The 144,179-nt window shown below is 38.7% G+C and overlaps 6 protein-coding genes across 12 annotated transcripts; 5 read left to right on the top strand and 1 right to left on the bottom strand.

The window, feature by feature from the left end:
• Positions 1-11,574: 11,574 nt before the first annotated feature.
• On the bottom strand, positions 11,575-13,884 carry LOC129766642 (uncharacterized). Its single transcript, XM_055767220.1, has one exon. It carries the CDS (start codon positions 13,882-13,884, stop codon positions 11,575-11,577), a length of 2,310 nt encoding a protein of 769 aa, XP_055623195.1.
• A 31,577-nt stretch (positions 13,885-45,461) lies between these two features.
• LOC129768451 (uncharacterized) lies at positions 45,462-114,041 on the top strand. Of its 7 annotated transcripts, XM_055770122.1 has the most exons (5): positions 79,540-79,897; positions 79,961-80,242; positions 83,048-83,405; positions 112,987-113,397; positions 113,455-114,041. In XM_055770122.1, exons 3-5 carry the CDS (start codon positions 83,279-83,281, stop codon positions 113,637-113,639), a joined length of 723 nt encoding a protein of 240 aa, XP_055626097.1. In that variant the 5' UTR covers positions 79,540-79,897; positions 79,961-80,242; positions 83,048-83,278; the 3' UTR covers positions 113,640-114,041. The 7 variants fall into 7 exon arrangements, with proteins under 7 accessions (XP_055626094.1, XP_055626093.1, XP_055626096.1 ...); XM_055770116.1 differs by having other exon boundaries at positions 79,535-79,897; positions 112,987-114,041; XM_055770119.1 differs by lacking the exons at positions 79,540-79,897; positions 79,961-80,242 and adding an exon at positions 45,462-45,569 and having other exon boundaries at positions 112,987-114,041.
• A 4,429-nt stretch (positions 114,042-118,470) lies between these two features.
• Positions 118,471-119,109, top strand: LOC129766639 (uncharacterized). The gene has a single exon (XM_055767214.1). The coding sequence runs from the start codon at positions 118,471-118,473 to the stop codon at positions 119,107-119,109; it is 639 nt and encodes a 212-aa protein (XP_055623189.1).
• An 836-nt stretch (positions 119,110-119,945) lies between these two features.
• Positions 119,946-121,646, top strand: LOC129766638 (uncharacterized). Its single transcript, XM_055767213.1, has one exon. It carries the CDS (start codon positions 119,946-119,948, stop codon positions 121,644-121,646), a length of 1,701 nt encoding a protein of 566 aa, XP_055623188.1.
• A 5,799-nt stretch (positions 121,647-127,445) lies between these two features.
• LOC129771423 (uncharacterized) lies at positions 127,446-129,316 on the top strand. Its single transcript, XM_055775042.1, has 2 exons — positions 127,446-127,942; positions 128,395-129,316. Exon 2 carries the CDS (start codon positions 128,433-128,435, stop codon positions 129,252-129,254), a length of 822 nt encoding a protein of 273 aa, XP_055631017.1. The 5' UTR covers positions 127,446-127,942; positions 128,395-128,432; the 3' UTR covers positions 129,255-129,316.
• Positions 129,317-141,815: 12,499 nt separating this feature from the next.
• LOC129770920 (rutC family protein UK114-like) lies at positions 141,816-142,575 on the top strand. Its single transcript, XM_055774112.1, has 3 exons — positions 141,816-141,958; positions 142,093-142,322; positions 142,380-142,575. The coding sequence occupies exons 1-3, from the start codon at positions 141,894-141,896 to the stop codon at positions 142,496-142,498; spliced, it is 414 nt and encodes a 137-aa protein (XP_055630087.1). The 5' UTR covers positions 141,816-141,893; the 3' UTR covers positions 142,499-142,575.
• Positions 142,576-144,179: the final 1,604 nt, after the last annotated feature.

Here is a 144,179-nt window from a genome sequence, read left to right as displayed (position 1 = left end):
AAGTGCCACTCATTTTTTAGAATTGACCTTCCAACTATTGGAGGGATCGAAGCTGTTGCTTGTCATGCAAACATCAGAGGCAAAGACCTCTGTATTGTCAGCTTGTATTGGCCTCCGAGAGCTGCGGTTAGCCGCAAACAACTTGATGACATGTGCTCACTCCTTCCTGAGCCACGATTGATCTTGGGAGACTTCAACTCTCACGGAACTGCCTGGGGGGAACAGTACGACGACAATCGTTCATCGTTGATACAACAGCTGTTACAGCTGTTACAGCTGTTACAAAGGTCATACAGCTTCAATATGACCGTTTTGAACACTGTGGAAACAACACGTGTACCTAAACCTCCTGCTAACCCAAGTGCTCTTGACCTCTCGCTTTGCTCGAATTCACTATCGTTAGATTGCAAGTGGAATGTAATCCAGGACCCCAACGGTAGTGATCACTTGCCAATCAAAATTTCCATCACCATTGGGTCGAATTCTTCTGAATCTATAAACATGGCATATGACCTCACAAGACACATTGACTGGAAAAAATATGCGGACGCGATTGCTCTAGCCATCAATTCCAGAGATGGTTTACCTCCATTGGAGGAGTATAACTTCCTTTCTCGTTTGATATATGACAGCGCGGTTCGCGCTCAAACGAAATCCATCCCAGGTTCCACCATTCGCCGAAGGCCTCCCAATCCATGGTGGGATAGCCAATGTTACAAGCTTTATGTAGAAAAATCGAATGCATTTAAAGCTTTTCGGAAACGTGGAACCCCTGAAAATTTTCAAATGTATTTAGCCCTTGAGAATCAATTCAAAAATTTGATCAAAGGGAAAAAACGTGCTTATTGGCGAAATTTCGTGGGAGGTTTGTCACGAGAAACGTCAATGAAAAAAATATGGAAAGTGGCTCGAAACATGCGAAATCGCTCTTCAACGAATGAAAGCGAAGAATATTCACATCGATGGATTTTTAATTTTGCACGGAAGGTTTGTCCTGATTCCGCTCCTGTGCAAAAAATTGTTCGAGATATACCACAAGATAGGTGCGATCTTGATTCCGAGTTTTCGATGGTAGAATTCTCTCTTGCTCTCCTTTATTGTAACAATTCTGCTCCAGGATCGGATCGAATTAAGTTCAACTTGTTGAAAAACCTCCCTGGTGTGGCGAAACATCGCTTGTTGAATTTATTCAATCGGTTTCTGGAACATAATATTGTTCCAGATGATTGGAGATAAGTACGAGTTATAGCTATTCAAAAACCTGGAAAGCCCGCGTCCGACTTCAATTCGTACCGCCCAATAGCAATGCTGTCTTGTATACGGAAATTGTTGGAGAAAATGATCTTGTTTCGCCTTGATCGATGGGTTGAAACGAATGGTTTACTCTCAGATACACAATATGGGTTCCGCAGGGGCAAGGGGACGAATGATTGTCTTGCGTTGCTTTCTTCAGAAATTCAAATGGCTTACGCCGAAAAAAAACAAATGGCTTCAGTATTCTTGGACATAAAGGGGGCGTTTGATTCAGTTTCAATAGAGGTCCTGTCAGACAAATTACACTCTCGGGGTCTGCCGCCTCTATTGAATAATATGTTATAATATATAATATGTCAATAATATGTTATATAACTTGCTTTGTGAGAAACATTTGAATTTTTCTCACGGAGATTCGACAGTAAGTCGGGTCTCTTACATGGGCCTCCCCCAGGGCTCATGTTTAAGCCCCCTTTTGTACAACTTCTATGTAAGCGACATCGACAAATGCCTTACACAAAATTGCAGCCTAAGACAACTTGCAGATGATGGAGTGGTGTCTGTCGTAGGATCAAATGAATCCGACCTGCAAGAACCCTTACAAGATACTTTGAACAATTTTTCAACCTGGGCCATTGGGCTAGGGATCGAATTCTCCACGGAGAAAACAGAGATGGTGGTTTTTTCTAGGAAGCATAGACCAGCAATCTTCAAAATCTTGGGGTCTGGTTCGACTCCAAATGTACTTGGGGGGCCCATATTAGGTATCTGAGTAAAAAATGCCAACAAAGAATAAACTTTCTCCGTACAATTACCGGCACCTGGTGGGGAGCCCATCCCGAAGATCTTATAATGTTGTATCGAACAACTATTCTCTCAGTGATGGAGTATGGCAGTTTCTGTTTTCAAACAGCTGCCAAAACACATCTCATTAAACTCGAGCGAATTCAGTATCTTTGTCTCCGTATCGCGTTGGGATGTATGCCCTCAACGCATACCATGAGGTTTTGGCAGGCCTACTCCCACTAAAAGATCGCTTCAATTTATTATCTCTTCGGTTTTTCATCCGGTGTAAGGTTATGAACCCATTGGTGATCGGAAATTTTGAGCAGCTTATCGAGCTAAATTTTCATTCAGGATTCATGAGCTCATATCATGAATTCATCTCCATGCAGGTTGATCCTTCTTCGTATACTCCCAACCGTGTTTGTTTTCCTGACTACATCAATTCCTCTGTACATTTTGATCTGTTCATGAAGGAGAAAATCCATGGAATTCCAGATTATCATCGATCGGGGATCATTCCTACGATCTTCAATGCAAAGTATGGGCGTATCAATTGTGATAATATATACTTTACTGATGGGTCCTCTATGAATGAGTCCACAGGATTTGGAGTGTTCAACGTATTTTTTAGCACCTCACACAGTCTTCAGAATCCTTGCTCGGTATATACAGCGTCGCCTCACGACCTGTTGAACACTATTACATTGTAACGGATAGTCTTAGCTCTGTCGAAGCTATCCGTTCAGTGAGGCCGGAAAAGCACTCACCGTACTTCCTTGAGAGAATACGAGAAATTTTGAGTGCTTTATCCAGACGCTGTTATGTCATTACCTTTGTCTGGGTCCCTTCACATTGCTCCATTTTGGGTAATGAGAGGGCTGACTCATTAGCAAAGGTAGGTGCAATTGAAGGCGATATTTATCAGCGTCAAATCGCCTTCAATGAATTTTATTCTTTTGTTCGTAAAAATACCATCGCAAACTGGCAACGTAAGTGGAACGAAGATGAATTGGGCCGGTGGTTCCACTCGATTATCCCTAAGGTTAGCCTCAAACCATGGTTCAAAAGTCTGGACTTGAGTCGGGACTTTATTCGGACCTTCTCCCGACTCATGTCCAATCACTGTTCTTTAGATGCGCTGCTTTTTCGTTTCAAGCTTGCCGAAAGCAATCTCTGCGTTTGTGGCCATGGTTACCACGACATCGAACACGTTGTTTGGTCGTGCGAGGTGTATCTAGTCGCCAGATCGAATTTAGAAAACTCCCTTCGGGCCCGAGGAAGGCAGCCCAATGTGCCGGTGAGAGATGTGTTGGCTCGGTTAGACCTTGATTACATGTACCAAATATATGTTTTCCTTACAGATATCGATCTTCGAGTGTGATTGTTCTTACATCCTTTCCCCCCATTTTCCCCTCCTTTTCGTCCTTCGCGAGCTATCGGTTCCCTAACATTAGAATAAGTTAAATACATATTAGATGTGAGGATAGTTTAAGAATTCAGTGTGATGTGTGAGTATGAATGTGAAAGTGAGTGTGAGTGTGAGTGTGAACATGGTTACAATCTCCTTACATCCCATCCTTTTCCTAAGGAAAATGTGTCACCCTTCTAAACTCGAGTCGACCGCGAGTAATCGGTTTCCTATTTCATTAACCGTAGAATTAAGAAAACATGTTAATAGTAAAAGTATAGTTTGGCTTCTTTAAACCTATGTAACTGAGCCTGTACAAATAAACGAATTTATTAAACGATATTATATAATTACTTTCTTGGTGACTAAATAAACGAAATAAACTCTATATGTTAATCTCAACAACCTCGAAAAGAATAGCAGAATAGCAAATGCAAACCTAGTTCAAAGCAGTTTTGCGACTGGCACGCGAGCCCAAATGAATTAATAACTGAATATAACTCATTGTATTCAATGAGTTATATTCAGTTATTAATTCATTTTCCCCAAATATTTTTTTGGTGCACAACCTTAACACCTGCTTCACCATAGCGTCAGTTCAATGCATTGATGACAGAAAACAAACAATGTGAACTGCTTGGAAAAAGGCTGAATATTTGCCTCAGCAGAGATTCATTACTAATACCCTAGCGTAAATATTTCCCTCCCGCTATCTCCCCTCCTTGTTTATATTTATCATTACGACTGCATAATTTGCAACACCAAACAATCGTCAATCATAGCATACAAAAATTAGGCGATTGTTGCCTAGTTACAGGGCCAATGCACATGGGAGCAGATACAAATGGGGTTTCAGCGTAGCGAAGATGCACTATTTTTACGTACGGGTTAAGAAGCACACACGTATACACCCAAGTATCCATATATCGATGGCTTGAAGCAACTAAATATACACACACTTATCTCCTTTTTGCGCTCTTCTCAACAGAAGCCCTTTCTGTTAATAGTGCCAATCTAGATTAGCTTAGCTGTCATCCTTTATGGAGAGAGTTTTCCTACCGTCATGCGAAACCAAATCACTGACAAAATTCCAGAACATTTATTTTCTCGGTGAGCTGACGATAGCCTAGCTTGATGATTCTCCACACAATTGTGTAGCTCAGAACCATAATGCATTGGTGTCAGTTTGGCGCAATGATTGTAATGCCAGAGACATCAGCGAGTGAGTAATTTGGTCGCGTCCACAGCTCAATCCGAAACGAAAACATGTGATGACGCAAAACAAGGAAGAAAAATCGATATTCATTGCTTTGAATACAGAATGATACTGAAAGTTTGCCTTCCTTGTTTGCTTGTGACTATAAATTTCTCCAGTTCATTCGTCTCTAACCTTCAAAAAGGCCCTTGAAAAACTACTTTATCCATCATATTACTCCTCCACCCCCATTGCCTTGAGCAAGGCATTCGATCCCTCGCCGTCGATGTTGTTCAGTCGATTTCCTCACGAAGTATGAAAGTTTGTCTCAGCGAGATCCACTGTTTATACTCTAGGCAAATATTCCCCTTCGTTCTTCTTCTTTTCCTTTGTTCATGGAGACTTTACATCTTACGATTTCCCCTTCGTTGCTCGTCGATAAGTTGCTCGTTATTGACAGCTCTGTTCGGGAAAGCACACAAATGGACAGAACAAATGTATGAGGAAATGGGAATGCTTCCAATTTTCATCAATTTAAACCATATACAGACTATGGGATTGTAACGTATAGCATATCAAACAAATCTTAGGGAATTTCCGATTCGTTTGGTATGTAAATCGCCAAAATCCGTTCGTGGCAAAAATAGTTATTAACGTTAACTTTATTTCATAAAAACGTGACCTGTTTTCTGATTTGGCACCCTTAATGAAAGACGTAGTTCTACGTCAAAAAAAAAATAATGCAGAGGATGAAGAGAATTATTTTTGTATCACACAATGTTCTTAAAAATTCAGGAAAAATTACGCCACTCAAAGTTATTTTTTTTTTCAAAATTTCGAAATGCCAGAAAATCTATAATATTTTTTGTACTGTGTATTATTATTTTTTATTATTTTATTTTTATTATTAGATATTTGAAAAAAAAAACTTATCAATCTAGAAAAGCCGTAAGAGCACATTTAAATATGAATTAGAGTAGTACTGAATCTCTAAATCCCAAAAAAAAATGTTCAAGATTTCAATATTTTTTTTAGTACTAACATTTTTGATGAAATTTTTTTTTGATACACCGTAGTAAGATGCACATTCAGTATTTTTTTCAAATTTTTATCTCGGATCTTTTGAGGATGGCGTGAAATAATCGAAAAAGTACGTTTTTCACTATAGATCCTACGTCAAACCACATAGGTGTTCAAATAAACCACCAAAATTTCTTATTTAATATCCTTTACAATATTTGCCATACAGCTAGTGATTTGGTTTGGGGGCACTTTTTACTCCCTTACCCGACCAGGCCCTTTGCTTACTATTGACGGTTTTATTTTAGTTGTTCAATGAATTTTGTTGTTTGTTAGGAACCAATCCAATCCAATACACCACATTGGAGAGCCAATTGTCGATGGACAATCCAGAATACATTTCGCTTTTGGGATTATAAGAGTTCAGAAACGAAACAAACTACATTTCGTTTTCATGAAGAAAAAGAAACATACAGTGCAGCTACCAAGTCGATTTACAAGCTCTTTGGTGATTTTTAGTTTATCGAATAACGCCATTTCATTACCTATCACAGTGTCATTCATAAACAGTTTCAATATTTGTGTATTTAAATATAGCTCATTCGCCGTCTTTAGTCCAACCTGGTTAAAATGAATGCACGAGGAAAATAAGCGAAACATAACAAATTGTTAAAGAATAGAATAGCAAGAAACATTTAGAAAACTATCGAATAAGCACATTAAAAAAAGGCTGCAAACCAAAATGAAGTTTGAAAATTACAAACAGAATCGCTGAGTATAAGACAAACTGACTTTTGAAATGATGTTATTTATACCCAATGTGTCAAGTGTACCCAACCGTTTGTGTGATAGGAAAACAACCAGCTCATCGATCCTCGTTAACAAAGGTCAAACACACATACACATACACAACTGTTCTCAAAAGATGCCTCGAAAATTGTTGAAAGTTAGTGGTGGACTCTATTAATAGTGTAGCGTGTAGAAAACCGGCAAAGCAAGATTGCGGATAGGAACGAATAAAATACTAGACAAATGGAATGACAAAACTGATGTCAAAAACAAACATTTTCCAACTAGAGCGTCAATTTATACACCCCTCAATAGGAAATAAGCGACGGACGTTGAGAAAAGCAATGCAAAGAGCAAACTTTTCATCGGTGTTTTAGTTACCTTGTGCATCAATTGGTGTGCTATTTTGGTTGATGGTTTCGGTTGCAGAAAGGGACAACAAAGTTTGGTTATCAAGGGAGTAACAACATATAGCTGTGGATATTAGAAAACATATATTCGTTCGGTATGAAAAAATAAACAGGGAGTTGTACGAATTTTAAAGACATACTAGCTTAGCTTTCGACAACTAGGATATGGTCTCGGCAGCCTCTCCAACACTATGTTCAATGATACAAGCTAAACTCGAGTAGGAGCGGAAGCAGGGTGCATCTATACTTCACCCCCATTTGTATGCAATTGAATGATTGTTATACATATACGTCAAGACGTTTAATCAACTTGTAATTATTGAAAACAAACATCTTTTACACAAAGTTTAGTACTCGTGTACACACACATATTTGTTGTTGTCTTAGAATGGATGCTTTCGGGGATCACTCAGTGGAGGAATTGTGAAATAAATGTCTTTTGATGTACACAGCGTCTGTTTTACTAGATTCGATATCCGAAATCTGTTTTTGTTTATGGTGAATGTTTGGTAGGAATTTACAATCTTAAAATCGGGTGTCTCCCAATTTGAAACTACGATTTTCAATGTAAGGAACATAAACTCAATTTTTGCAGTTGAAAAAAAAACTTTAGTCACTCAGTCATAAAATCCGCTCTATATCTGTATGGTTTTGATAGGATTTTCACGGTATCACTGAAGTATCTCTCGGCTGTGAGTGATTGTAACTAGTGACAGATTTCCCAGTTTGGCCAACCTTTTTCAGTTTTCACAGATTCACAGATTCTTCGTGTGATTTTATTTTATTTATTTATTTTTTATTTATATTTATTTGTGAAAAACATCACAGATTCTTAGTGTGATTTTAATTCCGACAGATTACACATTTTCAGTCATTTTTAATTGCCCATCTTCATGTCCATATTACGTAACAGAAACTTCCGTTTTTGTTAGCTTTTGCATGTTTCTTGCCAGATTAGGAATTATATTGCAAATTTGCCAGCAACTTAAACTTGCTTGAGACATTTTTTTCTTTCGAATCATTGCTTACCGACGGATTTCACGCCAACTCGTCTTAGGAGTTGGCAGCACCATATCAGATTGCAGTGAAACGTTTTGGGTGTGAAGGTATTGGTCATTTAAGCAACTTTGCATACTTGAAATATTCCAAAAATAATTGGACCACTTTTTGAAAAGGGTTTTTCTTAAATTTTTTTTTTCAAAAATTTCTATCTCAAAAACTATAAGACTTACAAATTTTTTATCAAAGAAGAAATTGTAGGAAATTGTTCAAATTTTCATAAAGAAATATTTAAAAATTTATTGTTTTTAATTTACACCAAAAATTTTTTTTCAAAAACTAAAATTCAATTTTCTCAAAAACGTATTTTTTTTAAATTCCCAAAAAATTTTGTGTGAATAGCCCGTACAATTATCAACAAGTTGTCCATACATCCAAAGATGGGCACTTTTACAGGAAAAAAGTTTCATGTTTAAAACTTTTTCATGTTTAAAAAAAAACACAACGAATCCTAATTTTGTTTGAAGTCAAGATATCGATATAGTGTGTTCGACAAAGTTTTAGATAATTTTAAAATATGAACTTTTGTCGAAGACTTCAACTTTCTATCTTTTATAATTTCTTGAATATACGGCATTGTTGCCTGATGACTATTGAAAAACTAATGTTTCTAGCTAATGGAAATGTAAAGTGAAACCTTAGTAGTAGCTTTTCAAAGGAATGAAAAGTTAGAAAAACTCTTTTCCTATAGAAGTGCCCTTCTTTCGATGTTTAGATGAATTGTTGGTTATAATATGAGATGAGATTTTTTTTTAAATTAAAAAAACTTTTTCGAGAAAAATGAATTTTATTTTTGTAACAGTTTAAGGAAGAAAATTTGGCCCTTTTCAAAAAGTCACCTAGATTTAACAAGAAGATTTCAAGTATGGAAAGATGCTTTAATGGTCAATGTTTTTACACCTATAAAACTTCATTGCAATCTGAGATGGTGTTTCCAAACATTTCCTCATTTATTAAAACACACTTTCGGTGAATATCATAACTAGAAAATTTATTCAACATCATATAATAACTATACATATAATGCTATTGAATAACTATACATATTATTTTCTGACTTTTCCTAACAATGTGAAAATTTGTGGAGTTTCCTTCGATTTCGAATATCTTTTAGCAGCTATTTGTTCATCATTAATAGGTACAAAACAATGAAAGTTCTGGGTTCCTGAAATTGTCTTTGCGTTGTTAAATATTTTTTCGAGTTTCTCCGACATTTTTTTATATTCTTCAGTCGTTATGTAACTGATATTTGGTTTAGTTATTCCTTTATCTGCTTGTTGTTCTGCCCATTCGTAGAGCTCTCGTGGAGTTTTAATAGTATTTCTGTATTCTTGAGCAAGACTTGCTCTCTTTGCAATTCGTTTAAGTGTTCCACCAATAGCATCACAAGGCCCTTCCCCATGGGATGTCGCGAAAAAATGCCATTCAGCTTCTAAATTATACTCTGATTTAAACCTACACAGACTGGCAATTTTTTGTTTGTTTTTATAATGACCAGCTGCTCCATCTGACACAAATGTAATTTTTGTGAAATCAGTAAACTGTTTCATAAATCCTATAAATCTTGAAATGAACAACTGAACTGCTATTGAATCGTGGGCTACTACCTCTGATATAATAATGAAACTAATATTTTCTAATTTTGTACTACTTCTGTAGTATACTTCAAACGGGTGAATTGTTGCTTGCGAATTATTCCAGTGATAACCCTGAGCAGCGTTTTGGATTATAAATGAATAGTTTTCTGAAAAGTCGCAAATTGCAAGTAATTCACCATGCTTTAAAGATTCTTTTTTTTCTTAGAAACGATGACTGTTCTTTACAAATAAAATAATGAGTGATCAACATATCAATTTTATCAACAAAATATGAAACAAACTCATCTACCTGCTTCATAATGTTTTCTAAATTACAACGATCAGTTGTCAACCATTGTTGAAAAACAATGTGTTCTATCTCGTGTTCCTCTAATAGCATTTCAAGTTCCTCTTTTACTTCTTCCTTTAATGCACATTCCTTACAAGCACGAAAAAAAAACATTCTATCGTTCTTACAGATGTATTACAAAGCAAATTACTAGTGATTTCTTCTTGGGATACGATTCTTAAACTTTTAGCCATTAATTTCACATTTTCATGGATTGTGCATACACATACCTTATGAATTCCTGTACTATCGAGTAGCCTACAATGTTTCGGTTTTAGCATGGTAAACGAGGTGAAACCGATGTTCAAATTTTGATTCCGTTTTTCGAAAATCATAAATGCCTCTTTAAGAGACATCATCAAAAGACGCTTTTGAACTCTTTCTTTTTGGCCATTTTGAGTTCAGAAACGTAGTCATTCATTCCTGGCATAGGTCTGCTTATATCATCACTGTCGTAGAAATTTGTTACAAAGGCTTTTTCGGGTTCGCTGATTCCATGGCCATTTCTGGTCTTGGTGGTACAAAGGATTCCCTGCTCATAAACTGTTTTTTTCATTTGTTTAACCATGTATTCCGGTGCATCAAACTCTCCTACGATCTTGGTTATAAGGCAAGATTTGGGTAATACTGATAATATTTTTATATGCTCGCTTCTGTCGTTAGCAGATGATTTAAACTTTTCTTTCAATTGCATAACCATCTCGTCAAAATCATCTGATTTGTTTTTGTCCACTAGATCCAGTGCGAACAGATGTGGCCGCACTGCTTGCGCAATTTCTTCCGATTTTTTAATATGGTAGTCTAAGCTCCTCATATTTCTCATTGAAATTTGTGAAATTTTCAACATTTGAACGATGCTGTTGAATGCTTCCACTTTATACGTCACCTGCAAGTCATCCACGGAAGAAACTGATGCAAATGATGCAGTTGACGGTACTGTAAATTATTCAAATTTATTGAAATGAAAATAAGACAAAAAAGAATGAATACAAATAATTTACAAATAATAACCGTACATATTTCTCATAATTGACGCTTGAATTTTTGAATTTGCTACCTATGCGAACATCCCCAATTTATAAACAAAAATGAAATGTGCTTGCATCACACTGATCAACTAGATATTGTTTTTACCTTCTATATCTTGAACCACTAGTTTTCCACTTGTTGAAGGCTGCGTAGGGTCGACGAATGAGAATATTCTTTTATTCATTTCCAACTGCTGTGATTCTCTCGGTGGACAACTATTGTGAACCACAACGGCACGACATGATTCACAAATTCGAATATTTTCATCCAGATGGTGATTATATCCCATAGAATATATTTTTTTTAATCAATTCCGGCGTTAAGAAACGTAGCTTGTTTCTATTACACTTTGAATTCGAAATACCAGCACGACAATAGAGCGTGTTGAACCAAAAACTGATTTATTTGATTTCGCAAGAAATATGGTGACAGTCAAAAGGAATAAATTTTTATTAAATACACGTCTGCACAATTCTGAGGTCGAACATCGAAAAAGTACTACATTCCTATATTTTAATTCCACATCATAGAAGGACAATAGACAATTGTTGAAAGTTTTATCTGTGTGATGTTCTGCGCTGGATTAGGTTGCAGCGATTTGACAACGTCTTTACACCGCACGTAAGGTCGGTATGCAACATCGCCGCCACCTTGAAAACATTGTTTTCAATTATATTACATCCTGAACTGAACCATCATCAACGAGAACTCTCTGGAAGTGTGTTCGTTGGCATCGCCGCTTGCTCATATTCCGTCGATCCCTGATTGTCCTTGGTTTCTTCCATCGGCAGCAAACAAATTTTTGTAATTGGTCGCACGATCACTCCTCGTTCGGTGCGCAATGAAACAACGCGTACTAACTTGTCCTTTCCAGGATGAACAGCAATTATTCGAGCTAGTGGCCATTTAACTGGCATTTGAAACTCATCCATCAGTACAACTAGTCTTCCTGGTTGGATATCCGTATTGGGGTGACAGGTTTTCGTATCCCGTTGAAGCTCCTGAAGATACTCTTTCTTCCAATGATGCCAGAACTGTTGATAGATTCCCTGGATTTGTTGATAACGTTCAACGAGGCGATTTAGTGGTGTTCTATGCAAGTCTTGTTCCGGAAGCGATTGCAAAGAATCACCGATCAAGAAGTGCGCAGGAGTTAACGCGGTGATGTCATTTGGGTCCTCGCTCAGTGGTACTAAGGGCCGCGAATTCATGCTGGATTCGATTTGTGTTAGCACAGTGGTGAGGTCTTCGAAGGACAGCTTGGAATTGCCGAGTTGACGGTATAGTTGACACTTTGCCACTTTCACCGCTGACTCCCACAGTCCCCCGAAATGTGGGGCTTTCGATGGACTGAAATGCCAAGTGATTTGCTCGCTGACATGGTTCGTTGTGATCTGATGAATCTTCTCTTCATCCTGCAGCATTCGGTATAAGTCTTCGAGCTCGTTACAAGCGCCTTGAAAATTTTTACCGTTATCGGAATACAGGTCGGTTGGCCGTCCGCGACGGGCTATGAACCGACGAAGTGTGGCCAGAAAAGCTGACGTTGATAGGTCACTGACCAATTCAATGTGCACTGCCTTGGTACAGAAACATATAAAAATGCATATATACGCTTTCGGCGAGGCAGCTCGCTTATGGATGGGCTTCAAGTAAACCGGTCCAGCATAATCCATCCCAGTGACGGCAAATGGTCGGGCGGGAGTAATTCGGTGTAGTGGAAGCTGTCCGATGTGTTGGCTTATTGGGACGGGGTTGGCTCGGGCGCATCGGTAACAATTGCGGAGAACACTACGGACGAGTCGGCGGCCTTGAATGGGCCAGTATTTTTCTCTCATAGTCGCGAGAGTGAGACGGCCGCCACCGTGAATGAGCGATAGGTGGTATGATTTGGCAAGTAGATGGGATAAGGGATGATTACATGGTAAAAGAGCGGGATGTTTGACTGAAAAAGGCTGGTCTGACAAATTTAACCTCCCCCCTACCCGCATGGTTCCCTCAAGGTCTAGAAATGGAGTCAGTAGGCGAGTCGACGATCGCTTCCCGACAGTTTTGTTATTTTGCAAATCTCGAATTTCCTCGAAGAATGCATCTGCTTGAGCTAATTGAACCAACGTCCGTTCGGCGATGTTTAGGTGTTCAGCAGTCAACGAAATACTGGAAAGTGGGTTAGTCCAAGGGATGGGCTCCGTACGGGATTTATTGCGAAGATTGGTGATGAATCTGAGGACATATGCAGTTACATGAAGTAGCCGCTCGTAAGACGAGAATCTCGTGAATATGTGATTACAGCGGGGTGATACCTGAGTTCTTGTAACAGCAATTACCAGTTTTCGTCGCTCTTTTCCATTTTGAGGATACTCAGGGAGTTTGGGTATAGACCAATTTTCCTGAACGTGCGATAGCCATTTGGGACCTCGCTTCCATAAATCACTAGCCAAAAAGTCGTCAACGTTCATTCCGCGAGATACAAGGTCCGCCGGATTGTCCTTGCTAGCAACGTGATTCCATGCAGCTCCATGCGTCGAGCTTTGAATTTCTGATACGCGGTTCGCTACAAATGTTTTCCAGGTGCTAGGGGTTGCCTGCAACCACTGTAGGACAACGGTGGAGTCCGACCAAAAGTACGAACCGGCGATGGATATTTTGAGCGCTTTGACGATTCGGGCATGGAGTTTAGCTGCTATATCCGCCGCACAAAGCTCTAATCGAGGCAACGTAATTTTTTTCAAAGGTGCAACCCGAGATTTAGAAGCGAGAAGCTCGACACGAATCGTTCCTTTCGAATCGGTGCATCGGACGTAAGTACACGCTCCGTATGCCAATTCCGGGGCATCAGAAAATGTATGCAGTTGAATGGTGGAATTAGACAACAGTGCGTACCGACTGACGCGGAAGTTGGGTATCTTCGGGATCTGATCAGCGAATTCCTTCCAGGATACTGCAATGGAATCTGGAACTTCGTCATCCCAGTTACACGAAAGAAGCCACAAACGTTGCATCATCATCTTGCCTTTGATGACGATTGGAGATATCAATCCCATAGGGTCAAATAATTGAGAGATTCCAGACAGAATGGATCGTTTGGTCGGAGGACTGTTTCGCTGGAATATCTTTGAATCGAACCGTAGGTTATCCGTCTCAGGTTCTCAGGTGATTCCAAGGGCTTTTACCATTTCATTATCATTAAATTTAATCGAAGATTGCGTTCCTATCTGTTCTGACGTCAAACCTGAAAGAACGGATAGCTGATTGGACGCCCACTTTCGAAGCTCAAAATCTCCTTTCGCGAGGAGCTCACTTAATTCTGTTCTCAGTTGAACGGCTTCTTCGACTGATTGCGCTCCACCAATAAAGTCATCTACACTATCTTACAAATAAATGAACTGGATAAAAAAAAAGTCGTCTACATAAAAGTATTGTTGTAAAGCGGGCGCACCAAGTGGATATTCTCTGCCCTCATCAACAGCCAATTGCTGCAGTGTGCGGGTAGCAAGAAATGAAGAAGAACTTAAGCCATATGTGACCGTCAATAGTTCGTAGGTTTCTATTGGGTCCGCTGCATCAAATCGCCACAAAATTCTTTGTAAGGATGTATCGTTCGGATGGATCAAAACCTGCCGGTACATCTTGGCGATGTCACCGACCAATGCCACCAGAAATGTACGGAATCGAAGTATTATTGATAATAGATCGTCCTGCACTACAGGACCTACTAAGAGCGCATCGTTAAGGGAGTATCCTGTAAAGTTCTTGACCGAGCCGTCGAAGACGACTCTAATTTTCGTCGTGGTGCTCGCTTCTTTCAGCACCGGATGATGCGGAAGGTAGTATGCTCCGGAATATTTTTCGCCGTCTATCGGAACGCGTCGCATATGTCCAAGAGAGAGGTATTCTGCCATAAACTTGTGATAGTCTACTTTTAATTCAGGATTGCATTCGAGCCTTCGTTCGAGAAGGTTGAAACGATGTAGTGCCATTGATTTGCAATCGCTTATCAGTTCATGAAAATTAGACCGTCGAGGTAAATGTACAACATATCTCCCTTCCGAATTCCTGGACGTCGTAGATGCAAAAAATTCGTCACACTGTTTCTCCTCGAGCGAATAATGGGATTGCGTTTGTACCTCTTCGACCTTCCAGAACCTCTCTATGCTTTCTTCGATGTTGAGTAGGGATTTGGCAACAATAGAGCAAAAAGTATTCACCCCTGAAGGAAGAATCCTGCTGGTGGAACCGGTAACTAGCCACCCAAAAACGCTGTCGATGAGTATAGGTAGGGATGCGGCTAGGTTTATTCGTTTTGCGGTTTGAAAAAAATGAGAAAAAGTGCTCAATTCCCAAAATCATGTCTATGGGTGCACGTTTATTGAACTGCGGATCCGCCATGATAATATCTAACGGAAGATTCCAGGTGTCAGTAAATACATCGTAGAAGGGTAGTTCAGGAGTGACGCGTGGAAGAATTAAAAACTCGGCTCTCACGGAAAAGTTTTCTTTTCTGGATCGTATTTCAGCGTGCACGGATTGTCTAGCATTTTGCGGCTGCTCGCCGATTCCTTGGACGAGAACATTCGTCTTATTTCTCTTTAGTCGTAGCAGTTGAGCCATATTTTCAGTCATCAGATTGGGTTGTGATGCGGAGTCCAGAAGAGCTCGCGCGTAATGCTCTTTGCCATAACGGTCAACCACAACCACAACCGCCGTCAACAGGAAAGCATTTTTCTCTACGTTTTTGACCGGAAGACTGCACTCTACTTCTGGTTGTTTAATAGACGTGGCAGCGGAAAGAATAGATGATGTGGATTCGTCACTTTCGGAGACCAAATTCAAGTTGGTAGTTATTCTTGAAACATTATTTGATCCAGAAGCGCTTGTATTATCTCCGAATCCGGAATGGAGGAGGGAGTGGTGCCGTCGTTTGCAGAATCTACATGTATATTTCGATGGACAGTTTCTAGAAAAATGATCACCTCGGAAGCAATTGAGGCAGAGTCGATTTCCGCTCACCAAAGTTAACCGATCAGCAGCACTCATCTTTCCAAACTGCGTGCATTTCACCAACGGGTGCCGTTGTTCGCAAGCATAACACCTGTTAGGATAACCATCAATCACTGTCGAAGCGGACGATTCGATTTGGAACGTTTTCAAAGGTGCTGAACTATGAGAGGAGGGTACGTACTGCTGCGGAGACTGAGCCGCATAAAGCGAAGTGAAATATAAAAATACCGCAAAAAGCGAAGAAAAATAATAATTATCAAAATAAAATTATACCACACAACATCACAAAAATTAAAATAAAAAATATAAGAAAATTAAATAAGAATACGAAAATACGAAACAAATAGAATTAGATAACGACCCTCTTTAAATAAAGAGGAAGAATTATTTTAAACAAAAAAAACGACCTTCTTTCAATGATTCACGGAAACAGATTCAAGAACTCGTATACGCCGATGCAGAAATTCAATCAGCGCATCGTAGGTTTGATTGTTGCTGGATGCTGCATGATCCTCCCACGCTTTGAGAGTTTCATCGGGAAGACGAATGCATAATAAATGCTCCAACATTGTGTTCCAAGCCTCTACAGGTTCTCCGAGTTGTCTTAGTATTTTGGTATGTCGCTCAAAGTCGTCTACAATTTTATGTAACGAAACTGTCGTCTCCTTCTTTATCCGTGGGATTTCCAACATCGCTTGTATATGCCGCTTCTTAAGGAGATATTCATTTGCATACCTTCCCACGAGTGCTTGCCATGCCAATTGATAATTGGCGGCACTAATCGCGAATGACTCGATTACTTGAGCAGCTTCTCCTGTAACTGACGACTTCAGGTAATGGAATTTCTGGATGTCCGGAACGTCTTGATTTGAATGAATTAACGCAAAAAAAGTGTCGTGGAATGATAGCCATTCGTTGTAATTCCCGTCAAACTCAGGTAATGTAATCGTCGGTAGTTTAAGACCCTTGAGACAAGAGGAAACTGTGTGCGGGGGAGGATTAGGACAACTGCTAGAAGATGATGATGGCAGTTTTGATAAAAGACCAGCCTCTATTTAAAAAAAATGAGATTCGAAATTTGCTCTTATTTGAATGTTGAGATTAGTACCTTCGCTCGTCTCGTCGTTGCATTCCAAAGATGTTTGGATGTTTTCGAGCTCCGCCCGAACAACGTCAAGATTCTCTATCCGCAGTGCTACCTCGAGCCTGTCCTTCTCATCTTCGTACATCTCCAGAAATTTACTCGCTCGTCCCAATGAAGCCAGCAAAGAAGTGAGACGAAGGACCAATTGTCGCTTTTCCTGTTCGCTTGCCATCATGGAAATCCCCGACGTACACCGAAAGCAATGTGATTATGTTCACCTCTGGAACAGACAGAATCCTTGTACGCGGATAGGAAGCTCTTCGGAATTGAACTTTCAATAAGGGGTTGATGAACGTTGTTCGATGATGATGATGATGATGGCAGCAAGTGATTAAAATCGTCGTGAACCGTCGATGATGGTAGGTACCGATGTCATGTGGGATGGAAAGAAAACAGAATCTAGAGGGCACCAGCGAGGAGCAGGATGAGATTGGACTATCACTAACCTGTCCAAGGCTATCTTAAGACCTTGTAATAAAATTTCCAGAACGAACAGAATCCTTGTATGCGGATAGGATGTTCCTCTGGTTTAGACTTCCAACAAGGGTTCGATGAACGCGCCAATATTTCCGGATGATGATGCTTACAACGTGTGATTAAAATCGATGATGGTAGGTACCGATATCATGTGGGATGGAAAAACAGAATCTAAAGGGCACCAGCGAGGAGCAGGATGAGATTGGACTATTACTAACCTGTCCAAGGCTATCTCAAGACCTTGTAATAAAACTTCAGAGTCAGAATGGTAGGCAGCAACGTTCTCGTGGTCCTTCAAACGACTTTCAATGGCTGATCTGCTACAATGCTACACAATTGGTAATTGTTCTAGCGGAATCTCGATCGTCTATGAACACAGTTCATAGAACTGATCGCAACCATGTTAACAGTCGCAAATCTCACGGTGGTGGAGTGTTGATTGCCACTTCAAATAATCTCAATGCTCGCATCGATCCCACACCTGTAAATGATACACTAGAACAGATTTGGGTTAAGGTGAAACTGCAACACTGCCTTATTAGTGTCGGTGCTATTTATATTTATTTATATTTATACCCACCTGACCGCAAAAAATTATTTAGTAAGCATTAGAAATCATATTGAGTCAATTGAAGCGATCTATTCCCGCCTTGGAGATACCGATCTTGCCATTTTGCTTGGTTACTGGAACACTTCAACCAACGATCGCCCCTCCGTTGATGGCTTACTATCTAGCATTTCTGTTATTAGTGCATCGCTACTAGACGGCTTCAGTTTACATGGCTGTCTCAAATAAACTATATTACTAATCGAAATGAACGAATTTTGGATTTTGCTCTGGTGAATGAAACTACGCTCTCCCGATGCCATCTCGAAGAAGCTGCAGAACCGCTTTCCGCTCTTGACGCCGACCATCCTGCTTTGGAGGTAACAATTAGTCTCTCACAGCCCATCGTACTTATAAACATTGCGGATGATCCTGGACTTGACTTTCACCGAGCCAATTCTTAAGGATTACTAGAAGCCCTACGCCAAACTGATTGGCATTTCCTAGAATCCTAGAATCCTAGAAACGTTGCAGTTGACAGCTTTACAAGTTTGCTTAAAGGTTACATGGTTGATTTTATCCCATTGCGTAGACCATCCCATACATACATACCATAAGAACTCAGGAAGATTTACGTAGACATCCCCGAATTTTTTGGAAATTCGTGAATTCAAAACGGAAGGATAACAATGGACTACCCGCGGAGATGTTTCTAGGCAGTGAAGTAGCCAATTCCACCGCAACAAAATGTAACCTTTTCGCAACTCACTTCAGAAGTGCGTTCAATGATTCGACTTTGTCGGGATGCCATACTATAGACGCTTGCAGAGATACACCTAGAGATGTGTGTCATCAAAGAAACCTCGAGGTCTCACCGGACCAAGTGAAATTCGCCATAAACAAATTGAAGTGTTGCGAAGTGTTGAATTGAAGCTCAGTTCACCTGGTTTTGCATAAGCAACATTGATGCTGGTGCTCCAGTCGACACCGTCTACACAGACTTGGAATCAGCATTTGATAGAGTTGACCACGGAATACTACTGGAACGATTAGGACGAATCGGTGTCTCCGCGGATCTTGTCAGCTGGTTCGAATCATACCTCACGAATAGTATGCTCACCGTTAACGTTGGATCGGAAAGATCAGAAGAATTTTCGAACCTGTCAGGCGTGCCACAAGGGAGCAATCTGGGCCCCTTGCTATTCTCAATTTTCATTAACGAGCTTTCTATCGTACTACCACCTGGCTGCCGATTGTTCTATGCTGATGACGTCAAAATTTACATGGTCATCCGAAGCTTTGAGGACTGCCACGTACTACAACAGCTTCTGGATCATTTCAACGAATGGTGTACACGGAACATGCTAACGCTTAGCATTCACAAATGTAATGTTATTACGTATCACCGCAAGCTCAATCCGATAACATTTGATTATTCAATTGACGGACAGTCTCTCGATCGTGTTCCTAAAGTTCGTGATCTTGGCGTCATCCTAGACTCATCCTTTACCTTCAGATTGCACTACAACGACATGATTTTTAGAGCCAACCGGCAGCTGGGATTTATGTTTAAAATATCCCGAGAATTTAATGATCCGCTTTGCCTGCGATCTCTATACTGCACTTTGGTGATATCGATTTTGGAATCTAGCTCTCAAGTATGGTGCCCATATCAATCAAAGTGGACTGCTAGGATCGAATCAATACAACGGAAATTTGTAAGATATGCCCTTCGTCGTCTCCCGTGGTGGGATCCTATGAACCTACCCCGATACGAAGATCGACGCAGATTACTGGGATTGCAGACATTACAGCAGAGAAGGACCATTGCTCAAGCTGTGTTTGTCGCAAAAATTTTAAACGGTGAAATTGACGCACCTGAATTGCTAGGGCAACTCAACATTTACGCCCCTGAACGATTGCTTCGCCAACGGAATTTCCTGCTGCTTGAGCCCCGGAACACTCTATACGGACTACATGACCCAGTGCGCTCCATGTCCGCTAGCTTCAATGAATTATTCGTCTATTTTGATTTTGTCTCTACAGCGTCTGCATTTAACCACCGACTCCAGGAACTGAATAGGTACCACTGACAACGAGGACTACCATGGACCAGGGCTCAGTTCCCACTCAGTTATTTTGTTTTTTTTTATGACTTGACTTCAGTTGATGCTCACTGTTATTTATCTTACTTTTAGTGGCTTATATGTTGTGTTAAAAATGTACTGTTTGTTTATATATATATACATATATATATATATATATATATATATATAATAGGCTGTCAAAAAAGTCCTGCGGTATTTTTTTTAAATTTTCATTTGTTCATAAAATTAGTTACAATCATCTGCTTTTTTTTTTAGTTACATTAGGCTTCTTGTTCAGAGAGTGTCAACTGGAAGCGACAGCAACAAAATTGGAAAATGATTTTCATAAAAGTCCCCTATTGATCCGCAGGGACCAACGTAAGCCAGACGAAAAGTTCATCTTTGGTCCCCTAGCTCGGTCAGGGCTTAACGTTTTAAATAAGCCGGAAGAACTAGTGTATACTCCACAGGAAGAGGCAGAGTTGTTTTATGAAGTATCGTAAATGAAGCACTGGGCGGTCTTACGGATGTTGGCCGGAACCTGAACCATGGCCGATGAATAGATGTATATCGGCGTGTTATTTTACCTTTTCGTGGCTTTGGTGATCGCCTGTTTCTCTATTTTGACCATTCGCCCAAAAATTTTCTATCGGGCGCAGCTGGGGAATGTTGATAATGCTGGTGCTCTTCGCGACAATGTTTATCTCTAGCCGGTCCATCCTCCAGTGATCATTTGGCATAATGGGCTGATCCCAGGTTCGGCATAAAGACCACATCAACTTGCCAACTCCGGCAAGCACTTCGTATTATATATCTCCCCGTTAACCATATGACTCGAAAGAAGAGCGGCTTGGACATTCCCTTCACGTCTGTCAGAGAAGGGCCTTCTTCGAGAACTTGATGTGAATGATATATTCGACGTCATCGCTTACCTGGGAAACGTAAAGTACCCGGTCCCCTGCCATTCGTTGAATTCTAGCATTAAGTACGTCTCGTCTTTCATTATGAGTACGAAAAGAAGTTTTTCACTTCTTTCGCCAGCACCTCAAGCTACTCCTTCTGGGTGATTGCCTGCTGCTCAGATACGGCCGGTCTCGTCTGACGCTTCCGCATAAAAATGTCCATTTTGGCCAGATTCTTCTCCACCGTTTGGCCGGTTGCTTCGATCTCCCGGCTTAAGGAGCGGCAAAGAGATGATATTGTAAATACCAGATCGGCTATATCTGGCGGACACAAAGTGCCTCAGGATATCCAACTCCTTCACTGTGGGGTGGAGCTTGCAGTATGGAAAAATCATCATGTTGCTTGACAGTGCTGCTGCTGCGAATCAACAGCCTTCAATCATTTTTGTTGTAGACTTAATAAACGTAAGATTTAAAGAAAATTTGTTCTTATAAATTATCGTTCATCGCCATCCGAAATTAGTCCATTTTTTTGTGTCGATGAAAAATGAATTGGAATTTTCGAGCATTCCATTCGGTAATTTGAAGTAATTTGTAGAATTTAAATCGTGCTTGCCAGGCGTAAATGCTCTGATTGAGCGAGTGATTTTCGAGCGTAAACAAAATCTAAACCACCGAAAAATCACAACTGAGTGCTGGTACTCAGAAAGAAATAATACAGATCAGTTTAGACTCGCTAAACTATGGTTTATGTTCACATAACGTATATACATAACGTTTTGTTTTTTGTGTCCCGCGTTAGACCTCTGACCATCTGGTCACTTTATCATAGCAGTACTGTAAAATATGTCGGATTTTCTCTTTATTTTGCTCCATATTTGCGACACTATAACTCACGAACGACTTAACCAAACAAAACACTGCTATAGTATGACTCGACAACAAGCTATAGTATGACTCGATACAATGAATACAACTAGAACTACGCGCTTACAACGACACCTCGCGGAAATACCGCAGGACTTTTTTGACAGCCTAATATATTGTTTGTAAATCATGTAAAAAGATGTGGGGTTTTTACGCCTTCCCTTGTCTGGCTTTTCCCCATCACATTTCATATTTCATTAAGACAGTACAGTAAAAAAAAAAATAAATAAATTTGGTGTTTGGTATCTTCTTAGCATCTGACCAACTTCCTAGTGCGAGTTTTGAGCAATAGATTCTACTTCAACGTCCGATTTGATTGTGAATTACAAGAATAATTGCCTTTTCATAAGCGAATCCGTCGGACACTAGTTTGTGTCGAATTGTATTTTTGGCTGATTGTATGTTCCGTTATTCCGTTCCGTTATAATTCGTGCTTTGATCCATTTTGTCGACAATTTTTCGTTCACGGAGCATACGCGAAAGTCGTGAATGGAGGATCCAGTCAATTTCAAGGATCTTGAGAAGACGGATTTTCGACGTGAGTGTTCGAAATCAATTTGCTTCCCTAAACATCCTTAACGCGCAACATTTGAAAGACAAAATGGATCTCAGAGAAATGTTCACAATTGAAAGAAGAGCAATTTCAAAACGAATCGATGTAGGACCATTCTAGGACCGGATATTAGGGAGGTAGCTATAGAATGAGCAGTGATTCCGTATTCAAAGTGTTTAGAGTTTTATAGCACATACAAATTGAATATCCCACAAAGTCTCCAATGACCATTTGATGTAATTGTTTACGATGTTTGAAAGATCAGATCAGATCAGATCAGATGCTAAGTGGTGGTACTCATAATTGCACTATTTTTTATCGGAAACTAGCTGATCTGGCAAACTTCGTCCCACCCAAAAATTGGCTCCATTTGCTTGATTCTTTCTCGAATTATGCAGAATTTTGTGTTTCATTTGTATGACAGTCCCCTTCCCCTTAGAGAGGAGGTAGGTGTGTCAAACCACCATAGAAACATTTCCCTAAACGATCCCTAAAACCTCTATATGCCAAGTCCATTTGTCTGATTAGTTCTCGAATAATTCAGCCCCTTCCCCTTTAGAGAGAGGGAGGAGTGTCAAACCATCATATAAACATTTATTGTCTCTTAAAACCTTCATATGCCACTTTTGGTTCCGTTTGCTTGATTACTTCTCGAGTTATGCAGACATTTGTGTTTGATTTGTATGGCAGCTCCACCGTTGGAGAGGGGGAAGGAGTGTCGAACCACCAAAGAAACGTTTATCGATCCCTAAAACCCCTATATGCCAAGTTTGATTTCATTTGCTTGATTAGTTCTCGAGTTATTCAGCCCCTCCCCCTCCCTTTAGAGAGGGGGGAGGAGTGTGAAACCACCATAGAAAAATTTATTGCCCCCTAAAACATCTATATGCTAACTTTAATTCCATTTGCTTCATTAGTTTTCGAGTTATGCAGAAATTTGTGTTTAATTCGTAAATTAAATTAATAAATTAAAAATAAACAAAAATGACACAAAAATCTTTTAAGAAAGTCACACTGAGAATAAAACCATCTTAACATTGAAATTCATTTTTCTCGAAAACGTATTTTTTTTTTAAATCTCAAAAAAAAATTATATGAATAGCCTAACAATTACCAACAAGTCGTCCATAAATTGGGAGATGGGCAGTTTTACAGGCAAAAAATGTTTCTAGCAACTTCGTCATGTTTTATTTGAAAAAAATACAACTAATTCTTATTTTGTTTAAAGTCAAAATAGCGATATAGTATTTTCTCGTAAGTTTTTTGTGTGTACATTCTCGCATTTGACATGTTTCTAAACATTGAATAGTTTGCAGAATATCGCGATAATTTACACACAAAAAAGTTACAAGCTGAACATTAGTAGTAATTTTTTAAATAATAAAAAAATGAAAAGTTGTTGGAACAAAAAAATTTTCCTGTAGCAGTGCCATTTTCTGATGATTGACTTGTTGGTAATTGTATGGGCTGTCCCTATTTTTTTAGGACTTAAAAAAACATGTTTTTATGAAAATTTGAATTTAAATGTCTAATTTTTTTTTTCAATTGATTTTAAAAAATTGTTGATACTTATAATGAAAACATTAGAGGGCTTCCTCTCCTTGTATCGAGCTGTGTATGTATGTGTTTGAAATCAGCATTAGGCATGAATGATATCCGCTCGTTGTGTTATGTTAGCTCACTCGCATCTGTGTTTTCATTCTATCCTATTTTTGGTTTCCGCCTCTAGCCATGAGAAGGGCCCTCTATTCCATACTCCTCCTTCACCCGTCAAGCAAACAATCCTCTCCCGCTCGACACTCTGCGGCAACCACGTTGCTTCGATGACCGCCAAACAAGAAGTGGTGTGGCTTCGGGTAAGGTAAGGTATTGTATTATAGAGACTTTAAACTTTTGCAGTTCATTCGTCTCTAGCCTTGAGAAAGGCCCTTTGAAAACTCTTATCTACTCCAGCGCTACCACCTCCACCCTCTTGCCTTGAGAAAGGCACTCGATCCCTCGCCGTCCAGCTCGTCCAGCAACGATGTTGTCCAGTCGGGATCCACGCAAGATGATGGTGTGCCTTCAACTCTCGGATGGCTTATTTAAACCAAATATGTTGAAAACGGGCAGGAACGAATGTATCGGCTGCTCGTTATTGACAGCTCTGTTCGCGTATGCACACAAACCGGCAGAACAAATGTATGGGAAAATGAGAACACTTCCAGTTTTCATTAATTTAAACTGTTTAGGCATTAGTGGATTGTACTGTATAGTATATCAAACAAATCTTAGAGAATTTCTGATTCCATTGGTGTGCAAATTATGAGAATTTGTTCGTTGTGAAAATAGTAATTAACGTTAATTTTATTCCACAAAAACGTGACCTGTTTTCTGATTTAGTACCCTTCCTGAAAGACGTAGTTCTACGTTACAAATATATTTTCTTAGGACCATGTTTTTTAAACGGTTTTATTTGGCTTGGCGCGTTTGTATGTACGTTTGTCGCTTTGTAACTTTGTCTGTAGCGTTGTCCCACATTAATTGGTATCAAACCCTCTTCCTGTTGACCGATTGATCTGAAATTTGGAACATATCTTTATCTCTGCATTTTAAAACTGCGTATTTCATGATCTTGAAAATCCAAGATGGCGCTCGCTACAAAATTTTCTCAAATATTTTCTCAAAACCCCATCGATATGGGTGTCAAATGAAAAGGCTTGACTAGTAGAACACAGCTAGTTATGAAAAATGTAAATCCAAGATGGCGTCCGCTACAAAATGGCGGATTACACAATCTCTCAGAACTGCATCAATATGTTTAAATTAAAAAAAAAAAAGATGTTTGAACCCATTCCTGTTGACTGATTTATCCTAAAATTTGAAACATACTTTTATCTCAGCTGTCATTATAAAACTGCGTATGAACTTGATCTTGATCTTGAAAAATCCAATTAGGCCGTCGTTAAAAAATGATTGAATGACTTGCCTTGGAGAACACACTACATTATGAACAACATAAATTCAAAAATCGTCGCTACAAAATGGTCGACTTTGTATTTTTGCAACCCATAATCAAATAAAATGATTTGACTAATAAACCACAGTTCATCATGAAAATATTCCGATGAGAATTAGGCGAGAAATTAAAATATTGAAAAAATTGTTGGATGATTTTATTGCAGAGAAATATACTAATGATACAGAGAATGCACAAAAAACTTGAAAATAAAAAAAAATAAAAAAAGTAAACATACTTTTTATGTTAAACGGTTTCATTGTGATTAAACATAATAATAATACAGATAATGTACTCAAAGCTTGAAAATAAGGAAAGTAGCAGTTAGTAGTCATCATACCCCTCCTGTCGCCGCTAGCTGCTATCAGCTGTTAGCGTTCGTTCACTTTTCCTTCCACCAGCTGTAAAGCGACAATATGAGTACGCTGCCGTGCCACTGACCGAGCGGGGAATCAGATTACATAAAATAATAGCGTAGACATAAAAGCATAGCGTAGACACATATTTCCGATTCGAAAGGGATACCGAATTTGATCGCCCTCTGCTTCCCGGGTGGCAAAAATATTATTGAATGAAATTATGACTCCTTTCACACTGGAAAGCAAGGGGCATCAAAATTGCTGACAAATCAATATCTTAGTATTTAAGAACCAACAAACCCTGTAAATAATCAGTATCAATAAAGTATCAGCTCAAGCAAGTATCCAAACGTTCGGGTCCTCAACATCCGAAAAAGGTTTTCCTCCGGCGTGAGGAAATTACTACGTTGGAATTTCACTTCGCTAAACCATCCAAAGTTACTCTGTTTCACTTGTGCTGCAAGTGGAGCATAGAAAACTTATAAAAAACTTGGATTAGAATTGTCCTGTGCAGGACGGTTCTAACCAAATCTCTGCCTTGCAAGAAAGTTACCATTGGAATTCTCATTACGCGGGATTTTCATTGTCTAGCATCTGGTTAAGTCTTGGACGGTCTGTTCTGCAGAACGTCGAATACTGACCGGCAACCAACTCGCGTCGTAAGGTCGGCGTGTATCGATCGCCGATACCTCCCTTCATTAATCTAGGGTATCGATAAGACTAAAATGAAATCGTCGGGCACGTCGGAATTCCATTATCCACAATTAGTTGTTTCATCAATCGTGGGACATAGATTTTATTTTAGTCCCATCAATGTCCTAGATTGCCTAGATGACCTTATTATTTTCAAGCTTTTAGTACATTATCTGTATTATGGAACCGTTTACTTTAATTTTTATTTTACTTATTTTATTTTTAAATTATGAACAATCTGAACATTCATGAATTACCATTTCATTCCCCATGTTATTTATATCAAAATGCAAGATGTAGCAAGATTTCTTACCTACATTCAAATATCAAATTTAATCAAACAAGTTGAACAACGTGATTAAGCTCTGCAGCATCGGCCAAATGCTAATGAATATTCAACAATTCGGGAAAGGCATAAACACGATACATCGTAATGAGTGTCCTGTGCGACCATTTGAATACATACTGTGAATATATTCTATTCTTAACTGTGAAAATTGTAATAGTTGCTTCGAAACATGGTGCATGGTATTTTGACATTTAATGAGTACGAGTCTTGACTGCGGAATCGGAGAGAAGTCCTGAGAGGATTCTAGTCGTAGGATTTCCAACTCATTACCCAGATTATAGCGTTTTCAAATTATCAGCGTCAAGCGAATGTCGGTCCGTGATAATCGCGTCGGTTGATTATTTGTGCCATAAAATTTACCTTTACCGCTGTTAAATGAGGTATTTGTACTACTGAAAGTATAGTAATGTGCAGAGAAACAAAATTTCCACGATGGGTTGAGTATTTCAACGATATTTCTCTAAAAGGAAACAAGAGAACTCAGAGAATGAAATTAGTTGTGGCAATTAGCTTGATGGACCCAATATAATGCGCTCGATGCGCAAACAAAAGAAATTATCTCGATGCCGATCGATTATTGGATCGTTGCCATTGCAAATTTTCTGCCGTTTGCTCAAGAATTCCATTATATTCTAAATATTATGAATATCGAACAAACTACCCAAATGTCGCCTTTGAATTTACCCCCCCTCCACTAGAAAACGACGTTTCGATAAGGGTTGTAAAATCCTTAGCCACAGGTCCAAGGAGACATCGTGTTGGGAAATATGTGTATGTGTGGGAAAATTAGCATACGTGAGTGAATTATCGCATGGTTCACCGGGACCGTAGGCCTTGATTCAAATCAGGTGAGCTTGGCACATTATGGGTGTGCGAAGTCAGATGCATCGTGCACGCATGTAAGCGAGTATCAACTCCAGCCGTCATGGGAACCTCTGGTGCACACTCTGCATCAAATGTGAACACTCAGCTTGCAGCTAATAATCACACTTCATGAATCCTGAACAGGTTGTATGTAAACACAATCGTTCACATCGCATACGGATGCGTAGTAACCACGACAAAGTGAAATTTATGCCATGCTTGACAGATTCAGAAATGCTTTGATCTGATGTGCATAATCGGGAAGGTGTCTTTCATCGGTGATGCACTGCGGAAATATTCGTATTTCAACACGCGACTGTACTTTGCGAATTTTGCAGAGTAATTCTAATTACGAACCTATTTATAGAAGTGGAATTAAGGCACGATGATTTGCAATGAGAAGGAGAGAAAACTCTCGAGAAGCCACTGGGTTGTTGTTATGTCGATAATTTTACCTTATAGAAAAACTTTTATGAAAGGCACTCCTAGTTCATTATATATTTAGAATAAGCCCACCCTTTTGTAAAAATGTATAAAACACAAAACAAGTTGTTAGGAATGTGGGTTCACATGAGACAAACCAATTCAAGGATAATTATAATTAAAAAAAAACAAATTTAGAAAAAAAAAAGAAAAATTATTATGGGTGGTGCCCAAGATATGACCGCATTGTAAACGTAGGACATCTAAACTTATTTCTTTCAATTCTTGTTTATGGCTTCCAATAGTGATTTTGAATGCGATTTAATTTTAGAATAAACTCTCCAGTAGATTTTTTGACCCCGAAAACCTTCGATGGATTGAACGGTTTTGCAGAAGAAATTGAAAATAGTTGATCCAATCATCTTGCCCTCGCGAGAACAATACACAAGCTGGCCATACGTAAAAAAAAAATCAGTGTCAAAGCACTCACTGCACTCATTAAGCATTGTGCATATCTGAGCATACATACTGAAACGAACGATTAGAGTGCAAACAATCCGCATGGAAATAGAGCAACAACTAACGAAAATAGTTGATGTTAGAGTTTGGTTGTAGTTTATACAGCGAATACACAGGAGAATGTTGTCAATAAATCATGGCATATTCCTCCTTACTTACTGGAGACAGTTCTGCACGTATAATTTCGTTAGCAAGGGAAGCAAAAATGGTTGGTGATGAAGACAATTCGCATATCACTAACGTAGACGTTCCGCAAAGTTTTCAGCGATGAAGGAATTGGCTTCTATGATTGCAGAAGGCTTGTAAAGCTAATGTACTTGAAAATGTTTCTCTGCATCTATATGGCAAAATTTTGAGGTATTGCAAAAAAAAACGTAAATCATCACACACGAGAATGGCATTTCTGTTCTTTCTGTGACAGCGCTTTTCGCTATCTGAAGCGAACAGTTTATTCCCTTCACACGTATATGTTCGTCATATGTTGCGGTTTCTGTCTGGCGAGAATGCTGAGTGCAGCAATACAAATCACTTAGAAGTGATGACAACGACTCGAGAAGAATACTCTTCACGCGCTGATGGTGCTGGTGGTGGCGGTGAAGCAAATTATGTTACGAACGAATGGTTTGTCAAGCTACTCGGTTTATGGTATTGTGGTGTTGTACGAGATATGTTTTGAATTCTTCTGTGTTTGACTGCACCTGCTCGTTTGAATTTTTGGAGAATTTCACCTACTCAGCATATAACACAATTTCTTGTGAAAATTGGTGTGTATCAAGAGGAATGAAAACGGTGTTTTCCCCAAGTTGTCCTAGCTCGATCCTACAGAGGCGAACATTCCGCGTAGCTGCGGGAAATGTTTCTCTGTAGCACACGCCCCACTTCCTTCTCCTAAAGCTACTTATATTTGTATCAGTGTTTTTTTTTTTCATTTCTTCCTGCTTGCCAATGCATGCGGTTCCGTCAGGATGCAAGTCACTCACTCTGATCGGTATTGTTACCACATTTTTACATTACAGTGAGACGAGTGAACGTGCAGAAGTTAAAGTGGTAAATTTATTTTGTTTCAGGAAAGGGAAAACATTTCTGCTACAATCATGAGGTTGCTAGTAATGGAATTGTTGCATCTCGCAATCAATTTTACTTCGCTACGCGTCATCATGATTGCTCTAGATGATTATTGGAACGTAGAGTTAAGCAATAGTTAAGGTTGGTGTGGAATAGCTGAGCTTGAACTTGCAACCAAGGTGGATGCTGCATTGCATAGTCAATCCTATGATCCATTATTAACAGTTGTATTTGAATTTCTTCGTATAATGTGTGCGAAAATCAACAATGTTTCATTAAAATTGATTCACGGGAATTTCGCTCTAGTAATCAACGATTCAATTCTCATTTGAAGTACAGGTCGGACTCGATTATTATTATTTTTATCCAAAACTAGCCGACCCGGCAATCTTCGTACCGCCCAAAATTTGTAATCAATATCTTCAAACATTCACGTTTTCTTACTAAGCGCAAGTTCAAGAGTTCAATCGCAGAATTATTCATTTATTGATCTTCTAATCGACCCCGTTGAATTTATCTTCTACTAAAAAAATCCTAGTACTTCTACCAAAAATCACCATTATAATATCAGATTATTTTCAGACACGGTACCCTCCCTCTTCTCCCCTTTAGAGAGAAGGGAGGAGTGTCTATTAACCATAGAAAAGTTTCGTGCCCCCTAAAATCTTAACATGCCAAATTTGGCTCCATTTGCTTTATTAGTTTTCGAGTTATGCAGAAATAAGTTTTTCATATGTGTGACAGCCCACCCTAAGAGAGGGAGGAGTATCTAACCACCATAGAATCATTTATTGCACCCTAAAACCTTTACATGCCAAATTTGGTCTCGTTTGCTTGATTAATCCTCGAATAATGCAGAAATTTGTGTTTCATTTGTATGGCAGCCCCCCTTAGAGAGGGGGGTGGAGTGTCTAACCACCGTGAAAACATTTATTGCACCCTAAAACCTCCAGATGCCAAATTTGGTTTCATTTGCTTGATTAATTATCGAGTAATGTAGAAATTTGTGTTTCATTTGTATGGCAGTCCCCCCTAAGAGAGGGGGAGGAGTATCTCACCACCGTGAAAACATTTATTGCACCCTAAAACCTTCACGTGCCAAATATGGTTTCGTTTGCTTGATTAATTCTCGAGTAATTCAGAAATTTGTGTTTTATTTGTATGGCAGCCCCCCCTAAGAGAGGGGGGAGGAGTATCCAACCACCGTGAAAACATTTATAGCCTCCAAAAACCTTCACGTACAAAATATGGTTTCGTTTGCTTGATTAATTCTCGAGTAATGCAGAAATTTGTGTTTCATTTGTATGGCAGCCCCCCCTCAGAGAGGGGAGTGGAGTGTCTAACCACCATAGAAACATTTATTCCACCCTAAAACCTTCACATGCCAAATTTCGTGCCATTTGCGTAATTAATTCTCGAGTAATGTAGAAATTTGTGTTTTATTTGTATGGCAGGTCCCCTCCCCCCATTTGTATGGAGGGAGGGGTCTCAAACTATCACGAAAACCTTCCCCGGTCCCAAAAACCCCTACATACAAATTTTCATGTCGATCGGTTCAGTATTTTCCGTGTCCATAAGAATCAGACAGACAGACAGACCGACAGAAATCCATTTTTATATATATAGAAGATATATATTTTTATTAAAGCTCATATGGCGTCAGCCTAACAAGCCGGGAGTTCAATATTTCGACAATGTTTTTCTTTCAACTATGTTAGTAATGTTTAACCGATTACTCGCGGTTGGCCCGAGATTAGTATTACAAGTGATCTCATAATTGGAATGTTGCAGTCTCCAATGCTCTCGACTCGGACTCGATTATATACTGTTAAAAAAAATTTTTTTTTTTTAAATATGACCTACAGTGTCGGACGAAACATTAAGAACACTGCTCAGGCAAAAAAAGAAAGTGACAAAACTTTGAGAAAAAAAAACCAATCTAGTACTTCAATCCATTCATAATACTCGTTTGAAGAAATTTATAACATCTGTTGTTAAAACAATGGTCAAAATACGTTTCAAGCATACTTAACAACTAAAATAACGCGACAAAATTTAGGACCAGTTCCTCGTGTCAGCTCTTTCGGATGTTGTTTCGACCGGTTTTTGAAGACAATTGATTGTTTCTTGGTGGTATTTTGCGTTTTTTGGATCCGAGACCCCCGTTGTGAAAAGGTCGTAGATATGATTCATCAGATTCATCATTTCATTCGATTGAATATTGATGCAATATTCGTTGTTATAAATGCTCCAGAACGCAGTGCTTTCAATCGAGTTGAACGGCGGAAGGATCTTCTTTCCGAGAGTTAGCGGGTTTAATACTTGCTCAAGATGATCAAGGATCTCACTTGGATGAAAAACTCAAAACAGGGGATCCGAAACAAGAAGCGAAACATTTTGAGTAAGCATCGGAATTGTTAAATGATCTATGGGACAACCTAATGATCGATGGATATCCCGTTAAAGTCGAATATATTATGCCCGCAAACTCCCGAATTGATGAAGCGGAGCGGAATTTGTAGGATATTCAGCCGAATGGTTTTCTCGTCACGTGAGAACATCCCAGTACTTTTTGCAAGTAGTGTAACGACAGGAACTTTTGCATTGAAACAAGGAGTAGTTAGTTTTGGAATTTATACAAAATTGTTTAGTCCCGATGAGAACCAAATATGGCTCAACCTGGCCATCTTCAATTATATCTATTACTAGCTGACCCGGCAAACTTCGTCCCGCACAAAATTTATTTTACGTTATCACATTCACTTTTTTTTACTAAGCGCACCTTCATGGGTCCAATCGCAGAACTGTTCATTGATTGATCTTCTGACCTACCCTTTAAAATTAGCTTTCACTATAAAATTCCCAATCTACCAAAACTCGTCATTATAACATCAGATTATTTTCAGACACAATTCTCGAACAAGATTTTTTAACAACTTGCAAATAACATGTTTCTCCGTTACATGGAATAAATGTTTTATACAGAAAATATGATAGAATAAAGATAGCCCTAAATCGGACAATTTCTTTCTCGACTTTTGCTCCTATCGACACGTTCGACTATCTATTTTTATTTATATAGATAGAAAAAGCTTTAGGATTGAGGTTTATCACATTAAAATCAATTTCCACTTTCGAACAAAGATCAATTTCGTTAGCGCAAACATCAAATAGACTAACAACGCTTGTCACTTTGAAATCGTTGAACATATGGGAATTGAATTTTCGCAAATTTTCCCATCTTCTTCAGAGTTTTCCGACAATTTTCAATGGTCATGTTTGGTTGGAATATGTTTGATTGAAATATGTTTATTATTTTTATGGGACCCCCCTCCATTCCAGAGGAAGGAGGGGTGTCATACCATCATAGAAACATTTCTCGTACCCAAAAACCCTCACATCCCAAATTTGGTTCCATTTGCTTGAAATTTATGTTTCATTTGTATGGCAGCCTTTCCCTTAGAGGGGGGAAAGAATGTCGAACCACTATAGAATCGATCCCTAAAACCTCTATATGCCAAGTTTGATTTCATTTTCTTGATTAGTTCTTGAGTTATGCAGAAATTTATGCCTCATATGTATGCCATCCCCCCTTAGAGAGGGAGAGGAGTGTCTATTCTCCATAGAAACGTTTCTTGCCCCTTAAAACCTTCACATGCCAAATTTGACTCCGTTCGAGTTATGCAGAATTTTTTTGTTTCATTTATATGGCAGTCACCCTTTAGAGAGGGGGGAGGAGTGTCTACTCGCCTTTTTTGTGCGGGGGATAGGGAAAGCACAATAAAAGTCGCATAAAAAAATCGTGCAAAATTTCACCAGCAGCTTTAAAAAATCGTGTTCGGTACACATTTAGAAAAAAAACTTTTTTTGTGCGGTATATAGGGACCGCATAAAAAAGTCACAGGAGTGTTGTGTCCAAGACACGACCGCATAGTTGACGTATGATTCCGTTAGGCTATCTGTTGATTATGGATATGTTTGAAGAGTTACACCGTTAAAATCTTTGATAATGATTTGGTTTTAATGTCTCTGTTAGGGAACTCATTTCGGTAAGAACAAAAGCTCCCCGTACTTTCATGTATTTACAATGCCGATTTCTCCCAGGCAGCATGGTTTTGATGTCTCTGTTAGGGACCCGCCGCATGTGTCGTGAATTTCGACCAATCACAAGTGGGTATTTCCGTTAGTATAGGGGTTGAGGTTTTTCAATTGTTCGATAGTTAGTTTCATGACATATATTATTTTCTTCAATATAAAAATTGTCACGGAGTGCCGAAATCGATTGACGAAAAAATTGCATCAATCCATCATGAAATGACTGAGCAATAAGCGTTTGAAATTGGACATTTTTCACGATGTACTCGATTTTCGATTTTCAATGTGTGCCCCAATATGTTCCCGAAAGACGTAATCCTACGTCAAAAGTTTCCCCCTAGAAAATAACTCAAATCCACGCCATTCGCCGTTCAATTTCCTTTTGTTTCCCTGCTTTGCGATGGGACACTTTGCCTCTTCGGTTGCGCGTGGCTGTTTTGTGCTTTTAGTTCTATGCCGAAACGTGTTGCTGTTAGAAATCATGTCATGCAACAACTTAGAAAAACTTAGAAGAGCATTTGATGAGAGGAGGGGAATGATTTCAGACGCGGATAATTGAGACGCAAATATGCTTTTTTCGCACTGAAATGCATATAAACCATCGAAAAAAACTTACTGGACGATAACTTCGTCAAATATGCTTCTTTTCATACACCGCACCAAAAAAATTGGACAAAAAAAATCGAACAGAAAAACCGCTCAAGAACAGGTTTTACTATATATAGATACTGTCTTGCACACACATCCGCATACAAGATTTGGCATCTCAATGCAAATAAGGCGCAGATGTGTTGATATGACACAGGACCCATCAGTAAATCGACAGACAGCATCCGAAGTCATACGTGTGTGAATGTCGAATTTAGTCAAATATATAGGGGAAGGTGGCCCTGATCCGGCCCCCTAAATTGCAACGGCCATTCATCGCATAAAAGTCTTGTTTTTAGGTGACTTCGGCATAGAAATGTAAACTCTTTAACTATGTCTCCTACTGATAGTATAGTTCTTGAGTGTTAAAAAAAGAGAAAACAGAGGCAAATCGGAAGTTCCAGATGTGAGCATTGATTTTCCTTCTCTGTTTGTTCGGAATACTATGAACTTGCCGACTTTTTTTTCCTTTATTAAATAATTTATTAAATTCATTAAATAATTAGGCTCAAGTGGATAAAGATCCATCATCAAGCAGTACATTTTTATGCTATATGAATATATTATAACTACATAACCATTAACTTAAGTCTAAAATTACAGAACAATATAAAAAAATATAATTTATTCCTTCGTTGCCTCGTCGGTATTATCCTTGTCTGCAACAGTGCCTGTGGTGGATCGTAACAACTACATCGCCAGTTGATGTAGCAACGGTATCATTTGGTAGTGAGTGCCTCCTTGCTATGTTAATAGATCCTGTAATGATCTTATCTCAACGGGTACTAAGTTCTGCTAATGTAATAGGAAAGGAAGGGAGAATGGAAAAGTGGGAGCAGGACATGCGACCGAAATAATAATATTAGCACTTCTTAGGAAGACATATTAGGCTGTCAAAAAAGTCCTGCGGTATTTTTTTTTGAATTTTCATTTGTTCATAAAATTAGTTACAATCATCTGTTTTAAGTCAAATATGCGCCGTTTTGTTCGATGACTTGTTCCCAACGAGATGCCAACTTCATAATACCCCTGTTATAGAAGCTCGCTTCCTTATGGTAGGTAGTCACTTGGTGCAAGGTCCGGAATATACGGCGGATGCAAAAGAACCTCCCATCCGAACTCCCGGAGCTTCTGGCGCGTCACCAAAGAAGTGTGTGGCCTGGCGTTGTCCTGATGGAAGACAATGCGGCCTCTGTTTATCAAAGATTGCCTCTTCTACATGAGTGCTACCTTCAAGCGGTCCAGTTGTTGGCAGTACAGGTCCGAATTGAGCGTTTGGCCATAGGGAAGCAGCTCATAATCTCATCAGTTCCAGCTGCAGTCGTCCCGGTCCTGTGTTCGATTCCGGAGAGGGGGCTGCCCAACCTTTGCAGTCGGGCAAGTACACTTACAATACGAACTCGACGCTTTCTGACCAATCCTCGGCTTCCAGCAACTTACTGCGAAAATATCGCTGGCATCGACGCACACAATTCAATGGAATTCAGCATTCGCCGGGACGCATATCAAAAAGCACTACGGAAGCCCCTTCTACGCCCAGAACAGTCGCGACCGTTCAACCGACCACTTTGTCGCAACCAAATAAATCCAGTTCCAGCCGTCGCAGTCGTCCCGGTCCTGTGTCTGTGGCTACAGAACGGGGCTTCCAGCCTGCTATGCCAGGCAAGTACATATCGTTCGCCCAATCATCGCTTCCTGATACTCGACCCGTTTTCAGCTGCACCTCCGTCGACAGTTCCGCACTCGCCAATGAACCTGCGAGCGGAACGCCAGAGTCTTATCGCCTAGCCTCTTCGATTTCTGCCAGCAGCCACCACTGCAACTGCAACGGAGTCTCCATCCTGTCCATCTACTACCAGAATGTTAGAGGACTACGCACTAAAACGAACGATCTCAAACTTGCTTTATCGAGTTGTGACTATGACGTGGTCGTGCTCACCGAAACATGGCTTCGCCCGGATATATGCGACGTCGAGCTGACGTCAGATTACTCAGTGTTTCGTTGCGATCGTAATGAGTCCACTAGCGATCTTCAGAGGGGCGGTGGAGTGCTTATCGCAGTTAGAGCCAGTATTTGCTGCAGTGCAGTCTCCTTGGTGAATTGTGAGCAAATAGAGCAAGTTGCTATATGCTTAGTGCTTCCACATCGATCCATATACGTCGTCGGTATCTACTTACGACCTAACTCTGATCCAAGATTATATTCCACTCACGCTTCGGCCGTTCAGAGCATTTGTGATCGATCATCTGAAAATGATATCGTTCTACTATTGGGCGACTATAACCTCCCTTATTTGCGTTGGCATTTTGACGAAGATATCAATGGACTTTTGCCGGTAAACGCATCTAGTGAACATGAAGTTACAATTACGGAATCCATTCTTTCTTGTGGTTTGGTACAAGTGAACTCTCTCACAAATTGCAATGGTAGGCTCCTTGATTTGGCGTTCGTTGATTCACCGGACGATCTCGAGATTTTCGCACCTCCACTTCCTCTCCTGAATATCGACGTTCATCACGTACCATTCGTTTCGCAAGTAGATACCCATTGCTGCATTTACGACCAGGTAGATTTGCATCCCGCAGCTTTCGATTTTGACTTTCGGAGGTGTGATTTCTCATCTCTGAATGTTGAACTCTCGTCAGTAAACTGGCAGAATTATTTCCAAGGTGAATCTGTCGATGAGAACGTACTGCTGTTCTATGATAAATTACTCGAAATCTTGCACGCTAATGTTCCCCGTCGTCGCCGTGCTATCAGCTCTACCTACAGGAAGCCTTGGTGGAATGCCGAGCTGCGTAACCTGCGAAACAGACTCCGCAAAGCCCGCAAACATTTCTTCGAATCTAAAACAGATTCAAATAGAAATCTTCTACGGCAAGCTGAAGTCAGCTATAAGGAACGTCTTGTCTCTGCCCACTACGATTATGTGATCAGGTCACAGTCATCACTGAAGAAAAATCCTTCGACATTTTGGAAATTTGTAAAACTACAACGAACCAATAATCGTGTACCCAACAACGTAAGCTACAACTCATCTACGGCTACCTCTGCCGAAGAAGCAGCAAATCTGTTTTCAAACTACTTTCAAAGTGTGTTCAGCTCTACCTCGCTTCAAAGTCATCAAAGTAGTTTCCAAGATGTGCCTTTCTATAATGTTCATCTGCCCCTCATCGATTTCTCTAGGGCAGAAGTGCGGAATGTATTAGAAGATCTTGACGTGTCAAAAGGAGCAGGAGTCGATGGTTTACCACCACTTTTATTCAAAAACTGTGTTACATCTCTAGCGGAGCCTTTGACACTACTGTTTAATCGATCCGTGCAAGAGAAAACGTTTCCGGCTATGTGGAAAACTGCTTCTATGATCCCCATTCATAAAGCTGGAAGCTTGCAACGAGTCGAGAACTACCGCGGCATCTCGATACTCTGTTGCTTAGGAAAAGTTCTAGAATCCCTTATTCATAAAGTTTTACTGGCTGCAGCAACACCGTCGATTTCTGAATACCAGCATGGATTTGTTCCTCGTCGCTCCACAACATCCAACTTGATGTGCTACACAAGCAGCTTGTTCCAGGAAATGGAACGTCGGAATCAAGTCGATTCTATTTATGTCGACTTCTCGAAGGCCTTTGACACTGTACCGCATGCCTTCGCAGTGGAGAAGCTGAAGTACATGGGCTTTCCAAACTGGATCACGGACTGGTTACTATCTTATCTGACGGGTCGGAAGGCGTTCGTACAACTCAACTCTGCACGATCGGAATTATTTGAAATAGCGTCCGGTGTTCCACAGGGAAGCGTACTGGGTCCTCTTATCTTTGTTCTCTTTATAAATGATCTATGCCCCCGATTGTCATCCGGGAAGCTATTATATGCAGACGACCTAAAAATATTCAGAGTAATCAAGTCAACACTGGATTGTACTGCGCTACAAACGGATATTAACATCACTTCGCAATGGTGCTCCGATAATGGTATGCATTTGAACATCACTAAATGCAAGGTAATCACGTTCACCCGTGGTATGTCGCCGATCAATCACGTCTACTCAATTAACACAACTCCTCTAGAATGTGTGTTCAGTCCATCCGCGATCTGGGCGTTGTCAGTGACTCCAAGCTGACGTTCAACGAACATATCGCCACCATAACAGCCAAAGCGTTTTCTGTTCTCGGATCCGCCGAAACGCATCGCAGTTTACCGACATCTATGCCCTGAAAGCGCTTTTCTGTACGTTAGTGCGCAGTACTCTGGAATATGCCTCGCCGATCTGGTCACCCTATCACGTTGCTCAAGTGATCAGCATTGAACGTGTACAGAGGCAATTCGTGCGCTTCGCCCTCCGTAACCTTCCCTGGAACGACCCGGCTAATCTCCCTGATTATGCGGCTCGCTGCCAACTTATAGACCTTCAGTTACTATCAGCACGAAGAACCCAGACACAACGGCTGTTCATATTCGACCTTTTGAAAAACAACATCGATTGTCCAGACCTACTTGAAAAAGTTTCGTTTTACGTTCCTCAACGTCAACTTAGACAATTGCCTTTAATTATCGTTCCTAGACATAGAACAAGTTATGGGTTCAACAGCCCATTCAGCAGCTGCCTAAGGGCGTTCAACAATGTTAGTAGCAGTTTCGACTTTAATATGGCTAAAAATGATTTTAAAAACCGAATAATGAACGTAGTTTAAGTTTAAGATCTGTGCGACTAGGTCAAAGATTAATAATAATAATAATAATAATAGATTATTCCTTGACAATCCCACCAAACACACAGCAGAACCTTCCTGGCCGTTAATGAGGGCTTGGCCACCGTCTGAGCCGCTTCAGCGGGCTTCGACCATGACCGTTTGCACTTCACGTTGTCGTAAGTAACCCACTTTTCATCGCCAGTCACCATCCGCTTCAGAAACGGGTAGATTTTGTTGCGATTCAGCAGCGATTCACATGCGTCGATACGGTCGAAGATATTTTTTTGCGTCAACGTGCGTGGCACCCATACATCGAGCTTCTTTGTGAATCCAAGCTTCTTCAAATGGTTAATAACGGTTTGATGACTTATCCCCAGCTCTTGGCCGATGCTACGGCTGCTACTATGCCGGTCTTTCTCGGCTAATTCAGCGATTTTGTCGCAATTTTCGACGACAGGCCTTCCGGAGCGTGGCGCATCTTCGACAACCTCTACACCAGAACGAAAACGTTGAAACCATCGTTGTGCGGTGGAAATGGAAACTGTATCGGGTCCATAAACTGCACAAATTTTATTGGCAGCTTGAGATGCATTTTTGCCTTTGTCATAGTAGTACTGTAAAATATGTCGGATTTTCTCTTTATTTTGCTCCATATGTTGGCGCACCGAAATAGATATGGTTTCCGTTTTTATAATTTTCCTCTTTATTCCACACAGATTGGAAAAATTATAAAATTCCTAACAATAAAACAATATAGTGTGAATATTTTCTGATTGAACTTAGTTTTTTTTTGTAACTCACGTTTACTATCTTCACCCGATCAGAATCTGTTGACCTGACGAGCGTTTTCTCGGGTGCCAACTGCGTTGATGTTCTGATGTGAAACTCCTAGGTTGATCTACATTTGTAAGCATTTTTAATTAGACATAATTTTCACTAGGTTAAGGCAAATTTTTACCTCTATGATTATTTTAATCTTTAAGATTCATTAGATTTAAGTAGAATTAGGATTTACACTTAGACGCCGCGCTGTATATATAGCTTAGATAGAATATTTTTAATTAGGTATAATTCACTAGTTTTAAGTATATTTTTTACCGTTTTAGAAAACGTATTCCATTTATCGTAACGTGTATATATATTCTACTATAAGCTTTAGGCACTATGAAAAGATTCTATACGTCCTTTCTAGTCAACTTTTATTCCAACTCTGTCCTTTGTTTTTCTCAGAAACTATTTTCCCTTTCTTCGATTTCTTCTTCTTTTGACGTAGGACTACGTCTAACCGGAAGATATAGGGGGTGAAATGGAAATCTAGGCACTGAACAAGTAGGAAAAAATGCAAGATTTGGAACGCTTATAACTCGAGCATTTTTCAATAGATCGCAAAGGTTTTTGCATCAATTGATAGAAAATATATCTACGCATATATCATAACGAATAACATTTCATTTTTCTTGAGATAAATAATTGAATAATTGTGAAATATAAAGCATTGTCAAAATGCACTATGTGCCCATTTTTGATTGGTCCACTTTGTGCTCCTCAAATCGTACCGACCAAAACGGGCAACCAGAGCAGCAGCGAAATAGAATGAAGCACGATTGGAAAGGAAAAAGAAAAAAATGAACGAAACATTGGTCGCAGTCTCACACATGCGTAATTCTCGAGCCAGCCAGTCAGCTTAAAAATCCCCGCTCCGCTGCCGTAACGATCATTCTCATTCAAACCGTACACCACATCGGTTCGCATCACAGCACATCAACAAACCAACCCAAGCAGCCATGTCTGGACATGGTAAAGGAGGAAAAGTGAAGGGAAAGGCAAAATCCCGCTCGAACCGTGTTGATCTGGAGTTCCCCGCAAGGGTAGCTAGGCCGAGCGCGTTAGTACCAGTGCACCAGTCCACCTAGCCGGCGTTATATAGTTTCGGCCGCCGAAGTGATCGAGTTAGGTGGCAAAGCTGCTCGCGACGATAAGAAAACCCGCATTCGGAACAGAACACATTCGGGGCAGTTGCAGCGAGTGGCGAGTGGCAAACGCAATCGCAAAACGGCATCAGGTAGCAGAAGAAAAAGTTTGTTCTTTATACAAACTGCTTTGGTGGCAAATCCAGAACAAGGCGGCATCGAGGGCGTTCGAAATGGTTTTTTTCAAAACCACGAGTACAAAGTTTTCTAAATTGGAACCATTCCATAAAACAAGGCGCTTTTCAGGGCCATTAAACCTTCCAAAAAAGAGTTTAGGAAATACAGTTCAATGCTTTCTAAAACAATATCCAAAATAAGAATAAAACACAAATTGATTTTTCCATAATTTGATTGCCAGGATATGATGAGTATGTGAATTTGGCAGTTGTTCTGAGCTTATTGATTTTCACCAATTCTTAAATTGCTTCTAGATTGAAAGTACAGTAATTTACACTTATCTCGACATTTAGCTAATTGGGTGGACCTGTAATGCGACATATTTAGTTGGACATTTTTGTAAACATAGAGTTCGGGGTCCAAATTATGACCCCATATTGAAAGTCGACACTGTACCACTGTCATCGCAAATGTTCAATTACAGGTTAAAATTACCTCCAATCCGATACTGAGTGGTGGTAATGCGACGTGCCATTGAATGTAATTTACTGTAAAATATGTCACAAGCTGGATGGGAAGAAATTTTCCAACTGTGAAAGCTGTGGCGAGTGGCAAATGCAATCGCTAAACAGCAAGGTTTAGCCGAACAAGATGGGGATATCGAGTGATAACAAAAACACAACACCAAAGGTTCTTTTCAGAACCATCAACATATTCATAAAGAGTAAACAGTAAACTAATCCATTTTTTAGGTAGATAGGTAGGTATTCACGTAGGAGAAGAAAATAAAACAATATATTTAAAATATATATTTAACGAAAGCTGTCCCCTTTGTATAGTCCTACGTCACTCCGGTTATGTCCCCGACATTACCCACCCGTCTTTTTTTTTATTGACCACTGCTGACCATTTGGACTAGGCATGTAATATATCGGTCGAGGTACGATTCCTCCTTAAGTTTCGCATGTATGGAAAGTGCTGCCAGTCAGATAGAGACGCGTACTGATAACACCATATTTGTGACACTATAACTCACGAACGACTTAACCAAACAAAACACTGTCAAGGACTATATTATAGCGCGCAAAATACCTTTCCAACAAGCTATAGTATGACTCGATACAATGAATACAACTAGAACTACGCGCTTACAGCGACACCTCGCGGAAATGCCGCAGGACTTTTTTGACAGCCTAATATCTGTACGATTTTTTTATGTAGAAAATAAACAAATAAACAAAAACTGTGCCCTGCATACTACCCATCTTTGCGAGTGTATCCGCTTTCTCATTACCAGGAATAGAGCAATGGGAAGGAATCCAAATGAAAGTGATTCGAATACTTTTATCAACAAGAAAATTCAATGCATTCCTAATTTTGATAAGAAAATATGATGCTTTCGTCTGTTGTTTCACGGATTGAATGGCTTGTATACTGCTAAGACTATCCGAAAATAAAATAGTGATCAGGCGGTAAGGACTCAATGGTCTTAATTGCATGATTCTTGAACCATTAGTGAAAAACATTCTTGAAGAATTGATATGGTTATATTTTAATGCGAAAATATTAGGGATTAACGATGATCGAAGATGATCTGAAATGTCTCGAGTTTCGTCCTTCACAGAAAGATCGAAATCAACGGAAGATCTGCAAAAGTTCGGGAAGCTAACATTATTGAAGATGTCTGCTGAAGGTTTTATTTCTTGAGAAATGTAATGAGAGCACATATCCATGGATCTCGACCGTTGATTCAATTCGAGAGACTTCTTACAATTCTCAATTACTAATGGGTTCATGATTTCGCTTCGTATTAATAAGCGATAGCACAGTTCCCAAAACCGAACCTGCAATGGTAAAACACCTGCCAGGACTTCAAGGCTCATGTGCACCCTAAGGCTAAACGCAAACAACGATACTGTATCCTCTCCAGTTTAATGATGTGGGTTTTAGCAGCAGAACGGAAACAAAACGAGCCATACTCCATGCCTGACAGTATTGTAGTTTTGTACAGCCGTACTAGGTTATCGACTTGGATGAAGATGATTTTAGTACATCTATATAAATAAAAATTATTGATTTTTAACTCAAGAACGGAGCAACGGATTTAAACAGTAAGTATCAAGTTTGATGCGTTTTAGTCTGCGTCGGGTTTATATGTCAAACATAAATTGTATACCGCGAGTATAGATCACGTACATAAAAATAATTTCTGTGGGAACTTTGGTGTTCGAAATGATTCAAATCAAAATATCAAATGTGGGACTGACGAAGAAGGGTCAGCTAGTTTTCAATAATTTCATTCGAAAACCCTTCGATTCCAACCTGGACAGATGTCTAATTTTTTACGTAATATTTTCATTATTTAATAAAATCTGTTTAGAGTCCCAAGCTGGCACGAGGACAGTGATCAGCCGCCTCTGATATGGGAAACAGACGCTGTTTTGACCGGCATCTCCATTGTGCACAGACGCCAGGATAGGCCCCCTCCCCTGTCAGCATACGACCAAGATCCCACCGGGGTTGGTTACCCGATCTTCACTGTGGTTACTCGTACCCCGGTAGGAATCGCAGCGAGGGATAGGAGTTACTGGACAATAAGCTAAGGACCACGAATTGGGTCTATTTGATGCCTGCAGGTACGCGAAGTACCGATGGTACGCTCAGTCCACTCGTTTACCAACCCTCAATAGTCAGGCTGGAAGATAGAAACTTGTCTACTTTTTGGAAGCGTTGATAATTAATTGGCACGCTCCAATTCTACTGCGTCCAAGTAGATCCTATTCAGCTTCACTATCGGACGTTGAATCATTTCGGGATACGATAATTTAACGATGGCGTGTTCCAGCGCGTACATCTGGAGTCTCGATACGAATGGTAAGTGGAGGAAGATTAGATAGTCACCATAGAAGTATGGACTACAGTTTGGCTGTCCACAGATGTGAAAAACAAATCTAGAGTTTAACCTTATATTTTCTGACAGTTCCTGCTAATGGAAAATACTTAACCTCTCATAGCGAAAACATGGGTGAAGTCACATCCAAAACAGGATAGTCGAGTATGATTTCGGATATTTTCAGATTATTCTGGATGGAATCATTCTCCACAGCTTCATTACGGAGGATTAATTCACGGACAATCGTAAATTTAATCATGATTATTTTGAATCTGAAGTCAGGTCCTCGTTAAAATTCCAGTGACATAAACCTGTAGAATCCGGTAGTATTATTTACTGATTCAAGCTATTCTTCTGAAAGCAAATAAAACACGCTATTCATCATATTACCATTCACCAGTGCCGGATTTGTGGGGAAAATAAATCCAGCCGCTCGTTATTTTCAAATTTATCATCAGAGAACCGATGAATAATGGCACTCCGAATCGAGTTTCTGTTAAGTCGATGAACAATGCCAGCAGCATCCAATCACATTGAGGTTCGACGAAGCGAAAAGCAATTTATTCTCAGCCGCCTGTGGAAGAGAATAATCTCAACGAAATACTTTCTGCCAGGTGGACGAAATCTTACGAAATCGCATCACTGTCTGAATGGAATGAATTGCCACAAAGTTTGCCAATACAACCAACTTGCGGACGGACTATTAGTCCTAAAACAATGAACATCCTGACGAACTTTCGGTTGGAACAGGGGAAAGAAACAACAACAAAACATAACATTTCGTGCGCCAAATATCTAAAAACAGCAGAGCAATAAAGTTGGAATAACGGCAAGTTTGGCTTCCGAATGCCAGCTTTTGGTGAATGTTTTTTAATTGTTTCGCGACGCCAGTACAAGTTTCATTTCCGTTTGTCGAAGTTGGTATTGGTGGTGAACTTTGACGTTTCTCGGTGGAAAACAACGCCGTGAGTTGTAAATAAAAGCATATTACACAGGCAGTGGAACACAATACGTTTGGGGGTATCTACCCGCTGAGGTGCGAGGGGTAGTTATCGAAATAGAAAGCATATCTACATTTTACCTGCCCTCAGAATAATGCCGTCATTTGCCGGTCGACGGGGAAATGTTATGACGGCATAATGCTTTCGTAACCGTTTTTTGCAGCTTTTTTACAGCACCAGGACTTATTGTGCAATTCGGTTCACATTGGTTCCAGTACGATTGGAAGAGTATTCATTTCACCGAAATAACCAGCACAACTACTTCATTCACCCTACTAGGACATTCCATTCAAAACAGCGATGGTGGCTGAATGTGTTTTTCCACATTTCAATAGTTTCCATACAATGTAACGCAAATCAAATCAGGTTAGTGTATATAAACTTAGAATCCCAGGAAATTCACGAACAGGAACATTTACATCAAAACAACGGCGCGGCGCTTAAATCAATACAAGGAGCACTTTGACATCGGAATAGCCATTTAAATACCGACACAGGAACGAGCCCCCGAGGCTCGGTTCTGTCAGTTATTTTCGAATAGCAGATATTTGAGAAAGGACCGAACTTTCAGTTGCACCGGAAGCGTCCGCGCAAGTGTTCGTGCATATCCTTTCGGCCTACTTTCCGTGCTCTGTAGTGTGAAATCGACTACGTAATCGTTTCAATGTTTTGCGAACATTCGTTGGCGTGAATTTATGTCCCGTGTCCGGTGTATTATTTCCGGGACTCGATGTAAAAAGGAAAGCTTTAGCGAGCGGGTTGTTTTCGTGCGAAGGTATAGACAAAGTGGGACTGTGCGAAAGTTCCTGACGCGAGACATTACATGTTGAAATGTGCTTTGCGACACACAAAGTATTTACAGTTTTGCGTTTTGTTAACATAGTGGTACACGATCGAAGTGTTTTGAATCTGTAGGGCGCAAAAAAGTAAAGCGGAAGCAGAAGTGATTGATGTGAAATGGCGCACAATGATTTCTCTTCAGTTGAAATGAAAATTTCAATTATTTTATATTTAAACATTCCATATACCGTTCTGAATCGTATTTCGGACGCTTAAGGCATATGATGCAGAAAACAGATCTAAGCTTTATGCACAGGTATTTTTTTTTATCTGTAGTGATTTTCAACTCATTTGGCTGGTTCGTCACTTTTACTTCCATTTTTGGAAGAATGTCGGGAGTGAGAACACATGTATTATTTGGTTGATATTTTCAATAAATTAGTTCAATATGCTTTTAAGCTTTCCACTTTGGTACCTATTTGATTGAAAACATAAAAAAATCATCGATTAAAATGCTTTTCAAATGAAACCAATAAGAATCAAACTTCGGACACTAAATCAAATTTCGGACAGATTGAATTCAAATTTCGGACACTTTATTTTGTAATTTTCTGAACGAAAATTACATCACATTTGATTATATTTTATAGTCAACTGCGAAACACTTACCAAGTAATCAAAGTAAACTGTTAACGATGATGAGAACTGAAACACGGGAGAAAATTAAATATTTACGAACGGGTAAATTCTACGTGCTCACGTTAAGGAAACTTCAAACACAAATGATAATGAGTGGTGTTGTCAGATTTTGGCCGATTATGTTATAATTCAAATGTAGTTCTCATATGAAATGATAGTGAAACCAAGGTATTACTCTAAAGAAGCAATTGTGATATTAATTTTATAGTTATATCATCTGTGCACTAAGCATTTCAAGATATTGAAACAAAGTGTCAGAAATATGATGAAATCATTAGTGACAAGTAGTGAGAAGTGATAATCTGAGAATCTCATTTGAGCGAAATTCGAACCCTGCAAAGATCTTTGGGATTTTAGGAGCGATAGAATAGCTAATCAATATTACAGTCGCTAGCGATATTATGGAGGACAAACATCGTCAGTATCATACCATGTCCTGTAAACTTCTAAGATGGTTTGCAATATATTTTATCTTGAATTTTGTCCACACCATTGAACGAAATAAAATTATACAAGGTTATCAATGAGGACTCAATGAGGAGTTGTTTTTTGACGTAGAACTACGTATTTCATTAAGGGTGCCAAATCAGAAAACAGGTCATGTTTTTATGAAATAAAGTTAACGTTAACAACTATTTTTGCCGGAAAATCCCTAAGATTTGTTTGATATGCTATACATCACAATCACATGGTGTGTAAATACAGGGTAACTTCGATATAACGTACATTTTACTTTCAAAATTGTACGTTGTATCGAATTGTACGTTATATCGAAGCATGATAAAGAACTCTGAAACGTAGCTTATATTACTTTATTGTATTGCTGTTTGAGTAAGGTTGATGAATAAAATCAATAAGAAGACGAAGTCAGCTTTTCTCATGATGTTTCCCTCCGTTTTGTTGATTGAAGTTTGATTCATTTAGAATCCGGAATCACAAAACAGTTGAATTTCGGTATTGGTTAAAGTTACAACACAAGCTTTAGTATCAAAATACAGATAATGTATTGCTCTTTCAGAAAAGAAATATTCAAAAAAAATTTTTTTTGGACTTTGGTAATGTGTACGTTATATCGAGGTAAAATGTACGTTATATCGAGTGACGTTATATCGAGGGTACGTTATAACGAGGGTACGTTATATCGAAGTTTCCCTGAAGTTAAAATTCATGAAAACTTTCCCGTTTCCATTTTCCCATACATTTGTTCTGTCGTTCTGTCCATGTATGTGCTTTCTCAAACAGAGCTGTCAATAACGAGCAACGAGGGGGAAATCGTAAGACTTAAAGTATCCGTGAACAAAGGAAAAGAAGAAAAACGAAGGGGAATATTTGCCCAGAGTATAAACAGTGGATCTCGCTGAGGCAAACTTTCATCCTTCGTAAGGACATCGACTGAACAACATCGTTGCTGGGCGAGCTGGATGGTGGGGAATGGAGGAGTAATACGAGGAAAAAGTAAAGTTTTTCAAGGGCCTTTTCGAAGGTTAGAGACGAATGAACTAAAGAAGTTTAAAGTCTCGCATGTCTTAGTTTCGGATTGAGCTGTGGACGCGACCAAAAAATTCAATAAGTTATAATAAGTTATAAATTTATTTGGGTTCGCGTGCCAGTTGCAAAACTCCCTTCAACTTGTCGTTCTGGAATTTTGTCAGTGATTTGGTTTCGCTTGCCAGTAAGGATGATAACTGCGCTTATCTCGAGCATGTATTGTTCTGCGAGGACAAGAATGAATCATCAAACAATTATCGTCAAATGATTCTACAAGAAAAAAATATTTTAGGGCGACCAAACTGGTAGAATGGTTATTTCTAAAATTTCGTAGCATTATAAAATAATATTCGCAGTTATAAATAAGCGACTTGAATTAAACTACAGCGTAGTTCTACGTCAACAATGCGGTCGTGTCTTGAACACAACCTTCTATAATTTTTTTTGACGTAGGATTACGAGCACATCGTAAAAATTGTCCAATTTCAATCGCTTTTTGCGCAGTTATTTCATGATGAATTGATGAGATTTTTGCGTCAATCGATTGCGGCACTCCGTAACAATTTTTAATATTGAAGAAAATAGTATATAAAAAATCTCAACCAATTGAAAATAAACCGATGTCTATACGGTCCCGCACAATGTTTTGAAGTTACCTACTGTTTAACTGATATGGGATATTCATTATTAACTCAAAACAAGACAGGCGGTTAGACTTGGGCTTTGGTGGACTAAATATCTCAAGTCAACCTTATTTTGAGTTGACAATGAATAACCTGAATCAGTCATGGAACTTTTGGTACAGAGAGCATTATAAAACCTTAGGGCATTGTATGTCCGTAAAGTGTTTAGTAGTGCGGAAAATGAATCCAAGAGCCTTGGAAGCCTTTGAGACTGCGTATGCGATATGTTCGCTGAACGTGATCTTCGAATCTAAAATAATTCCCAGGTCTTTTATACATGTGACTCTATTGAGTACCGATCCGGAAAGCTCATAATCGTACTGTATCATTGTGTGTTTGCGAGAAAAATAGATGACAGAGCATTTTGATGAGTTCAGCGACATACAATTTGCTTCACACCAGCTGGCAAAGATTTCTAACTGTCGCTGTAGAAAAGTTGCATCATCACGGTTATTTACACGCACGAAGAGTTTGAAGTCATCAGCATCAGGGTTGCCATAATGAAATCTGTGTTTTTGGTCTCAAAAAATCTTTTTAACTGCGTTTTTTTCTCAGAAAATCTGTATCGAAATCTGTATCAACCCTTTGTAGTCGTTTGTTTACCTTCAGCCACCACAACAAAGAAGTATACTCATATTATAATCCAAACGGTCCAAAACGTCACAATAGTACGGTGATGAAACAGGAGTTCGGCGGTCAACGATTCGATAACACTGAAGAAATTCGTGACGCAGTTACATTGTACTTCAAAAAGTTGGACGCTACGCACTTCGCGCTCGGATTAGAAAAACTCGTGCCAGGCTATGAAAAATGCCTCGAACGTTACGGCGATTATGTAGAAAAATAGAAAACAAAACGTAGATTACGAAAATCACCTTGTTTTTTGTCCTAACTTGATTTTTCCGCGATTTCTGAGGCACTGAAACTTATTTTTTGAACGACCCTCGTATGTTTCAAACTAACCGGGCAATCGATCGAAAAACGACGACGGCAGGGTAATAAATGGCCTTTCGCAAGACCGAGAGTTTATGTCAAGTTCTCCTAATTGGGCTTTCCCAAGGATTATGTACAAAGTCTCAGTGATAAGGAATTGAGAAACAGTGTAGAAATCAAATAAAAACCCATCAGAATCTAACGAAAACCGCAACCAAGAAAGCTTGACTTCTGCCAGCAAGATTGACGACAGCACCAAATTTATGATTCAGCAACACAAACGCCAATGACAACATCAATGGTCTTTTTTTTCAGGATTACCCCCAATTTTTCATAAAGAGATAATTTTTCTAGCAACTAACTGATTCGATTTCCGGGTAGATTACTTCACGCACAAGTCACATTATTAATTACTATTCCAAAAATTCGAACAAATGAAAACAAAGCAATATATTTGAATTGTCTGCCCTCAGTGTAGTCCTGTGTCTCTCCAGTTGTGTCCCAACATGACTCACCCAACCCTTTCATATTCTCGATTATAACGCTCTACATCCATAGGACTAACTACACTTATTACTGTTATCGCTTCCGTTGCGGAGTTATTTAAATTATTACATAATGACTAACACTATGCAAATGGAACGAATAACAACGCATTTTCACCTCCTGCGTTGCAGTGTCTCCTAAATGCAGTGCGTTTTCCTGTTTAACCTGTTTGGCCTTCCAATCCCACCAATTCCATTACTTGTAAATTTTTTTCATGACCACTATTATTACAGCTTATAAATTTTTTTTTGCGTTTCCGTTACTTTTTTTACCCGCTCCCTAAGCAAGTGTATGAAAATAGAGACTATGGTTTCTTGACTAAGTTAAAATAAACGCCCCGTGATAAATTACAATTTTCTATTACATGCAACCTTTCAGCGAAGTGAATATTAAAGTATATGCTTATGGAACATGCAATTTACTTGCACGTTATTTATTGCTCAATTTCATTCACTCAGCTGTAAGAAAAACTTACCGACAATCTGAATGCAATATGGCAGTATCATCTTCGCAAAAATATATTGCATTTAAAAAAAAATAAAAAAATTGAAAAATAAATTAAGTTGCACCTTTTTTACTGCTGCAGTATCGACACCATACACATCTATCTTGCTTGCATTTTCGCATTTATAAAAGCAAAAGTGTAAAATTTTCCGAATTTTCTCTTTGTTGACCTCCATTGTTACCACTCTGTAACTCACGCGTGAATGGAACAAACAAAAAACAGCAAAAGATTTTTTTTAGTGCGAAATGACAGCTTTACAACGAGCCTATACATTAAATTTTATGACCGATGTTACGCGAGATATTGATCACTAAAGCCAGCTAACGAGGAAATAATGGATAACTTTTTCCCCAACCTAATATATCTCAATGTGGAGTTGTATTTTTTTAAATAATGTGTTACTCTTGTATTAACATCTCATTCGAATCGCTACCATGAAAGTACGTGCATGGAAGTGACGTATTCAATTATGTAAAAAGTTACCCCCAACACCCCGGCTGTGGTTGAAATTGGAACATTCTCTCATACATTCTCTCATTTCCTTAGACATGATAAAAATAAACCTTTACCTTCCCAAAAAGATCCCTTTTCCGAGCGGAGGAAAGTGAAAACTAGTTCAATAAATAAATAAATAAACATTGACTATCTATATAAAAAGGAAGGGTAGCACATTAAACCGGACACGGGAAATAAAGTTGATTTTTTTATGTTTTTTTCAGACTACAAAACCTTCTCGTCCTCATAGTTCATTCACAGGTTCGATGCGGATGGGAAATTACCACGAATTAGATGGGACCGGGGAGAGGTGTTGTATGAACTTGAGCTAAAACAACTCGACTGGCGAATTTTCACACATCTTCGACGACGTATCCTTTGGAGTGTCTGTTTTTGCGAAGATGATACTGTCATATTGCATTCAGATTGTCGGTAAGTTTTTCTTACAGCTGAGTGAATGAAATTGAGCAATAAATAACGTGCAAGTAAATTGCATGTTCCATAAGCATATACTTTAATATTCACTTCGCTGAAAGGTTTTTTTTTTTTTTTTTTTATATAAATCGTTTATTTTTACAGGCTCAGTTACATTAGTTTAAAGGAGCCGAATTCTTAAGTATATGTTTTAAAACTATACATAAATAATTTTCCTAACACTATGGTTAGTAAGGTGGAAAACCGATTACTCGCGGTTTACTCGAGTTTAGAGGGTGACATCTTTCAGGAAAGGGATGGGATATAAGGGAATTGTTACAATGTTGATGATCACACTCGATTCTTAAATCTATTGTATATTTACATTTCAACTTATTTTACTGTTTATACCAAGGGGGCCAATCGCTCGCAATGGATGAAAAGGAGGGTATAAGGACATAGGTACAATCACACACGAAGATCGATAGCTTTAAGGAAAACATATATTTGGGTCATGTAATCAAGGTCTAACCGAGCCAACACATCTCTCACCGGCACATTGGGCTGTCTTCCTCGGGCCCGAAGGGAGTTTTCTAAATTCGATCTGGCGACAAGATACATCTCGCACGACCAAACAACATGCTCGATGTCGTGATAACCTTGACCACAGACGCAGAGATTGTTGCTGGAAAGATTGAAACGAAAGAGAAGCGCATCTAACGAACAGTGATTGGACATGAGTCGGGAGAAGGTGCGAATAAAGTCCCGACTCAAGTCCAGACTTTTGAACCACGGTTTGAGGCTAACCTTAGGGATAATCGAGTGAAACCACCGGCCCAATTCATCTTCATTCCACTTGCGTTGCCAGTTAGCGATGGTATTTTTACGGACTAAAGAAAAAAAATCATTGAAGGCGATTTGACGCTGGTAAATGTCGCCTTCAATCGCACCTACCTTTGCTAATGAGTCAGCCCTCTCATTACCCGGAATTGAGCAATGTGAAGGGACCCAGACAAAGGTAATGACATAACAGCGTCTGGATAAAGCACTCAAAATTTCTCGTATTCTCTCAAGGAAGTACGGCGAGTGCTTTTCCGGCCTCACTGAACGGATAGCTTCGACAGAGCTAAGACTATCCGTTACAATGTAATAGTGTTCAACAGGTCGTGAGGCGACGCTGTCCAGCGCCCAGTATATCGCTGCCAATTCAGCAATATACACTGAGCAAGGATTCTGAAGACTGTGGGAGGTGCTAAAAATTTCGTTGAACACTCCAAATCCTGTGGACTCATTCATAGAGGACCCATCAGTAAAGTACATATTATCACAATTGATACCCCCATACTTTGAATCGAAGATCGTTGGAGCGATCCTCGATCGTTGATAATCTGAATATCCATGGATATCCTGTTTCATGGACAGATCAAAATGCACAGAGGAATTGATGTAGTCAGGAAAACAAACACGGTTGGAAATATACGAAGAAGGATCAACCTGCATGGAGATGAATTCATGATATGAACTCATGAATCCGGAGTGAAAATTTAGCTCGATCAGCTGCTCAAAATTCCCGATCACCAATGGGTTCATAACCTTACACCGGATGAGGAACCGAAGAGATAATAAATTGAAGCGATCTTTTAGTGGGAGTAGGCCTGCCAAAACCTCGAGACTCATGGTATGCGTTGAGGGCATACATCCCAACGCAATACGGAGACAAAGATACTGAATTCGCTCGAGTTTAATGAGGTGTGTTTTGGCAGCTGATTGAAAACAGAAACTGCCATACTCCATCACTGAGAGAATAGTTGTTCGATACAACATTATAAGATCTTCGGGATGGGCTCCCCACCAGGTGCCGGTAATTGTACGGAGAAAGTTTATTCTTTGTTGACATTTTTTACTCAGATACCTAATATGGACCCCCCAAGTACATTTGGAGTCGAACCAGACCCCAAGATACTTGAATGACATAGCATGAGTGATCGGTTTACCCAAAAGTTGAAGCTTTGGTTTTGCTGGTCTATGCTTCCTAGAAAAAACCACCATCTCTGTTTTCTCCGTGGAGAATTCGATCCCTATCCCAATGGCCCAGGTTGAAAAATTGTTCAAAGTATCTTGTAAGGGTCCTTGCAGGTCGGATTCGTTTGATCCTACGACAGACACCACTCCATCATCTGCAAGTTGTCTTAGGCTGCAATTTTGTGTAAGGCAATTGTCGATGTCGCTTACATAGAAGTTGTACAAAAGGAGGCTTAAACATGAGCCCTGGGGGAGTCCCATGTAGGAGACCCGACTTACTGTCGAATCCCCGTGAGAAAAATTCAAATGTTTCTCACAAAGCAAGTTATATAACATATTATTCAGAGGCGGCAGACCCCGAGAGTGTAATTTGTTTGACAGGACCTCTATTGAAACTGAATCAAAGGCCCCCTTTATGTCCAAGAATACTGAAGCCATTTGTTTTTTTTCGGCGTAAGCCATTTGAATTTCTGAAGAAAGCAACGCAAGACAATCATTCGTCCCCTTGCCCCTGCGGAACCCATATTGTGTATCTGAGAGTAAGGCATTCGTTTCAACCCAACGATCAAGGCGAAACAAGATCATTTTCTCCAACAATTTCCGTATACAAGACAGCATTGCTATTGGGCGGTACGAATTGAAGTCGGACGCGGGTTTTCCGGGTTTTTGAATAGCTATAACTCGTACTTGTCTTCAATCATCCGGAACAACATTATGCTCCAGAAACTTATTGAATAAATTCAACAAGCGATGTTTGGCCACATCGGGGAGGTTTTTCAACAAGTTGAACTTAATTCTATCCGATCCTGGAGCCGAATTGTTACTTGAAAGGAGAGCAAGAGAGAATTCTACCATCGAAAACTCGGAATCAAGATCGCACCTATCTTGTGGTATATCTCGAACAATTCTTTGCACGGGAGCGAAATCGGGACAAACCTTTCGCGCAAAATTAAAAATCCATCGATGTGATTGTTCCTCGCTTTCATTCGATGAAGAGCGATTTCTCATGTTTCGAGCCACTTTCCATAATTTTTTCATTGACGTTTCTCGTGACAAACCTCCCACGAAATTTCGCCAATAAGCACGTTTTTTACCTTTGATCAAGTTTTTAAATTGATTTTCAAGGTCTAAATACGTTTGAAAATTGTCAATGGTTCCTCGTTTCCGAAAAGCTTTAAATGCATTCGATTTTTCTACATAAAGCTTTGAACATTGGCTATCCCACCATGGATTGGGGGGCCTTCGGTGAATGGTGGAACCTGGGATGGGTTTCGTTTGAGCGCGAACCGCGCTGTCATGGATCAAACGAGAAAGGAAGTTATACTCCTCCAATGGAGGTAAACCATCTCTGGAATTTGAAACGAGCATAGTCGTTTCAAATAGAGTTTAAGTAGATTTAACGCCTAGTAGTAGACAACCTATTGGAATCAGACTTAAGTGATAAATCGATGTAGACTCCATATTCAAAAAATGACGCGGCGGGAATTAAGTCACGAACAATATTCGTGAAACCGGAAGCAGTAAGAAAAAAGGACAGAAAAAAGTATTCTAGAATATTCGATAGGTTTCGAATTCACGAAACAAAACCGACTCGATCTTTTCCTTCTGAGCCGCCGAGCGAATCAGTTGATTCTTGGAGTGTTAAATTTCAATAGTTGTTTTGAAATTTTCGGAGTTTTTTTTTAATAAAAATCGTGAGTTTGTGTGGAATTAAAAAAAACAATAGAAGATTATTGTAGAACAATTCTACAAGAAATACGGTTGCAGCAGTTTTTGCGCACCAAGGGAACGGAGCCTTGTGGCTCCGCGTCCGGAGTATATTCAATTTATCATTGTGAATCGGTGCGTCGGTAGAATCCCCCGGAGTGGCCTATCGCCTCGTAGTTGCGTACTACTATAGGCCATTCTGGAGTGCGTTGGTCATCGGTGAGGAAGCTCGGTCCCACGGCTGCCGTACGCTACAAGCGGCAACACTCCACCGTGGTTTTGCCTCAGTCAAGGGAAAAGACTGCCAACGCCAGCGAGATTCCCGAAAACTCACGTCGGTGAGCGGAACACTGTGCGAGCGCATCAGCAAACATCACGCTGCTCCATCGTTCCATCACCGGTGCTGCAACGTCATCGTTCGATTCGTGAGTACCCTGAAACAAAAGTGTGCGCACACAAACCCCTTCCAAGTAGGGGAAACCATTATAGAGATAGGATATACACATAGAGTAGGGCTAAGAGCGACGTCATCGTTAGGAGTTAGGGTTAATTTGGAAAAAATAGATGATTGAAAGAAGGAAAGTTTCTGGATTAGTTTTTTTTTTAATTTCACTTAATTTTTGGTGAGTTAATCTAACTGATTTGGTCGATTTGGTTGTTTCCGAAATCGAAAATTTCGGATCGGTTGTAAGTTGGTTGAAAAGTCAATTGAAGGTGGATACTGTCGCGTGGCCAAGCGAAAACGCTAGTCCGGGCAACCATAACTTTGAATCCCGACAGAGGGCCGTGGTCCTCTGGCGCGAAAGTCGGAGATTTTGAAGACCCGAGCAGGATCCCCCTTACAAATTGATGGCTAGAGTAATCGCGTCCGCATATTTTTTCCAGTCAATGTGTCTTGTGAGGTCATATGCCATGTTTATATATTCAGAAGAATTCGACCCAATGGTGATGGAAATTTTGATTGGCAAGTGATCACTACCGTTGGGATCCTGGATTACATTCCACTTGCAATCTAACGATAGTGAATTCGAGCAAAGCGAGAGGTCAAGAGCACTTGGGTTAGCAGGAGGTCTAGGCACACGTGTTGTTTCCCCAGTGTTCAAAACGGTCATATTGAAGCTGTTACAAAGGTCATATATCAACAATGAACGATTGTCGTCGTACTGTTCCCCCCAGGCAGTTCCGTGAGAGTTGAAGTCTCCCAAGATCAATCGTGGCTCAGGAAGGAGTGAGCACATGTCAACAAGTTGTTTGCGGCTAACCGCAGCTCTCGGAGGCCAATACAAGCTGACAATACAGAGGTCTTTGCCTTTAATGTTTGCATGACAAGCAACAGCTTCGATCCCTCCAATAGGTGGAAGGTCAATTCGGAAAAATGAGTGGCACTTATTGATCCCCAATAGCACCCCTCCGTATCTGTCATCACGGTCCAAGCGTATAATATTAAAATCGTGGAAAGAGAGATCATCTCGCGAAGAAAGCCAAGTTTCGGACAGAGCAAAAACATCACAATTGAACTTATGAATTAAAAATTTGAATGCATCCAATTTAGGGATAAGACTACGACAATTCCACTGTAAAACAGTGATATCTCCGACCTCTCTATTCAAATTAGACATCAAGAGAGATAATCATTGCAAGGAGGGGCCATGTTTGCATCAATTGTTGCAAAATTGTCTTTAGTACTGGAAGCATTGAGATGACAATGGTTCTGATGGAATCGGAAACATTAAAACACGTGAAGATTTGATCCACAAGGTCAGTCAACTTTATAAATCCCGATTGGGAAGTTGAGCTGGACGCAAAAAAGGGACAGTTGGGGTTTTTGATGTCCCCTCGAGTGCTGGGTCGTTCGAAGGTGAACTATTCCCACGGAACCCAAAAGGAACCTGATTTTGCTTGTCCGCTGCACTCGATATTTTAGGCAAGCTAACATGGGGTACCACCGATGGGACTTGTCGTTGAACTTTGGGAGTGGACACATTTTTGCGCCAGGAATTCCCTTTGAAAATAAACGGTGTGCCCTCGTTAGCTGTATCCGCTTCCAATTCATCAACTAGCAGTGAAGCAAAGACATTGTTTGTTGGTAATGGTTGTTGTTGAGCCAGTGGGGAAGCGCCCTTTAAGATATCCGCGAAAGTGCGTTTCGAGCGTTCCTTCAAAGAGCGCTTTTGTTTATCCCAGCGACTCTTGTAAGTTTCACAAGCTGAGAGCACGTGTGGGGATCCCCCGCAATATGGACACTTATGCTCAGTCGCACTGCAGGATTTCCCCTCATGTTGCTCTCCGCATGTGGCACAGCGCTCCTTGTTGGCGCAATAAGCTGCTGTATGACCAACTGACTTGCATTTGTTGCAAGTCATGGGCTTTGGCACGAAGAGTCGCACCGGCAGCCTCAATTTGTCCACCATAACGTAGTCAGGGAGGGCGGCACCAGCAAAAGTGGCTCGAAACGAGTCGTACGGCGTAAATTTCTTTTCTACTCCTTCCTGGGTAACTTTTCCAAGTTGGCGACATTCCAAGATTTTGACTTCCATCGAAGGAAGCCTCTTGAACCTGCCAACTCCCATACTTTCTATAGTTTTGCACGTCAGACCCGTTTCAGATATAACGCCCCCAATTTCTACGTTATGGGAGGGAATAAAAACTCGATATTCGAGGATGAAATGCTTATCAGCAACAATATCGTTCGCGTCCTTTCGGTTAGTCACGACAACTCGCAGTTTGTTCGGTCTTACTTTGCAAATTTCCGAAACAGAGGTGTATCTTTTCAGATCTGTCATAATCTGTACGACCCTCAAGGCTTTACCATTAGGTTTGGGCCGGAAAAAAACAACCCAAGGACCAGCGTCAGGCGCATCGTCCGGATAAACCCTGACACGGGGAGCGGAAACAATAGGAGAGGAATTCGAGGACAAGGTTTGAGTGGGGACAGTAACATCAGAGGGGGGAAGGGATGTCGATGATTGGGTGGAAGTATTGGAGGAATCAGGGGAAAGGTTTGCAATCTTTTTTTTGGAGGGGGGCTTGGTAGTGTGAGTTGACTCGTCCCCAGAAGAAGAATCTTCGGGCATAGGAGTCCGTTTAAGGGACTTACTACACCCTGCTTGAGCAAGCGAGGGGGAGTCTGAAATGTCCATGTCTAGACCCCCACCCTCCTCCATTCTTAGAACGAACGATTATTATCTTTACAATTTTTTTATCTCACTTGTAAAAAAAAAAAAAAAACTTAAATAAAATAAAAATAATCACATAAATTTGTTGTTCCGATATGCGCTCTGTTACCCTATTAAGGGAGACACAAAAGTCACGCGCTACGGAGACAACACAATAGCAGAAGTTATTGTTGTACTCAACTGAGCGTCAACCACGTGTTGACGATGCCGTTATGGTTATTGATCCACTACAGACGCCGATCCAGACCACTGCAGAGGCGCTGCTTCCTCGGTTCTGGCTGCTTTGGGCACTTTGGGCACTAATTCACCACAGAACACACGAGAAAAAAAAACCAACTCGTTGGGGAGAAGAGAAAAAAAAACTTCGAGAACAATGCTTGAGGAGTGATGAATAGCACATCCAGCTCCATCAAGTTGTTAGCGAGGAATGACGCTGAAAGGTTGCATGTAATAGAAAATTGTAATTTATCACGGGGCGTTTATTTTAACTTAGTCAAGAAACCATAATCTCTATTTTCATACACTTGCTTAGGGAGCGGGTTAAAAAAGTAACGGAAACGCAAAAAAAATTATATAAGCTGTAATAATAGTGGTCATGAAAAAAATTTACAAGTAATGGAATTGGTGGGATTGGAAGGCCAAACAGGTTAAACAGGAAAACGCACTGCATTTAGGAGACACTGCAACGCAGGAGGTGAAAATGCGTTGTTATTCGTTCCATTTGCATAGTATTAGTCATTATGTAATAATTTTAGTAACTCCGCAACGGAAGCGATAACAGTAATAAGTGTAGTTAGTCCTATGGATGTAGAGCGTTATAATCGAGAATATGAAAGGGTTGGGTGAGTCATGTTGGGACACAACTGGAGAGACACAGGACTACACTGAGGGCAGACAATTCAAATATATTGCTTTGTTTTCATTTGTTCGAATTTTTGGAATAGTAATTAATAATGTGACTTGTGCGTGAAGTAATCTACCCGGAAATCGAATTAGTTAGTTGCTAGAAAAATTATCTCTTTATGAAAATTGGGGGTAATCCTGAAAAAAAAAGACAATTGATGTTGTCATTGGCGTTTGTGTTGCTGAATCATAAATTTGGTGCTGTCGTCAATCTTGCTGGCAGAAGTCAAGCTTTCTTGGATGCGGTTTTCGTTAGATTCTGATGGGTTTTTATTTGATTTCTACACTATTTCTCAATTCCTTATCACTGAGACTTTGTACATAATCCTTGGAAAACCCCAATTAGGAGAACTTGACATAAACTCTCGGTCTTGCGAAAGGTCATTTATGAGGTCTCGCCGTCGTCGTTTTTCGATTGATTGCCCGGTTAGTTTGAAACATACGAGGGTCGTTCAAAAAATAAGTTTCAATGCCTTAGAAACCGCGGAAAAATCAAGTTAGGACAAAAAACAAGGTGATTTTCGTGATCTACGTATTATTTTCTATTTTTCTACATAATCGCCGTAACGTTCGAGGTATTTTTCATAGCGTGGCAGGAGTTTTTATATTCCGAGCGCGAAGTGCGTGGCGTCCAACTTTTTGAAGTACGATGTAACTGCGTTACGAATTTCTTCAGTGTTATCGAATCGTTGACCGCTGAACGCCTGTTTCATCACCGTACTATTGTGTATTTTTGGACCGATTAAGAACAAATGGCCAGGTTTAATAACGAAATGAGTGTTCCTCATCTACGATAATGCGCGGCCCAATTCTGCTCACGTATCTCAAGAGCAATTGACAAAATTAAAATGGACTGTGTTCGAGCATCCTCCTTACTCCCAAGACCTCGCCCCTAGCGACTATCACTTATTCCCGGTGATGTGTATGGTGTCGATACTGCAGCAGTAAAATAGGTGCAACTTAATTTATTTTTCAATTTTTTTAATGTTTTTATACATCCACCATATATTCCGGTTCCGACACCAAGCGATTACCACTTTTTCCTCGCATTGCAAAATTTCCAGAGTTATAAGAAATTGGGATGAAGAGAAGAAATCTTTTGCTAGAGTTTATTTATATATAAAAATGGATTTCTGTGTTTCTGTCTTTCTTTCTTTCTGTCTTTCTGTCTTTCTGTCTTTCTGTCTTTCTGTCTTTCTGTCTTTCTGTCTTTCTGTCTTTCTGTCTTTCTGTCTTTCTGTCTTTCTGTCTTTCTGTCTTTCTGTCTTTCTGTCTTTCTGTCTTTCTGTCTTTCTGTCTTTCTGTCTTTCTGTCTTTCTGTCTTTCTGTCTTTCTGTCTTTCTGTCTTTCTGTCTTTCTGTCTTTCTGTCTTTCTGTCTTTCTGTCTTTCTGTCTTTCTGTCTTTCTGTCTTTCTGTCTTTCTGTCTTTCTGTCTTTCTGTCTTTCTGTCTTTCTGTCTTTCTGTCTTTCTGTCTTTCTGTCTTTCTGTCTTTCTGTCTTTCTGTCTTTCTGTCTTTCTGTCTTTCTGTCTTTCTGTCTTTCTGTCTTTCTGTCTTTCTGTCTTTCTGTCTTTCTGTCTTTCTGTCTTTCTGTCTTTCTGTCTTTCTGTCTTTCTGTCTTTCTGTCTTTCTGTCTTTCTGTCTTTCTGTCTTTCTGTCTTTCTGTCTTTCTGTCTTTCTGTCTTTCTGTCTTTCTGTCTTTCTGTCTTTCTGTCTTTCTGTCTTTCTGTCTTTCTGTCTTTCTGTCTTTCTGTCTTCCTGTCTTTTTGTCTTTCTGTCTTTCTGTCTTTCTGTCTATCTGTCTTTCTGTCTTTCTATCTTTCTGTCTTTCTGTCTTTCTGTCTTTCTGTCTTTCTGTCTTTCTGTCTTTCTGTCTTTCTGTCTTTCTGTCTTTCTGTCTTTCTGTCTTTCTGTCTTTCTGTCTTTCTGTCTTTCTGTCTTTCTGTCTTTCTGTCTTTCTGTCTTTCTGTCTTTCTGTCTTTCTGTCTTTCTGTCTTTCTGTCTTTCTGTCTTTCTGTCTTTCTGTCTTTCTGTCTTTCTGTCTTTCTGTCTTTCTGTCTTTCTGTCTTTCTGTCTTTCTGTCTTTCTGTCTTTCTGTCTTCCTGTCTTTTTGTCTTTCTGTCTTTCTGTCTTTCTGTCTATCTGTCTTTCTGTCTTTCTATCTTTCTGTCTTTCTGTCTTTCTGTCTTTCTGTCTTTCTGTCTTTCTGTCTTTCTGTCTTTCTGTCTTTCTGTCTTTCTGTCTTTCTGTCTTTCTGTCTTTCTGTCTTTCTGTCTTTCTGTCTTTCTGTCTTTCTGTCTTTCTGTCTTTCTGTCTTTCTGTCTTTCTGTCTTTCTGTCTTTCTGTCTTTCTGTCTTTCTGTCTTTCTGTCTTTCTGTCTTTCTGTCTTTCTGTCTATCTGTCTTTCTGTCTTTCTGTCTTTCTGTCGTTCTGTCTTTCTGTCTTTCTGTCTTTCTGTCTTTCTGTCTTTCTGTCTTTCTGTCTTTCTGTCTTTCTGTCTTTCTGTCTTTCTGTCTTTCTGTCTTTCTGTCTTTCTGTCTTTCTGTCTTTCTGTCTTTCTGTCTTTCTGTCTTTCTGTCTTTCTGTCTTTCTGTCTTTCTGTCTTTCTGTCTTTCTGTCTTTCTGTCTTTCTGTCTTTCTGTCTTTCTGTCTTTCTGTCTTTCTGTCTTTCTGTCTTTCTGTCTTTCTGTCTTTCTGTCTTTCTGTCTTTCTGTCTTTCTGTCTTTCTGTCTTTCTGTCTTTCTGTCTTTCTGTCTTTCTGTCTTTCTGTCTTTCTGTCTTTCTGTCTTTCTGTCTTTCTGTCTTTCTGTCTTTCTGTCTTTCTGTCTTCCTGTCTTTTTGTCTTTCTGTCTTTCTGTCTTTCTGTCTATCTGTCTTTCTGTCTTTCTATCTTTCTGTCTTTCTGTCTTTCTGTCTTTCTGTCTTTCTGTCTTTCTGTCTTTCTGTCTTTCTGTCTTTCTGTCTTTCTGTCTTTCTGTCTTTCTGTCTTTCTGTCTTTCTGTCTTTCTGTCTTTCTGTCTTTCTGTCTTTCTGTCTTTCTGTCTTTCTGTCTTTCTGTCTTTCTGTCTTTCTGTCTTTCTGTCTTTCTGTCTTTCTGTCTTTCTGTCTTTCTGTCTTTCTGTCTTTCTGTCTTTCTGTCTTTCTGTCTTTCTGTCTTCCTGTCTTTTTGTCTTTCTGTCTTTCTGTCTTTCTGTCTATCTGTCTTTCTGTCTTTCTATCTTTCTGTCTTTCTGTCTTTCTGTCTTTCTGTCTTTCTGTCTTTCTGTCTTTCTGTCTTTCTGTCTTTCTGTCTTTCTGTCTTTCTGTCTTTCTGTCTTTCTGTCTTTCTGTCTTTCTGTCTTTCTGTCTTTCTGTCTTTCTGTCTTTCTGTCTTTCTGTCTTTCTGTCTTTCTGTCTTTCTGTCTTTCTGTCTTTCTGTCTTTCTGTCTTTCTGTCTTTCTGTCTTTCTGTCTTTCTGTCTTTCTGTCTATCTGTCTTTCTGTCTTTCTGTCTTTCTGTCGTTCTGTCTTTCTGTCTTTCTGTCTTTCTGTCTTTCTGTCTTTCTGTCTTTCTGTCTTTCTGTCTTTCTGTCTTTCTGTCTTTCTGTCTTTCGGTCTGTCTGATTCTTATGGACTCGGAAACTTCTAGCCGATCGAAATGAAAACTGGTATGTAGGGGTTTTGGGGTCGGGGAAGGTTCTTATGATAGTTCGAAACCTCTCCTCCCTCTCTAAGGGGGGCTACAGACATTATGAAGCTACCTTTAGAATGGCTTTTGTAACAAAATGGTGCATATTTGACCCAAATTGGACAATCCGAAGCATATAAAAATAGTTTTGAATTTCACCCAAAAATAACGGATTACTTTTTCCCCAACCTGGATTGAAATTAGTAAGTAATCCTAAAATAAAACGACGAATGAAACTAAAACATACATTAATAATAATGGTATGATGGGGCAAAATGAACTGTAATGATCAACGGAAAAACAAGCCGTTCGAAAATACAATTTCCGCGAAGCACTTCGCATTACGGAATATCCCCGTGTCGTAACCTTTTCACAACTGCAGTGTCGTACGATTATTGCTCCATTAGTCCTGGTGCACAGAATTGGCCAGAGCTAAAGGTGCGATTCACCAAGTTGTAACCCAAAATTAGAACGTTGGAACACTTGAAACAGCTAACAATAGCTATTAAGAAATATTACCAAGCCAAGCCAACTTTCACCGTCTTCTGAACGGCGCTCCATACCTAGCGCGGCAAAGTTCAATATCCAAAGTCTATGCACGGAACATCGAACCGACGCTCGTGGCTTGATAGTTTCAGATACACACGAGCCTGTAGAACCAAAATACATCAGAGCACACCGGTTATTGCCGTACTTCCCGTCGTCTTCACCGGCAGCGGGTTAGTTAAATGGTCAACAACAGGCACTTGTAGGTTCCGAGCTTTCTTGCGTTTGGATTCAGTATACACGTACGAAGGGGAAAAAAAACAATTTACAATCACATAACACTAAACCACCTGCCAGAGGTAACATTCTAGTGCTTGTCGCAGTGCTAATCTATCCGAAAACAATGGGAAAATTGCGTTGAAATATGTATCAATTTCTATCGTCATCCTATCCCACTGTGCGCCACCCTACCGAAAGGGGATTTTCCGCCTGCCACAAACTGATAGTCATACCACCCCGAGCCCGCTCACGTGGTGTAATTATTTGATTTGTTTATAGCGGCGGACGGTGGCGACGACATCTAGGCTGGGCCCCGCGGAACGGCCCCAACGCACATCGGGGCATTGCACGTCCAGCGCTACTGTTTTGGAGTCGCTCGCTGTTATGGCTACCGGTGTTGTATGTTTAATACCCCATTAAGATAGAGCTTGTGCCATGCCCGAGTGTGGAAAATGAGGTTAGAGTTGAGGTTGGAGGTCAGCGGGAAAAACTATGGGACCGAAAGTCCGCTCCCAAGCTTTGAAAAATATTCACGAGTTTCGTGAGGACTCTGGTCAGTTTTGTAGTGACCACGAGTCGGGATGGTAGCCCGAAAGTGAATCTTAGCGCCAGGAAGTGAATAGTTTTCATGGTCGTTCTGTTAGCTGAATGGGAGTTTATTTAATGTTTGGTGAAAGTGTTCCCGTTAAAACGGAATTGTGTTATTAATATTCAAGTTCACAATACACAGTTTAGTTTTTATGCGTTTTTCTCTGGACTATTGACGAGGTTAGTTACATTCCTGTTTCGAAACATAAGTGGAAAGACAACAAACGTACTGCTATATCCCTTCAGAAAATATTTTGATATTTCTTGCTTACCATATTTAAACGAACGATTACTGGAGGATCAAATTAGTTTTTTAGTTAGGAAGAACAGATCCTGTTAAGTTGAAGTCTCTGTTGAAGTTGAATTGAAAGCTAACAAAGAAATTATAGTTTCTTTTCATCCACAAATATTCTTGCTTCGTTCCACTTGGTAAATTTTGCGACTAAAGAGGGGGTTATTTCTTTCCTGTGCAAATTGCTACTGCAGATAAATTTTAACTTAAAAATAGACTGAAGCTTTGACAAAATCTTTCATTTTTAAATTTATCCAAGTTTCGCATAACATAAAAATCGCATCGGAAAGGGTCTGCTATTGGATTTGTTGCTATGATTTTCCTGAAAATTTTATAATATTTTAAACATTATAGAAAAAAAATCCACTATCGTGCAATGATAATATCCTTCTTTTTTTTGGCTATGTCCACAATGGGATCCGCAGTGTGCGTCATTTCGTCACTATGTATGAAACAAGATGCTAATTAGTGGTTAAATCCGTTACTTCAGCTCCAAAGCGAACTAGAGTCCAGAATTTGGGCAAGAAAGTGATTTCATTTAGAAGTGTACTGAAGTAAAACCTGTTGATCAATCTAATAGAGAAGAGATTTTTACATTATGTTATAAAAAAAATATAAATAAATAAATAAAAAGGAAGAAAATCAATCATTATTCAAATACAACTTTATTTATTGGAAGAGTTAAACAGGACGAAATGTGCACACTTTGTCTCAAAACAAACCGGAATGGGTTCAAGAAACACACATACAGAAAATAATCCTCTACAAAATTCGTTCGAATCATCATTCGGAAAAGAATTCTATTGTTCGTTAAACAAGTGCATCAAATTTTGTTTAACGTTGGTTAGAATGCTGTTGTTTTCTTTCATAGCCCTAATTCTAGGAATCTTCCACTAAATAGCGTACTCTTTCGAAGTTGGTAATTGGTATGAACATGATATGAACAACCTATTTGTTCATCGCACTTATATCTGCCATTCACAAATCGTCGAAACCACTCAACTACTTGTGTTCTTGTTCAATAATCATCATTAGAAGCACTCCTGGTTGTCGATTTGGTATTGTTTGGCAAAAAGTTTGTTCTAGAAGTTTTCCCCTTCCATTACGACCCATTCGTTTTTCAAAATTTGTTTGTGATAGAAGTCGAACAATTGGTTTGGAACACTCACATCGCATTGATCATGGTATGAGTCATTGTAGAACATACGTTCCACAGCTGCGTTTCAGGCTGATGAGAACTATCAGCGTCGTGAATACGAGAAGATTACCCTTCTTTACGCGCCAGCAAACAAACCGCATCGGAAGTTGAAGCACGGTCCAGCATCCAAAAACACGCGAACGTAAATTGTACTACAAGGTTATAACGAAGTAGCAAGCAAGCTTTCCGCTGACAAATTCTACAGAAAATTAATAATACAGCAAGAAATTTGCACCGGGGATCTCATTACTAACGAAGTAGTATTTAAGTAGTCGAGACTTCAGTAGTATCATGAAAACTCAAACCCAACCCAATCAAATGCCCCCAATTACGTCCAGCCGAAAAATATAGGGTAATTCAGAGTAGATCATAAATGAAGAGATGGTGCACCCAAACTAGCATTGGCAGAAAAAGTAAATCGAAAAAGTATCGTGGATGAAATGAACAAATAGAAGCATATTTCTAGAGTTCGAAAATGTTTGTATGTATGAGAGCAGAGCTCTCTTTCTCTCAGTATGCATGCTTGGAAAAAAACTATAGGAGGTTGTGTCAAAGAAACGACCACATTGTTGACGTAGAACTACGCTGTTCAAGTCGCTTGTTAATAACTTCTGATATTATTCTATAATGCTGTGACATTCCAAGAATAACTGTTTAGTAAAATGGTTTGGTCACCCTGAAATGGTTTTTTTAATTGTAGAATCAGTTGATGATGATTCCTTGTTGTCCTCGCAGAACAATAAACGAGGTGATCACATGTCGCACTTTTCATGCCAATGCATTTAAGAATATACCTCAAACGCTATTCCGGTAGCCTTTTTCGCAATTGACATAGACTCGGCTACATGCGACTTGGTGCACCAGCACCATTATCCCACATCTTATAACCACATCAATCTTATACTAGTTATACATTTTAGACTAGATTAAATACAGTTTTTAAAAAAAAGTCTTTTGTGTGAAATAAATTCTGTCTGTTAATCTCAATAACCTCGAAATCGCTTCATTATGATCAAGATTAACGCCAAAGCCATCCTTATTGAAGGCAGTTTTGCGATTGGCAGGCGAACCCAAATAACTCACAACATTTCAGCACTGCATTCACTATGGTTTAGCTTGATATTCCTCAAATAATTATGTGGTGCACAACCTTTACGCCTGCTTCGCCATAGCGTCAGTTAGATGTATTGATGCAATGTCAAAGACACCAACGAAGTCTTTATGATGACGGAAAACAAACAATGTTAACTGCTTCGAATAAAGAAAAAGTCTGAATATTTGCCTCAGCAGGGTTGCCACATATTTTTTGCCGAATTTAAGATACAGAATCTGTATATACAGAATTACAGATTTTCAGCAAAAATGCAGAATTTACAGATATTTTCAAAATTAAATTTTAACACTAAACCTACCGATATTTCATGTATACCTATTCCTACCAAAGCGGGTCGAATGACCCTCATTATAAAATGTTATGTTTTTTACTATATATATAGCGTAAAATATATCATTCAATGCTATTTGGTAAGGAGTGGACATTGAAAAACACACTGATGTATGTTTTAAGGAAAATGGTAAAGACAAATGATGATGTGATGATGTTGATTTGTGAAGCAATTCTGACTAAAATTTGATTGGGGTCATTTGACCCCGCCGTGGAAAGTTTAATGTTAAATATTAAATTTAATACGTTGTATACATAGATATCTTGATTTATTAAAAAAAAATATAGGAGGTTGTGTTCAAGACACGACCGCATTGTTGACGTAGAACTATGCTGTGGTTTAATTCAAGTCGCTTCCCTATAACTGCGGATATTATTTCATAATGCAACGAAAATTTCAAAATAACCATCCTACCGGTTTGATCGCCCTGAAATGTTTTTTTAATGTAGAATCATTTGACGATTATTGTTTGGTGATTCATTCTTGTGCTCGCAGAACAATACATGCTCGAGATAAGCGCAGCTGTCATCCTTAGTAGAGAATGTTTTGCTACTGGCAAGCGAAACCAAATCATATACAAAATTCCAGAACGACATTTACTTTCTTGGTGACTAAATAAACGAAATAAACTCTATCTGTTAATCTCAAAAACCTCGAAAAGACTAGCACTGCTTGATTATGATCAAGATTAGCGCAAATGCAATCCTAGTTGAAAGCAGTTTTGCAATTGGCACGCGAGCCCAAATAAATTAATAACTTAATATAACTTATTTAATAACTTGGTATTTCCCATATATTTTTTGGTGCACAACCTTAACACCTGCTTCACCATAGCGTCAGTTCAATGCATTGATGACAGAAAACAAACAATGTTAACTGCTTGGAAAAAGGCTGAATATTTGATTCAGCAGAGATTCATTACTAATACCCTAGCGTAAATATTTCCCTCCCGCTATCTCCTCTCCTTGTTTATATTCATCATTACGACTGCATAATTTGCAACACAAAATAATCGTCAATCATAGCATAAAAAATAAGGCGATTGTTGCATCGTTACAGGGCCAATGCACACGGGAGCAGATACAAATGTCGTTTCAGCGTAGCGGCTATGCACTTTTTTTACGTACGGGTTATGAAGCACGCACGTACGCACACAAATATCCATATATCGATGGCTGGAAGCAATTAAATATACACACACTTATCTCCGTTTTGCGCTCTCCTCAACAGAAGTCTTTTCTGTTAATATTGCCAGTCTAGATTAGCTTAGCTCTCATCCTTTGTGGAGAGAGTTTTCCTACAGTCATGCGAAACCAAATCACTGACAAAATTTCAGAACATTAATTTTCTTGGTGAGCTGACGATAGCCTAGCTTGATGATTCCCCACACAATTGTGTAGCTCAGAACCTTAATGCAAAGCAGTTTGATGCAATGATTGCAATGCCAGATACATCAACAAGTGAGTAATTTGGTCGCTTCCACAGCTCAATCTGAAACGAAGACATGTGATGACGTAAAACAAGGAAGAACAAGCAATATTCATTGCTTTGAATACAGAACGATACTGAAAATTTTCCTTCCTTCCTTGCTTGAGACCTTCAACTTCTTCATCTCATTCGTCTCTAACCTTCAAAAAGGCCGTTGGAAAACTGTACTTTATCCATCATATTACTCCTCCACACCCATTGCCTTGAGAAAGGCATTCGATCCCTCGTCGTCCAGCTCGCCCAGCAACGATGTTGTTCAGTCGATTTCCTCACAAAGAATGAAAGTTTGCCTCAGCGAGATCCACTGTTCATACTCTAGGCAGATATTACCCTTCGTTCTTCTTATTTTCCTTTGTTCACGGAGACTTTACTCTTACGATTTCCCCTTCGTTGCTCGTCGATAAGTTGCTCGTTATTGACAGCTCTGTTCGGGAAAGTACACAAACGAACAGAACAAATGTATGAGAAAATAGGAATGCTTCCAATTTTCATCAATTTAAACCATATACGGACTCTGGGATTGTAATGTATAGCATATCAAACAAATCTTAGGCAATTTCCGATTCGTTTGGTATGTAAATCGCCAAAATCCGTTCGCGGCAAAATAATGTTAATAACTTTATTTCATAAAAACGTGACCAGTTTTCTTAAAGAAAGACGTAGTTCTATGTCAAAAAAAATTGTAAGGGGTTGTATCCAGGACACCACCGCATAATTTCGACGAAGAACTACGCAATTATATTATGCAATCCACTTGTTCCCACTTCGAATATTATTTAAGAATGCATAGAAATTTTTGTAATAGATTATGTTCTTCGTTACAAATAAATTTGATGAACGTCCTTTTACGTTTGATATTATGCTTGGGTCTACCAAACTATGTCAAACGATGATTGTATTTTACATTTCTCTCTAAAATTATTGCAAATCTCAGGTATACGTAGTTCTCGAACCGCGAAAGTTCATTCACTTCTAGTATTTGAAATGACAATTTTCCCAGGCTTCTCAGTTTAAAAGTACGTTTTAGGGAAACATATTCCGGTCTGCACAACGACAAGCGAGTACAACAGTACTCTACACCAAAAAATACTCCCGACTTGCATGTATTTGTAAAGCGGATTCCCCCAAGCACATTAATTTAAAGGTCCGTGTTAGGAAAACACAGCCCGTTGAGAAAAAATACCGCCGAATTGCATGTTTTGACAAAGCGGATTCCCTCAGGCACATTGATTTTGAAATCCGTATTAGGGAAACACAGCTCGGTGGAAACAAAAATACCCCCGACTTGCATGTATGTTTACAAAGCGGATTTCCACAGGTACATAGATTTTGAAGTCTGTGATAGGGAAACCGTAAATCGGGTCAATCAAAACTTGGCAGTTGGGGCGTTTAAATGACGCTTGACATTTTACAGTTATTCAATTGTTCATCTCATGAAATATAACATATTATTAATTGTGATAGACGCGTAGAAATATTTCCTATCAATTGATGCAAACATCTTTCCGATCTGTTTAGAAATGTTCGAGTTATAAGCATTCGAAATACGGGTATGATTAGCACACAAATCAGCAGAACAAATGTATGGGAAAAAAGGAAGTTCTTCCAGTTTTCATGAATTTAATCCGTTTAGAGGTTACCGAATTGTAATGTATAGCATATCAAACAAATATTAGAGAATTTACGATTGGTGTGCAAATCATGAGAATTCGTTCACAGTGAAAATAGTTATTAACGTTAACTTTATTTCATAAAAACGTGATTTGGCACCTTTCCTGAAAGACGTAGTTCTACGTCAAAATAAACGCAACGCAACGTGATGGATTTCGTTGGAGGCAGTTATTAAGCGAAATCTTGAGCGATTTGAGGAGCTGATACTATTCTTTTCGTTTCAAGTTAAAAATTACCATAATCAATCCGCCAATCGTATATTGACTCATTTAAACGATCATATGACTAAACCGATTATATTGTTCCTAAACTTTTTTTACCGCTCATCACTAGCGTCAATCGCATTTTTCAATCAGAAAGCTCTCAATTATGCGAATTTTATAATGAGAGAAGACTGGTATTGTTGATCATGTTGGGTAACTTATGTTTGGAGAGCTACGTGCAACGGTTCGTTGATGCTGATTTTGATGTGAAAGAATATGAAGACTTCCTGAAGAAGCGTGAGAATGTTTGCGTTAGTATCGATGCAGAAGAAGCTGAAAAAGGATTGGATGCAGCTAGGAAGTTGATCTTCAAATCGATTTGTCGTGACTTCTATATAGAACTGGTGAAACATAACTCCAACCTTGACACACTCTCAAAATTTCGTCAAGCTATCAAATCTTAATGATTTGATGCGCCAATTTTCTCAATTCGTTGAAACAGGTAATGGACAAGGCTCGGATATCGAATTCAGGCTACACAAGCCGAATCTAATGGGGCAAAAATTGAGTGACTCGGATATAACTGTGTTGACCGAATATTTTTGATTTTCAGTACAAACAAAACAACATCCGGAAATCAGTTGGACTCTATTTTGATAGCAAAGAACTATGTTGAAGGAATATTTGGAGACAAAGTTCAACAAAACCATGTAAAAACATCATACAATGTGGAGGTGAAAATCTTTTCTATGATTTATTTTGTTGTATTGACACGACTTTAACAACCCATAAATAAGAAAAAATAAGTTCAAAATTAAAATAAATCTTTATTTTTATGTTTATCCCCTTAACTTTCCGAAAGAGATTTTTTATACAGATTTTTTTCAGAAAATTTTACAGAATTAAATGTGGCATCCCTGCTCAGCAGATTCCATTATTCCATTATTCATAGCCTAGCGCAAATATTCCTCACTCGCTATCTCCCTCTTTGTTTATATTTATTTTCGCGGATGCATAATTTGCATCGTAGCATCAATATATTAGTTGATTGTTGCATCGCGACAGGGCCATGCATACGGGAGCAGATACAAACGGGGTTTCATCGTAGCGAAGATGTCCTATTTGTACATACGGGTTATAAAGCACGCACATACGCGCACAAAGCCAAATATCGATGGCTTGAAGCAACTAAATATACACACACTTATCTCCGTTTTGCTCTCTTCTCAACAGAAGTCCTTTCTATGTAAATTTGACATGAATCGGTTCAGTAGAACTTGAGATATCGTGTATGCCAGTTTGAAAAAACCAGTTTCGAGAAAAACGCGTTTGAAGTTCATTGTTATGGCCGTGCCAGGTTAGATACCGCATCACTAAAATGGCACTCACTCGGTAAATAATAGTACTTTCGAAAAGTCCTTTCTAGGGTATATTCTCGTATGCTTAAACTACAGAAATATGAAGGAATTTTTTTTGACGTAGAACTACGTCTTTCGGGAAAGGGTGACAAATCAGAAAACAGGTCACGTTTTTGTGAAATAAAGTTAACGTTGATAACTATTTTCACAGCGAACAAATTCTGATACTTTGCACACCAATGGAATCGGAAATTCTCTAAGATTCGTTTGATATACTATAAAGTACAATCCACTGATGCCTAGACAGTTTAAATTAATGAAAACTGAAGCATTCTAATTCTCCCATACATTCGTTCTGCCGATTTGTGTGCATTCCCGAACAGAGCTGTCAATAACGAGCAACTGATACATTCGTTTCTGCCCGTTTTCAACATGTTTGGTTTAAATAAGCCATCCGCGATTTGAAGCCACACCAATTCTCGTTTGGTGGTCATCGAAGCAACATGTTTGCCGCAGAGCATCGAGCGGAATAGGATTGTTTTTTTTTTGTCGGGCGAAGGAGGAGTATGGAATAGAGTTTCTTTCCACAAGGACCCTTCTCAGGGCTAGAGGCGGAAACCAAAAATAGAATAGAATGAAAAAACAGATGCGAGTGAGCTAGTATAACACAACGAGCGTATATCATTCATGCATAATGCTGTTTTCACACACATAAACACACAGCTTGATACAAGGAGAGGAAGCCCTCTGTATCGAGGTGTGCTACGACAATGAAGAGCAGCATATAAGAGTTTGTTGTACTAGTGCGGATATGGAAGAGTATCCAGAATTTTGGAATATAGATATACACTGCATTTATTTAGATAAACGTATATTTCATGAAAGTACGCTTTCAAATTCCAGCAGGGTAACCTTACTGTTGCATGTTGTGGTATTCGACCACATCTCAAGCGGGATATAGATACAAAAGGGTTAATAGTTTGTGATCGATATCTGAGTGGGAAGGAGAAAGTCTGATGCGAGTTGAACCAAATAAACGAGAAGTGCTGATAGCTTTCGACTCTACTCGGCTCTTTCGAGTCTACTGAAGTAATAAAAAATTGAATAGCTAAAAAGATATTAAAAAAAATTCGATGGATTCTAAAATATTATCCGGTGTGATAAACAAGTGAATTGAATAATATAATTCCGTAGTTCTACGTCGAAAACTGCGGTCGTGTCCTAGATACAACCAATTCCTTTTGACGTAGGACTACGTCTAACCGGAAGATATAGGGGGTGAAATGAAAATCTAGGCACTGAACAAGTAGGAAAAAATGCAAGATTTGGAACGCTTATAACTCGAGCATTTCTCAATAGATCGCAAAGGTTTTTGCATCAATTGATAGGAAATATATCTACGCATCTATCATAACGAATAACATTTCATTTTTCTTGAGATAAATAATTGAATAATTGTGAAATATCAAGCATTGTCCAATTGCACTATGTGCCCATTTCTGATTGGTCCATTTTGTGCTCCTCAAATCGTACCGACCAATACGGGCAACCAGAGCAGCAGCGAAATACAATGAAGCACGATTGGAAAGGAAAAAGAAAATATATGAACGCAACATTGGTCGCAGTCTCACACATGTGTAATTCTCGAGCCAGCCAGTCAGCTTAAAAATCCCCGCTCCGCTGCCGCAACGATCATTCTCATCCAAACCGTACACCACATCGTTTCGCATCACATCACATCAACAAACCAACACAAGCTGCCATGGTTGGATATGGCAAAGGAGAAAAAGTGAAGGGAAAGGCAAAATCCCCCCCGGACCGTGTTAGTCTGGAGTTCCCCGCAAGGGTAGCTAGGCCGAGCGCGTTAGTACCAGTGCATCAGTCTACCTAGCCGGCGTTATATGGTTTCGGCCGCCGAAGTGGAAAAGCTGCTCGCGACGATGAGAAAACCCACATTCAGAACAGACCACAATCGGTTCCGTGGACATCAAGACAACAGGCAGTTGCAGCGAGTGGCGAGTGGCAAACGCAAAACGACAGCAGGTAGCGGAAGAAAAAAGTTTGTTCTTTATACAATCTGCTTTGGTGGCAAAACCAGAACAAGGCGGCATCGAGGGCGTTCGAAATGACATTCCATAAAACAAGGCGCTTTTCAGGGCCATTAAACCTTCCAAAAAAGAGTTTAGGAAATACTGTTCAATGCTTTCTAAAACAATATCCAAAATAATAATAAAACACAAATTGATTTTTTTCATAATTTGTTTGCCAGGATATGATGAGTATGAGAATTTGGCAGTTGTGCTGAACTTATTGATGATTGGGGACTTTCCCGATTATTCAATTTTCACCAACTCTTAAATTGTTTCCAGATTAAAAGTACAGTAATTTACAATTAGTTCGACATTTAGCTAATTGGACGGACATGTAATGCGACTTATTTAGTTGGACATTTTTGTAAACATAGAGTTCGGGGTCCAAATTATGACCCCACATTGAAAGTTGACACTGTACCACTGTCATCGCAAATGTTCAATTACAGGTTAAAATTACCTCCAATCCGATACTGAGTGGTGGTAATGCGACGTGCCATTGAATGTAATTTACTGTACAATATGTAACAAGCTGGTGGGAAGAAATTTTCCTACTGTGAAAGCTGTGGCGAGTGGCAAACGCAATAGCTAAACAGGAAGGTTTAACCGAACAAGATGGGAATATCGAGTGATAACAAAAACACAACACCAAAGGTTCTTTCCAGAACCATCAATACGTTCATAAAGAGTAAACAGTAAACTAATCCATTTTTCAGGTAGATAGGTAGGTATTCACGTAGGAGAAGAAAAGAAAACAATATATTTAAAATATATATTTAACAAAAGCTGTCCCCATTGTATAGTCCTACGTCACTCCGGTTATGTCCCCGACATTACCCACCCGTCTGTTTTTTTTTCAAATTTCTATACTATAACACTCCCTTAAACCTTTTCAGGGTCCCGGAACTTTTTACTAAAGAGTTATTTATGAAATTTGGATGTATTCGCAAATAATATCCGAAATGATGAACCAACAAATTCAAAAAAAATAATTGTTTTGATAAGAACACAATTTTATTTTATTGAGTGGTTTTTATAGCTATTTCGTAGATGTTGTCTAGCATCAGTGTCGAAAAAATAACTATGCTTTCACCGAAGAGATGAACCAGCCTACGGCTGAAACTCTCTATAATAAAAAATAAAAAGATGGGTGGGTTATATCTATGATATAACCGCAAGGTTGACGTGAGACTACCGTTGGCTTGGTAATCGTTTGGTTTCATTGTTTTAATTATTGTTTGAATGAAACAATTTTCGAATTCAATTGAATTCAACACATTTGCTGTGTAAGTAAAGAATTTGAACGAACGCCATGTAATGTAAGGCATCTGTTTGGATGACAGTGTTAGGGAACACTTTTCGGTGGGAACAAAAATTCCTCCAACATTCATGTATTTGCAATACCAATATCCTCAAGCAGCTTGGTTTTGATGGCTGTGTTAGGGAAACCGTAAATCGGGTCAATCAAAACAGTTATGACGTTTAGATAACGCTTGACGTTTTACAGTTATTCAATTGTTATTCTCAGGAAAAACAAAATTTCATTCATTGTGATAGATGCGTAGAATTTTTTCCTATCAATTTGTGCAAACATCATCCCGATCTATTTAGAAATGTTCGAGTTATAAGCATTCGAAATCTTTCATTTTTTCCTGCATGTTCTGTTTTTAGGTTTTCATTTCACCCTCATATATTCCGGTTATACGTAGTCCCACGTCTCAAAAAATGAATGAATAAATGAAATGAAAATGAAATGAAAAAAAAAATGGCGTAGTCCTACGTCCTAAGCGTTCGTGTCTCGGATACAACCTCACGAATTTTTCTTTCAAAATTAATTGTAAAATTGATTGTTTTTATAAACCTATTCAAGGCCCTCAACACGTTCTACAATTTGTTTTATTTTAACCCTTTGCGATCGTATTGAATTTGGGCATGGGTATCGTAATGGTCGGAATTATTTTTCCTTGAAAAAGCAGTAATACATGAAAAAATAAATATTTTTTTATTTATTTTGTGTAAAATCTTTCGAAATAGTCTCCAAGAGTAAATCATTTGAAGTATAATCAAAAGATAATTTTATTTTTATTATCCGTTGAATATGAAACACTTTTGCCATTAATGCAAATTAATGCCAGCAATGTGTATCCCAAAATATCAGCACTTTTCAATTTTAACAAAGATTTTTTTACAGATTATTCAGATGACATAATACACTTATGCAAACAATTATTCTGCTCTTTAAAAACAACTTCTTCAATATAATTCAAACTAGTAGTTACTAAAATAATGATTTCAGCGCATCCACAATGATCAGAACTTTTCACTTTAGATGAACGAAGATTTTGTCTCTTGAGACACTTACACGATTATTCAAATAACATAAGACATTTATGCAAACAGTAGTTCTGATATTTATGAACAATCTTTTCCATCACACCAAAGTGTTTCAATAGCTAAATTCTGTCCCACATTCTCATGCATTCAACGCACTGTGCGTTATCTTGTGTGGGTGACCACTTTATTTGATAATGAGTACCATTATCTATTACTCATAGGAGCACCGTATTGATTCGAGAGCAGGTTCATTAGACATCAAGCTTCGTTAAGGAAAAGCGTATACGGATACTTGGTTGTGTAAAATATAAGATTAGCATGGTTTTTTGCTGTGGTGGCTGAGAGCAGACAAACGACCACTAAGAGTTAAACCACGCTGTTATCTGTTTTTATTTCATTCTAATCCAAATTTTGTAATCTTTCAAATGTGGGTAACAGAATTGTTTTGACTAGCGTAGGGGTAGTGGGGGAAAATTGGTCACTGGGGGCAAAGTGGTCACCTGCTTGTTTGGTAGTATAACTATTGACTATAGCTGCAGTATTAATAGTCACCTTATGTTAGATGAATTATGCGAAACGTTATGTATTTCTTACTACGTTTTTCATGTATGTATGAGAAAATTTTTAATACAACTATTGGTGAATAGGTCAAGCTTATTTTATACATGTATATACTATTTCAAAAATGATTTAAACAAATTTGGACAAAAACAACGCATAAATCTATTCCATTTAGCATGATATATGCGAGATACCACTTTACTTCCAGATCAAAAAAATTTTCGATTTTCAACTTTTTTTTCCTAAGGGCGAAAAATGTATTATTTTCTATTTTTATAGTAACAGCCGCTTTCTTGAACAACTATTAGTTGAACTACAATATCCTTCCAAAAACGGGGATTGAAGCGGTATGTGGCGCAGGAAATGGGCATAATCCTTAGGTTGACCACTATGCCCCCACTTCCCATACATTTTATATTAGTGTCAGCTTAGGGCAAAAAGTTTGGGTTCTATTTCTCTGTCATAGTTGAGATTTGACCATGTGCATAGAACGATTTTTGACGTAGAACTACGTCTTTCATTAAGGGTGTCAAATCAGAAAACAGGTCACGTTTTTATGAAATAAAGTTAGCGTTAATAACTATTTTTCCGCAAACGGATTTTGGCGATTCACATACCAAACGAATCGGAAATTCGGAATTGATATGCTATACGATATAATCCCATAGTCTGTATATGGTTTAAATTAATGAGAATTGAAGCATTGCCATTCCCTCACACATTTGTTCTGTCCATTTGTGTGCTTTCCCGAACAGGGCTGTCAATAACGAGCAATTTATCGACGAGCAACGAAGGGGAAATCGTAAGATGTAAAGTCTCCGTGAACAAAGGAAAAGAAGAAGAACGAAGGGGGATATTTACCTAGAGTATAAACAGTGGATCTCGCTGAGGCAAACTTTCATTCTTCGTGATGAAATCGACTGACCAACATCGTTGCTGAGCGAGCTGGAAGGCGATCGAATGTCTTTCTCAAGGCAATGTGGGTGGAGGAGTAATATTATGGATAAAGTAAAGTTTTCCAAGGGCCTATTTGAAGGCTACAGACGAATGAACTGAAGCAGTTTAAAGAAGTTAAAGAAGGAAGAAGGAAGAAGGAAGGCAAACTTTCAGTATCGTTCTGTATTGAAAGCAATGAATATCGCTTGTTCTTCCTTGTTTTGCGTCATCACATGTCTTCGTTTCGTATTGAGCTGTGAACGCGACCAAATTACTCACTCGCGGATGTCTCTGACATTGCAATCATTGCACCAAACTGACGCCATTGCATCAAAGTTCTGAGCTACACAATTGTTTGGGTGATCATCAAGCTAGGCTATCGTCAGCTCTCCAAGAAATAAATGATTTGGAATTTTGTCAGTGATTTGGTTTCGCATGACGATAGGGAAACTCTCTCCACAAAGGATGACAGCTAAGCTAATCTAGACTGGCAATATTAACGGAAAGGACTTCTGTTGAGAAGACCGCAAAACGGAGATAAGTGTGTGTATATTTAGTTGCTTCAAGCCATCGTATATGAATCTTCGCTACGCTGAAACCCCATTTGTATCTGCTCCCGTTTGCATTGGTCCTGTAACGGTGCAACAATCGCCTAATTTTTTTATGCTATAATTGACGATTGTTTGGTTTTGCGAATTCTGCAGTCGTAATGATAAATATAAACAAGGAGGGGAGATAGCGGGAGGGAAATATTTACGCTAGGGCATTGGTAATGAATCTCTGCTGTGGCAAATATTCAGCCTTTCTTCCAAACAGTTAACATTGTTTGTTTTCTGTCATCAATGCATTGAACTGACGCTACGTTGAAGCAGGTGTTAAGGTTGTACACCAAACAATTATTTGGGGAATACAAAGTTATTCAATAAGTTATATTAAGTTTAAAGTGACCAGATGGTCAGAGGTCTAACGCGGGACACAAAAAACAAAACGTTATGTATATACGTTTTGTGATCATAAACTATAGTTTAGCGAGTCTAAACTGATCAGTTTTGTTTCTTTCTGAGTATCAGCACTCAGTTGTGATTTTTCGGTGGTTTTGATTTTGTTTACGCCCAAAAATCACTCGCTCAATCAGAGCATTTAAGCCTGGCAAGCACGATTCAAATTCTACAATTTTCTTCAAATTTGAAAAAAATTCCATTTCATTTTTCATCGATTTTAGTGTTAACTTATGCAATCATAAAAATGGGCTAATTTCGGATGGCGATGAAATATAATTTATAGGAACAAATTTTCTTTTATTCTTACGTTTATTAAGTCTACAACAAAAATGATTCAAGGATGTTGATTCGCAGCAGCAGCACTGTCAAGCAACTTGAAAATTTTTCCATACTGCAAGCTCCACCCCACAGCGAAGGAGTTGGACATCCTGAGGCACTTTGTGTCCGCCAGATATGGCCGATCTGGTATTTACAATATCATCTCTTCGCCGCTCCTTGAGCCGGGAGATCGAAGCAACCGGCCAAACGGTGGAGAAGAATCTGGCCTAAATGGACATTTTTATGCGGAAGCGTCAGACGAGACCGGCCGTATCAGAGCAGCAGCCAATCACCCAGAAGGAGTAGCTTGAGGTGCTGGTGAAAATCTTCTTTCCGGCGAAGGAGGGAAAAACTTCTTTTCGTACTCATAATGAAAGACGAGACTAGAATTCAACGAATGGCAGGGGACCGGGTACTTAACGTTCCCCAGGTAAGCGATGACGTCGACTATATCATTCACATCAAGTTCTCGAAGAAGGTCCTTCTTTGACAGACGTGAAGGGATTGTCCAAGCCGCTCTTCTTTCGAGTCATATGGTGAATGAGGAGATATATAATACGAAGTGCTTGCCGGAGTTGAGAAGGTGATGTGGTCTTTATGCCGAACCTGGGATCAGCCCATTATGCCAAAAGATCACTGGAGGATGGATCGGCTGGAGATAAACATTGTCGCGAAGACCATCAACCTTCCCAACGTTCCCCAGCTGCGCCCGATAGAAAACATTTGGGCGAATGGCCAAAATAGAGAGACAGACGACCACCAAAGCCACGAAAAGGTAAAATAACACGCCTATATACATCTTTTCATCGGTTCCGGCCAATGGCACCATGGTTTAACTTCCGTAAGACCGCCCAGCGCTTCATTTACGTTACTTCATCAAACAACTCTGCCTCTTCCTGTCGAGTATACACTAGTTCTTCCGGCTTACTTAAAACGTTAAACCCTGACCGAGATAGGGGACCAAAGATGAACTTTTCGTCTGACTCACGTTAGTCCCTGCGGATCAATAGGGGACTTTCATAAAAATCATTTTCCAATTTGGTTGCTGTCGCTTCACGTTGATACTCTCTAAACAAAAAGCCCAATGTCGGTGCGATGAAACTAGTTCAACATATCAATCTTTGGATGCATTAGAAGCGCTCTTGAACAGTCTGCCAAATAAAAGTTTTTTTTGAGGTTCATCCATTTAAGAAAATCAACATGATCAAATTTTGATATTGAAATATCACAGAAACGCGGGACATTTTCGTTTCTTTTGCCAAATGCGGGACGAAATCTTACGCGGGACATTTTGTTAAAATGCGGGACTGTCCCGCGTAACGCGGGACGTCTGGTCAGTTTAATTATGTTATTAATTTATTTGGGCTCGCGTGCCAGTCGCAAAACTGCTTTCAATTAGGATTGCATTTGCACTAATCTTGATAATAATGAAGCAGTGCTACTCTTTTCGAGGTTGTTGAGATTAACAAATAGAGTTTATTTCGTTTATTTAGTCACCAAAAAAGTAAATATCGTTCTGAAATGTTGTATGTGATTTGGTTTCGCTTGCCAGTAGCTAAACTTTCTCCTCTAAGGATGACAGCTGCGCTTATCTCGAGCATGTATCGTTCTGCGAGCACAAGAATGAATCATCAAACAATTATCGTCAAATGATTCTAGAATTAAAAAAAAATTCAGGGCGACCAAACTGGTAGAATGATTATTTCAAACTTTTCGTAAAATTATAAAAAATATCCGCAGTTATAAGGAAGCGACTTGAATCAAACTACAGCATAGTTCTACGTCAACAATGCGGTCGTGTCTTAAACACAACCTCCTATAAATTTTTCATCAAATACGACTCACTATTACACATCAAAATATTTTCACTATGAACCTAACATCCCGTATATTTCCGAAGTGTACCACTTCACCGTGTCGTTCACACTGAGCATGTGAAAGCATCGTCCAGATCACTTGATCAATTCGGTCGACCTGGCCGTATCCGCGTGGCACTTCGGAGGTGATTTTCGCATGCTCGATGGTTTCGTTCACCATACTATTCCTGAGAATAGTTTCAAGTGAACGCTCCGCCCTTATCACTGATGATTCTCCGATGGTTTCTGAGTAACTCGCTCTGATTTTGTAGCCTCTGAATCATTTAATGAACATTGGTAGCTTTGGTTGGGTTAATTTTGTAGAAGCACCGACTACAACGAACAAATACTTGTACAAAATCTCGGCCACATCAATCGATCCAATATTGTCCACTTGGTACGTGTCGAAAGGCATTTCTCCTTATGGGATCGTAGATCATAACTCAACCAAGCGCGGAAATGGACATTCTCCTTATCAAACTTTGCAATTCTGACAGTACCACGATCACCAGCTTTCGTTGATCAATTTCATCAACTAATTATCGCTCCCGAAGTAGCAATCAAAGGTAGGAGTTTTCGAACGTTCATATGGTAAAGCGTTCAACATTTCCTTTCGCTTCTGAGCACTTCTTATCATCTCAACAATCATGTCACTTGATATCAGCATCTGCCGACTTAAAGCATCCACGTGTTTCAGTCTAGTTCTTCCTCAATGTTCGACAGTGAACAATGGTCCAGGAGGGACATTTTAGTAGAAATTAGCATCTAGAGCTCGACAGTTATTCTCTAGGCAAAAACTATCTTCAACAAAGTTGTTACATATGGTAGGGCGCTCATTTTCATGTTGTCGAAAATAAGGGTTATAAAAATTTCCGATGAAATTAAAAATTTAACTTCTAATTTCAAAAACGTTTTCATTTTAGTTATTGTTAAATAATCACAATATTCAATGTATTTTTTGACTGTAAAATTTCTATACCGCCTATCCTACATCATTTATTCGTTGTATCACTTGTATGACATTCAATGGTAGCGTGACGTCCTCCTTCCTCTAGTTTTATTTAATACGAAAAGATACTTCTGATACTAGGCAGAAGCAGTGGATAAATAAAATCGTTTGTCTTTTCCGTTTCTCTGTTAAGATAAGTTAATATGAACACCCAAAGTGCACCGGTACTGCCGAGAACATTTTAATTTCTTCTAACTTTGCAATTTCTCGTTGTGAGGATTAAATATTTCGAAGAGAACTTACGATACCGAAAACGTATTTCAAAGTTTTTAATTGATTGATCAGTCATAGGGGCTTAAAATTCGATGCAGAACCCAAAAATGTGGATTACAATCAGTTTTATTACGAACAGCAGAATGACAAACAGTAGAATTTGTCTGATTGATTACACTAAACATAATCAAATTGTTTAATAAAAATGTAAAAAATTGGAAAAAAACTCTACCTTCTGCTCCATATCGTAGCGTTCAAATATTTCTAATTTCAATTCAAGTATTTGAACGTTTCGATGTGATACGACCCCGAAGAACCCGAGAGCTAGACAAAAGAAAATCGAAATGAGTGAACGGGAAAATGCAATCAACATCTTCGCGTGGCCACGATGCTTACCAAATTAGTTTGTGGCTATTGCGCGTGATGTTGATATTCATCGCATCCTCTTTGTAAATCAAACAGAACCAAAATATTGATCAAATTTTTATCCTCTCCTTTCCAGAGTGCACCCCCATTGAATCCGCGAGAGACCATTGGTTAATTAGGGTCTCATTTGAGCGAAAACCACAGAACGAGGGTTGCCGCTAACCAAATAGAACTACAGAAACATAAAAAAAACAAGCAAAGTAAAAGTGATTGGGGAAGCGATTAATTCGGAAATTATCGAAAAAAGGGATCGAAAACTTTTGGGTCAGTTCTCGGAGAAAAAAGAGGTCCAGACTCAAAGTATAACATGGGTTGTGCAAGCAGCTCCCCGCTCATCAATGGTGGTGGTCCCGGTGGCATCGTGGGGACGGCGAAGGAGACGGCCAGCAAAGCCGCAAATGAGGTTTTGCACGCCGGAGAAACTGCAATCCACGGTGAGTACGAAGAATGGCTTTCGCGGTTGTGTTTGGTGTCCGCGAAAAAATATTCGTAATTACTTGATATGAGTTTTGGGTTCGACTATGGATGTAAAATTAGTTTTTTTTCCAATGCGTATTAGGGGTTTCTCATATTTCTAGGTTCATTTGATCTGTTGCTTGTATTTATTTGTTTTGGAAATGGAATTTCCCTTTACGCATTGGAATAGAACACCTGTTTTCCTTTCCTTCAATGACTCACATTAGTTTCCCACATTCTATAAATACGTGCAGACCTCCTCACCAGTTTTACGATCAACTGGCGAATCAGAACCTTCGTTACACTGATTGCTCTTTAACGGTGGTCATGTTATAGAGGCGCTCAGCTCAGCTCCCACCCCAATGGAATCCCGCAATCCACCTTGCAGGAAAAAAAACAAAGGATTCCAACATGAAGCCGCTCGGACATTAATGGTCTGAAGCTTTAATTGTGCCAGTGGTTTTCCGTCTCACATCTTTCGCGTTTGGCATCGCGTCGGTTTCACTAATCGATAGCATTCATTCAAGGAGCGAAAAACATACACAAAAGGAACAACGAAGGATTATCACAATCACTAAAACTAACAAAACACGCGAAAAAATTTCCGCCATAGATGTTTTTGTGTGGGGGTGAGGTGGATTTTTATTATTTTGACAAGTTATGATTTGGGTTCGCAGATGACGTAAAACATTACCCCGAAATTGGGTGGAAGTGGGTTCGAAAGAAAGTACACCCGAACGAACGAACAATGAATAATGAAGTGGAAATGCTTCTCCTGGTATAGGGGGATGGGTGCGTTTTGGATGATACCGTATGTAAGCTCCTTTTTTTGGCGGTTGCCCGGCTTTCAATCTCGACCTGAAGAAAGCGATCGATTTCATGACGACATAATCCGTGAACTTTGCCTTGGTTAATTTTACCCAGCGTCATGCCCGCCTGTTGAAGGTTGCAAAGCTGGCGGCCCGCTCTTGTGGGAAGAATTTAATTACGAAGGGTGTACTTATTTATGGGTTGGCACGAATTATCTTGAATTATTATTCCCTGCGATGTGCTGGAAGGTTAATACCCATTCCAGCCTTGGAACTGTATGTTATCATAATATATCCTCCCGAAATGAAGTCGTTTATTACCAGGGTAATCGTTTGATTTATAGAGCGTTTATTCTTTACGGCGAAGATAACACCTGATTCCGAGCGGAGTTGAACGGGAGCATCATTATTTAATTAATTCAGATGTTTCGTTGCATGAATAGTAGAATTTGATTAGTTATTGTTATGGTTATGATTGATTTGTACGCAAATATTGGGTTGGGGAATAAGAAATGTCGTACATTGTCAATATAAACTTAAACATATCTTGTGTTGTGCTTATCGCATCGGATCATACTATACGGCTATTTCAAGACGACAATCTGTGCTACAGGTGTCGTTTTGACAGTGTTGTGATTGTCCTTTTCAGTCTCAAGTTATAGCGCGTCAACGATGGAGTCCACCAAGCAAGAAACTCGCCATATTTTACGTTTTTACAACCTGCGAGGTAAAACTGCAGCGAAGACGGCCGAAAAAATTCGTGTAGTTTATGGACCCGATTCTGTAACGATTCGCACAGCACAGCGTTGGTTTAATCGATTTCGTACTGGTGTAGTGGCTGTCGAAGATACACCCCGTACTGGTAGGCCAATCGTCGTGGAAATCATCCAAGTAGACCGGCATGTGAGCACTCGCTCGATTGGCCAAGAACTGGGTATAGACCACAAAACCGTTTGAAACCATTTGCAGAAGATTGGATTCAAAAAAAAAAACTGGATGTATGGGTGCCACACAAGTTGACGCAAAAAATCTGAAACGGAACGAACTCGACCCATTTTTGAAGAAGATGGTGACTGGTGATGAAAAGTGGAATACGTACGACAACCTAAAGCGAAAAAAGTCGTGGTCGTAGTGCGGTGAGCCGACCCAAACCATCGCCAAGCCTGGATTGACGGCCACGAAGGTTTTGCGCCAGAAGCTACGGAAGCTCGGATGGAATGTCCTGTTGCACCCACCGTATAGTCCGGACATGGCTCCAAGTGATTATCATCTCTTCCGGTCCATGCAAAATGCTCTTGGTGATACTAAGTTGGCCTCAAAAGAGGCTTGCGAAAACTGGCTGTCTGAGTTTTTTGCAAATAAGGAGGGGGGGTTTTATAAGGTGGGGATAATGAAGTTGCCTTCTAAATGGCAACAAGTTTGCGAACAAAACGGCGCATATTTGACTTAAATTGGATAATTTTAAGTATGTTAAATAAAGCGTCAACTTTCGATCAGAAATACGACATTTCTTTTTCCCCAACTTTATATTACAGAAATGTGCATTTCCACTATGATGTGACGTGAGCACCATTTTCATTACGATGTGATGTGATTCATTATCTGATATGATGGCATTGGATGAACGAGGTGGGAAATTAAATTTTACATAACAACATCTTAGTTCGTTCAACATCGTAGTGAAAGTTTAGCATGATAAAAGTTGCAGGCCTTCTTTCTTGTACGAAGCCACTTTTTTCGAAAGTTTGTTGTGCCAAGGAAAAACAGTCCATCCCCACCATATTTTAGAACTAAAAACCATGCATTTAGAAACTCTATTTGAAAATCTCGTCAAATATTTATGTTCATAAAATCAAACTCGCATAAAGATGGGATGTTCATCATTCCAAAGCTTAAACTCTAACGTTTTCGAATATTTGACGAACAAATTCCTATATTGGTAGATGTAGTGGACATAAATATTGGGAAGACATAAAACATCGATTTCTTTGTGTTTTTTTTTCAAAGATTGTCTTGACTGAAAAAAAATTCTTTCAACCGATTCAATATCAAATACCATTAGCATTGTCAACCAACTTTCATTTGATTTTCCTGTAGGACCTTTCAATACAGAGATATTGCTGTTTTAATGAAAATTTCCCTTTCGTCTTCGATGATCAATTGTTCAATCAATAATGGTCGCATAGCAAATCTCGAAAGGCATTATTATGAATATCACGATACTGTCACGTCACGGGGAAAAACAAGTATATTTGTCACTTGTGTTTTAGATGGTGAAAGCTAGCCACAAACAGCAAACAGCAATTTACCCGCTTGGTGGCATTTTTAGAACGAAATCCTGATGTAGGATAGGATGTAAATTTGTTTATTCGGGTTCGATAATTGCGCTATGGGATGTAATTGAGAACTAAAATGTAGCTCCCGTAGACCGATTGAAACTTGGTGAAAGGTCTACTTTCGATTGTCCTAAATGAATAGAAATTTTTTGTTTCTATTTTAAGGATTAGACTCACAGAGAGTTGCAACCCCATAAACTGGCAATGGAGGCCACTGGCCCAAAACGATCATTATGATGTTTTTTCCAACATTGCAGAGCTGAGTTTTGTAATTCGCACATTCGCAATTGTCGGACAAGACTCGAATCAGGACGATAGTTACATCGAATAAGGCCATTGATCTTTTGTTTTTACGTGATAGATATTTTCAACGATATTGTTTTGAAGACATACTTTGAATCAAAGAATATTTAAGTTTCAAATATGGAAAAAATGAATCTATCATTGCAAAACTTTTCAATTAATAATTTTAAAATTATTCTCTAGTTCTTTTTCCATAATTTTGATATTCGTCTAAAGAAAATCTGAAACATTTTCTATTTGGAACTTGGAACTCATCAGATGTTTCATATGAAAATTATGCTTCTGACCGACGCTACTGACCAGTTTCTGTTTAAATAATTATATCAAACCTCATATCCCGTATATCAAATTACACGAGAATGGGAAGGATAAGTGGATTGAACTTCAGAATCCCATATGGGAGTAGCTTAGATTATACTGATCATGAGATGGATAAATTCGAGTTTATTCTAAGATATAAAAGATATTATTATTCATCAAATTTGTCAAAACTATTCAAACGAGTAAGAACAAGAGTATGCGAGATATCGATTATTAAACTCATGATAGTCATGCTTTATCTCTAGAGTAATTTATAGAAAGAGGAAATGAAATTACATTCCCATATGTTCAACAACTACATTATTCAAGAGCAACCAAGTATTCCTCCTTATCTTTGAACCAACGTTTGATTCAGCAAACTAACGCACCAAGCAAATGATTCATGGAATGAGTCCGAATAGTTGGCATTGAAATACCGAATCATCGAGGTATAATCACAAACTTATCATTCTAAAACATACGTTCAATTGAATGGAATATTATCTCATACACTTATTCATTTTACCTATATAACGTTCAAACGTCCGAAATTATGCAACCGATATAACGTTCAAACGCCCGAAATTATGCAACTGACATGTCTCTTATAAACAGGAATGAACTCTTTCACTTCACGGAGTTTATTTTTACACGCAACTGTCCGTGACAATGATGATAGACACAAGAAATATAGGAGGTTGTGTTCAAGACACTACCGCATTGTTGACGTAGAACTACGCAGTAGTTGAATTCAAGTCGCTTGTTTATAACTGCGGATATTATTTTATAATGCTACGAAAATTTTGAAATAACCATTCTACCAGTGTGGTCGCCCTGAAATGTTTTTTTTTTCTTGTAGAATCATTTGACGATAATTGTTTGACGATTCATTCTTGTGCTCGCAGAACAACACATGCTCGGGATAAGCGCAGCTGTCATCCTTAGTGGAGAATTTTTACTACTGGCAAGCGAAACCAAATCACATACAAAATTCCAGAACGACATTTACTTTCTTGGTGACTGAATAAGCGAAATAAATTCTATCTGCACACGAACCCAAATTAATTTATGACTTATTATAACTTATTGAATAACTTGATATTCCTCAAATAATTTTTTGGTGCACAACCTTAACACCTGCTTCACCATAGCGTCAGTTCAATGCATTGATGAAATGTCAAAAACACCAACGAAGCCTTTATGATGACAGAAAACAAACAATGTTAAATGCTGGGAAAAAGACTGAATATTTGCCTCAGCAGAGATTCATTACTAATACCCTAGCGTAAATAATTCCCTTCCACTATCTCCCCTCCTTGTTTATATTTATCATTACGAATGGAGTTTCAGCGTAGCGAAGATGCACTATTTTTACGAACGGATTATGAAGCACGCACGTACGCACACATATATCCATATATTGATGGCTTGAAGCAATTAAATATACACACATTTATCTCTGTTTTACGCTCTTCTCAACAGAAGCCCTTTCTGTTAATATTGCCAGTCTAGATTAGCTTAGCTGTCATCCTTTGTGGAGAGAGTTTTCCTACCGTCATGCGAAATCAAATCACTGACAAAACTCCAGAACATTTATTTTCTTGGTGAGCTGACGAAAGCCTAGTTTGATGATTCCCCACACAATTGTGTAACTCAAAACATTAATGCAATGGAGTCAGTTTGATGCAATGATTGCAATGCCAGAGACAGCAGCGTATGGGTAATTTGATAGCGTCCGCAGCTCAGTCCGAAACGAAGACGTGATGGCGCAAAACAAGGAAGAACAAGCGATGTTCATTTTTTCGTATCTAGAACGATACTAAAAGTTTGCCTTTCCTTCATTTCCTTGTTGAATGTAATAGACTTTAAACTTCTTCAGTTCATTCGTCTCTTGCCTTCAAAAAGGCCCTTGGAAAACTCTACTCTTTCCTCATATTACTCCTCCACCCCCATTGAGTTGAGTAAACCATTCGATTCCTCGGCGTCCAGCTCGCTCAGCAACGGTGCTGTCCAGTCGGTGTCCTCACGAAGAAAGAAGTTTGCCTCAGCAAGATCCACTGTTTATACTTTAGGCCAATATTCCCTCTCGTTCATCTTCTTTCCCTTTGTTCACAGAGACTTTACATCTTACGATTTCCCCTTCGCTGCTCGTTATTGACAGCTCTGTTCGGGAAAGCACACAAATGGACAGAACAAATGAATAAGGAAATGGGAATGCTTCCAATTTTCATCAATTTAAACCATATACAGACTATGGGATTGTAGTGTATAACATATCAAACAAATCGTAGGGAATTTCCGATTCGTTTCGTATGTAAATCGCCAGAATCCGTTCACGGCAAAAATAGTTCTTAACGTTAACTTTATTTCATAAAAACGTGACCTATTTTCTGATTTTGCCCCCCTAATGAAAGACGTAGTTCTACGTCAAAAGAATAAGTGAAGTGTAAGTGACGTGAAAGCGTTTGTGACAGTGATGTTCGTGATCAGGCCCAGTATCTTGTCGACCTCTGGGAAACTAATATCGACCGCGAGAGGACCACTTTGAGAATCCCTGGTCTACAGGAACGTTACAGGAATTAGATGAATCTGGTTGAAAAGGCTAATTGTTTTTGGTTTTGAATTAGTTGCGAATAAAATGTGTTGGCCCGCTAAATAAAAAAAAACAGAAAGCGATGTTTTTTTTCTACCCGATATAAATTCATGAGTTTAAGCTTAAGAAAAAAAAATGTATTCTATTTGTAATGGAAAAATCCGCAATTACTTTTCGAGCAACACAAAAGATTTGTACACATCGTTTCCACGACCCAATACTACCTTTTTCAAATGTACTCAACATCGAGAATAGTTGAAAAAAGTCGAGTAACTAAGAGATTAGCGTGTATTTTTTTATTTATTTATAATTAATTATAACCCTAATGACTAAACTACACTAATACACTTAAAAAATAACACGAGAATTCGTAAGCGTGGAGTCATAACGTCTTTTTAGTGTTACGCGCGACAAACCAAAATCGAACACGGAGCTGCATCGATTGAATTCACGATACATGCTCGACATCAGTTCATTATAACCGTAGTTTGTACGAGAAAACGGTATCTGGAGATAGTTGTGAGACACGTATGTATGACACGAACAAAGTTTTTTGTTTTCTAAAATATCGAGGGTTCCAAAAAGTATGTACAGAACATTTCTGTGTTGTCTGAGGCTACAACAAGCACATACACTATGGCATTTGTCGTCTGTATTATCATGATTGTCAATCAATCGGTTATTTCATTGATGGATGTTAACGCTGTCTTATCTTGATGCACCTCATGGATTTCCTATCCCAAATTCAAGTAAACGTGCGTACATACATTCCAGAAACTACTTCCTGTCCACTGAATATATTAATTATATCTATCCTGACCACAGCTGCGCCGAATTCAATCACCATCAACGGCGTTCCCCACAGCGGTTACCACAAGATAATCCTCCACCTTTTGACGCTAAGTTTGGACGCGTAAGCCGGGTCGCTGCTCGAAAGGTGGTAAAAATAAACTGACTGAAACGATGATGACCTTTCGTGGGCCCCAGAAGTGATTTCATGCCCAGCAATAACGCACGCCTCGAAGCTTCACCGGCCGAAAAAGCAGTTAAATTTTATACACCTAGCAAAACATCCCTCCGTTGTGTTTAATTTTCCATTAGCCCATGTCAGATTATTTCCTCAGCGAACCACCAAATCAGTGCAGATTGAAGAGAGGAGGACCTCGGTCATATTGTTCCGAGCATTATCGCCCCCAAGTTTGCTTGGCAAATTTGCATTTTCCCATCAACGGCAGAAACACTGAAGAGTGGAATTTAATTGATCCAATTTTAGTGGCTTATTTCATTCTAGTGAGAAAATATGGAAATTTTCGCAATAAATGCTGTCCACATCGCAGGATGGTGGCGATTGAATTACGCTGTCAGATTGGAATACATTATAGATTCTGCTATAGGCATTCTGAAGCAACAACAGCATAGCTTCTTTGGAAACGCATCATCTTCGATTTCATCCTGCATGTTTCATAATTATCCTATTTGAACCAGCAGTGTCAATGCAAAACGATGACACTGCTGCGCACTTCCTGCGAAGATCTAGCAACGAAAGTAGATTTGTTGCTCTATGTCTGTTGTGCAATAGAGAGATCGCTCTATTGCACAACAGACGAAACCAGTAATGTTTTGATTCTGTTTCACGACCCTATCCTTGGCTATCCCCAGCGGCAATAGGAAAATATAACGAATGATTTATTGTACGCCAGCATGCAATTGGCCTCCCACTGTGCACCCGCCTCGAGAGCATTAAAAATCGTCGCCCGTCGGTTCTGGCGCAAGGTTCTCCAATCTTCAGCCACCAATCTTCTGGCTGTGCTACACACCCAAGAGCTTTCGACTTTATTTCAATAAAAATAAATTAGCATGGTACCCTCAGAAGTACCACTGTCGTGCTGTGTTATGACGCCTAATTGAATTATAGTCTCGAGATTGACTTTTGCTTTCTTGAGAGCTTATTCTATATATTTTTTCGTTATGAAAATAATGCCAATCATTTCTCTCTGACTCATGATTTGTTATGAAACTTGAATATTTCAAATTGCTTCCGTTCTGTTTGAGATAGGAGTTTGATTTCTTTAGGAAACCCCCCTTGCAATGAATCTGTGTTGATTGGAGACATGAAGTGGACATGAAAAGATTTTACAAGATTACAGTGGTATTCTATGAGTATGAATACAATTCTGGTTCGGAAATGGTTTGTACAATTTGGTCGAACTTATTAAAAATCGTTTCCTAAAAGATACAGAAGATGTCGATTCAACTAGGGGAAGTGGGGGCATAGTGGTCACCCTAAGGAATATGTTTATTTCCATCGTCTACACACCGATTCAATTCCCGTTTATCTAAGAATATTATAGTTCAACTCATTGTTCTTAAAGATAGAAAACGGCTTTTACTATAAAAATTCAAACACTTTTCATCATTGGAAAAAAAAGGTTAAAAATCGAACTTATTTTTTGCTTGGAGGTAAAGTGGTCACCTAGTGGGAGCAAAGTGGTCACTCGCACATATCAAGCTAAATGGGATAGATTTATGCGTTTTTTTCGTCCAAATTTGTTCCAATCATATTTGATATAGTAGGTACATTTATGAAATAAGCTTGGCCTATTCACCTATGGTCTAAATTTAAATTTTCTCATGTATACAAAAACGAAGTAAGAAACACATAACGTTTCGCATAATGAGGCTTGGTTTAGTTGGAGTGGCATATTTATCCAGGGTCAAAGCCACAAAAGGATCTTCTCCAAGAGCAGAATATGATGTGGTATATCAGCTTTAATAAACAGAACATTGTAAGTTGTTATTCACCTATGCCCACTTTGCCCCCAAACATCAAAATAATTACTATGCTAATTAATCGCAGAGATTAAACAAAATATCTGTTCACCTCTCCTAGAATATATGAACAGTCGTCCAAACTAAAGATTTGTCCAATATATCAGATTTAATAAACTAAATTTCATGACAAATTCTTTAGATATCGTGCGCACAGAACTCCGGCCGAATTTCTAACGAGAGAGCAATTTATGTTTTTATTTGTATTTGACATGCGACAGCTCTACTGAAGTACAGGGTGAATCAAAAGTCATTAAATTCTTCAAACATGAGGTGACTATCAATACGGCGTATGTAATCAATAGTTATACTATCAAACAAGCAGGTGACCACTTTGCGCCCCCTGACCAATTTGCCCCCATTACCCTTACATCTTCTGTACCTTTCTTGGAATGAAATTACAGTACAAACTCTCCGTCTCTACGTAATGTTACCAATTAATTGTTGATTGTATTTCGAGTGGCAAGTTCACAAACACGCATGTACCAGCGCAAATCGGAAGTATTCTCCATGACGAGAAAAATCATGGTCTAAAGGGGAATGTAACCGGAAGCATTAGTAATTGGCATCCATAAATCCATAATTGAACAAACACAAAGTGTAGTTCACGCAGTCTTGTTACTCATTATCACAATCAAGGAAACGTTTTCCAGATCCAGATGGTTGAGCAGCTCTTTCCCAGGGCTCCGAAGACATCCAATCCAATTCAGTTCAATGCATGTCTACACATCGATCAACAGGAATTGTGTGCACTGAAAATAGCACCGTGTTGAGACTGATGAGCGCTATCGTTTCGTGTTGATTCGAATGAAAACTCAGCTCCACGAAAAGCAACGAGCAACGGGGAAACAATGTATGTATGCCATAGCATGTCAGGTATAAATTGGAACCACCTGATCAAATGTTGTTGATTTCGACTGAAAGCGAGCACACGTTAATGCTTTTGTATGAATGTGAAACGCAACAGGGGTGTTATGGTGGGGGAAGGCAAAGCGAGGCGCTATTTGTCTGTTTCCGTAACGTTATATTGATCGTGAAAAATCGATATCGTTTGGATGGAATTTGTTTGGCTGGAGGAATCGAGAGCAAATGCTTTTGTCGAGAAGTCAAAAATATCATAAATGATTACACAGCTGCGGTTTAATAAATTATCACATTCGCCCTACAATTGCATTAAATTGTAAATGACGAACAATTATCATAGGTATTATCAGCTAATTAATGCTGTTGTTGTAGCTTAATTGTAGTCACACAAACTGAAGTTCGTGATTACTTGTTATTAGAATATTTTTACGAGTAGCATAGAAGAGACATCTTTTGTTATTCATCCAATTCACGAATCGTACACGAACCATGTGAAAAGAGATTAATTAGGTAACAGGATCAACAAGTTCCAATCAATTATAAACACCTGTTTGTTGTGTATTTGCAGACGATGTTTGTAATAAAAACTTAAAAATTATTCAACACAAACCATATATTAGGTGTGTCAAAAATTGATTATGGTACAGACTAAACACTTTAGTTAATAGTTCTTAGAATAAACATGCCCTTCAATTATTCTGTTTTCTGTTTAATTATTACCTATTTCTTAATTGCTATTAATATGTCACGTTTCCAAGGAGTCCCAGGAGCAATCCCAATTTTTCGAAAATCAAAACAATGCGAATAGGTTATTAAAATTTTTGGATAAACCCATTTAATTATTGCTTATAGTGTTCACATACAGTAGAGCGAATAATTCTTGCATAACGCTGATTTCTGTACGTTGGATTTGACACCTCCCATCAAATTCTCAACAGTAGCCTTCGTGCACTTCCTGGACGCTGCTGACCATTTTTTCCTAAATGTTGCAAACCACTGAAAAGTAGTTCTGGAGGAATGAGTCGTTGCCAAATCTGGCCAGAATAGAGGAGACATGTAAGGGGCTGTCCACATACCACGTGGACAATTTTAGGGGGGGTAGGGGGTAAGAAAATGTCCACTCTTGTCCACGGAGAGGGGGGAGGGGGTATAGACTGAGTCCACGTGGACAGGAAGAATTTTCTCTCCGTATTCATCAATAAACGGATTGAGAAGCCTGAGAGTGCTGCCCAGTCAAACGTTCATATATTTTCTTCCATATCATGGATCTTCTTCAGTGAAATCTGTATTATAAAAATATCTCACGTAAATTGTGAATGACCAATTATTTCCTATGATCGAACTTTTATAGTTACGGGGTATTCATAGCCTTCATAGCCAAAACTATAAAAAATAAACGATTCCATAATGGTTGAGATTCCATGATATGCGTAAATGATTTTTATCAAATATAATTTTCTATACGTTTTGTTCTATCTCTAGAACAATATATGATAATAATGTCTGTATAGTTTTTCATACAGAATTGCGTGTAAAATTATTTTTCCAAAGTATTTTCATTTCATTAATTTCTAGGAATAAATACTTACATTTGCAGGAGATTGTCTATGCATCACTAGTCGTCAACTTAAAACAATTGAGCCAGTGTTCTGATAAATTATAGAATATTTCAGGAGGTGATAGAGGATCATATTTGATGAAAACAAAATTTTGCATAGAATGTAGTTGTAAAACTTTCAAATTAATAGAACCCAGGATCAACTTTTAAATGTAAGGAACCAACTTCAAATTTTGTGTTTTTAATAAATTTTCCAAAAATGCATGATAAACTGGAAGCTCGCTAACCACTCTACAGTTCCTTCCTTGACACCACACTATTATTCTTCTTGTTATCTTCCACTAATTTAAATGTGTTCACAACATAATTTTATGCAAATTTTCCTCAAATGAAAGCATCGTGCGCACTTTTTGAATTTTCAGTTCAGTCATTTTAAGGCAAAAAACCGGTCTCAAGGAAAGGTTCAATAATTCTTTCGTAGTTGAGATTTGATCATCAGCGTGGAAGATTTTTTATGATCCCCTATCTCTTAACATTTTTCGGATCAGCTACCTAATAACCTATATCTAATAATATTATTTTAAACAGATATAATCGTTTTCGATATTTTATCCAATTTATGAGAAAGTTTTCTCAATAGTTTGAACATTTATAAAAAAAAATAATAGAAGGTTAATAAATTTCTCAAAAAAAATGTTTCAATCGGGCAACAGGCTTCAGGGCCACATTTGGAAAAAATGAACAAAATTTCAATAAAATGGGGAGGATCGGGGCAGCGGAGGATTAATTTGGCGTTGAATTGCTCTCTGGTAAACTGTGACGTTTTGATAAGGATTTAAGTGGAGGAAAACTAAAGAGCAATACAAATAACGTATCGTGCAAGATTAGAAAAAATTATTGAGTTGTGAGTTTTCTGATGTTTTTCCCCACGGGCATTTTGGAAGCTATTTAGACACTCAATACAGGATGGTCAATGAGTAGTTGAAAAATAAAAAAAAATATATATAGATATTGAAAATATTTTCAATAAGGTATTAGTACCCTTGAAACTATTGCGGAAAAGGTTTCTATTGCGCTGATGACTAAATGTGAATTGATCGTGTAAATGAACAGACATTTCTTGTGGCGAAATGTCGAAAATGTTTTGAGTGATCTTTGAAACGCTGTAACTCTTTTATAAAATAATGCATTCGTCAAAGCATCAACTGGACCATGTATTAAATATTTCCAAGATTGCGATGAGTAGATTTGACCATCGATTTGCTGTGCGTTCATTATTTCATGAAATATTCTCAATACGAAATCAAAGGATAATTTTTCATTCGATAGAGAATACCTCTGTAGTAAATAGTTCTACTGAAACTCTCTATGAATCAAATGGACGCGAAATAATCATGTTGATTGGATTGCTTTTAAGCATATATTCTCAAAATCTAGAGAAACTTTGAAAACAAACTATAAACGGTTTATCTTTTCTTGCAAAGTATTTTATCTACAACACATACACATCACACACTAGAAATTTGTAGCTTGAAAATGCTGTATTTTTTATCTTAATGTCATCGTTTATATCGAAGATACAGGCGTTCCGAAATCTCTGAAAAATTTCGACCTTTTACTCCTCATCCTTTGTCAAGTGAGGATCTATAGATATCAGTACATGCTTCCTACTTTATGTTTTCTTTTTTTGAAATTCTTTTTAAATGATAGAAAAAAAGTCTATGTATATAAAATCGTTCTGTTCGTTTTTGTGCGCTTCAACAACTCGAGCTCTGATGTAGCTCATATTATAACACACCATACGAGCCACTTCAAAAATTGTTGTTGCTACTGCCAACGCCTCAAGAAGCTTCAAGATTTACAGATGAAATGAGCACACTTCTGAAATAAATCTGTGAAAGTAAATTAACTTTCTAGTATTGAATATGTATTCTATATGACAGCAACACAATTCTTTGCATGTGTTCAAAAATCGTGAGCTTAAATTGTATCTGATAGTGATTTTAAATCTGTTTAATTTTATTCGATTCGCTTTGCTCAAAATCAATCCTTGGAATTTTGTAATTTATATTCGGATGCGGATTGTTCAACTGGATATTGCGCGTTTCCGTGTTGACAAACCAGATAGCCTTTATATCTTCGAAGATAATAGAAAAACAAAGTATTACAAGTATTGAAATTAGAGGCGAATGAACTGCAAAGTTTAAAGCCTTTTAAAAACAAAGAACAAAGAATATACAAGTATTTCAAAGTTAAACTCATATGGAATATTTGCTTTGTTTTACTACTCATTTTTCTGTCAAAAAACACCAATGAGCCACGGCAAACGTGGCAGGGTTCAGCAAGTAAAATTTGAAACAAAATAAACTTAAATGGAATTAAAATTTAATTCATGCGCAATTAAGTATATTCTAATATTTCCTGAATTATTCTAATAAAATCCAGAGAAATATCCACGTGGTCAACAGGGGGAGGGGTATGAGAATGTCCACGCTTGTCCACGGAGGGGGAGGGGGGAGTTTAAAATCATGCTTTTTTCTGTCCACGTGGTATGTGAACAGCCCCTAATGTTTTCTGAACAATGGAGGCAATTCAAGCATTCGTCCGAATATTTATGGTCTCTTCTGTAGGAAAGTAGAAGATCGCAAGCCAAATGACAAATGGCGCGATTGGACATGATGCAAATGACTCGCCAGACTAGTACCGCGTAACGCGGGACGTCTGGTCAGTTTAGTCATGAAGAATACTAATATTTCGTTTCATTTTTGTGATACGATGTAATGCCGATCTCAATAAGTCTTCGTATGTTATTCGCTGCCTCATCCTAATTAATGGACGATCACTGTATGGGTGACACTTTCCCCGTTGCTTTGATGAAATCTTGCATGAAGTTCGAGTGATGCATGAAATTTTGCATCTGATTACTTTAAGATCCTGCTAATTTGTTAGATAGAACGAATTATTGCACGCAATTTTGTGTTACATACAACACTCATGGGATTGGAGTTAGAAGAAAGACTGCATAATACATGATTCACCTTCGCATCCGCTCGCAAAACTTATCTGTTTTATTTGTTGAATTGCTCACTTGTTTTAATATTTCCATTGTTGATGTCTCAGGCGAAAAAATGCTGGATAAATTTGCCGTCTAATGGTATATATTATAACATATATCGTAAGAAATATTCTGCGTAATATGCATTTGAAAACTCTTAATAAACGTTACATTTTTCGCAGAGTGACCCTCCTATATAGAAATCAAAGACGTAGTCCTACGTCAAAATCAGAAAAGAGGAATCGCTTCGGTGGAGGAGTTTTGAATGAAAGATGCCAGGCCGCATTGCAGTTCTGATTTTTCTTAAATTTTTGTTCTAAAATCCTTGGTGGAGACTCGATGAAAAGATTTTTTGCGTCCGTTTTCCTACTGTTAGATGAAGAGTGTCTGTGTATGATTGAATCACACGTAAGTATTTTTGATTTTATGCATTGCCAATGGTAGTGGTGGTAAAAATACAGGCGCTTGCCTGTGGCAACATTATGTGTCTAGTGTAAGAGATGCTTTACGTGCATTGGCAATAGGAACACAAATTGCGACATATGGCCAGCTGGCCATAATAAAACAACCATCTTCGGATGCTTCCATAAAACAACGCAAACTATCGGCCCTCAGTTATCACTGAAGAGTGATTTCGGAAATTTTGATGCATTCTAAAACAAAGTTAGAAATAATAAGAAGCAAATTGACTTTTGTAATTTTTTTGCCGGGAGAGAGTTTATGTGAATTTGGGGGGTGTTCTTGAGCTTTTTAATGTATTTTTCAGATCGATAATTGAATTTTAGTGAATTTAAGCATTGTTTCCGGGTGAAAAGTGGCGTTAAAGTACATCGCATGTCAAGTCGGATGAGAAGAAGGTATTTTCCAGCGGTTCTTCGATTGAATCTAAGGGTGGGAATTTTTCCTGTCGTCGCCGCCGTCACCACATGATTCGTTTGGTTCGTATTTTCTGTTGCCGTTCAGCGAAAGGTGCTGCATTGCACAATTTGTGAATTAATTATTCGAGAAATGGTGTTTTGTGTTGGAGATGTAATTTCGCTCTCAAAAGTGAATGTTGATGTTGAGAATTAATTAGACAATTCACTCAAATTGCCTTTTATTGCTTCACGAATTGTTAGCGCCTCTCAGTGCAAGCATTTAGTCGTTGACCCTCATTAGACTGACCAAATATTTATACTAAAGAGTTCATTCCCAAAGTTCTGCGTTTGTGCTCGCCAATAATAACTTCGTATTCCTACGTTAACAATGCAATCGTGTCCTGGAGGCCACTGCCTTACTATTTTTTTCCTAGCAAGTTTATTTAAAGTTCATCTTTATCGAACATTTTATTTTAATCAGACAGCTGGCTTCCGAGCATTGATTTTTTTCAATATGGTCAAAGATTGTAAACCGTTCTGAATCTTATTTCAGACAAAATCATATTTCGGACACTTTGTTCTAATATCTTGAAATGCTTGATGCACTGATGATATAACTATCAAATTAATATCACAATTGCTTCTTTAGAGTAATCCCTTGGTTTCACTATCATTTCATATGAGAACTACATTTGAATTATAACATAATCGGTAAAAATCTGACAACACTACTCATTATCGTTTCTGTTTGACGTTTGCTTAGCGTGAGCACGTAGAAATTACCCGTTCATAAATAGTTAAATTTCTCCCGTGTTTCATCAGTTCCCATAATCGTTAACAGTTTACTGTGGTAAGTGTTTCGTAAGTGTTTCGCAGTTGACTATAGCATATAATAAAGTGTAATGTAATCTTCGTCCAAAAAATTACAAAATAAAGTGTCCGAAATTTAAGTTCAATCTGTCAGAAATTAGATCCAGTGTCCGAAGTTTGATTCTTATCGCTTTATTTGAAAAGCATTTTATTCGATGATTTTTTTTCATTTTTTTCAATCAAATAGGTACCAAAGTAGAAAGCTTAAAAGCATATTGAACTAATTTATTAAAAATATCAACCAAATAATACCTGTGCATTAAGTTTAGATCTGTTTTCTGCACCATATGCCTTAAGCGTCCGAAATATGATTCAGAACGGTATACACTCGACAAGAAAATTAGAGGAACATGCGAAGCCGGAAATTTTAAGTGATTTTTGACATGCTGTAACTTCGTGAAAAATCAACGCATATCGATGGTATGTGCGTTATTTTGAAACTACAACCTTCAGGTAATAGAATATCCTATGCACATATTTTTATCTTGGTGTGTGTAGGAGAAGTGGGCCACAATATCGGGAAGAAATGAAAACTCGATTTTTCTTTGTTTGTTCAAGAATATCCTGGACACAATTTTTTGCTAACAAACTCAACAGCAAATTCAATTAACCTTATCAACCAGCTTTTATTGGTTCCTGTAGGATCTTCCCACACAGAGATATTTTAGTTTTGATTCACGAAGATTATTTTTCAAGTTACAGCATGTCAAAAATCACTAAAATTTTCCGAATTCGCACTCTGTTCCTCTAATTTCTTTGTCGACCCTATGAAAAATTTTAAGTTTGAGTTTTTTGAAAATCGAAATATTTCCCAAGGGAGGAGTAAAGGAAATCGGGGTTTTCAAATTTTTTTTTATGCCAAATGTCTTAAAATTGCATGACACGTCGAGATTTACAGTTATGTCAAAAAAATGTGATTTTTCGTTTTTCAAAAAATCAAAACTGTGACCGCTTTGCGCTACTCTCCGTTAATCCTTTCAATACGGCAGTGTGCTCCGGCGGAGTGCTACCACTGTACGGAGCACTGCGCCGAAAAGTATGCACATCGCGCTGGTGTGATCGATGTGCAGTAGCACTCTCATGTCGTCTAAAGACGACGCTCGTAGCGAAAGGGTTAAGTCTCATTGAGCTGAAATTTTGCATAGGATATTTTTTCGAGGTGGTGAACAGTATTTATGGGGTAACTTTTTGAAATTCGAGATGACCATTTTCATTGGCACCCTAATACACAAGGTGGCGCATAACTCACGTTACGCTCTCTGAAGGAAAAAAATAACGAACGCGCTGCAATTATCGAGCGTGTTGGTTCCTAAGCGATTCAGTTGTCGATTTTGTATCGTTTTTTTTTTGAGAATAAAGATTTTGTATTGTGAGACATTTTTTTTACGATTTTTTTTTTGTGCAAATCGGTTGCGTGACTTATGCGCCACCCTCTACGTACTTAAGAAATTTCAGTCAATGTTGTTGACGTAGGACTACATCTTTCAGTAAGTGTGGCACAAAAAAGGTCACGTTTTTATGAAACGTTACCTTACGTTATGTATGAATTGATGAAAATCGGATACAATGCTATTGTACAAGACATTTGTATATATATCCATATATGTGCTTATGAACACGTACAGTCAATAACGAGAAACTACTGAATCGTCGAATACCATTTTTCTACACAACTCCGAATCAGTTACACGTAAATCGATCGCTAGAAATGCTCATGCAGAAATCAAACACAGGAACATGTGAGCGGATACTATGAAGTACGGAAATATTGCAATTTAAGCCCCGCCCGATGGCAGTTTTTTTAAACGGCCAGAGCAGAAAAGCAGAGCATACTCAATTTCTGTTACACAGACTTGCTCCTGTCAATGAGCAGCAGTCGCGTCATGTGAGTGGTGTGGGGGGTGCGGATCGCATCCGGGTACACGATTTTAGGGCACAGAATGATTTGAAAAATGAAATGCAACATTTTTGAATTTAAGGTGCATTGACAAACACTTCGCTATTCGGCAAACGCCGTATATAATATAGTGCCCTGGAACTCTTCTTAGGTGATCGCCAGAAATTGGTGGATAAGTTCTTATGACAAACGACATCCAAGTGCATCGAACTTGATATTTGACTTGACGGTGACGAACTTCGAACACATTTCCTGCAAGTGATGAGAAAATCTGGTACAAGAACTGTATCTGATATTGAATTTTTATTACTGAGAGTGCTGGGAAAATCATAAGAAAATAGTTATGTGAGGGCTTTAATACTTTGATACTTTGTAAGATATTTTGAGACTGTAGTCAAAATCTACAGTCAAAATCAATTTATTATCGTGTCATAATGTTGTCTATCGATATCATTATTCAGAATAATCACGAATTCGGAAAGTCGGAAGCTGATCAACTAATCTAGTTCATAGGATACGGTGGTCTTCAACCAACTTCTAATGGATCTCATTAATGGAAATCTACCGATTCACAACGCTGAAATTTGGTTGAAAGGTGACATACTACCTCCATTCTAGGCCTTCACTACACGCCCCAAGACGAACAGGATAGTTTTCTACACCAGTACTCTTTTGATAATATTCCATTTTCATGGTTCATTGTTTTAACCCTTTCCCGTACAACATCGAGTCTCACTCGTGAGTACTTGAATAACATAGGGCGCTAGAACGCTTAGCAGGCAAGTGAAATCACTTGATGTGTGACGTATTTAATAATGCTGGAAGGGGTTAAACCCATTTCCAAACTAGCGTGAATATGTTTTACGTTTTTCTACTTTTCCATACAACACACAGAATGAGACTCCTGAAGGTAAGTCTGCTTACTCGTGTATTTGTTGGCTGACAATAGTCAGTATTTATGGTTTCGCAAGATTTGAGAAGCTCATAGTAGATGAAACCCTTTTGATCCCATAAGACATAGAGCGATGTCTTCCGTCCATAACGATTCGGCCATGCTTCATTTTTTATGGTTCCCCTTGGCTTACCAAAGATCTTCAAATTTTATAATTCCCGAAATAAATCCACTTTACATAGCCATTCACAATCCGATGTAGAAATGACTTCCTTGTGTACCTGACGAGCAGGCTGAAGTACAAGTGATTTTTCGGGTTTCTTGAAATCCATTTTTCGATCTTCTTGATCTTTCCCATGCTGAAAGTATGGAGATGGATTCTTTCACATTCAATTGATCCGCAAGATGTTGTTGCGCTTGAATATCATCTTCAACCAAAAGTGTTTACAGTTCACTGTATTCGAACTCTATCGAAGGTTTTCCATTCTCTGTGAGGAACACGTAAAAATCGCCTTCCTCAATTATAACTTAGAACTATGTCTAACCTTTCCTCTTACCCCTAGGGGTAATGGGGGTAATGTGGTCAAGTGGGGTTAAATGGTCTCCTGCCTGTTTGGTAGTATAACTATAGACTATTGACACTGTATTGATATTCATCTATTGTTTGAAGAATTTCATGACTTTTGAGTAACCCTGTAGTACAGTGGAGCTGTCGCATGTCAAAATATAAATAAAACCAAAAAACGCTCTCTCGGTAGCCATTCGGCCGTAGTTTTGTGCGTTTCGAATTTAAGGAATTTCTAGTGAAATTTAGTTTATTTGACCTGATATTTGCGACAAATCAACAGTTTGAACGACTGTTCACATATTCTAGTGGAGGTTAACAGATATTGTGTTCAATTTCAGTGATTATTTCGCATATTTCGCATTTCGTTAATTGAGGGGCAAAGTGGTGAGTGGAGCATTACTACTGTCAATGTTCTGTTTTCAAAAGCTGATATAACTTATCACCTTCTGCTCCTAAAGGGATCCCTTTTTGACCCATGAAAAATATGTCACCCCAACCAAAACCAAGCCTCATTTTGAAAAACGTTATTTGTTTCCTACTACGTTTTTGTACGTATGAGAAAATTTCAATTATGATTCTAGGTGAATAGGCCTAGTACATTTCATACATGTACCTACCAATTCAATAATGATTTGAACAAATTTGGTCAAGAAAACACGCATACATCTATCTCTTCTAGCGTGATATGTGCGAGTTACCACTTTGCCCCCCACAGGTGACCACTTTACCTCCACACTAAAAAAATGTTCGATTTTCCAACTTTTTTTCTAATAACGAAAAATGTACTATTTAAAATTTTCATAATAAAAATCGCTTACTATCTTGAACTACAATAAGTTGAGCTACAATATTCTTCGAAGAACGGAAATTTTAGTAATATGTGAAAAAAAGGAAATGGGCATATTCCTTAGGGTGACCACATTCCCCCCAGTTCCCCTATATTGAAAGCCTTGTTTCGAGCGAAACAATTCAGCCATCCCATTCCAAATCGATATAGTGGATCTCAGATTTCCTTGAAAATCGGTATTTTTGTTCTTTATCGCAAAATATTAGACCCGTATTTTTATTTTTTTTAATTAGGGTGCCCATTTCCATTTTAGGGTGGTCCAAAAGTCAACTGTTCCCCTCTTTTTTCGGAAATCACTTTTTTCAAAAAATCATAACTTTTAAACTACTGGACCGGTTTGGATTATCCCTGAAAAATTAGAATACGGAAATTGATTTAGTTTTTGTAATCATTGATTGTTATTGTTTAATATTGTTTAAACGATCTCTGAACCATCTGGACCATTTTTCAACGTAACTCCTAAACTTATATTTTTATCATAATAAAGTTGTTGAAATGAGCAGATTCATCAAATTTCATGAACATGACGGTGTAACACGACAAACATATTAAAAGGGCCTATTTACTAAAAAAAAATAATAAATTAGAGATTTCTTTTTAATATCTTGAGAATGGATGCATTTGTGAGATTGATAATGTGCTTTTTGACGTAGGATTACGTCTTTCGGGAACATATTGGGGTACAAATTGAAAATTGAAAATCGAGCACATCGTGAAAATTGTCCAATTTCAAACGCTCACTGCTCAGTCATTTCATGATGGAATGATGAAATTTTTGCTTCAATCGATTTCGGAACTCCATAACAAATTTTTATATTGAATAAAATAATATATGTCATAAAACTAACCATCGAACAATTGAAAAAACCTCAAACCCTATCCTAACGGAAATACCCACTTCTGACTGGTCGAAATTGACAACACATGCGGTGGTTCCCTAACAGAGACATCAAATCCATGCTTCCTGGGGGAAATCGGCACTGCAAATACATGAAAGTAGGGGGAACTTTTGCTCCCACAGATATGTATTCCCTAACAGAGATTTCAAATTCACGGTACCTGGGAGAAATCAGCATGTAAATACCCCGGTGGTCGATAGTTTAACAAACGGCGTGCACAATTGGATAGTGCTCATTATAACTAGCGTGAACATTGCTGATTGGATACGTGCTGGCGAACAAGTTGGGAGCGATGAACGAGTGTTTATCATTATCACAATGTTATTCTTCAAACACATCCAAAATCAGCATGCAACAGATAGCCTAACGGAATCCTACGTCAACTATGCGGTCGTGTCACGGACACAAACCTCCTGTGACTTTTTGTATTAAATAACATCAGGATCCATAATTTGTTGCTAAAAATGATTGTTACATTCAAAAATTCGAAAATTCATAAAAATTCGATGTGAGTTGGTCAAAAACAGTTTTACCATCTTGGACTGATTTTTTGAATTTTCTACATGACTTCTATTTTATATGAAAAAATTAAAAGAGAAATACATATTTTAGATATCGCAAATATGTTTTTTGTAAATAAAAAAAAGCACTAATTTTTTTCTCGGTGTATATTTTTTTCATGTTCAAACATCAATACTCTATAACTCTTTCTAAGACACTGTTTCGGTACGACTCACAGTTTTTGAGATATAAATTATCAAAAATTTCTCTTACCAAAATCGGTACGCCCTTTTCAGAAGTTACGCTTGAGACAAAAAAATCCCAAATGCAGTGGAAAACTCATATTTCCTCCAACCCAAACGGAATACAAGCTTTCATTCGAAAAAAAAATACCAATTTTTTTTCATTTGTCGATTTCATTTGGAATTGCTCCATTGAAGCCGAAATATAATAGAGAGCAATTCCATTGTTCGCATGGGCACTCACATATCTTTTGTTTTCCTTTGTGGCCGTGTGGTTTGCAGTGTTTTATTATTTTTTAGTTCGATGAAAATGCGTGTTTTCAATTTGCTGTATTTACATATGAACGGCACCGCTATATTCATCATGAATTTATATTTTCATGATGAAATTTATTCTGAGGTCAGTGTAGTGGGGTAATCGATTTCCCGGTTAATTTGAAACATAAAAGACGATTCTTTAGTCCGGTCCGATCGAGCGTTGGACGGTATACGTTTGCCTGGTACATTTTATTGCGCCCGCTTATTTTTTGATTGCAAAGCAAAAATAACCCGGGCAACCGTAATAAACCAGGCAAACCGAAGGATCGTCTCCTATGTATCGAACTAACCGGGCAATCGATGGAACAAAGGATTGTTTGAGAGACGGCCGCCGCTTCCGACGGCGGCTCGACAGCCGACTCGGATTCCTTTTGACCTTAATCCGTAAGTACCTTGTCCCCTCAACATAGCTCTGTTTGTACATTATACAGAATCCTCAAATCGAAGTTCATATGGAAGAGTTCAAGAGGTTCTATACAAGAATAGCTTTACCAAAAGTATTGATTATGTAGACAACTATAACGTTCTTATTCTAACCAACCACTAGTTCTTTAGTGCTTTGAAACTGCTCAACTGTAGTGGATCATGCTGAATTGCACTTATTAACTCTTTGTGGTCGTTTGTCTGCTCTCAGCCATCACAGCAAAAAACCATTTTACTAAATCAAGTATCAGTTTGTACTTTTCCTAAACGAAGCTTGATGTCTAGTGAACCTGTTCACGAATCAATACGGTGTTCCTAGGAGTAATAGATAACGGTACTCAGTATCAAACAAAGTAATCACCCACATAAGCCAACGCACAGTGCGTTAAATGCATAGGAATGCGGCACAGAAACAATAACAGCAGAATTTAGTCATTGTAACACTTTGGTGTGATGGAAAATATTGCTCATACGTATCAGAACTATTGTTTGCATAATTGTCTCATGTTATTTGAATAATCACATAAGTGTCTTAAGCGATAAAATCTTTGTTCATCTAAAGTGAAAAGTTCTGATCATTTCGGATACGAAATCATTTTTGAGTAACTACTGGTTTAAATTATGTTGAAGTAGTTGTTTTTAAAGAGCAGAACAATTGTTTGTATAAGTGTCTGATGTCATCTGAATAATCTAATGTAAAAAAAATCTTTATTTGTTAAAAGTGAAAAGTGTTGATCGTTTCGACATTGCTGACATTAATTACACATTTATTGCATTAATGGCAAAATTCTCTCATATCCAACGTGTAATAAAAATATAATTATGTATTGATTATACTTCATATGATTTACTCTTAAAGACTGTTTCGAAAGATTTCACACGAAAACGAATTATAAAATATATTTTTTTTATATGAAAACATTACATTAAAATACATTGTTGTGTTGATACATATATATATATATATATATATATATATATATATATATATATATATATATATATATATATATATATATATATATATATATATATATATATATATATATATATATATATATATATATATATATATACATATAGTTCACAAAAAAATAAATAAATGTTTATTTTTCATAACCTTACATGTATCATAGTTTTTTCAAGGAAAAATAATTCCGACCAGTACGACACCCATGCCTAAATTTAATACGACCACAAAGGGTTAAGTTCTCAATTATTTTTCAAACTAATTTTAAATCCTTTCCATTTTCCGCATGGGGTTGAATTCTTGATGGACCCATAGGTAGTTACTCTTGGTTTCGGGTGTTGATTTGAGGATCCTGATATGGATGCTTCAACTGCCAAATCGATTAATTCCATAAAACAAGAAGCCAATCAAAATGATAAAATAATATATTAGGCTGTCAACAAAGTCCTGCGGTATTCCCGCGAGGTGTCGTTGTAAGCGCGTAGTTCTAGTTGTATTCATTGCATCGAGTCATACTACAGCTTGTTGGAAAGGTATTTTTGCGCGCTATAATATAGTCCTTGACAGTGTTTTGTTTGGTTAAGTGTCGCAAATATGGAGCAAAATGAAGAGAAAATCCGACATATTTTACAGTACTACTATGACAAAGGCAAAAATGCATCTCAAGCTACCAATAAAATTTGTGCAGTTTATGGACCCGATACAGTTTCCATTTCCACCGCACAACGATGGTTTCAACGTTTTCGTTCTGGTGTAAAGGTCGTCGAAGATGCGCCACGCTCCGGAAGGCCTGTCGTCGAAAATTGCGACAAAATCGCTGAATTAGCCGAGAAAGACCGGCATAGTAGCAGCCGTAGCATCGGCCAAGAGCTGGGGATAAGTCATCAAACCGTTATTAACCATTTGAAGAAGCTTGGATTCACAAAGAAGCTCGATGTATGGGTGCCACACACGTTGACGCAAAAAAACATCTTTGACCGTATCGACGCATGTGAATCGCTGCTGAATCGCAACAAAATCGACCCGTTTCTGAAGCGGATGGTGACTGGCGATGAAAAGTGGGTCACTTACGACAACGTGAAGCGCAAACGGTCGTGGTCGAAGCCCGCTGAAGCGGCTCAGACGGTGGCCAAGCCCTCATTAACGGCCAGGAAGGTTCTGCTGTGTGTTTGGTGGGATTGTCAAGGAATAATCTATTATGAGCTGCTTCCCTATGGCCAAACGCTCAATTCGGACCTGTACTGCCAACAACTGGACCGCTTGAAGGTAGCACTCATGAAGAAGAGGCCATCTTTGATAAACAGAGGCCGCATTGTCTTCCATCAGGACAACGCCAGGCCACACACTTCTTTGGTGACGCGCCAGAAGCTCCGGGAACTCGGATGGGAGGTTCTTTTGCATCCGCCGTATAGTCCGGACCTTGCACCAAGTGACTACCACCTGTTTTTGTCCATGGCGAACGAGCTGGGTAGTCAGAAGTTAGCCACAAAAGAGGCCTATGAAAATTGGCTATCCGAGTTTTTTTGCCAATAAGGAAGCGAGCTTCTATAACAGGGGTATTATGAAGTTGGCATCTCGTTGGGAACAAATCATCGAACAAAACGGCGCATATTTGACTTAAAACAGATGATTGTAACAAATTTTATGAACAAATGAAAATTCAAAAAAAAATACCGCAGGACTTTTTTGACAGCCTAATATGTTGTTTTTCAACTAATTAATTTGAAAATGTGATGTAGAATGTATTATTGCAAACGCTTATTTGATCAAACGACATATAGAAATATATATAGGAATAAACTTGGAATATTTGTTATTATTACTACAATAATTTCGTGATTATTGGAGTTAATCGATTTGGCAAGTGAAAGCCAATTATTAATTCAAATTCGGTCTTTGAATATTTTTTTTTTTATTTCGAATTTGAAAATGTTTTTTCAGATATTAAACGTCCACTTTTATTTCTGTATCTCACACCATTCATTATATTATGCTTTTGGACATTTTTGGACATGTTATGCTTTTGGACATTTTATTTTATTTTTCTCGAACTTCGTTCGTGTAAGCGATTCGCGATGGCAGCGGTACGGTGTCGACAACTGGATACGACATGAGTTCCTATGAGGCAAATTATTCTCTATAAAATCAGTGGGCCCGAAATTGCTAAAATTTGTATGATTTTTTTTTTTTGCCATATATATTAATTACTTGAAGTACGTTGTCCTGACCCTAATTCAAACTATTTTTCTATAAATTTTCAGATATTCTCACCAAAACACACCATTATAATAGTGGAGGCGATCTGGCGTAGTGGTAACATCCATGCCTCTCACGCTAAAGGTCACGAGTTCAATTCTCACTCCCAACATTCTTCCAAAAATGGAAGTAAAAGTGACGAACAAATGAGTTGAAAGTCACTATAATACAGATAAAAGAAAAACACCATTATAATATAAAATTATCTTTAGACACAATTTTTGCACGACATTTTTTCACCAATTGCAGGTAAAAGAGATTTTCATTACTAATTTGATTTTGGAAAAATAATTTTCATTCGTAATTTTTATTATGAGAGTGGGTTCATTCCTTCTGCAAACCCATATTGTCATGTTCACTCCCCCTATTCGTAATACGAAGCTCGATGCCGTCAACGCGAATGAAATTAAACGAACAACTTACAGATGTCTCCGTAGGAGATGAAAAAAGTGCAGCGGGTTAACTAGATTTTCATTATGATATAGACACATTTATAGTATGGAGTTAATCAGATTGACGATTAGAACGAGAAGAACTGAATGAATAAATGGATCCTATGTTCGCGGTTGTAAACCTCATCGTGTACTAATTTGTTCTGGTTGGCCAAAAGTTCACGTTTGATGAACATCCTTCAAAACGATCAATCAAATCAATTCATATACTAAATAATATCTCGAGCCGGTTCGAGAACATTCTCTGCAGTTACACTTTACTATTGATTATAAATACCAGACTTGTATAAACGAAATAAGGATTAAGTGATATAAACAAAAAAGTCTTTTACACAATGAGATAAAGAGTACATAGTACAAATTATGACTTTCCACATGCACATGTAACATATATTGTACAGTACACAGAAGTTACAAAGCAAAAGCAGTTTTTATTGATAAAAACCCACTCAGCAGCTCCACCCCTGGTATCGTTGTTCACACAAATAATTCATTCCCATCGCGAAAGTGGTCTCGGAATGCCACACTGAATGATCCGCCATCCACAAACTATCAACAACAAAACAAAATGTGTCATCTCGAATATATTACGAATGATGATGAATTAACAACGAGGACAGCAACGAATGGAAGCCAATGGGTGGAAGTGCATTAGGGCTTCTTTGTTTTTTACCTCATTTGGTGATCAGTCAACTGCTAGGTGGAGGCAATGGAGTCACGATGAGTTCCAGTGAATGAATGTTTGCCCGGGAAAGACTTTTCCACATTCCGCGCTATCTCACAGCGAGTGGGAGACACAATCGTAAAATATACCCACCTCGCCGAAAAAGTCGAGAAAACATTTTCCGGCTCGTTGAGTGCAGGAGCATGTTATATGTTTACAGTTTTTCTTTAAGTCTACGGGAAAACCTTCCCAGAACGGAACCAATAGAAATATGTTTCTTTTATATTGTGGTCTAGCATACTTATGTTAGGAGAAGCTCAAGCTAAGAGAAGTCATCCGAAGTTGACAAAATCATTCGATAAATCTACAAATAAGATCATTGACTTATTATTAAATAAACGAGCAAAACTAAATTGAGATAGTCGATGAGAGCACCTAATGTCCACTGCAATTTGTAGTGCCACTGAAGAAAGCGAGAAAAAGATTCCTCTGATGCGGGCCACCCAAAAGCTGTGTATAAACCTTCTGCAGAGCCCGCCATCGCAACCAGAATCTCTCAGAAGTAAACCTTCCGATGAAAGCAAAAAAAAAGGCTAGAATGCTAATTGATGCTATTTGCGTTGTTGATTTCGGTCTCAGTCAAAGGTGGTGCAAAGTGGTGCGAATAGAGGCAACCCCTCGCAGATCCTTGCTAGATACGCTGGTAGCAACAGGGTAAACCGTGGCTAGACACAGGATTATTTATGGCTTCCCGTCTGGTCAGCCGTTGAAACAGCTTGACGCGTTCCGCTCGTTTGCAGTGGAGCACGCGATTCGTAAGCCTCTTCCAGACCGAGCAAATGCACCGAATGACACGGAAATGCACAAAATGGGTTATATAGAACAGAGAACTTTTTTGTTTTTGTTTTCCTCTCGCAATTGGGGCCAGTAAATGGATCGATAGCACCGGGACGCGCATTGTATTCCATGTTTTTTACAGGTCACTACATTATGAAAAATTGATAACTCGATGATTCTGTCTTTTGCATAATTAGCCAATTGCATGTTCCCAAAATACTTGTTTTGACGTAGGACTACGTCTTTCATTTCTATACCAGGGTGTAAAATCAAAGTTTCGAAAACGAAAGCGTTACGCCGGAGACCGAGATTTTGATTGTTAATAGCTCCTAAACAACTGAACGAAATGGTATGATAAACACTTCATTCGAAAGATAATATTCTATACTTGTTACTTTCTGATCCAAAAACTTGTTTCAATAGTCTGAAATTTGCTTTCAAAATAGGCTATTGAAATCACCAATCGATATATTAGCGAGCGCCGCTCGGAAATCCACTCAGTTCTAATTGAACAGCGATTGGAGCATGTTGTCGCTGTTGTGGTGAAGCTCTTCATTTATCATGAAAGCGCGGATGAACGGAGTCACCATGAGCCTGTTTGTGCACCTTAGGCCAGAAGGGAATCCATCAGGAGGAGAGTGATGCTACAAACGGTTCCCCGGGAAGATCTCGAAGCAGCCGCTACACACACACACATACACGCACGGAATTCTTTCCGTTTGGATCGAGAAAGATCCGGAAAATAATCTGCCAGTTCCTCTAGGAATTAAAAAATACATTCATGTGAAAGAGTTTATTTGAATGTTTTCTATCCATGTAACACTGTGACCAAATATGTTTCAATCAAGTGCTATTAACAGATGGTTATCGAGTTAGCATTAACCACTGGTGGGCTTCCAGGAAAATGGAAGCCCACCAGTGGTTAATGGAAATATCTAATCGTTACTGAAAATAATCTGCCAGTTCCTCTGGGAATTTAAAATTACATTCATATGAAAGAGTTTATTTTAATGTTTTCTATCCATGTAACACTGTGACCAAATACATTAGGTTTTGTGATTTTTCAATCAATCGCAATCAACAGGATAGTTTCTGAAGATTATTTTTCCCCATCAGTAGGATATTTCCGTATCCAATATTGGATGCATAAAACCTTGTGCCTCCAACGTAACGCTCTCGTTTTCGAAGTTCTCCAAATATTCATTCATTCAGAATGAATTCAGATTCAACTTCATACAAATGATCTCTAAATCAACGATAGTCCTACGTCACCCTTGCGGTTATACCATAAATATAACCCACTTCCTGTTTTTATTATAAAAACGAACGAAACTGTAATCTTTAGTAATAATATGAAAAGGTTGACCGGTATCAATCGATCATATAACCTAAAATCATCTTCTCGATCTATCATTACAGATGTCGGTGAGCACGTGAAGGAAGCTGTTCAAAATGTTACCAATGAGATAGGGGGTGTGTTGGGTGGCAAAAAAGCTGTGAATGAAGTTTCCAATCCCTTGGAACAAATCAGCAAAACCGATCTTCCCCAGACGAATGGTCACGGTAACGACAATCCGGACTACAAAATCATTCCTTTGAAAGATCCAAACAAACAGATCGTTGATGAGAATCTCGAGAACATTAAGAACAACATTCTTAAAAAGGCCCAAAGCTTCAGTGACGACACCGAACAAATGGCGGACGATATTATCAAAGAGACGGAAGATCTGATTCGGGACGCAGAAACGGTAGCCTCTGATAGTGTTACCGAAATGACCACCCGGATTACCTCTTCGGAAGATGGAACCATCGAGATTCTGAATTTGGAAGGTAATCACACTAAAACACCGACTCATTCCATTGACAGTTTGATAACATCTTCTCCAGAGCCGGAAATCGAACGAATACTAGATAATGAACCCAAATGTCCGCCAACACCGGAAGCGACGATGAACAGCATGGTGTCGTCGGATGTTGCGGAAGTCTTCGATTCCACCCCAAACGATGGAGAGCGGCAAAGTCAGGACAAGAAGCCCGAACAGGGACAAGACGGGAGCAAGCGAGAAGCGTGAGTACGGCACTGAAGCGAATTTGCGCAACGCACAACCAACACCTCCCCCTCGTCTGGTAGCGGATGCCACCCACTACTCCACGAGATCAGAATCGCTGCAATATATGTACAAATTTTTGATGATTACTTTTTGGTAGCGAACAGTATTTCTACATCACTAATAGAAGTCGTAAGAACCGAAAAGCCTTACTGTAAATACAGAAATTCGTTCAAATGGTTGATAGTCATTTTAGTTATATGGTTTATCATCGAGGTGTAAAATAAACGAGGTTTGATTATTTGTTTTGTTCATATTTTATTCTTCATGTGACACTCACTTTGCTCATTCATTGAAAAGAGTTAACACAGTGCTATATATTGTACATAAAAATGATAACTTGAGAAATAAACGATACCTAAATGTTGTACATTGTTGTAGAAATATTATTTCTAAAAGAAATCACGACAGATCTTACTTTAGGCCACTCATTTAACCTTTTTCGGTCGGTATTTACGTAGTGGGCACATTTTCAAATCGTCATAAAAATTGACATCTGCACAGAAAAGTAACTGTAAAACACTAGACTTGTTCGGACCTTCTAATATTCCCAAGAACGAAGTTTGCCGACCGCAAATGATCCTCAATGCAATAATTATAAACTGATAACGTAGCTTCGTTTGTAATATTGGCACAAACGCGATAGAAGTAGACTGTAGAACACTTAATAGTTAAAAATTAGTGAAATAATTAATAATATAGCTTGTTATTCATAGAAATGATTATGCATAGAACAAACAAGCATCACTCGGGAGAGAACGATCCAAGTCCTATCCACTTACAAGACTTTGTATGTGTTCAATCTTTCCGCTCAGCCTTCCAACCAAGTATAATGAAATGGTTCGCTGTTCTAATGGGGCCCTCACCTGGAATACCCATACTAGTAATGGAACCTCTCCGTCCTTCATTGGAAAGCCAGTTGGGTTCCTCGTTCCCTGAAATATCGGTGTGACCCGCATTTATGTAGATTAATCGGTCTTCATTGATTGAATATTCGCGGTCAAAAGTGGATCGAAAAGGTTTTATGACTTTTGTTAAACTGAAAAACACAGTTGACACTTACGTCAACCATACATATTTTGGGAGCGCAAATCTCTCCACTCATCCTTCTAACCCTCCCGTTTTCCCTCAACCCTCGATCTTGCATTCCTCATATGTTGCTTCCGATCTCCCTCAACCATCCAGCTAATCTCCTCCTCTATCGTCGTCCATTCCCTCTCAACCCTCGACCGCGTATTCGCCCTCACGTGTTTCCCCTCCTCGCGACAATGTTTATCCAGAAGATGCACCTGGAACTGGCCCGTGGTTTGTTTTCATCCGGCCCCAACCAAATCAAAAATCTCTCAATGTCATTCAGATCATCAAAGATCTGGCAAGATATTGCTCCGAGGTCGAAATTTCCAAGGTCGTGGCTGATCGGAAGCAAACTAACGATACTGTTGTCGACCGGCGGTTTATATTTGGATATCGTGCCTACGTACCTTCCCACAAAGTAAAAATTTCGAGGCGATAACCTAGGTTGAATTGATTAAAAAAGGAAATGGCTAGTTCAAGGAGCTCACCGTGATGGAAGTCAAGATCTTGAACTGTCACCAACTTGGAAAAGTCTCCCATGAAATCCATATTAACACTGTCTGATTCGTTTCGAATTACTATTGCTGGTTCGGTCCTCTCTGACTACGTTATGGTGGATAAATTGAGGCTATGCGACTATTCGTGCCAAAGCCCATGACTTACGATGCAAAAATCAGAAGCAAAGATCTCATCGTGGTCGGAAATCATCATTTTAGTTTGAGAGAGCGAATTAAATATCTCTCACGAGACCGTTCGTCATATTTCGGTTGATGTTGTGGGCATGAGAAAAGTCACAGCACGACTAGTGCCAAAAAAGCTAAAATTATCGCATCGTGGGACCCGTTTAGACAGCATTGAAAACATCGTTTCGATGGTGCCTAAAGTAATTATTGTTAGATACTTCATCAATTCCAATTCCTTCAGCTTCTTCTTGGGTGGCACTAACGTTCCCAGTGGAACTTTGGCCTTCTCAACGTAGGTATTACTTGCGTCATATTTATTAGTAGTACTTAGTTGAGACTTCTATGCCGGAAAACACGCCTTGAATGTATTCTGGAGTGGCAAGCTCTAGAATACGAGTGACCACAGTGCAAGTCGGACGAAATTTTCTTTGACGAAAAATCACCCGGCTAGAACGGGAATTGAACCCGAACCCCCGGCATGATAATATGGGACATGCCATACTGATATATAGACGCCATTTCGCATTTCCCGTGACGATTCAGCACAAAAAGCGCTATTTATGACCTCGTGTTGCTCGATGGTGAGCGAGATACTTAAAAAAAATTTAAGGACCTTCCATCATATGTACCAAGTTCCAATAAAATCGAAGAGATTCGCGACAAAATTTCCTAGCATTCGCAGAAAACATACCATCTTCGGCAGAACAAAATTGTAAGGGGATGTATCCAGGACACGACCGCATTTTCGACGTAGAACCACGAAATTATATTATTCAATCCGCTTGTTTTTAACTTCGAATATTATTTTAGAATGCATCGAAATTTTTTATATAACTTTTTAGTTATATCAATTTTTTTAGGTTATATCAGTATTTTTTACTTCAGTAGTAGAAAATTTCATTTGAATTTTGAACAATGAAGAGAATCGTCGAAAACTTTCAGTGCTTTTCGGTTATTTGGTTCCGTCCTCACTTTGCGATTGAACTGCGCTGCCAACTCGCACCAAACTTTCTCCTTCCCACTCAGATATCGATCACAAATTATAAACACTATTGATCCTATATTCCGCTTGAGGTGAGATCAAGCTTCAGAACATGCAACAGTAAGGTTTTCCTACTGGGATTTGAAAGCATACTTCCATGAATGATGCGTTGTATTTAAATAAATCCAATGTCCGAATTCCAAAATTCTGGACACTCTTCCATATCTGCACAAGCACAAAAATTTCCCATATGCTGCTGACACCTTCTTTGTCGAAACACGCTTTGATATGGAGGCCTTCCTCTTCTTCGAGGGTGAATGCGAATGAAATTTCTCTGCTGTTTCGCAATATATTCCATTCTTGGATCGAGCTGTATGTGTCTAAATATGTGTGTGAAATCAACATTGTCCGCTCGTTATGTTGTACTTGCAACTAGAGATGGGCGAGCGCTCACGAGCCGCTCATTTGAGTCGGTACGTCAGAAAGAGCGTACGATCCACGGTTCTTCAAAAATAAGTCGCGGCTCTCGAATGAACGGCTCTTGAATGAACCACGGTTCAAAAAAGACCCACAGTTCTTTGATGAGCCGTGGCTCTTTTTGAACCGCGGTTCATTTAAGAGCCGTTCATTTGAGAACCACGGTTCAAAAAAGAACTGCGGTTCATAGAAGAACCGTGTTTCTTTTAAGAGCCGGCTAATTGATAAAGAACAGTGAATCGTACGCTCGTTCTGGCGAACCGTGGCTTGCGGCAGTGCGGAAGAAATATATATTCCCCATGCTGCTTTTTAAGCGGTTTCATTTAACTGTTTGTATGTTTGTAAATTTTGGCGGATTACATATTTTCTCGAAACCCTATAAATATGGGTATCTAATGAAATGACTTGACTAGTAGAACACAGTTATTTATGTAAAATGGAAATCCAAGATGGTGCCCGTTACAAAATGGCAGACAACTAATTTCATCAAAACCCCATCAATATGGGTATCAAATGAAAGGGCTTGACTAGTAGATCACAGTTATTTATGAAAAATTTAAATCCAAAATGGCCGCCACCCCAAAATGGCGAAATATGTATTTTTTTTAAAACCCCCTTGTTTAAGCATTAGCCCAAAGTTTTATAGCAACTTAGGAAATGAATTTCTGATATAGCCCACCGTGCAATTACTACAATCGTTAGCAGCTAGGATACGAAAGATCAGCCCATAAACAATCGATCGCTTTCACGATCGTCGATAGGGCCGAAGATAAGCAATAGAGAACTATAGATATCTGAAATATCTATTGCGATAGATAGACTTAAGTCAGTTGAAAATAAAATCTCGAACGAAGTAGTCACCTCTTGGAATAAAATCAACTGTTTAAAATAAACCGTTAGTGACAAATTCACAAGTCGCGTTTTCTGATTGAAACCGGAAAATAGAAGTGCATGTTCAAACATTTTGGTCCGATAGAACCGGATCGTCGGAAAACGCGGAAGTGACATCGTGTTAGAAGAAATATTGTGGCACTGGCTGAAGGCCACATCGCCATCGCTGATAGCTTATCCACACGTAGTTTGCTGAATTTTATCTACGAGGAAGACCTATAGGACACATTGATCAGGAATTTAGAGCGCTGTCGCTGTTGGAACAAACTGCTGTTGCTGCTGTTGCTGGAATAGGACTGGAGATTGCATGATTAAGATAAGTACTGGGTATAAAGCAGGTGAGTCTGTGGCGCGGATCTTTGATGCATGTGAGACCGACGCGTTGCATGTGATTGAGCGAATTGAAGAAATAAAATAAACGATATTTGCTTGCATGAGAAACTTATTGTGTTCCAATATTTAAAAGCTGAGTTGAGCCTAGACTAAATATTAAGAATTTCGGTTGATATTGTCAATTTTGCTGGTCGGTTAGCGTGGTTGCTTTGTTCTATTGAAAATCATTATAAATTGATCTCATTGTCCCGTCAATTTGCGCGCGGTCAGTCAATAACGCCATTGTAGAAGATAAAGATATATTGTGTCTACAACAATACAAGCATTGTTCAAGTGAAACAAAGTGTCTTCAACAATGCCTTCGGAAAATCTAAGGCTATTGTCCAAGCAAGAGCGTGTGTTACGTATCTCGCTGGAAAATGTGGCTGATTTCGTACAGTCCTATGAGGAAGGAACGGACAAACAATCCTTGGAACTGAGGTTAGCCAAACTGGACGAATTATTGGAGAAATTCATCAATATTCGAATGCAAATGGAGATCTTAGCCGACGATGCGGATGACATGGAACTTACAGAAACCAAAGCGGCGACTGAAGAGGAACGAATTCGACAAAGGGATACGATCAACGCCACCATCATCAAAGATTTTGAAAACTCTGTGTACGATTTGAAGCAAACTATTCTGAGCTATCTCACAACAGCAAACAGGAATCACCCAATGCCAAATGGTTCGAGACAATCCACGGTTGATTCACAGTCCCGAGTGAAACTTCCAGACCTCAGACTGCCTTCGTTTAGTGGACGGATGTCGGACTGGGTTACTTTCCGTGATACATATAAGAACTTAATCCATAATGATGTTAGATTATCAGATATGGATAAGTTCACATACCTGCGAACATCGCTCACCGGAAACGCTCTGCAGGAAATCGCATCGATTGAGATCTGTTCCAACAATTATATTATCGCGTGGAATGCTTTGGAGAGTGTGTAGGAGAACAAGAAATTATTGGTTATGACGCATTTAGATTCCTTATTCGCATTGGAGCCGTTACGTCAGGAGAATTTTGAATCACTAAACAAATTAGTTAGTGGTTTTGAAACAAATTTGCAAATGTTAAACTAAATTGGTGAGGAGACGGAAGGATGGAGTACCTTACTACAGTACATGCTATGTAAACGTTTACACCCAACCACATTGAGACACTGGGAGTCTCATTATAGTTGTAAAGAAGTTCCGAAATATAAAGAGATAATAAAATTTCTGAAATCACACTGTTCAATGTTGCAATCTATCACGCCAACAAAGGCAATACAGTCCGACAATCGAAAGTTATATCGTCCTACTATCAGTCACGCTAGTGTTCAATCAAATAAATGCTCTTTTTGTTCAGAGCCTGTTCATTCTGTATTCAAATGTTCCAAATTTTCTAAAATGAATGTTCCAGACCGACTAGATGCAGTAAAAAGAAATTCGCTATGTATTAATTGTTTGTCACCTGCCATATAGCCAGATTCTCCACGCGGGGATCATGTCACCATTGTGGTCAACGCCATCACACGCTACTTCATTCGAGTTCATCACCCACTGTGGGTTCACAAGCTAAGCCACAGTCAGGACAATTGTCTTTTAAGAAATACCAAGGACAAAACCCGCAACCACCGCGAAATCAAACATTTTCAACGCCAATTGATCGCTCAACACACATTCAGCAAATAACGAGACACAACACAGAATCACACGATAATCCAACAACAAATGCAAGCAAAGCTCAATCACACAAATTCGCCACAGACACCCCCAGTACAAGTTACCACACTGCACCCGCAATGAATACAGAATACACTTCACGTACAGTGTTGCTCTCCACTGCCGTTGTAGGCATCACGGATCAGTACGGAAATTCGATGCTCGCTCGTGCGTTGCTGGACTCTGGCTCGCAGCGATGCTACATGTCGGAAAGCTTTTCCCAGAAGCTCAAGTTTAAGAGATCTCGTGAACATTTACCTGTTGTCGGAATTGGAGGTTCATGCACAGCTTCAACTCAAGCAGTACTAGCTGAAATGAATTCTTGTGTCACAGAGTACACGACGCGATTGAAATTCCACGTGCTACCACGTGTCACTGTTAACCTTCCCGTACAAAGTATTAACATAAACAGCTGGAAAATTCCTAATGAAGTCGTCTTAGCTGATACAACTTTCCACGAGTCTCGTGCGGTGGATCTTATAATAGGAGCAGAAATTTATTTAGACATTATCCTAGAAAGTCAGCAAATCAAATTGACCGAATCTGGTCCAACGTTACAGAACACACAGTTGGGCTGGATTGTCTCGGGAACAATTCCAGACGAAGCATGCTGTTATTCATCGATCGTCTCACATTCTTCCGAATCAGTCGAAGATCAATTAATGCGATTCTTCGAGTTAGAATTATGTCGTACCACTAGTACTTTTTCGTTGGAAGAAACCGCATGCGAAAAACATTTCGAACGAACCACAAAGAAAGATTGTTCGGGAAAATTTATAGTGCATTTACCCAAGAAACCATACTTAATCGATCGTCTCGGCGAATCGAGATCGATAGCTTTGCGTAGATTTTCAGCGTTGGAGAAAAGACTCAACGCAAATGTAAATGTCAAACAAATGTACTCTAATTTCATTAATGAGTATCGAAACCTGAACCACATGCGCGAGGTATTACCTATTGACGAGGAGAAATCCATGCAAACACCTTACTATATGCCTCATCATGCGGTACTTAAGCCCGATAGTACATCAACCAAGTTGCGTGTCGTGTTTGATGCGTCATGTCCATCGTCCAGTGGTATTTCGCTTAATGCTGCATTAATGGTAGGCCCTGTGGTACAGGACGACCTGTACTCGATAATTTTACGATTCCGTCTCCACAAATATGCAATCATAGCTGACATAGAGAAAATGTACAGGATGATTAATGTGGACCCAGCCGATTATCATCTTCAACGCATTTTGTGGAGAGATGATCCTTCTGAACCCATCCGCACCTTCGAACTAACGACGGTTACGTATGGAACCTCGCCTGCACCGTATCTCGCTACTCGTTGTCTGAAGAAACTCGCAGAAGACAATAAACCAACATATCCAATCGCAGCAGAAACAATCCTCAACGGATTCTATGTCGACGACTTGCTAAAAAGTGTTGGAAGCATCGATGAAGCATCGAAATTATGCAGAGAACTTATTCTGCTACTCAGCGCTGCCGGTTTCACTCTGCGTAAGTGGAGTACTAATTCCTGTGAGATCCTGGAACAGATACCCATTCACCTTAGAAGTAATCAATCGACTTTAGAGCTACAGCCATCAGGCGACATCAAAACGCTCGGATTAATCTGGTCACCCAACACTGACATGTTTAAATTCACTGTGCCCCAGTGGCACTCATCATCTGAAATCACCAAGAGAATGTCCGATTTCGCAAAGCTCTTCGATCCATTAGGATTAGTTGGACCTGTCACAGTTCAGGCCAAAGTTTTTCTCCAGGAACTTTGAAAAACAAAGTGTTCTTGGGATGTATCGCTGGCCGAAGAGCATCAAAATTGGTGGTTGAAGTTTAGAAGCAATCTGGCTGGCTTATCGCACCTAGAAATTCCTCGATGGGTTGCATTCGATAACGACATAATCACCGTAGAAATGCATGGGTTCTGTGATGCTTCCGAGAAGGCTTACGGAGCCTGCTTATATCTACGTTGCATATCATTTAACGGAACCATTTCTGTGTCGCTTCTCACAGCGAAATCTCGGGTTGCTCCAATTGACAATCTCGAGAAAAAGAAAAGGAAAATTTCTATCCCACGGTTGGAATTATCATCGGCGCTTGTATGCAGTCATCTCTTCGAAAAGGCGGCTGAAAGTATAAAACTGTCAATACAACCTTATTTTTGGACGGATTCTATGATAGTCAAATGTTGGCTATCATCTGTGCCATCACGCTGGAATATATTTGTGGCGAACAGGGTCTCAGAAATCCAGCACATAACCAGGAAGGGGATCTGGAATCATGTGGCTGGAGCCGAAAACCCTGCAGACGCATTGTCACGTGGAATGACACCTGATCAATTATTGAACCATCAAACATGGTGGCATGGGCCACAGTGGCTTCATTTAGAGAAAGAAGAATGGCCGAAATCGGTCAAATACACAATCGAAGAATTAAATCAAGCGACAGTGGAGCAACGAGCCACTGTTTCAGCTCCTGCTCAAGAAATAAAAACCAGTTTCATTTTCACTTTGAAATCTAAATTATCGGATCTAGTGCGGATCGTAGCTCTTGTAAGGAGATTTATCTACAACTGCAGAAACTGTCAGAACCGCAAATTAGGATTTCTGACATACGAAGAGCGAGAAAGTGCTCTATTACGATTGGTTGCATTGGCACAAGAGGACAGCTTTCATCTAGAGTTGACTGAGTTAAAAACTAAAAATTCAATAACGTTTCCATCTCGAATAAGATCATTGAATCCTCGTCTCGTGAACGGACTACTTCTCGTCGACGGCCGGCTGAATTATGCTCAGATTTCCGTTGGACGCAAACACCCATTAATTCTGGACAACCGTCATCCACTCACCACGCTGATTGCAACTCATTATCACGAAACCCTTCTTCATGCTGGCCAACAACTGATGATCTCCAGTATGCGCGAGAGATTCTGGCCTATTGGAGCAAGAAATGTAACACGCAAAGTGATACACAGATGTCTCAAATGCTTCAGAACACGTCCAAAAAGTCACGAACAAATAATGGGTGACTTACCAGTTGAACGCGTCACACCAGCACCACCCTTCACGAGAGTGGGAGTGGATTATTGCGGACCGTTCAACGTCCAGTATCCGTATCGAAAAAGTAAACAGTGGGGGTAAAGTTACCTCCACGCGAAGTTATGTATCCTGACATCGTTTCTGTTCTCGCAATCAATCACTCTTCTACTCAATTGGCAGGACACAAAAATTGAACTCGCGCAGCATAATCCAGAATCAGATCTACAAGAGCGGACATGAGGATTCTATGTCGGGATCTCCAGAGAAGAGATCACATCAATTTCCACAACATATTCATCATCAGTCGATCGGTCATCGGAAGCGCGAAACGCGCTTGCGGAGGCGGACCGCCTCCGCAGATCAGGGAAGTCGTTTACCAATTGTCAATTCTTAGTAAAAAATCGCCTCTCATTTTACTTATAGCATCAATGGAGCCACCATGCTGTGGCTCTCATGTCGTGAATGGCAGAACCTCCATCTACAGTCCATGAGTCCATACATCGAGAGGACATCACCAGTCAGGCGAAGATATTTACTACATTCATCCATATGGGAACCCATCATAATGGAGACGCTGAATACTGCACGAAGCAATGTTTACTATGCTTCATGAAGAAGCATTTCATGATTTTTCATATTTATTTATATTGTATCATCCGGATAGGAAATTACAGTTATAGCTCATATGTGTGTAAGGTTGAAAGCAAATTGCATTTCAAGGCGGCCGGTATGTTTAAGCATTAGCCCACGGTTTTATAGCAACTTAGGAAATGAATTTCTGATATTCGCAGGGCATGAGCCCACCGTGCAATTACTACAATCGTTAGCAGCTAGGATACAAAAGATCAGCCCATAAACGATCGATCGCTTTCACGATCGTCGATAGGGCCGAAGATAAGCAATAGAGAACTATAGATATCTGAAATATCTATTGCGATAGATAGACTTAAGTCAGTTGAAAATAAAATCTCGAACGAAGTAGTCACCTCTTGGAATAAAATCAACTGTTTAAAATAAACCGTTAGTGACAAATTCACAAGTCGCGTTTTCTGATTGAAACCGGAAAATAGAAGTGCATGTTCAAACACCCCTCAATATGGGTATCTAATTAAAGGGCTTGACTAGTAGGACACAGTTATTTATGTAAAATGGAAATCCAAGATTACGGCCATTATAAAATGACAGACTACATATTTTGCCAAAACCTCATCAATATGGGTATCAAATGAAAGGACTTGACTAGTAGAACACAGTTATTCATGAAAAATGTAAATCCAAAATGGCGACCGTTACGAAATGACAGACTACATTTCTTCTGAAAACCCCATCAAATGGGTATCAGATGAATGGGCTTGACTAGTAAATCACACTTATTTATGATAAATCCAACCCGCATATGGGTATCGAATGAAATTATTTGACTAATATAATACAGTTAATCGTGAAAACATTCCATTCGAAATATTTTAAAAACGTTTGGGATATAAAACGGGGAGAAAACTGTGACTTTATCGAAAACTGCTATATTCTCCCGACTGATAATTCGACATGATCAACATTATATGGATCAAGTGAAATCAGTTCTAGTGATTATAAAAAATCTCTGTATGAATTGATTTCGGAGCTGGTAAAGCGATCTACAAATCTTGAGTCAGACGAATTAGTAGCCTAACAAATACTGCTAGATCCTCGCTTCAAGCTGCAAGGTTTTGGGGATAACAGAAAGTACAACTATGTACACCAGTCGTTGATAAGGATGCTAAAAACGGCATCCATAGAATACACACCTACGAAACAACCACAAATCGTTGGTGATGAAGCGCTGTCATCTGTATGGGAGGAGTTTGATGCATTGGTTGGCAATCTTCGATCTTCACATGATCCAAATGCTGCTGCAACATCTATTGTAAATACACATTTAGCGGAACCACATTTTCTGAGATTAAGCAGCTCTTCATTTTGGTGGAATGAAAGGAAATCTATCTCTCCGTGGCTCTATCCTTTTTTTTAAAAAAAAATATTATGTATTCCGGCGACTTCAGTACCATGTGAGCGAATTTTTCCGAAAGCAAGACAAGTTTGCAGTGAAAGATGTAGTAGACTTTTATTAGATGATATTGAAAAGATAATGTTTATAAATAAAAAAAATAAAGAAGATCATTGTGATGGAAATATATCAGAGAAAACCTTCAGTAAAGTAATATTTTTACTTTTCTTTGCACTGATTATTGTTTTAAACTTTTTTTTATTACGTTACAGTTGCGTTGCTTTCTGTGTATTAGAGATAGGAAATTGCGTTACGTAGGGGAGGAGGGGGTCAAAAATCCGGATTTTTTGCGTTACATAATTTGTGCACGACGCCTGATCACCAAACGGTAAGTGGTGTGGGTTCAAATCGTGGATGGCTTATTTAGGGGAACGGTGGTAAAGACGAACATCCTAAGTAAAAGTTGATTTTTTCCGTGAATTTCACAAAAATAGTCTAGGTCTTTTTGCATAATAAAATTTGTCTTTGAGGCAGAAATTTTGAAACAAGAATGTATCCGGCATCTTTGAGAAAATAAGATTGAGTCGGAAAAGACGGACACCTGGGGTGAGAAAGATGGACACTAACTGAAAATTCAATTTTATGTACTCAATAAGTTTTGGAAGTCTTTTAATAGGCCTTAAAAATGATCGAACCAAGAGGCTAGACTAAAATCAGAAGGACTTGTAATTTTTCTCATTTATTCATGTCGTAAAAGCTTCCGGCATTCGGAATGACAAATTCGGATTACGTTTTAAAAACCCCTCTGCTGATTCGTCCATGATATCTGGTTGCATTTGCAAACGTAGCTAGTGGACATCTGTTAAATAAAGAAGGAGGAGATAATCAAGTTAACCCGACTTGATTAGTATTTCATTTTCGTCAATATTTTTGAGAGTAAAAATGAGAAAATGAACTGGAACAGAAGTGATGGTAGAACATTCACGTAACGAAAAATACCTCAATAAATTTCTCGATAACAATGAGAACCTTATTTCCGGCAGACGGAAATTTACATCGAGCTGCTATTTGTAGATTATTTTTATGTTTTTATTTACAATTATAACAGAAAAGTGTACACAGTAAGTGTCAGAGGTATTGATACACTGTATTGCAAGTTTGTACATAATTAAAATTTAGAATAATAATGTAATTTATCAATTATACAGGGGTGTACGTCTTTCCTACCCTGTCCGTCTTTCCCGACTTTCCCCTACATCAAATAATTCGAAAACGGACAGAAACGAATGTATTCATTGCTCGCTATTGATGGCACGGCAGAACAAATATATGGGAAAATGGGAATGCTTCCAGTTTTCATTGATTTAAACCGTTTGGGGATTAGAGAATTGTAATGTATAGCATACCAAACAAATATTAGAGAATTTTCGTTTCGAATGGTATGCAAATCATCAGAATCCGTTCGCTGTGAAAATAGTTATCATCGTCAACTTTATTTCATAAAAACGTGACCTGTTTTCTGATTTGGTACCCTTCCTGAAAGACGTAGTTCTACGTCAAAAATGCTTTTTCGTGTGCTGAAGGGTGAAATGAACAAATAAAAACTCATATTTCAAGAACTTTGAAATGTTTAAATGTATGGGAACAGACCTCTCTCACTCTCAGACTTAAAGTTCAGTATTGGAATTGTACCAGGAGAAAAAAAAAAGTCCAAACGGTGTCAAGCAGGGATCGAACCAAGGTACAAATGCAACACTGTTTTACACGACTATGCAATCCACATAGCCACTGGTACTGGTACTGCGTAAGTGCGTGATAATATTATACCATATTATAAAATGAATTTGTATCTTTAAAGTATACATAAAAAGTGTTTTCTAAGAGTTACAAGGAGAGCATAATCGGGAATCTGTATCCTTTTCGATCGGGTCCGTGTATGTGGCAAATATCCTTATTCTGTGACAAATAGTAACACAATAAGGATCTTACCGAATTTCAATTTTCACCTCACTCACGCTGCATCAATATTTTGATGCTCTGTTTCCACGCCTAACAGTGAAAATGCTAATGTCTACCCCCGGTAACGAGCAGTACAGATTAACGGAACAGTAATACACAGAGAGAAATAATTAGTAAATATAACGATTTTTTTGGTAAATGCTACCAATCTATAGCCATTTTCTACCATACTAATGAACATATATTTCAAACAGAATCATGATTCGTAAGCCCAATATCGGCTACATTTTCCCAACTGAAATGCACGTATTGAAGATATATAAGATATATAAGCTCGCCTCCGTATTGCCTTATGGCAACAATAAAAATGGTTAAAACGCGCTGTTCTCACCAGTCTTTAGATAAAGAAACATTCAAGTTTACTTATAATATCGAGTAAAATTTACTAACCTTTGGTAGGGATGTGGGACAGCATTACCAAAGACATTTGGTAGTTTCACATATGCAAATATATTCACAGTATATTCCCAAATACGAGTCTAATAATCGAAAGAACCAAAATAAATCTTTCGCATTGGTACCATAAATCCATAACCATGAAGTTCGTTCGATCAGTCATTCCTCATTCGTTCATCTGTAATGCGCCATCATTCTTCACAAGGGAAATAATACCGACGTTGTCACAAGACATTTCCCCCTGATTTGCAATATAAAGTCGCCTGAATCCCCTCTTGAATGCCAATCAAGGAGTTCGAAACAGTCAACACCGCTCTGAGAAACCATCCGAAATATAATCTTAATTAACGGCGTCCAGATAAAACAGATCCACGATTGGTTCATCGAATTCTAAACAGTTTAATAAAATTGTATTTTTTCATCCATTTTCTTCTACCACCCAGCCGTTTCAAAAGGATCAGCAAAATAATCAGCAGTTTCAGCAAGTTCAAAAATAAGAATGTTGTTTGTGCCGAAGACGAAAGCGAAACCAAAGACAGCGAGGGGCAGCAACAGCAGCCGGAAGACACGCTTCAAGAGTTCCAGGCTGACGCGAATGTCTCCCCCGAGGAAAGCGGAAACGATACACGTGAGAATAATTTGTACTAAATGCGAAATTCATCAAATCAACACTGGCAGATTTATTTAAATGTTCTGACATTGAACATTATTCTGAATAGCATGCTAAAGTGAGATAAACTGACATCCACTGATAATCATTTGTCAGATGACAGCTTTGAATGTGTAGCATTTCTGACAGGAGAATTAACCAATGTAAAATGAAATTGATGACGCCCTAAACGAAACGAATCAACTTCATTATTGAAGTATTGAAATGAAGGATATAGTTCACAAGTATCAATCATAATATCAAAATATTTCACGAAACTTTAAACTTGATGAAAATAAGAAGAATACTATTAGTAATTCATCAAATTTAATCATAACGTACGATCACATCAATCAATTTAGCCACAACAATATGAAATAGGTTGATTATAAAAAATGCAGTTTCTAATAAAATCATTTATCAATTTTCAGAAGCGCTTCCCACGTACGACGAAGCTACATTCGATGAGATGACAACTGAGGACAGCAGCGAGAATGAGCGAAGGCGGAACCGGACCCATCACTTCGCGCTCAAACACAATCCTGTTGAGCTGAGTATTATCGTGGAGAGGGCGGACGAAGACGGCAGCATTAATCAACATTCGCCGGATGCAGCCATCAATGGCGAAATGAGTGGCAAGTCTGCGAACGGTAGCTTATCAAGTGCAGAGGGAGGAGCGCCTGGTGCTGGCGATTCGAGCGGAACTGGTGGACTTTTCAGAGATGAATACGATGTTGATGAGCCGGGACGAGATAGTGGGGGCGAGGATTCTAGCGAAAAGAGTTTGCAAGGGTTCGAGCAAGTTGAAAAAATACTACAGGAAATTCCCACTGCAACGAAGCTGAAAATTCTAACGCGATTTCGATCGTTTGATTATCCCAGCAAGGACGAGATTGATAGCGATGATGAAGAGGATGATGGAATACCTGCGAAAAAATTTGGCCTCAAGGAGTTCAGAGAGGAAATGCAATCGAAAGAAAAAATGAGCATTGCAGAGGACGATGGTGGGGAGGATGGCGACGATGAAACTATTGTGCCTGATGATGCGGATGATGACTTCGATGTGGAGGCTGCCATTGAGAGGGTACTATCGGAAGCCACCCCGGAAGATAGGAAGACTGCCTGGGAAAAGTTACAAGATAGCTTACAACGAGTTCCCCGAAGGAAAAATATGTTTGATTTGTTTTATGAAAGCGATGAAGATGTTCTGAAGAAATTATTTAGGAAAACCAAAAACAAGCTGCAGTTTCATTTTAGTGAGAGCTCGGCTGACTCTTCGGATACGTTATAATTTGCCTCCAGGAGAACAAAGACAATCGATTTTACGAGAAATGAGTTCAAATTAGGTACAAACGTAAGATCATGCAATATCAGGGAGTAACATACAATACGTAATATACAATAAAAATATATTGAGTGCAATATTTTCGAATATATATTTACGTATCGATGACGGTTCGTTTGCCACACTCCATTCCAGTGAGATAAGACCTACAGCAAGTTAGGTAGAGGCAGGTACAGTATAATACATCCTGCGTGAACAATTAATTAGTGACGATTAGCCAAAACTAGGAGTAAACTTCCGCATGGCAACTACGCTCGTGTCTTGGTGAATTGTTTTGATTAAATAAAATTTACAATATCGTTAGGTCTCATTTCACGTTTGCAAAATCTTTAGTTGGCTGATTTTTGCAGAGTCATCTTTTATTTGTTTCGTCATCGTTTCGGTACACATTCGTATTCAAAGTCGACAGGCACCTTTAATCGGACCGAGATGAAGAACTTTTTTTTAACATTTTACAGACAGACGTAGGACTACGGAAATTATTTATGTTTTTTGATTAGAAAATGTCAAGTGAATTGTTGAAAAATAAAATCATTGAAAAAAAATTTTTTGAAAACTTAAATTTATTTTTCTCGATAACATGTTTTTTTTTTGAATTCTGAAAAAAATAGATATGAACAGTCCTTACAAATTCTAATAAGTCGTCCTTACATCAGAAGATGGGCATTTTTACAGAGAAAAAGTTCTTCGAACAACAACTTTTTCATGTTACATTTGCATGTATAAATTATCGCGATTGACATGCTCTGCTAACTTTTTTCTATTTAGAAACATGTCACACGCGAGAATTTACACACAAAAATGTAACGAGTAAAACATTATTTTTTTCAGGAGTCTCCATACCAAAATGCCCCATATTTCAGAAACTATAAAAGATATAAAGTTGACGTCTTCGACGAAAGTTCGTGTTTTAATGAGATCTAAAACTTTGTCGAAAACACTTTATTGTTATCTTGACTTGAAACAAAATTAGGATTAGTTGTAATTTTTTCAAAGAAAACACGAAAACTTTTTTACTGTAAAAGTACCCATCTTCCGATGTATGGACGACTTATTTAAAATTGTAACAGCTATTCATATAATTTTTTGAGAATTTAAAAAAATACGTTCTTGAGAAAAATGAATTTTAATTTTTTAAATATTTTTTCCCAGCAATTTTTTTTTTCGAAAACATTTTGGTTTTTTTTATGAAAATTTAATTTTTTTTCTTCATTTCATCCTTTAACTTAAATATTGTAGGTATTATAGTTTTTGAGTTATAATTTTTTGTGAAAAATCAAGAAAAAATTTTTGGCCCTTTAGAGAAGTCTAATTCTTTTTTTAATATTTCAAGTATGCAAAGTTACTTAAAAGCCCCATGTGTTTACACCCACAACGTTTCGCTGAGATGGTTCTGCCAACTCCTAAGACGAGTCGGCATGAAATTCGACATATACACTGGAGATAAAATTTAGTAAACGCAACTACCAAATCTTTAGTAATCAAAACTTTGGTAAAACATACACATTTTTAGAACATATTACCAAAGCTTTGTAAAAATGATGTGAAATGCAATGTTCTCCCATACCAACGATTCGTACATTTTACTTCATAGTTTATGTAACCATGTTTACATATCTGGTAAATGTGCAGTGCGTACTTCGCGATCGCTTTGAAACTTTTGTTGAAGCGGAGTGATTCGGAGGTAAATAATAAAAAATATTCTGTTTTGTTTGGATATTGTGATATATTATTTGACTCTGAACCGTAAAATATGAATATGGGGCTTACATACCGCGGTTACTATACATCCCGTGGAATCGTGGAAACAGTCGATGGAAGCCAGGGCAAGTAGTGAGACACAAGGTTAAGTTTATACTAAAGATTTTTCTTCAGGTTCTAACGTTGGAAAATAGTGGGCAACTTTATTAAAAAAGCAATTTGTAACTCGGAGGTAAGCATTTAATTTTTATGTCACATTTAAATATACATCTATCTAACATACATTTGTTTCATAAATATATATTTATCGGCTATCATTGATATTAGGCTGTCAAAAAAGTCCTGCGGTATTTTTTTTTTGAATTTTCATTTGTTCATAAAATTAGTTACAATCATCTGTTTTAAGTCAAATATTCGCCGTTTTGTTCGATGACTTGTTCCCAACGAGATGCCAACTTCATAATACCCTTGTTATAGAAGCTCGCTTCCTTATTGGAAAAAAACTCGGATAGCCAATTTTCACAGGCCTCTTTTGTGGCTAACTTCTGACTACCTAGCTCGGTCGCCATGGACAAAAACAGGTGTTAGTCACTTTTTTGACAGTCCTGCGGTATTTCCGCGAGGTGTCGTTGTAAGCGCGTAGTTCTAGTTGTATTCCTTGTATCGAGTCATACTATAGCTTGTTGGAAAGGCGCTATAATATAGTCCTTGACAGTGTTTTGTTTGGTTAAGTCGTTCGTGAGTTATAGTGTCGCAAATATGGAGCAAAATAAAGAGAAAATCCGACATATTTTACAGTACTACTATGACAAAGGCAAAAATTGTGCAATTTATGGACCCGATACAGTTTCCATTTCCACCGCACAACGATGGTTTCAACGTTTTCGTTCTGGTGTAGAGGTCGTCGAAGATGCGCCACGCTCCGGAAGGCCTGTCGTCGAAAATTGCGACAAAATCGCTGAATTAGCCGAGAAAGACCGGCATAGTAGCAGCCGTAGCATCGGCCAAGAGCTGGGGATAAGTCATCAAACCGTTATTAACCATTGGAAGAAGCTTGGATTCACAAAGAAGCTCGATGTATGGGTGCCACACACGTTGACGCAAAAAAACATCTTTGACCGTATCGACGCATGTGAATCGCTGCTGAATCGCAACAAAATCGACCCGGTTCTGAAGCGGATGGTGACTGGCGATGAAAAGTGGGTCACTTACGACAACGTGAAGCGCAAACGGTCGTGGTCGAAGCCCACTGAAGCGGCTCAGACGGTGGCCAAGCCCTCATTAACAGCCAGGAAGGTTCTGCTGTGTGTTTGGTGGGGGATTGTCGAGGAATAATCTATTATGAGCTGCTTCCCTATGGCCAAACGCTCAATTCGGACCTGTACTGCCAACAACTGGACCGCTTGAAGGTAGCACTCATGAAGAAGAGGCCGCATTGTCTTCCATCAGGACAACGCCAGGCCACACACTTCTTTGGTGACGCGCCAGAAGCTCCGGGAGCTCGGATGGGAGGCCTGTGAAAATTGGCTATCCGAGTTTTTTGCCAATTAGGAAGCGAGCTTCTATAACAGGGGTATTATGAAGTTGGCATCTCGTTGGGAACAAGTCATCGAACAAAACGGCGCATATTTGACTTAAAACAGATGATTGTAACTAATTTTATGAACAAATGAAAATTCAAAAAAAATACCGCAGGACTTTTTTGACAGCTTAATATTTGTATTTCTTCATCAGGATATGGGAGACCAATATTTACGAAAGATGTTAGAAAAAATGAAAATATGAATTAATTATTCAGAAGAATATCGTTACTATCACTTATTGATAATTATCATCAATACTGAACCAATGATGCGAATCATTATTGAACCAACACTGGACCAACAAATCGTAGTTTTGTTGGACATTTACGCTTACAATTTTTTTTTCGTAAGATGTACCAATAGTAGGGTAGAAAATGACTAGTGAATTGGTATTATGTACCAAAAAATTCGTCATATTTACTAAATATTTCTCTCAGTGTAACATGAAAGTGATAGGGGAACCGCGGGTAATACGGACAGGGGCGGGTTATATGGACAGGTGGTTGATTTGTATAGTTACATTTCGAATTTCAGATTTCTGTTAATGAGAATAACTTCTACATGTTATTCTATAATATTTGAACCACCCTATGGCAAAAATTAATGATCAAAAGTGAAATAGGGAAACAAAAACCGAAAACCAAACTTCGATATTAAGTATTTTGAGTGGTTTAATTGCAAAATTGAATTCGCTGATGGTTATATTTCGGTTAGTGAGTTAACAGAGAAGCGACATAACGTATGTACGGAAAAGTAAATTCATTCGTGGGTGGTAAATTTAAAATGGGTTTAAAATGGACAGTCTTATCCAAGATCATATCCAATGCATGAGGGAAAGTGAAGGGAAGAATATAAAACTCTTTTTTCTACTGCTTTCTCTGTTTGTTCTATTCCAGTTACTGGACACACAAACACTGAGAGAGAGCGAAATTATTCCTCCAGCGAGCGAAAAACTACTACGCTTCGTATATTATGAACCTGTCCATATTCCCCCCACTACATGTCCATTATACCCGCACCGATAGAAAAGTTTTACTTTTCGGCTTGTTCAAAATTCAGTAAAAACATGGAAAAACGCATTTTTATAAAACATTTGGCCAATTATTTCGAAAACCAGTATATTGAACTGTAAGGAACTGCTTTTAAGTTTTGAGAAACATGAGTTTTCTAAGAAACAATTGAAGTTCTTCTTAACATGTCCGTTTTACCCCCACTTTCCCTACTGTTGTTAAATTAATGCAATGAGTTAATATTGTAATCAGTTGATATAAATCTTGTTTTGAATTATGTATGAATGATTTTTTTATCCCATCTGCTTATTTTTATCAGGCTCATTTAGCAATTCAGCAGTAACAGAGCCGAATTTACATTTTTATCCTTACTATAATTTTGTTGTATATTACACAGTAGCCATTTAGGCGTAAGAGTATTCCTATCTTATAAATACACATGTCGCCATTTTCGGCGTAAGAATATTCCTATCGTTCTAATGTTCACAGTTGGATCATACTCAGCGGGACTGTTGATATAAGGCTTCCATTGTTGTGTCATTAATAGTACCAATTACCGATACAGTAGACACGGACAGCGGACACGCAACCAATTAGGCTACGAAGATCCCCTATGTATGATTAATGTTAATGAGTTATTTTGTTATAATTCATCTTGTGTTAATGAAAAATTATTGACTTTTTCTGATATCCGGTAGCCGGCTGGACAGGGTTACTACCGGTCTGAACAAAACCTCTAGCAAAAAAACGACGTATCGGTAATAATTTTGAACAAAGTGGCTACCTTATTGAGACCGCGAATTGTACCATTGACGATAGATAATGTGCACAATACGAAATATTTCACAATGTCAAAGAAACCACCTTGTTTGATTCAAGGAATAGTGCCTATATTGAATGCTCACCAATATTTCAATCGATCATCGTTTCGAATTAGTGGGGGATATAATTTGCGTTGGGTATCTTGAGATCCTTTTCAGAACCACCATCCAGATCAAAAAAGTTGAGTTTTCTATTTTCTATATTTCTGTGGTAACTTTCTAAAATATATAAATCCACTCACACTCCTACAAAAAGAACCGTTCACAAAACTTTCAAAATATCCATTCAATCATTCATTGAGAATTGATTCAGATGCTACTTCGAACAAATATGAGATAACGGTAGTCCTACGTCTACCTTGCGGTTGAATCACAAATATAAGCTACTTCTAGTTCTTATTGTTGAGAAAATTATGTCAAGTTTACTCACTTAACCAACCGTAATGTTTTATGAATTGGTTTGAAGTTTTTTTGTTGTTGTATGAATAAGATAAAGATACAATTTTTTAATAATTTTGGATGTTATAATTCCTCTCTGGAGAAGTGGTCTCTTACCCGCAATAGTTTGAGAATGCTTTGTTTAGACAATTCAATTATTTTATTTTATTTGCTTGTATTCGTGGTGATAGAATATAATTTTAGAATGCATCGGAATTTTAAGAGCAACTCTTCCTTTTCGGCAGCTGGCGACAACAGGCGATTATATATTTGTTTCACTGCCAGTATTGTTTATCTTTGACAACACATAAAATCGACAATGTGGGCTTAGAATCCATTAATACAATATTACTCTGCACCAAGGTTCGTAATTTTCGAAGAAAATTATTTTTTACTTACTCCCTACTCTTCAGCCAGAATCATTTTGAATTGTTTCGTTCTATCATAATCGGTGAAATCAGTGAATTCCGAAGATTGTGTCACATTTACCCAAAATCCACTCACCCGAATGACAGTTACCCGAAAGACATTCATCCGAATTCCACTCACCCGAATGTAACAAATACCCGAAAGCGACAGCTGCCCGAATGTAACATCTACCCGAATGCGACATTTACCCGAATGCAACAATTACCCGAATGTAACATTTACTCGAATGTAACATTTACCCGAATGCGACAGTTACTCGAATGTACCATTTACCCGAATGTAACATCTACCCGACAGCTACACTTACCCAAAAGAAGGATATATTCAAATAATACACAAATTTTACTATATTTGTATTTGTATTTGTATATTTAATTCTGATCAGTGTTATATAAAGATCATATTTGTCTCATACTTTCATTTCCATTCAAAAACTATTTTTCGTGGGAAGTACAATTCGAGAAATACTGGCATTGAATAAAATCCTTTCAAAATAATGAAAAGTGAAATAATGCAGTTTTAAAACGTATTATTAAGTCCATCCTTTCTTATGGATGATGCAGCCCGTTTACGAGCGTCGGACGCCATACGTTTATCTGGTGCATCACGTTTGCAACCAAGCGCAAAATGCCGATTTGTCGGAATTTTTCCTTCTTCATTCGGGTAAACATCCCATTCGGGTAAATGTCGCATTCGGGTAAACGTTGCATTCGGGTAAATGTTCACTGGGTAAATGTCCATTCGGGGATATGTTGCATTCGGGTATTTGTTACATTAGGGTGAATGTCATTCGGGTATGCGCTACATTCGGGTAAATGTGCTTCGGGTAAACGTGTTTCGGGTGAATGGGACACAACCCGTTGTGGTACAGTAGATAATAAATAAAGGAGACCACCTTCCAAAGAAGTGGTGGTATTTAAATAGGTTTAGGACATAGTGTCACGCTTATCATCGATGGATTTCATGTCACCTTTGACTTATTTTACAAGCATTATTCTCTCCATAACTCGATACCTCCCTATCTACTCTCCATCAGAAAACATGAAAATCGACGCAGTGCCTTCACTTGGGATTCGAAGCTGCGAACAAAATTACGCAGCTGTGTGCGATATCTTTAACTACAACCGGAATGATTTTGGTATCGTTGTTTGTATCGACCAAAACCATTTTGTGTAACATCAGTAGTAGAAAAAACTGTTGGTTTCTCGCTAGCTGGCGGGAGACTGTGTATTAGATTGATTGATAGTTTTTCGCTATTATAGAAGCCTTAAGCTAAAAAGTTCAGTCACCTCTAGTCTTAAAAAAACAAAACAATCAGTTGGGGTCCTGGTGCTGAGTTTACAATATTTTCTTCCTCCATATTATCCGTAGAATGAACACTGCATTTGCAATTCGAACGAGCGATTTACGCGCGTCTGATCCGCAGTGGTATACCCAAATTGTATCGCACAAATATGTGGGTAAATGGGAATGCTTCCAATTATGATTATTCGATTTTCTTTTTTTTGTAGCATCATGTTGATACTCATGACTCTCACTTATGCAGACAAGTTCGACCAATTTTAATGTTAGTTTTTGATTGCTGTTCTGTTTGCACGTGTTCTGTCTCGTCTCGATTATTGCCTATTAGAAAAAAAATGAACACTGCATTTGCAATTCGAACGAGCGATTTACGCGCGTCTGATCCGCAGTGGTATACCCAAATTGTATCGCACAAATATGTGGGTAAATGGGAATGCTTCCAATTATGATTATTCGATTTTCTTTTTTTTGTAGCATCATGTTGATACTCATGACTCTCACTTATGCAGACAAGTTCGACCATTTTTAATGTTAGTTTTTGATTGCTGTTCTGTTTGCACGTGTTCTGTCTCGTCTCGATTATTGCCTATTAGAAAAAAAAATGGATCGAAGAATCTGTATCATATTTTGGATATGAAACAAAATTAAATACGCGGACGCATTCCAAATGTCGACTGTGGCATATGGTGGAGATTTAGATGACTGGCTTACCCGGCAAACTTCGTCCCGCCCAAAATTTGTTTTTTGTTATCAATACCTTCAAACATTCACGTTTTCTTACTATGAGCAAGTTCATGGGTCCAATCGCAGAATTGTTCATTGATTGATCTTCTAATCGACTCCGTTGAATTTACCTTTTACTATAAAATTCCTAGTATTTCTAACAAAACTCATCATTATAATATCTGATTATTTTCAGACACAATTCTCGTTCAAGATTTTTCAACCACTTGCAAATAACATGTTTCTCCATTACATGGAATAAATGTTTGATACAGAAAATATGATAGAATAAAGGCAGCCCTAAATCGGAGAATTCCTTCCTCGAGTTCTGCTCTTATCAACATATTCGGCGATATTTTTTTATTGTATTTATAGTATTTATTTATTAGATAGAAGAAGATATAGGAGTGTGTTTCATCACATTAAAATCAGTTTCCAGTTTCGATCAAAGATCAATTTCGCTAGCGCAAACATGAAATGGACTAACAGCACTTGTCACTATGAAATTGTAGAACATACGGGAATTTAATTTTCCGATTTTTCCCCTTTTCCTTCAGAGTTTTCCGAAAATTGTTGAATTGTTATGATTGGTTGGAATATTTTTGGTTGAAATATGTGTATTATTTTTATGGAACGCCCTCTCCATTCCAGAGGAGGGAGGGGTGTCATACCATCATAGAAACATTTCTCATACCCAAAAATCCTCACATCCCAAATTGTACTTGATTAGTTCTCGAGTTATGCAGAAGATTGTGTTTGTGTGCCCCCTGTAATTTGTGTTTTATTTTTTTTTATTAATCCGTTTATTTTTACAGGCTCAGTTACATAAGTTTAATGGAGCCAAACTCTTACAGATATTTCAACTAGCATATATCAACATGTTGTTTCCTTAATTCTATGGTTAATAAAATAGGAAACCGATTACTCGCGATCGACTCGAGTTTAGAAGGGTGACACATTTTCATTAGGAAAAGGATGGGATGTAAAGAGATGTGTGTTTACACTCGCACTCACATTCACATTCACATTCTCATTCACACTGACACTTCACACTCAATTCTTAAAACTATCCTTACATCTAATATGTATTTACAATTTAACTTATTCTAATGTTAGTAGGAAGGGAACCGATAGCTCGCGAAGGACGAAAAGGAGGGGAAAAGGATGTATGAACAATCACACTCGAAGATTGATAGCTTTAAGGAAAACATATATTTGGGACATGTAATCAAGGTCTAACCGAGCCAACACATCTCTCACTGGCACATTGGACTGCTTTCCTCCAGCCCGAAGGGAGTTTTCTAAATTCGATCTGGCGACAAGATACAACTCGTACGACCAAACAACGTGTTCGATGTCGTGGTAACCATGGCCACAACCACAGAGATTGCTGTCGGCAAGATTAAAACGAAAAAGCAGCGCGTCTAACGAACAGTGATTAAACATGAGTCGGGAGAAGGTGCGAATAAAGTCCCGACTCAAGTCCAGACTTTTGAACCACGGATTGAGGCTAACCTTAGGGATAATTGAGTGGAGCCACCGGCCCAATTCATCTTCGTTCCATTTGCGTTGCCAGTTAACTATGGTATTTTTGCGGACTAAAGAATAAAATTCATTGAAGGCGATTTGACGCTGATAAATTTCGCCTTCAATTACACCTACCTTTGCTAATGAGTCAGCCCTCTCATTACCCGGAATTGAGCAATGTGAAGGGACCCAGACAAAGGTAATGACATAACAGCGTCTGGATAAAGCACTCAAAATTTCTCGTATTCTCTCAAGGAAGTACGGCGAGTGCTTTTCCGGCCTCATTGAACGGATAGCTTCGACAGAGCTCAGACTATCCGTTACAATGTAATAGTGTTCAACAGGTCGTGAGGCGACGCTGTCCAGCGCCCAGTGTATTGCTGCCAATTCAGCAATGTACACTGAGCAAGGATACTGAAGACTGTGTGAGGTGCTAAAAAATTTGTTGAGCACTCTAAATCCTGTGGACTCATTCATAGAGGACCCATCAGTAAAGTACATATTATCACAATTGACACGCCCATACTTTGCTTCGAAAATCGTAGGAACGATCCCCGATCGATGATAATCTGGAATTCCATGGATATCCTGCTTCATGGACAGATCAAAATGCACAGAGGAATTGATGTAGTCAGGAAAACAAACACGGTTGGGAATATACGAAGAAGGATCAACCTGCATGGAGACGAATTCATGATATGAGCTCATGAATCCTGAATGAAAATTTAGCTCGATCAGCTGCTCAAAATTTCCGATTACCAATGGGTTCATAACCTTACACCGGATGAGGAACCGAAGAGATAATAAATTGAAGCGATCTTTTAGTGGGAGTATGCCTGCCAAAACCTCGAGGCTCATGGTATGCGTTGAGGGCATACATCCCAACGCAATACGGAGACAAAGATACTGAATTCGCTCGAGTTTAATGAGGTGTGTTTTGGCAGCTGATTGAAAACAGAAACTGCCATACTCCATCACTGAGAGAATAGTTGTTCGATACAACATTATAAGATCTTCGGGATGGGCTCCCCACCAGGTGCCGGTAATTGTACGGAGAAAGTTTATTCTTTGTTGACATTTTTTACTCAGATACCTAATATGGGCCCCCCAAGTACATTTGGAGTCGAACCAGACACCAAGATACTTGAATGACATAGCATGAGTGATCGGTTTACCCAAAAGTTGAAGCTTTGGTTTTGCTGGTCTATGCTTCCTAGAAAAAAACACCATCTCTGTTTTCTCCGTGGAGAATTCGATCCCTAGCCCAATGGCCCAGGTTGAAAAATTGTTCAAAGTATCTTGTAAGGGTCCTTGCAGGTCGGATTCGTTTGATCCAACGACAGACACCACTCCATCATCTGCAAGTTGTCTTAGGCTGCAATTTTGTGTAAGGCAATTGTCGATGTCGCTTACATAGAAGTTGTACAAAAGGAGGCTTAAACATGAGCCCTGGGGGAGTCCCATGTAGGAGACCCGACTTACTGTCGAATCCCCGTGAGAAAAATTCAAATGTTTCTCACAAAGCAAGTTATATAACATATTATTCAGAGGCGGCAGACCCCGAGAGTGTAATTTGTTTGACAGGACCTCTATTGAAACTGAATCAAAGGCCCCCTTTATGTCCAAGAATACTGAAGCCATTTGTTTTTTTTTTCGGCGTAAGCCATTTGAATTTCTGAAGAAAGCAACGTAAGACAATCATTCGTCCCCTTGCCCCTGCGGAACCCATATTGTGTATCTGAGAGTAGGCCATTCGTTTCAACCCATCGAACAAGGCGAAACAAGATCATTTTCTCCAACAATTTCCGTATACAAGACAGCATTGCTATAGGGCGGTACGAATTGAAGTCGGACGCGGGTTTTCCGGGTTTTTGAATAGCTTCGCTTTCATTCGTTGAAGAGCGATTTCTCATGTTTCGTGCCATTTTCCATATTTTTTTCATTGACGTTTCTCGTGATAAACCTCCCACGAAATTTCGCCAATAAGCACGTTTTTTCCCTTTGATCAATTTTTTGAACTGATTCTCAAGGGCTAAATACGTTTGAAAATTTTCAGGAGTTCCACGTTTCCGAAAATCTTTAAATGCATTCGATTTTTCTATATAAAGCTTGGAACATTGGCTGTCCCACCATAGATTGCGAGGCCTTCGGTGTGTTTTATTTGAACGGTTTCATTTACTTGATTAATTCTCAAGTAATGAAGAAATTCGTTCATTTGTATGGCAGCACTACAACAAGACCCCCCCCCCCCCAAGGAGAGGGGTATGGATAGTCTAACAACTATAGAAATATTTATTGCACCCTAAAACATTCACAAATTTGCCAAATTTGGTTTCATTTGCTTGATTAATTCTCTAGTAATGCAAAAACTTGTGTTTCATTTGTATGGTAGACCCCCCCCCCCTTAGAGAGGGGGTAGGAGTATCTCATCACCATAGAAACATTTATTGCACCCTTAAACCTCAATATGCCTAATTTGGTTTCATTTGCTTGATTAATTCCCGAGTAATGTAGAAATTTGTGTTTAATTTGTATGGCAGCCTCCCCCTTTCAATTCTGGTTACCTTTAGAATGACATCAAATTTTACAACAAAATGGTGCATAAATGACCCAAATCGGACATTCCGAAGCATATTAAAAAAAGGTTTGAATTTAACGTAAAAATAATGGATTACTTTTTCCCCAACCTAATACTTACATTTTTTGAAAAACTAAATGGATCGATATGTTTTGTGACGGCTTATTGAATTTAAAACGCATATTCATCTCGCAATAGCCACAACAGTAATATGCAAAAAAACAATTTTTTGCAGATTAAATTTGGAGCTAATTGAAATTTCGTATATCGAAAGTGATAATTTTATTTCATTGCCGACAAACCGAATCGAGCAGATAGATTTTTTTTATCACGTTAATCACACACAGATGATAATGGTTTACGCATACACACGACTTCTTCAAAGCATCGATGAACTTAGTCGTGATTCCGCCGCGCAGGAGGGAAGATCGCAAAGTATTCGAGATAAACAAGTTTGTTTTTGCTGCGCTGCAATGTCTATCGTCGTTCGTAAAATAATATCCACTGCAAAGTGCCCCAAACCATTGGCACCCTACAGGTTGGTTGATAAAACATAGAGTTTAATCAAACTAAATTTGTTCGCATAGATAACTGATATCCGGGATCAACAAACAATCAGAAAATACATTGAAACATTTACTGGTAAATGTACTTCATTCTAACACATTTCAGTCAAGCTGTCGTCGCTGGCCGAACGGTGTACTGTTCGGGTGTAATTGGAATTAAGCTGACTGAGCCGATGCTGGTTGAGGGAGGGGCAACCGCTCAAACCGCAAAAGCTTTGGAACATCTCACCAATTTGCTGAACGAATCAGGTTCTGGAATAGATAAAGTAGTCAAGACGACGGTCCTGTTAACCGATATGAATGACTATCCGGCTGTGAATGAAGAGTACAAAAGAGGTAGTGTTGTCTAGCTTTCTTTTTCTTTTTGTTTTTGTTTTAATATCTTTTTTTTAGTTTTCGGTAGTAATTTTCCTGCTAGAACCTGCTATGCAGTTTCGAAATTACCTCTTGGGGCTGCAGTTGAAATAGAAGCTGTCGCAATTGTAGGCAATGTGGAACATGAGTCAAACTGATTTAATTTAGTTTTTGTAATCATTATTTGCAATAAAGTCTCGATTTTTTTTTTTGATGATCTTTCGGCTCCCCCTTTAATAGTTGCATTTATCAGTATGGATTCTTCTTATTTATCTTGTTGAGCACGACTTATAAGATTGAATCTATTACATAATCATTCCCCGGGTCCCCGACCTGGAAAATATTTAAATGTTCAGGCCACGATTTATTTGTTGACGTGGGACAACGGAATTATTTCATTCAGTTCGCTTGTTTATCGCTTCGGATTTCATTTTGGAGTTTGTCGAAATTTTGGAAATAACTCTTTAGCAGAACGATTTGGTGGCCCTGAAAGGAACATATTTTTTGCGTGGTTCACCATTCTGTCAAATATATACCGAGAATTTGTAACTTTAAATCTTCCCCCTGAACATTTCTCAAATTTCTATTTCGTTTAAGTTGGTACTACTGTCAGTGGTGTTAATGACTTTCAACGCTTTTCTGGTTCGGCACTTTACTTCCATTTTTCCCGACAAACTGAACCTCTGGTTTTTACTGATGAACAGATTCTGCAATCTCGTTAACGGCGAGGGACCAATCGATGCAGCTTCATCGCTGAAGAACTATCTCAGATGGTTCAGTGCAACTCCAGGACTCAGCACCAGAACAGAAGTCAACTTGAGTGACATGCAAACCAGTGTTTCTCCCTGATCGAGCGATCTCCTCTGCGATGCTACCCACCGTCGACACGAATAATATAATTCTCGCGTAACTTTTGAAAAGGTCCAATGTAACATTTTCGCCAACTCGAGAAAAACGTGGTTGAAGACCTGAACATTATTTCGCGAATTGTCTTAAAAGCTATCAATCTTTATCACTGTTTTCACCACTAGCTGTCAAGAATAACTCCGTAAAACCAATCGTAACTATTGTTCCGTGATTTGAGATTAAGGTTGAAGCCTCAGAGCGAAAAATGTTACATTGGACGTTTTGACTGCCCGCGTTTGCACATTGGACATATTACGTTGCACTATAAAAATTTGAAACTAACTAATAAACAACAATCCAAATATCAGCATTTCGTTCTAAAGACTGATTATTATTGTTATCACTCGTTGAATTGCACTGAAATCGATAACAACACCTGTAAGAAACAAATTCCAAAACGACCGAAGTACGACTGCGAATTGTTTTGACTGCTTTGTTACTTCGGACGTTTCGGCCGTCGGAGGAAAGTGGTGTCCGAAGTAACAGCCGGGTGCTTAAAATTCGTATCTGTACATTGGATATTTTTTGTATCGGCGACAAAAAGATGAAGCAGATAGATACGTGAACGATTGTTTTTGTAATACATTCAATGATTGAAAACTAATAGCGTGCATCCATTAACTCGATTTGTTTACATTTGTTACATAGGACCTTTTCAAAAGTTACGCGAGAATCATACTTTCCCGTACAGATTTCTCGAAGGGCACGGCTCCAGTTGTCGTGGTGAGGAAATCGAATGAAGTAACCGCATATGTGGCGTTTACTCTTCTGGTCTAAACGATAGCCTACTATTGCACCAGCACCCGATGCCCTTGCCGCAGGACAAATCGATATATTCAGTGAACAAAAGTTTTCTAATCGCTCGATCGTAACAAAAATTTGTCTATCTGAGAAAGTGGTACGGAATTTCTTTAAATAATGCCAGAAATATGG

The sequence above is a fragment of the Toxorhynchites rutilus genome, chromosome 2, assembly GCF_029784135.1.
Source record: "Toxorhynchites rutilus septentrionalis strain SRP chromosome 2, ASM2978413v1, whole genome shotgun sequence".
NCBI lineage: Eukaryota > Metazoa > Arthropoda > Insecta > Diptera > Culicidae > Toxorhynchites > Toxorhynchites rutilus.
The sequence above is the reverse complement of the archived record's forward strand: the minus strand, read 5'-3'. Positions and strand labels throughout refer to the sequence as shown.

Excerpts from the sequence above, each read along its gene's own strand:
- LOC129768451 (XM_055770119.1), top strand. The coding sequence starts at position 83,279 with ATGGGTTGTGCAAGCAGCTCCCCGCTCATCAATGGTGGTGGTCCCGGT. Across the intron at positions 83,406-112,986 it reads CGGAGAAACTGCAATCCACG|ATGTCGGTGAGCACGTGAAG; the intron begins GTGAGTACGAAG and ends CTATCATTACAG.
- LOC129766638 (XM_055767213.1), top strand. The coding sequence starts at position 119,946 with ATGAATACAGAATACACTTCACGTACAGTGTTGCTCTCCACTGCCGTT.
- LOC129766639 (XM_055767214.1), top strand. The coding sequence starts at position 118,471 with ATGCCTTCGGAAAATCTAAGGCTATTGTCCAAGCAAGAGCGTGTGTTA.
- LOC129771423 (XM_055775042.1), top strand. The coding sequence starts at position 128,433 with ATGACAACTGAGGACAGCAGCGAGAATGAGCGAAGGCGGAACCGGACC.
- LOC129770920 (XM_055774112.1), top strand. The coding sequence starts at position 141,894 with ATGTCTATCGTCGTTCGTAAAATAATATCCACTGCAAAGTGCCCCAAA. Across the intron at positions 141,959-142,092 it reads AAACCATTGGCACCCTACAG|TCAAGCTGTCGTCGCTGGCC; the intron begins GTTGGTTGATAA and ends AACACATTTCAG. Across the intron at positions 142,323-142,379 it reads GAATGAAGAGTACAAAAGAG|TTTTCGGTAGTAATTTTCCT; the intron begins GTAGTGTTGTCT and ends TCTTTTTTTTAG.
- LOC129766642 (XM_055767220.1), bottom strand. The coding sequence starts at position 13,884 with ATGATGATGCAACGTTTGTGGCTTCTTTCGTGTAACTGGGATGACGAA.